The sequence below is a fragment of the Urocitellus parryii genome, chromosome 5 (assembly GCF_045843805.1).
Source record: "Urocitellus parryii isolate mUroPar1 chromosome 5, mUroPar1.hap1, whole genome shotgun sequence".
In the NCBI taxonomy this organism is placed as follows: domain Eukaryota; kingdom Metazoa; phylum Chordata; class Mammalia; order Rodentia; family Sciuridae; genus Urocitellus; species Urocitellus parryii.
The window spans coordinates 78446561-78574527 of NC_135535.1; the positions used below are offsets into that span (position 1 = coordinate 78446561).

Genomic DNA, 127967 nt, shown 5'->3' on the forward strand with positions numbered 1-127967 from the left:
TAAGTTTACAAGGAAAATACAAAATGAAGTTAATAAGAGTAAAAATCTATTTAGTTTGTATAATAGCTATGAACTAATAAACATAATTTTTATAATCCCAAACCTTTACTTAGCTAGATATTATATTCCCTATTTAAGATAACAGTAATTCTTATAATAAAAAAATCTATCTTTTGAACTTGAAATGAACTTAAGTATTTATCCTAATATGGAATAAGGTGAGAGGCAGTCTTAAGTCAGGTGCAGTTGTGGGCTCTTGACAAATTTTAGGTAAGTTGTTTTATTTCTGAAGCTGATCTTTGCCTTTTTCTTAAACATTATTTTGTAAAGTTCTCATATATTGTTTCCTGAGTCTATATGAATATCAGTTAACATAATCCAACATTACATCTGAAACATGAATCAAACAAGCTAAGAGAGCTTTTAACCCCTTTTGTGGGAAGTGGCAAAATGTTTTTATACCCCCAAATTGTCAACCTTTAATAAATGAGGCTCTCTTTATTACCTTCCAAAAATTCATTCAAGTTCATATCCCAGAGTAAAGAGTAACACAAAATTTTACATATAACTTATTGATGACAGGTTATTTTTATCCAATGAGAAAATATTAAGTGACATAAATAAATTTCTAACTTTGTTATTTTTATATATCTGAAAGAGACTATTGCTACAGAAAACTTTAGTTTATAGACTATCAGCTTAATAAAGTGTTCTAAACCTTATATTTCAAAGATGTGTATCCGTGAAGGACATGAATACATCTAATATGTAAAGAAGTCAGTTACAGCATCACAATTACACTGATGTCCTTGTATTAACCAACTTTAACTTTTAAGAAAAATTTAGAATCTGTAGTGTAGTGTAATAATCTAAAATAACAGTTGTTTGTTTAAGCAAAGTTGTACAAACCTTAATCCCTTTAAGATTAATTCTCCTAAGTAATAAAACCTAACATATGCAACAAATTATCTTGATAGATAAGAGCAGATTAATGTTTTAAAAAACACTTTTTTTTAAACACATAGATAATTAGATTTTGGTTTATACCAGTATTTTAAATATTTGATCATGGTGGGGGGGAAGCTTAATTAATTTCAACCGATTGTGCTAATTATATCCACCTTAATCACACACAAACCTTTTAAGATTTACCCTCCACAAACCTTGTGTAACTTACTCTACTATTTGTTTACTTCATCATACAAAAACTTAACTCATCCAGATATATTTCTTTTTCTTTCAAATTTTTCATACTAAAATATATTTTGATACCCAGAATTTTCTTATCTCTTTCCTAGTTGTCCACCTTTTCTTAACTTTACATTCTGAAACAGTCTTTAAAATTTTTTCTAATTACTCAATTTTAATAAGATGAAATACTTTTTGTTATTTACCCCCCCCCCCGAAACTTTTTGTACTTTTTGTATATGGGATTATACCTGTTGAAATTTTAACTCTTAGTAATTTACTTTTAGTAAAGATCCAGAAACAAAGCAATCTTTAACTCTTATCTATTTAACCAATTTAAGTTGAACTTTTTCTTAAATGTTTAAGTCATATGGACTGAAAATTGTTTGGATAGTGAAGGAGAAAGGGCAGGTGAAGAAATGGGAGCCACCACAACTGGCTCAGATTTCCTTCCCTCCACCTTGTTGACATCACTCCTGGAGGCAGAAGTCAGGGGGTTTGGGGGACCTCAAGTTTAAGTCAGAAATACTGAATGCTTTAGGATAGCTTCCTGAGTCCAAATAAAATCAGTATTTTATCATCTTTTGAGTACTTTTCCCTTTTATTCTTGGACTCTTTCTAACATAAGGCTCAGAAGGCCATCTGGGGTAATTTTGGTGTCTTTTCCCTTGCTGGCATCCTCTTTCTCTAGACTAGAGTTTCTGTTTTTATTTTTGTTTTAATCTAGAAGCTCATCCCCCAACAGGTATTTTCTTGTACTCTTCCCCATCCTGCTCTCCTGAGTGTGGTCTTGTGTTTCTGAGTAAAGGCTTAATTCCCCCCCTTGGAATTAAGCTGCAGGGTGGGCTGACCACTCAACCCTCACCCATTTGGTTCCTTATGTTTGTTTGCCCTAAGTCTGAACATTTGCTGGGTTTCTGTTCTCGCGACTAAAAGGTCAGAGGTCACTCCAGTTGAACTGGGCTAACTGGGCTGCACAAAATGACCACACAAGAGACACAAATACCTTTTTCTTTGGGGTCACTGTGAAGGCTCCTCCGACCTTAAGGCTCTGCAGAAAGAGAGAGAGAGTGAGAGCATGCACTGACCCCTTTTATTGAGGAGAAGCTATTCAAATGAGGCAAGGGGTCAGGTTTCAGGGGGCTCAGTCTATCTTCATGATGTCTGCTGTCAGCAGGTTGACTGACACCTGGGTAGGCCACACCCAAGGGCACAGTAAGAGAAGGGGACACACACAGGCACTTCCATGGAAGATTCTATCCTAAACAGGGCAAGGGGTTATACTATAAAAGAACTGGTGAGCGTAGCTTCACCCATGGGGCTGTATCAAGACACACCCATGCACGAGACACAGACCCTCGCACCCAAGAAGGGTGCCACATTTCTGTGACTGAGAGCCTCAGCACCCAGCTGGGGAGTGTAACTCAGTCATGTGTAAGGTTGGCCTCCCACAAACATTCAACCCCACTCAAGGCTGAAGACTCAACCCCCACCCATCTGGTGCAATGGAAACCCACATCTGGCCCCTGGCCAGTCTGCCTGAAGGCAGAAGATGACACCCTTAGCAACTACTGTGTGATCCAATCATTATATGCCAAGAAGGCAGATTGCAGACCCAGAGACCCTGTTAGATTTAAACAGCACAGCAAAAGGGATATAAGGCCTTCTCCTGCCAGAACACACACAAACTCTCTCTCTCTGCCCCTCTTTCTTCTCCCCCCCAGCTTCCTCCCTCTCTCTCTCTCTCTCTCTCTCTCTCTCTCTTCTTTCTTCCCTGTCAATTAGACACTGCCATAGTGTCTTGGTCACTCCAAGTGTCATGGTCACTTTCCTTTCATGCCCAACTGGAGCAAACAGGAAAAAAACACAGGAAGTAGGGTGTCTCCTGATATTCCTGGCTCCATCAGGCTCTCCTATCAAGCATTTGCAGAAAATTACAGAGCTAATTCCTGCAGTTGGGGCAATTCCTATATTGTCCCAAAAGCAGAATGTGGACCTCCAAGCTTCCTTAAAATGTCCAGGACCTGGTCTAGTTGGCCTTTAGACCCCCCCCTCCATTTGTTTCTCTTGTTTTCTAGCATTAGGGAGGAACATGGCAGAATCCTAGAGCACAAGAACAAATCAAACAACCATCTGTATCACACAGCAGCTTCCAGTTAAAAGTGACACTTCCCTTCTCCTAATTTGGGCACTTGTTCACATAGCTCTTTATTAATTGACCCCTCAGAGGGTCAACCTACTCTAAATGAAGGCCATTTATTTCATAGAAAATCTGGAGTTTTCTGGGAGTTAATTCTGGTCAGAGGTTCTATTACAGGATGTGAATCACTGTTATGCCGTTGGAAGTCACCACAGAACCACAGGTTAGGACTGACCCAGGCTCCATAGCACAAAGCCACAGAGTCACAAACAGTTTTGCAGTCACTCACACAAACGCTGGGGAGTTTAAAACGTTACTTCCGCCTTTTGGAAATCCCTGATACTGATGGCCCCCTTGCGGGTATCCTTGGTAGGTGATTAAGCTCCCCTTCTGTCCTATGGACAGGCTTGACGGAGGTCCTGGGTCCTGGGATTTTACCTTTATCCTAATGATTGTGCAGGAGTTGGTCTGACTCCCCAGGGAGTGCAGCTGATGGTCGCTACTGCATAGTTGCAGGTCCCCCAAGCAAAGAAGATCTCGAAACTGTTAGTAGCATCATCTTGTTAGATTTGAGGGACACTGTGCTCTACAGCTTAAGTGGCCCTCTGCACGGGTGTTCAAAGTTCCAGCATAGTTTTCGCTTCCTGGTCAGGGAATCAAAATGTTGCAAGAATCAGACTGGTTGGGAAGCACCAAGCATCACACAGAGTGGGAGAGCTCAAGTTCATAATGCCACTGGCCCAGAGGAGTCTCTGCTCCAAATTCTGGACCCTGATTCATAGTTTTGTAATGCCAGATTTTAGGGATCCCGAAAACCTCCAGGATCTGAATCCAACGCAAGCACACATGAGTTTTTATTGCAAGCTCGAGTCTGGCCTCTCAACCGTTTCTGACACCGAGGTTCCAAGAAGTGAGTCCCAGTCCTTTGTTCATTGAAATTTTATAGGTTTTGGGGGATATTCTATGTGTCACAACATCACACAGCAAATCATTTCATACCACGGAAAAATCAAACTACAACTCTTAACATTGATTAGCAAATCCATTGGCGGGAACAAGTTGGGTAAAAGTTGTAAGGGTCCGGCGGAGCGCCGGAGAAAGAGACCACACAAGAGACTGACTCCATGCAATTGGCAAAAGGGGATTTATTGGGGATCCATTCCAGCCCGCTGGGGCTCCGTGCTTACTCAAGAAGGGAGAGCAGCCCAGAGCCCAGAGCTGAGGTCAAGCAGAGCTTAAGTACACTTTCTGGAGAGGGCGGTGGGCTTTGCATACATCAGAACAAATCATCATGAGGCGTGGGACAGTTGAACAACAACTCTGAGACGTGATTGGCACATTCATTGGCGGGAACAGGTCGGGCGGGGGTGATTGGTCATTCCTAAGCGGGTTACACATTCAATCTGATTGGTTCGGGCCCTGTGACGAACTGCACAGGGCCCTAGGCTAAATGGCCAGTAGGGCATTGTTTCAACTATCTCAGGAATCTGAGTGTAACAGAGGAATTTAATAATACCTAATCTTTTACATTCAAGCTTTCCAGCTTAGAAACTTTACCCTTTCAAAGTGATTGGTTAGTTCAAGAGGTAGATACATTTGAACTGATTAGTTTAAGCCGAGATGGGGTGTATGTGCTAAACCACAAGATTTTCTAATATGTTATCAATCACGGAAACTACTGGGGGGGGGGGGTCATCACATCAGGACTTACGCCTCAAACGTTCTTTGGTCTTTCCAGGAACTAGCCTTGCTGAGTCAGGGACACCTGGCGCTGCAGATCTCTCCTGTTTATTTACAGACAAACAACTGAGCAGGGTGGCTAGTGCCCAGGAAGGCTCTGTAGGTTTTCCAAGAATAAGGGTCATGTCCCCTTTGGACAGGCTCTGATCTGAGGTAGAGGCTGATTTTTCAAAATGGAGTCACATCAGTTTCTCAGTTTCTCACAACACTTATGGGTTATTTAGTGTCATAAAATTTTTGGTATGTGACTGAAGGCCTTGCCAGGGGTTTCCAGCAGAAAGTGTGTTTACAGAAGCAAAAATACAGAGATAAGAGAAACTGGCCCTTTTCACAAGCATCAGAGAAATCTCTATCCTTGAAAGCCTCACACAGGGGTGTTTACATTCCAAAAGGGTGAAGTCAGACAGTTAGTTACTATCCAAAAGATTGTTGCCCGGGGTTAGTTAGGTTTCCTGAAGAAAGGTTCTCAAAAGGGGAGGAGAACTGATTCTTTCCCCAGGCATTTGTTTCTCAAATGAAGTTCTTGTAATTTCATTTTATAACTAGGTCTGGTTTTGCCATCTCAGCCTAGACCAATGGCTCTCCTACATTGGGTGCACAATAAATATTTTTTGAATGTATGAATAAATTAATCATAACAACAGGTAGAAAACCCACATATAATTTATATAGAATTATGAGCAATAAGTATATTTGTTAAGCCTTGGAAATTAAAGAACAAGTTAACAGACATAGATATTTGGAAGTGTTTTTAATCTGTGGGAAAATTGGCCTGGTCATCCATAAAGAAGACAACCCTAGCTTATACCTATTGTCTTAGTGGTATTTATTTATTTGCTTATTTATTTATTGTGATGCTAGGCATTGAACCCAGGGCCTTGTGCATGCAAGGGAAGCACTCTACCAGCTGAGCTATATCACCAGCCCTGTACTAGTGGTTTTTAATGGCTTCTTTTCACTCTTCTGCCTTCTAGTTGCATATACATTGTGTGGCCACTCTACCAAAATATACTTCTTTCCTACAGTCAAGTCTAGTCTTTGATAATTACTTTTTTTCCTCTACCTGGCAGATTCAGGGTGGGTATAACAACTTCAGAGAGTAGAATGGCTTTGATGACAAAAGACATTTCAAGTTGCAAATAAACAACTCAACCAGTAACATTTATAGTTGAAAATTACCAATATAGCAGTATGCAGTGGCACAGGCCTGTAATACCTGCAACTTGGAAGTCTGAGGTAGGAGGATCACACATTTGAGGCCAGCCTCAGTAATTCAGTGAGGCCCTAAGAAACTTAGTGAGACCTTCTCTCAAAATAAAAAGTATATAGTGCTGGGGAGGTAGCTCAGTGGTAAAATGCCTCTGGATTCAATACCAGTACCTACAAAAAAAAAAAAAAAAAAAAAAACAGTTTAATGTAGCAGTTGAGAAATTAGAGTCTAAATTCAAGCTCTACTACTTCCTAGCTATGTAGCTTTGAAGAAATTAATGTAAAAAAGAAAAATTAACCAAAAGCATCATTAGCCTAGATTTTATTGTGAAATGTGAGGTCTGAGAAAATTCCAGAAGGAACTAAAGAATAGTCTATCTGGAAAGGAAGGAACAAAAACTTTAGCCAGAGTAGAGAAGGGGGTGTCAGCCTAAAGTCAGCTAGTTTGGGGAACATTTTGTCACAAAGAGTCTTGGAAGAGGGAGGAATTTTTGTTGTGAGTTAGCAGCCATTGGGCAATTTGGATATGCAGACTGGATGGGAGGAATATTTAGGGGCTAAGATCCTGTGGAGAAGAGTGTTAGGTGGGTTTGAGGTGGCTGAGGATCAAAGCACCAAGCAACCCGTGTGCGAAAGAACCACCAATCAGGCTCCAACAGAACCACCTGTAAATCAGCAGGGTCTCCTAACCAATCCTGGATCTCAGCAAGCTCCCCTGACCAACCCCAGTAGGACAACTAACTCTACAAACCTCCCTTTCCTTTCCCAAGCCCTCCTTGTCCTGTCCCAAGCCCTCTCTTTCTGCCCTAAGCCCAATATAAATTCCAGTCCAGCTGAGCCCAGCACAATTCCTTGAACCTGCTCTGTTGGTCTGGAGGGTCTCTCCTGGGAGCGAATCTCAATAAAGTCTCATTCAGCAGCTTTTAATCTGCCTCCTTTTGGTCACCAATGCCTGATCTTACAAAGATGATGGAGGAATATCTGGAGCCATGTGCATGGGAAATTTTTCCATGAGGAAAATTCTCAGGACTCCAGGGTTTCATACCTCAACTAACTTCTCCAAGCCTCATTTATCTCATCTGGAAAAGGAGGATGATAATAGTTTAGATGGTGACCCTGAGGATTGCATGTATTGAGATGTAAGTGTTCAAAAGTAGCTATCATCATTTCTTTGAGTTCCTTCCCCCAGTTATGTCCCTAAGTGTAGTAGCTAAGGGTGTGGATTATATTTTACGTAAGTTTAAGAAAATACCATGTGTTTATAATTAAGAACAACTGTAAAAGGCATCTTGGTGAGGCAGAATCTACAGAGAAATTGTGAAGAAAGGGAGCCTCCAAAACTGCTTGCATTCCAGCCACTCAACACATGAGAGCACGAGGATGATATATGGGAGGGGTTTTTTTGGGTTTGTTGGGGGCTTTTTTTTTTTTTTTTTTTTCAGCAGAGATTTGAGACCAGGGGCACTTATTAACCACCGAGCCACACCCTAAGTCCTTTTTATTTTTTTGTTTTGAGACAGGGACTCACTAAATTGCTTAGGGACTCCTAAATTGTTGAGGCTGACCCTGAACTTCCAATCCTCCCACCTCAGCCTCCTGAGGCACAGGGACTGGAGGCGTACCAGCTGATTATTTGTTATCCATTGCCCAGAGATTTTACTATATTTTCCCTGGGGGAAGGGAGCAAGAATCTTCCCTTTTGGCCTTCTTGAAAATAAGGTAGATTTCTTCAGAGTATTAAAAGCCAGTCCAGTGGTTTTTCTTTTGCTCTAAGATTAAAAGAATAGTAATTAACTCATCTATCATTTACTAGTTTCATTTCCAACATTCACAAAATTTCCATTATTTTCTTGCCAGAAAATGGTCAAATGCTGTCTAGAACCAATGTCTCTAGTAATACTGTTGATTTCTATGATATCAGCATTTCTACACAATTTTACCCTCTCAGAACAATACTTTACAGGCATGTCCTGCTATTGTTCTTCAAGGCCTGGAGAGACTGGACTTTTTTTTTTTTCCTATGCTAACAACAAGGAAATCAGCCACTTTTGAAGTCCATCAAATTTCATTGCATATTTCTGAAAGTTAAAACCCCATCTAGCAGCTGAGTGCAATGTACAGGCCTGTAATCCCAGCAGCTCAGGAGGCTGAGACAGGAGAATCACAAGTTCAAAGCCAGCAGTAGTAATTTAGTGAGGCTCAAAGCAATTTAGCAAGACTCTGTCTCAAAATAAATGCTGGGGATGTGGCTCAGTTGTTCAGGGCTGAGATGGAGCCTAATGGTAATATGCTTACCTCATGCCAGGGACTAGAAGGGAGTTTTCCTTCAAAGAATAGCCTGACAGTTACAAGAAACAGCCCCCTGGGAAACATCCCGCCTGGGAGACATCCTGCAGCCATCTATCTCCCTGAGACATCCTGTGGCCATCTGTCTTCCTGAAACATCCTGCGTTATCTCACCTTGTGAAGACATCCAGCAACTGCCGATAAGAGAGCTTCCCCATCCCCAGCACATAAATACCCCGTGTGAACAATAAAACTTTACACCTTGATCAAAACTCCTGTCTTGCTGTCACCTTTCGTGTCTCTTGTCCCTTCATTCCTCCCCATCTAGATTTGCTGCCCACATTGATGTGTCCTGTCGGTCGGGACATTCTCATATGTACAAAGCCCTTGGTTTGATTCCCAGCATTGAAAAAAAGAAAAAGAAATAAAAGATTCCTCACATTTTATTGTATGAATATAGAAATGTAACAGTTTTACCAAAATTGGATTATTGTTTCTCAATTTAAGATTTATTAAATCTTCCCCTGCCCCCAGTACAGGGGATTTATCCAGGAGCATTCTGTCACTGAGCTACATTCCCAGCCCTTTCTAATGTTTTTTTTTTTTCTATTTTGAGAAAGGGCTTTTTTAAGTTGTCCATACAAGGTCCTTGCTTACCATCTGGATGGCCATCTTAAGTGACAGCTGCCATTTTAAGGTAAAATTTTCACTTTCCCACCCAAAGGCGTTTCTGAGAAAGGCTCACACCTCCCTCATACCAACCCAAGCCCTAACCACCCTCATTAGAACCCGCCCAGCTCTGATTCCTGAACCTGCCCCATAAAAGTCCCAGAACTCAAGCCTGTTTTGCCTCTCTCTGCTATAGACAGATGGCCATTATTTGTCAGCTCTGACACATAAACTCTTGTGTGTATCTCTGCCTGCTCTCCGTCTTTCATTTCTCGCTTATCTGTCTCTGGTTCCTTGCTTTCCCTTCTGTCCAGACTGACCTCGAACGTGTGATCCTCTTGCCTCAGCCTCACAAGTTGCTAGGATTATAGGCACGCACCACCAACCAAGATTTATATCTTTTAACCTCAGACCTCAGTCCTTAGACCTTATCCCAAGAGTCTATAAATATTCAGGTAACTTTTTTCTTCATCATTATTGTTACTACAAGTGATTCAATATTTTATTCTGCTCCTCTATATTTTATGCATTTTATATTAAACAAGTTTTATCTTTATAAGAAGAAAGATAATTATGAAAAACACATACATATAGAGAGAATTTACAGTGTCAAATAAATGATAAGGTAGGTTATAAGGGCAGAAAGAGGTTAGAGGGAAAAAAGGAGGGAAACTGAGTTATCTCCAGAATGCTTTCGTGTTGAGAGCCACAGCCAAAGGGGTCCCAGCAAACTTCCAGCTGCCAGCAAACTTCTAGCTGCCAACTGATTGGCTCCTCTGCGGTGATGCTCATTGGGCTGTTTCCCCGCCCTTTCAGACCACAGAGCTGCTCATTGGGGGACTTTTTTTGGCTCTGCCCACGGGACCCAGCCAATCAGCCTCAAGAGCAGGAGGAGTGGGGGAGGTTGAGAGGCTTGTGGGAAGCTGGTGGTGGCAGTTGGGCTCTGAGGGTTTTCCTGAAGAGCTGTGTGGTGCGGTGTGTGTGTTCTAAAAATAAAGTTCGTTTTCTTTGACAATTCCTGAATTGTGCCCAGCCAGACTGCGGCACTTTGGGAAAGAAGTGGCATTGAAACGGGCCTTGAAGAATGGATGTATGTAGGGAAAGAGGAGAGGGAAACACCCAGAAGATCCAGGAAAGTAGGAATTCAACACAGAATTGTGAAGTTTATGTTAGTGAGGAAATAAGTCAGTTTGTCAGGAGTGTAATATTTATGCAAAGGAGAATGTTTGGGGATGTAGGGTCTGCATTGAAAATAGTTTAGAATAGGATTTAATATATTTTATAATATATTCTGCAAAACTCACACACAATTTTGAGAATTGACTAGAATTTTAACTTGCATTTGCAAAAGAGATAAGTTAGTTGTTGTGTGTGGTCAACAACTCCAACCAGATAATTTTTGTGTGTCGTTTTTTTTTCTTTTCTTTTCTTTCTTTTTTTTTAAGAGAGAGTGAGAGAGGAGAGAAAGAGAGAATTTTTAATATTATTTTTTAGTTCTCGGCGGACACAACATCTTTGTTTGTATGTGGTGCTGAGGATCGAACCTGGGCCACACGCATGCCAGGCGAGCGCGCTACCGCCTGAGCCACATTCCCAGCCCCAATGTGTGTCGTTTTTTGATAAAAAGAAAAGCAAGATGTTTCTGTCCTTTGAATTATATATATATATAAAAAAAAAACAACAACAACTTTTTGGCTTATCTTGGAATTCAAGGCTTTTTGAATGTTCTTGTTTTGCATGGTTTATCTGAGATTGGAAAGCTTTTAGGAATGTCAGCCTTCTTCTCTAGGCCATGGGATGGCATGTGCTTGATTAGTCATTGTGGTAGATGGGGTCAACTTTCTTCCTCATTCCTATAAAACTATAAAACTTCAAATGTTTCACATACTTTAGCATCAGGGTTCCCTCTAACCTCTACAGGCTTTAGCAGAGACTTTGGGTAGATCTGTACCTATTGCACAGGTTTTGCACTTCACAACTCTAAGCGATGTTGCCACACAGTGCCCCCTGGAGTTATAAAAATGTAAAAGCTGCTCAGCTACACTTGATAGCTTAAAGAGAGAGGCCAGACAGGTAACAAAATTCCATGAAGTGAATGCCCATCTGAAGCAAATCAGCTAATCAAAAAGTAATGCTCAGAACACTGTGGAGCCTGGTGCAGTAGTACACACCTGTAATCCCAGTGGCTCCAGAGGCTGAGACAGGAGGATTGCGAGTTCAAAGCCAGTCCTCAGCAACTTAGTGAGGCACTTACCAGCTCAGAGAGACCCTATCTTTAATAAAATATTTTTAAAAGGACTGGGAATGTGGCTTAGTGGCTGAGTACCCTTGGGTTCAACCCCCAGTACTAAAAAAAAAAAAAAAAAAAAAAAAACCACTGTGGAATTGCAACAAAGGAAATTTGTAGACTATATTCTGCCTTGGAGTTCTAGTTTGGAATTTCTGCCACAGAATTTAGAGTCAGTCAATAATAAATACATATATGTATATTTTTTCTCTTTCCATGAGCAGGATAATAAAACATTAAAGAAGTGAAACAGATTATACAGAAGAGAAACTAAAGAGGAGACAATTCATAGAAGTACTTCAATAATCTAGGGCTGAGAAAACAGGCCCTGGTCCCGGGCCATGAGAACAGGCATAGAGAGGAAGGAAGTAATGGGATTCCGTGATAACATTTTGTCCTGGTTCAGAATTCAAATCAATTCAGACTTCACTTCCTACTGTTGGGGAGGAGACTAGAGTAATGCAGGGTTTGAACTTGGGTTCTTAGGAAAATACCTGGGTGAAAAATATTTACTTTGGAGATAATTTCAGATTATTTAAAAGATCTTTTTTGAAAATGATAGTAAAAACCACATTTGAAATGTTATGTAATGTTACTGTGTTACAGAAATCAGTCAAGAAGCGGCAAATGGCACTTGGGGAGTGGGAGAACTCCAACTTTATTTTACCCCAGCCGGCCCAGAGGAGATCAGACTCCAAATTCTGAGCACCCATCACCAGTTTTTCGCAACATTTATAGGTTATCTGGTGTCATAATTTTTTTTTTCGTGGTGTTGGGGATTGAACCTAGGGCCTTGTGCATGCTAAGCAAGTGCTCTAACAACTATCCCCAGTCCCCAGTGTTATACATTTTCTAATCTCCCTGATAAATGGTTGTGTAGTTACAGAAGCAGAGCATGATAAGGGGAAGGACTGTCTCCTCTTGCAAGGCCTCCCATAAATCTCTAGCTTTCTGCCTGAACCTCCACAGGGGTGTTTACCCTTTGAAGGAGAGAACTTAGATCCTAGCAGAAGTCATTTACAGCCCAAAAGGTAAGGGTGGGTGGTGTTAATCAGGTTCCCCGAAGATTGGTTGACAGGAAAGGGGAGGAGAACTCTCCCTTTCCCAGGCACTAACTCTGTTGACAGTGTTCTTATAGTTTATTTTACATCCTGTCCTGGGTTTGTCATCCATTCGCCATCACCCATTACAATGGTACTTCTCATAATAAAAATACGTATGGGGCTTAGGGAATAGAGCTACTGGTAGAGCACTTACCCAACATCAATAAGGCCTTATGTTTGCTCCCTAGCACTGGAAAAAAAGAGAGGGAGAAAGAAAATTGGAAAAACTATCAACAATTGTCAAATAGCAGTTATCTAAGAACAATGTAATTAGGAGTTATGATCATTTTTTTTTAAATAAATTTTTGTTATTTGTGCTCTGTATTCTAAACGTCCTAAAATGATTGTGCTATATTAATAAACAAAAAGTTTACAGACCCCAGGTACTTCCCTCTCACGTAGTCCATAAATTCAATATTTATTATTTTGGTGTTTTTTGTTGTTGTTGTTGTTTTGTTTTGTTTTTGTTGTTTTGTTTCGTTTTTTCAATGGAGATTGAACTCAGGGACATTTGACAACTGAGCCACATCCCCAGTCCTATTTTGTATTTTATTTAGAGACAGGGTCTCACTGAGTTGCTAAGTGCCTTTCTGTTGCTGAGGTTGGCTTTGAACTCGTGATCCTCCTGCCTCAGCCTCTTGAGCCACTGGGATTACAGGCATGCGACCGCTCCCAGCTCTTATTATTTTGTTTTTATGGCAGCCATTTGCAACAGTAAATGTAATAGACTTGACTTTTTGGTGTTGGGAACACTGGTCCTGTTCTTGGGTGCTTGGATACAAAGTCCTTGCAATCTCAAAGAGATAAAGATTTAATATCTTCTAGTAACATCGTTTGCTTTAGGCTTTATTTTCGGATTCTAAACTAATTTCAATTATGCTAACATTTAAAATAAGATTTAGAGGCTGGGGATGTGGCTCAAGCGGTAGCGCGCTCGCCTGGCATGTGTGCGGCCCAGGTTCGATCCTCAGCACCACATACCAACAAAGATGTTGTGTCCGCCGAGAACTAAAAAATAAATATTAAAAAATTCTCTCTCTCTCTCTCTCTCTCTCTCTCTCTCTCTCTCTCTCTCTCTCTCTCTCCTCTCACTCTCTCTTAAAAAAAAAAAAAAAAGATTTAGTTGGGGTGTTGTTTTTTTGTTTTGGGTTATTTATTTTGTGGTACTGGGGTTGGAACTCAGGGGCATTACACCCATGAGCTACAACCCTAGTCTTTTTCTTTTTTATCTGGAGACAGGGTCTCACTACGTTGCTGAGGCTGACCTTGAACTTGTGATGCTCCTGCCTGCCTCCTCATTTGCTGGGTGTTTGGGGTTATCTTAGAATTAGTTATTGGCCCTTCCCAAGTTGTATTCATGCCTTAAAGTTATCTGAGCTTTTGCCTAGAACAAAAATCCAAGGCAGGAAGGAAAAATAATAGTAGCAACAATACAGATAATGTTTATAGTACTTTGAAGTTTTTTCGTTTGTTTTTTAAATGACTTCACACGTATTTGATGTGAGGCTTATTTGATCTTTAAAAAGATAAGCACATGATTATAGCAAGTTTTATAAGCTCCATTTTACCCAGAAGACATTGAGACTCACAGAGGTAAATTATTTTATTCAGTATCACAGTTACCCAATAGGGACATCAAAATTCAAATCAAGGGCTGGGGTTGTAGCTCAGGGGTAGAGCGCTTGCCTAGCATGCATGAGGTGCTGAGTTTGATCCTTGGCACCACATAAGAAAATAAATAAATAAAATTAAAAAAATTTAAATCAAGGTCTTTCATTTCCAAGTACTGTGCTTTTTCTTTCAGATTAAGAGTTGGAAAGCATGAAAGCAGTCTTCTCAATCAGATTAGACCTTCTCCCTGTACTGACCTCAGGGCCTATTAATGTCCTTACCACTAGTGCCCTGACCCATTACCTGGTCAAACTCCAGGCTCTCACTGTGGTCTAGCTTACTCCAACCTAGTGAAATCTAAAATATAACAGAGCAGAACAGGAGGAGATTAACGACTTTAATTTCTTTAAGATATATTTAAAACTTTGCACATGGTTTTTACACAAGCCCTTCCTCAAGAGAATATAAAAGTCTAAGAAAAAGGAAATGATTGAAAAGTTTACAAGGTTTGGGCATTAAGTCCACACCCACCAGCAGAAAATATTTGAAGGCGCAAATCTTACACTTATCATAAGTAGTTAAATTAAGAGTGCACAACTCTCTTGAATTAGCTGAAGCAGAACTTTAAGAATCAGCTTGGGTTCCATAGGGTTTTACCCTCAAAATTATTTTTCCCTTCATACTTTTTTCATATTATCTCTTTGGGCAGTTATACCCACTTGCTACAGGAATTTCATATTGTCCTGTGATCAGGGGCATTCATTTGTCTTAATGAATGCTCTACTGTTCGTCATGCAAACTTGAGTTTTACTTTGAACATGGTTTTGATTTTGCACATTCTCAGATTGCTCTTCATGCATGTCTGGGTTTTTGTGTGCATCATTGTTTTTTTCCTGCCAGGATTAGTAACCTCTGACAAATACTATTTGAGTATTTGTTCATGCTTTTATGCTGACACCCATACTTCTTTGGGCAGTGAACCCTTAATGCTGCATAATTTGGATATACTAGCAAATGGCTCATTGATCACCCTTCCTATCACTTTAACAGCAACTTGGCTTCTGTAAAGCTTGTATTAAAGTCACATTCAATAAATATTTTTTCAAATGAATGATTAAATAGATGTCAGTTAAGAAAAGTGGTAGTATGGCAAACTTAATGGGATGTTACAGAAAATAGGAGATTCTAATTTTGAAAACTTTTTTGGATGAGCAATAAAAATGATTCAAGTCCAGTTATACATTAGAGTTTGAATGAGTTTAAGATACCATGCCAAAACAATAAAGGGTGAACCTGCAATAAGATTTTATCTAAATGATCCTATGCGGTGGCTGGCTTCTCAGAGGAAGCAGAGCCCACCCTTCTGCTCAAAGCCAATCCCTCTAGTATTATTTATCTTTACTTTGGAAGTTTAAAACAACCTGTTTTGTCTCACATACAGATTTCAGAGGATGGGGAATCTGGAAGCAACTCAGCTCAGAGTATTTCATGAAGGTTACAGATAAAATGTAAACCAGTATCCCAATCATCTGGGGCTTAACCAAGCTGGAGGGCCTATTCCAAACTCATGCATGAGATGGTTGGCAAGAAGCCTCAGTTCCTTGACACAGGTGTTACTTCATAAGGCTGGTTATGACATGGCAATGGTTTCCCCCAGAACAGATGATAGTGTGTTGGGTAAGTTCCACAGTATCTTTCATCACTTCTGATAATCAGTCACTCAGACCATCCCTATTATAACAATGGAGGAATGGGAACCAGAAGCAAGAATCAGTGGGAGCCATCTTGGAGGCTGGCTACCACAATTCACTTGTATCCTTTATGATCCTTCGTTACCTTTTCAGGAACTTTGCTCCCTCAATTATTCTCTTGCTCTTAAAGAATGGATTACTTCCTTCATTCGAGCTCTTCCCCCATTTTGGTTCTAGATATTCTGAAACAATATTTTCAAACTTCACTTAATACCAAAATTGAGGAAAAAGAAAACAAACAACCTCTTTTCTATTCCACAGGTTCTGTCTAGTGACCATGCTATCTCCAAGAAAGAGTCTCCTGAAATAGAAATCCTCACATGACTTCTCTTCCCCTTTTTCTATTTATTCTTTTGTCCACAGCAATTTGATATTCTTTCTTGATTGAAAACGTGATCCCCAGATCACAAGGACATTGCAATATCTTCTTGGCTGATGATTCCAGTACATTTTTTTAGGCCTTACTTAATCTCTGCAGACATTGTTGGCCTTGACTTTCTTTTCTCTTGGCTGCTGCAACACCATTCTTCCCTAGCTCTTATTCACTGCTGATCTTCTTCCCTTATCTCTATAAATATTGGTACTTTCTACCATTAAATCCTCACCTCTTTTTTTCTCATTCTAAATGTTCTCACTTTATAACGACTTCTATATCAGTGGCCTAACCTACCTTCTGCATGCTAATGACTACAAAAAAAAAGTTCTTAAATTAGCTCTCTTTCTTGAGTTCCACACTATTATAATCAACTCTTTGCTGAAGAGTTTAAAAGTCTTACAGATTTCTTCACTGAGAGATGCATTGACTGTGCCTCTTGTGAAGACTTTTGTACCAGGTTCAATTACATCTCTTACAACTGAGCCTTCCCTGAGAAAACAGAAGCAGTGCCTGATATGCTCCCAGAGAGAAGGCCTCTACTGTTTGGTCATGTGCATTGTTTTCTGTGTATCTGTATTTTATGTATTTATTTATTTACTGGGTACCAGGATGTTAGAGTCTGTAAACAAGTCAGGATGGCGCCTGGCATTTTGCCAGAGGGAGTGGTTTGTGAAGTAACGCCAGCGAGCCATTAAGTGTGGAGATTCCTTATTGGTTGACTGCTGTATCTAGTTTATGTCCTGTCCTACAATAAAGGGTTCCCATTCCTGCTGTATCAATGTACACAAGTTGCTCGTCACCCCCCGGTTATTTTGCTGCAGCTGGACTGCGGCACCAGGAATTGAACTCAAGCATGTTTAACCACAGAGCCACATTCTCAGCCCTTTTTATTTTTTTGAGACAGGTTCTTACTAATTTGCTAAGGGCCTCACTAAGCAAGCTTTCTTGAGACTATGTCTATTATACACCATTTTCAGGCAAACATGCCATTCAAAAAAAAGGACACTTCAAACCACAGTGAGCTCTCTAAGGCGGGGGCGGGGGGGGACTTTTAAAATCCTGCTGACATTCTTTGTAAAACTCTTGATGACAAGATGAGAAGCTTAATTATAGAAGGGATCCTTTGGGGGCTACATCACTATCACTCATTACTACTCTTATTTCAATTTACCTTCCTATGTATTAATTTATTTTTTTATACACACATACTGAGGATTGGGCCCAGAGTACTTTACCACCAAACTACATCCCCAGCCATTTATACTTTTTATTTTGAGACAGGGTCTTGCTAAGTCTCTGAGGCTGAACTGGACCTTGTGATCCTCCTGCCCCAGCCTCCCAAGTAGCTGGGATTATAGGTGTGTGTCACAGTACAGGTGCCTTATCCTTTTTTTAGAGAAAGAGGAAAAGCTAAAGAAAATTACCTTCCCACATTGCCTCGAAGCTAGGGGTGGTCCTCATGATTCAATTCTGGGTAATGTTATGTAAACTGAATCTCGTTGGTACTGCCTCTTCCACTTCTATCTTCCTGCCTGGAACACGTGTGTGATCTCTGAGGCTCAGCAATCATTTCAGAGTACAGTGGAGGGCAAGATAGAAGGAATTTGCTTCCCTTTTTTTTTTTTTTTTTTTTTTAATATTTATTTATTTATTTGTTATTGGCAGACACAACATCTTTGTTTGTATGTGGTGCTGGAGGATCGAACCCGGGCCGTACGCATGCCAGGCGAGCGCGCTACCGCTTGAGCCACATCCCCAGCCCGAATTTGCTTCCCTGATGGCATTGTTGAGGTACCATATCAGCCTAGGATTTGCCATTCTGACCCCTGGGACATGAGACAATGAGAATCCTTACTGGATTTATTTTTGTTTTAGTAGCCGAGTAATATATATATAAATTCAAATCCTGTTCTGTGATAGACTGAATACTGATCCTCTAAAGATATCTATGTCCTAATCCCTGGAACCACTGAATACATTACACATAACATGGGACTTTATAAGTATTACTAATTTAAGAACTTCCAGATAGGAAAGGTGACCTGGCTTATCCACGTGTGCCCAATGTCATCACAAAGGTTCTTATAAGTTAAAGATGGAAAAAGAGTGAAGGAGTCGGAAAAAGTGGTATGAAAACAGATGCAGGATTGGGAAAGTGCTGATTCTAGAAGCCGGAAAAAGAAAGGGCACAAGAGGGAGTATGGCAGAGTCGAGAAAGGAAGCACAACCCAGCAGTTCCTCAGCACCAGACTTATAAACAGGAAGAATTCTCCTCATCAAGGTGAGTTAAAGGGCCCTCACTGAAACATAATACTGAATGGCAATTTAAAAAAAAAAATTCACAGAACTACAGAGAGTTGGTAAGTTGAGCATAAGAAATAATACCTTAGAGATGTGCCAGCTCCCACCATCAGCAGAGCAGAGCAGAACGTGCAGACAAAAGAGATGTGTGGCTGTAGTCTGAAAAATTTAAAAAATAAAGAAAAATTGACATAGCCAGGTGTGGTGGTGCACATCTGTAATCCCAGTAGCTCAGGAGGCTGAGGCAGGAGGATTTCAAGTTCAAAACCAGTCTCAGCAACTTAGTGAGGCCCTAAGCAATTCAGCAAGACCCTGTCTTGAAATCAAATATAAAAAAGGGCTGGGGATGTGGCTCAGTAGTTACGCGCCCCTGGGTTCAATTCCTGGTACCAAAAAGAAAGAAAGAAAAAGAAAAATTGACCTGGAGAAACCTGTGGTTTACAGAGGAAGGCTGATTCCAATGGACACAGAGTTGGTGGTAAAAACAAATGCAAAGCAATCCACTGGGGTGAAAGGATTCCATGGCAGAAGCAAACCGTCTAGGGGCAGTGAACCCTCCATGTGCAGCCCTCTCACCAGGCAGTGCATTCTAGCAGATGGGGAAAATATTCCCAGGCACTGCATCTGGCCCAGCTCACGGACATAACAGAGAAGGGAAACTGGGAACTCATAAAGGAAGTTACTGGCAGACAACAAAAATATTCCAAGAGGATGCCGGAAACAAGCAAAAAGAACATTTTACCTGGATGATTCAGCCCAGGGGTCCAAAGCGAGAAAGGTCCCACAGTGGCTAGCACCCGCTGCAAGCTATTGTGAAGAAGCTCATTGCAGCCAGGCAAGCGTATAGCCCTCCAGGGTGGATATCTGGATTACACATTTCATCAGCACTCCCCTCTCTATCCTGCCCAATATTGGGAGACTGGAAACTGAGAGCTGCTACACCCAGCTGGCAGCTAGGTAAGGAGCACTAGGACAGTGGTCAAACATACAGAGTCAAAAATAAAGACTGAAAATCTATCCCTTCCAGCAGCTTTGACCACCACAGTGGAAACAGACCCTTTATCTCTCATTAAGATTCTTTTTCTTTTTCCTTTTTCTCTTTTCTTTTTTCTCCATCTGCCCATTTTTTACACGTTTTAAACTAACATTTTTAAACATCATTTTATTGTATTATTCTTTGCTTCTTTTTTCATTATGAATAATTTTGTGTGTATGTGAGTGTGCATGTGTGGATGTGTATGCTTTCACTGCATGGATAGATTTAAATGTACACAGATTCCTGCAATGTACACATTAATTACTATGCCCTGTACTTGTTCATTATTTAGCTTAGATGAGACTTAGGAGGGTACAATTATACAAGGGTCCTAGATGTTTCAATCTTACATTTGTTGGTTCATTATACCTAGGCCCTCCTATCTGCCCTCTTCACTCTCTTTCTCAGTTATTAGCCAAAATTTCCTATTCCCTGTTCCTCTCTTTTTATATTACTTCCAGTTAAGTTATTAGTCCCTCTTCTTTGCAGCTGACTCCTATTCCCTATCTCTTTCGTCTCCTCTGATTACACTTGTAATTTTCTCTTGCTTTCCTACCTTACTTTTTCTTACTTATGAAATGTACTCCCACTAAATAATAGAAATTATATGGACTCTATAATTCCTACCCCATTCAAATTGTGACTATTACTATAGTGGACAAGATAGTAGACACCTGCTATTGAATGCCTAATCTAGTTCACAGTTTTTTATTGTTAGTACTATGGTTAAATGCTAACTCCACCATTCCTATATGGGTGGCAATTAGTGTTATAGATGTCAAAGTAGATACCAGACATTTATCTTAAAGCTGTACATCTGTTGCTAATCTTAGTGCCATACTTGGCCCCCCTCCCTCTAATAGGGGCTAAAAAGAGATTGGGCCACTCAAGATCACTCAATCTCAACCAAGCAACAGTGAATCTCACTCCACACAAAATCTAATCCCAAATGAGCCCTGACCTTACTCTAACTCAAAGAAGTGAGGAGACAAAGGCTCCAAACCAATAACAAGGATCCAAGCAGGAACAATCAGAGAGGAGCCTCAGATTCTACCCCTTGACATCTACTCATATCAAAAACAGAGAAGTCCCAGAATAAATAATACAATTGCACACAAAAGGACATGGGTTAAGGAGGAATGGGAATCCATTTCAACTGATGCCCAAGTCCAAGACCTCTGAAAACATGAAGAAACAGGCAAATAAATCCCCCTCCCATCACAATCCCCCAATAAAGGGCCCTACTGATATTGATGTAGATGAAATCCCAGAGAAAGATTATTAAAAATTGATTATTGCCAGGCACTGTAGCTCATGCCTGTAACCCCAGAAGCTCAGGAGGCTGAAGCAGGAGGATAACAAGTTCAAAGCCAGACTCAGCAACTTAGCAAGACCCTAAGCAACTCAGCAAGACCTGTCTCTAAATATGAAAAATGGCTGTGGATGTAGCTCAATGGTTAAACTTTCCTGGGCTCAATCCCTGGTACAAAAAAAAAAATCTAACACCTGATTATTAAAATATTCAATGAACATAAGGAAGATCAAAGGAATTAAGATAACAAATTCAGAAGATGAAAGACCACCTCAGTAAAGAAATAGAAAAAGTGAAAATAAACCAATCAGAACTCCTAGATCAAACACAACCAATGAAATTAAAAATTTACTTGACAGCATCACTAACAGATTAACTGTATAGAAAATAGAACTTTAGCCCTTAAAGACAGAACTTCAGGCATTGAAGACAGGATATATGAACTTGCTCACAGAATTCAATAAACAGAAAAAAACTATAGAACATGATTAGAATATACAAGAACACTGGGACAACATCAAAAAATCAAACCTACAATCACTGGGATAGAAGAGAACATAGAGATACAAGTTAAGTCATTAAGAATATTTTCAATGAGATAGTTACAGAAAACTTTTCCCATATCAGAAATGAGATAGACATCCACATACAGGATGCTTACAGGACTCTTCAAGACACATTATAATCAAAATACTTAACATAGAAAATAAGGAAAGAATACTAAAAGCTGCAAGAGAGAAACATCAAGTCACATTTAGAGGCAAACCAACAAGGCTCACTTCTGATTTCTCAATTCAGATCCTAAAATCAAGGAATGCCTGTAATGAGGTATTTCAAGCTCTAAAAGAAAACAACTGGTAGGCAAGATTACTATATCTAGTGAAGGTCAGTTTCAAATTCTAGGGTGAAATAAAAACTTTTCATAAGAATAAACTAAAATAATTCATGACCACTATGCCTGTACTCAAAGATTAACTGCATACAAAAGAACTAAAAAACAAATCCCAGAACCCAAATACAGAAAGATCACTAAATGAAAGTCAAGAGAGTGTTGAATATAGCAAAAAAACAAAACTGCAGGAAACCACAAATACATATTTATAGTAACACTGAAAGTTAATGGTCTTGACTCCCCAATTAAAAGACACACATTAGCATAATGAATCAAAAAAAAAAAAAACTCAAAACCAACTGTTTGCTGTTTTCAAAGGCCTCATAAGCAAAGATATCCATGGGCTGACAGTAAAAAGATGAGGGGAAAAAATTCCATGCATATGGACTCTGAAAACAAGCAGGAGTAGCTATTCTCATATCTGACAAAGCTGATTTCAAATAAAATTTAATCAGAAAAAGCTGGGAACAGTGGCACAGGTCTGTAATCCCAGTGGATCAGGACACTGAGTCAGGAGGATTGGGAGTTGAAAGCCAGCCTCAGCAATAGCGAGGGACTAAGCAACTTAGTGAGAACTTGTCTCAAAAAAAAAAAAATACAAAATAGGGTTTGGGATGTGTGTGCTTCAGTGGTCAAGTGTCCCTGAGTTCAATCCAGGTACCCACCCAAAGGAAATTAATCAGAAAAGACAAAGAAGGGGCCGGGCATGGTGGCTCACACCTGTAATCCCAGTGGCTCAAGCTGAGACAGGAGGATTGCAAGTTCAAAGCCAGCCTCAGTAATGGTGAGGCACTAAGCAACTTAGTGAGACCCTGTCTTTAAATAAAATACAAAATGGGGCTGGGGATGGTCAAGTGCCCCTGAGTCTCAGAAAGAAAAAAAAAAGAAAAAGAAAGAAAGAAAGACAAAGAATGGCACTACATCCTGGATATAAGGACCAATCCAACAAGAAGATATAATAATAGTAAACATTTATGCACCAAATGTTAGTACACCCAAGTGTGTGTGTGTGTGTGTGTGTGTGTGTGTGTATTAAATACAATGTTAAATCCAGATAGACCCCAGGAAAATAATACTGGGCAATTTAAACATGCCTTATCATCAATAGACAGGTCCTCAAAACATAAAATCAATAAAGATATCTCCAACCTAAATAACACTATAAATCAAATGGACCTTACAGACATCTACTGAGTGTTTGACCCCCCAAACATCTGAATTTTCCTTCTCCTCAGGAGTTCATGGAACTTTTTCCAAAATATACCATATTCTAGGTCAAAAGTAAATCTTTTTTTTTTTTTTTTAAAGAGAGAGTGAGAGAGGAGAGAGAGAGAGAGAGAGAATCTTTAATATTTATTTTTTTTTTTAGTTTTTGGCGGACACAACATCTTTGTTGGTATGTGGTGCTGAGGATCGAACCCGGGCCGCACGCACGCCAGGCGAGCACGCTACCGCTGAGCCACATCTCCAGCCCTCAAAAGTAAATCTTAGCAAATAAAAAAGCTGATATAATTCCATGCATCCTATCCAATCATAATGGAATGAAACCGTAAATCAACAGCAAGAAAAATAATAGAACCCACATAAATACATAAAGGTCGAACAATATTTTCTTAAATGAAGACTGGATCAAAGAAGAAATAAGAATAGAAATCAAGAAATTTTTAGAAATGAATGAAAACAGAAATACAACATATCAAAACCTCTGGGACAGAACATCAGACAGAATGAAGGGATGCAACAGAGACAGGCCAAGCTGCTGCCATTGCCATGACCCGTGGTAACCAGCATGAGCTTGCCTGCAAGAAGAAGATGAAAAGGCAGAATGACTCAGTTAAGAGAAAGCGATCAAGATGACGGGCTTTTGGCTGCCACCTACAAGCAGGGGAACTTGGAGATCATGCAGCAGAAACAGAAAAAGGCAAAGAAGAAGAAGGAACCCAAGTAGCTCTGTGGCTTTGTATCCAACCCTCTTCCCTTTGCTTGTGTGCTTGGAGTCAGTCCCACCATGCGCACGTTTCCTTCTATAGTGCTCACAGACCCCAGCACTGATGGCATTTCCTTTGCTCTGAGTCTTCAGAGGGTCCCTTTTGTGCTTCTTTACCCTCAGGTAGCCTTTCTCCCTCTGGGCCACTCCTGGGGTTGAGGAGGTTACCCCTTCCCAGTGTTTTTTATTTCTGTGGGGCACAACCCAAAGTATTAAAAGTACCTTGTCATTAAAATATATGTGTATGTGTGTATGTATACTTATCTATATATCTATCTATATCTATCTATCTATATATATATATATATATATATATATGGCAATTTATAAAGACAGTTCTAAAAGGAAGATTTACAGCATTGAGTGCCTGCATTAAAAAAAAAAAAAGATCCCAAATAAATAAGTTTATGCTCCACCTGAAGGCTTTAGAAAAAGAGGAACAAAATAATTCCAAAATCAGTAGAAGACAGAAAATAATTAAGAACAGAGCCAAAATTAGTAAAATTGAAAATAAAAAATAAAAAATAAATACTCAGAATCAATGCTATGAAGTTGGTTCTTCAAAAAGATAAATAAAATTGATAAACCCTTAGCCAAACTAACCAAAAGAAAGATGAACCCAAATCAATAAAATTAGAGATGAAAAAGGAGAGATCATCATAGACCGTTCTGAAATCCAGAGGATCATCAGAACCTATTTTGAAAATTGATACTCAAAAAAATGAAAAATCTGGAAGACATTGACAAATTTCTAGATATATGTGACCTGCCCAAATTGAACCAGGAAGATATAGAGAACCTAAACAGACTAATATCAAGTAACAAAACTGAAACAGGATTTAAAAGCCTTCCACAAAAGGAAAACCCAGGACCAGACAGATTCTCATCTGAGTTCTACCAAACTGTTAAAGAAGAACTAACAAATTCTCAAATTATTCCTTAAAATTGAAAGAGAGGGAACACTCCCAAATATATGAAGCTGGGATAGTCCTGATACCAAAACCATACAAAGATGTTTCAAGGAAAGAAAACTGCAGACCAATATCCCTGATGAACATAAGTGCAAAAATCCTTAATAAAATATTAGCCAACTACATTCAGAAACACATCAAGAAGATGATACACCATAATCAAAAGGTTTTATTCCATGGGTACAAGTTTGGTTCAGCATACACAAATCAATAAATGTAATTCAGCACTTAAAAAATTAAGGCAAGAATCACATGATCATCTCAATAGATGCAGAAAAGGCTCTCAATAAAATCCAGCACCCATTCGTGTTGAAAATAGTAGAGAAGCTAGGAATGGAAGGAACTTATCTCAAAATCATAAAAGCTATGATGGACCTAACAGACATTTACAGAGTATTTATGACACACCCAAAGTTAACATCACACTGAATGGAGAAAAACTAAAAATTTCCATGAAAGTCAGGAACAAAACAAAACTATTCACTCTCACCACTCCTATTCAATACAGTCCTTGAAATATTAGCCAGAACAATTAGGGAAGAGAAGGAAATCAAAGGGATTCAGATAGGAAAAGAAGTGGAGCTATTTCTGTTTGCTAATGACATGATCTTATATCTAGAAAAAACAAAAAAAAACTCTACCACAAGACCTCTAGAGATTATAAATGAGTTTAGCAAAGTAGCAGGATATACGATCAATTCCCATAAATCAATAGCTTTCCTATATTCCAACAGGGATTCAGCCAAGTAAGAAATCAGGAAAACTCTCCTAATCACAATAACCTAAAAAAAAAAAAAAAAGAAAGAAAGAAAGGGAGGGAGGAAGGAAGGAAGGAAGGAAGGAAGGAAGGAAGGAAGGAAGGAAAAAGTTGGGAATTAATCTAACCAAGAAGCTCTATAATAAAATATAGAACTTTGCAGGGAACATGGATGAATTAGACAAACTCTAGATAGAGGAAAGGGAGGGAGGGGAAGAGAGAGGGCATGGGGCTAGGAAAGATGGTGGAATGAGATGGACATCATTACCCTAAGTACATGTATGAAGACATGAATGGTGTGAATATACTTTGCTTACAGAGATACGAAAAACTGTGCTCTATATGTATAATATGAATTGTAATGCATTTTGCTGTCATACATAACAAATTAGAATAAAAAAATTATAGAACACTGAAAAAATTGAAGAAGACCTTAGAGATCGAAAGACATCCCATGTTCTTGGATAGGCAGAATTAATATTGTCAAAAAGGCCATACTACAAAAAGCAATATACAGATTCAATGCAATCCCCATCAAAATATCAATGATACTCTTTACTGAACTAGAAAAAACAATTCTTAAATTCATTTGGAAGTAGAGACACTGAACAGCCAATGCAATACTAAGAAAGAAAAACAAAGCAGAAGACATCACAATACCTGAGCTGAAAGTATACTATAGAACTGTAGTAACAAAAACGGCATGGGCTGGGTGCAGTGGTGCACAACTGTGATCCCAGTGGCTCTGAAGGCTGAGGCAGGAGGATCATGAGTTCAAAGCCAGCCTCAGCAATGGTGAGGTGCTAAGCAACTCAGTGAGACTCTGTCTCTAAATAAATTATACAAAATTGGGCTGAGTATGTGGCTCAGTAGTTAAATGCCCCTGAGTTCAATCCCTGTACCCCACCCACCCAAAGGAAATCAGCATTAGCATCAAAATAGACATGGAACAATATAGAAGAAAGAGAGACAAACCCACATACTTATAGCCATCTGATACTTGAGAAAGGTGCCAAAAATATATTTTGGAGAAAAGAAAGCCATTTTAACAAATGGCACTGAGAAAACTGGATAGCTAAATGTAGAAAAAGGAAACTAGATCCTTACCTCTCACCCTGTACAAAACTCAAATCAAAATGGATCAAAGACTTAGGAATTAAACCAGAAACATTGCAACTGCTAGAAGAAAATATAAGGTCAACACTCCATCATGGTGCTGGTACTGACTTCCTTAACAATACCTGTAAAGTGTCGGAAATAAAACCAAGAATCAATAAGAGGGATGCCATCAAACTAAAAAGTTTGTGTACAGCAAGGGAAACAGTTAAGAACATGAAGAGAGAGCCTACAGAATGGGAGAAAATATTTGCCAGCTACATCAATAGGGGGTTAATATCCAGAATATATAAAGAACTAAATAATCTTAAGACATACACACACCAAATAACCCAATCAATAAATGGGCAAAAAAAATTAAACAGACATTTCTCAAAAGAAGAAATACAAATGACCAACAAATATATGAAAAAAAAATGTTCAACATTTCTAGCAGTCAGGGAAATACAAATCAAAACTACACTAAGATTTCTACTTTTTTTTTTAAGTTGTAGATGGACACTACCTTTATTATTTTTTTTAATGTGGTGCTAAAGATTGAACCCAGTGCCTCACATGTGCTAGGCAATAACTCTACCACTGAGCCACAATTCCAGCCTCCAAGCTTTCTATTTTACTCCATTCAGAATGGAAATGACGGAGAATACAAACAATAATAAATGCTGGCAAGGATGTGGTGGCAAAAGTACACTTGTACATTGCTAGTGGGAATGGAGAAAGAAGCGTGGAGTTTCCTCCAAAAAGGAGGGATGCAACCACCAATTGACCTAGCTATCTCACTCCTGGATATTTTCCCAAGAGAACGAAAATACAGCCACCTCAATATTTATAGTAGCACAATTCACAATAGTTGAATTATAGAATCAACCCAGATGTCCATCAATAGATGAATTGTTAAGAAATTGTGGGATATGCACACAATGGAGTTCTGCTTAGCCATAAGCAAGAACAAAATTATGGCATTTGCTGGTAAATGAATGGAAATGGAGAAAATCATGCTAAGTGAAATAAGCCAAACTTAGAAACTCAAAAGTCAAATGTTTTCACTTATATGTGGAAGCTAGATAAAAATAAAGGAAAGGAGAGGGCGAGACAGTACATTATAAAGATAAAGGGAAGATATGTAGTGTAAAATAAGCATATCAAGAGGCAAAGTAGAGCTGGACATGGTGACACATGCCTGTAATCCCAGCCGCTGGAGAGGCTGAGGCAGGGGAATAGTGAATTTGAAGCCAGGCTCAGCAGCTTTGCAAGACCCTAAGCAACTCAGCAAGATGCTGTCACTAAACATAAATATAAAAAAGGATTGGGGATGTGGCTCAATGTCAGTGGTCAATCTCCAGCAACTGATCTCCTCCCCCAGCAAAAAAAAAAAAAAAGGAAAGAAAGGAATTAAAAAAAGGTCCACACAGAAGAACCTTGTTTTGGGCTAGGGTGAATGAATATACTTGTTTTTCACAGGGAACAAGGAAGAGGCAAGTTGTGTAGCAAGAGCAAAGAAAGTATGGGAGAAAACAAATAATGAGGTGACCAAGGTCTACAGGCCAGGTGCAGTAGATGAAGCATCTTTCTACCAACCTTGAGTCTAAGCTAAAGTTTGGGACCTGGTTTTGCCAATATAATGTGTAGGAAGTGATGTGATCTGAGCTCCAAAGCCCAGGCTCAAAAGGACTTGCACTCTCACGTATTGCTTTTTTGAAAGAAGGCATTTTTTAAAATTATTTTTTAGTTGTAGTTTGACAGAATACTTTTATTTTATTTATTTATTTTTATGTGGTGTTGAGGATTGAACCCAGGGCCTCGAACATGCTAGGCGAATGTTATACCACTGAGCCCTTGAAAGAAGGCCTTTTAAAGAAAGAAGTTACTTCTAAAGGAATATCTTATGAAGGACAATCCCCTCCCCCATTCTCCTTCCTCTGCTCTGCTAAGGTCTGACCATAGTCTTAAGGCAAAGTGGAGGGAAAGGGGAGGCAATGCAGAATGAATTCTTAAAACATTGTGTTATGTACATATATAAATATACTATGGGGAATTTCACCTTTATGTAGAAGTAAAAAGAACCAATCAAATATGAATAAATGGATGAGCCAAAGGAAGTCTATCAGAATAGAGGAAGGAGAATGGGGCAGGAGGGAGGACAAGAGGGAAAAGGGGAATCGTGAAATGAAATCAAATTTCATGCACGTGTGGGTTTTCTAGCATGAATCCAACCACTACATATAACTATAAAGTTCTAATGAACAAAAAAGGGGGGAAAAGAACATTAAGCATCATTAAAAGGCTTGCCATAAAATTAAATAGTAAATTATTAAAGTCAAACCCATTTTCGATTCAAAAAAAAAGAGAAAGAAAGGACACATATTCCTCTCTATTGGCTTTAGAAGGATTGCAACCCTTCCAACCCCTTGACTTTAGCCCAGTGACTGTGTTAGGCTTCTAGTCTCCCAATACCAAAAACAATAAATGGGTGGTGTTTTAAATTTATAAATATTTATTATAGCAGCAATAGAAAACTAATACATTATATTAAGTGGGATGTAAAGTCTTTATATAGCATAACAAAATTATGAGTGGTCATGTAAAATTGCTTCTTAGTGCAAGAGTCCTCTAGTTTTTATTTTTTATTTAATTTCTTTCTTTCCTTTTTTTTTTTTTTTTTTTTTTTTATTGTTGTTGGGTGTTAGGGAGAGTTGCTGGGGATTGAACCCAGGGCCTTGGGAATACTAGGCAATCACTCTACCGCTGAGCTATATCCCCAGCCCTGTAGTTTTTAAATAGATGCCAAGCAAAAAGATCCCAAGCAGGGGATATAGCTTATTTACCTAGCATATTCAAGCCCTAGCACCACAAATGGGGGAGGGGGCAGTCATAACTCTTTTATGGAGTTTTTAAAAATCCCCACAAACCTAGGAAAAGGCTGATATTTTTATTGCCTGGGAGCAAATAATGCTGGCTTTAACCCTGTTTAATAGCTCAGTGACACCTTGCTTTAGTTAACACATCCCAGTAACAGAAAATGAGCCTCTGTAAGCCATGCTTCTAAGATTGCCTTTCCACATACTCCTTCTTCAGTAACAATATTTCCTAAAGCAAACTCTTCCCATAAGCCCTCTATTGTACTCTCTTTTATGATTAAATCATATTCCATGTTATGAATCTACCACATTTTGTTTACTCACTTGTCAACTGATGACATTTGGGTTGTTTCCATTTTATATATATATATGTATATTTTTTAGTGGTAGTTGGACACAATATCTTTATTTTATTTTTATGTGGTGCTGAGGATTGAACCCAGTGCCCCACACATGCTAGTCGAGTGCTCTACCACTGAGCCACAGCCCCAGCCCATTTCCATTTTTTGATTGTCATAAATAATGCTGCTGTGAACACTTTTGTACAGATGTTTATGTTATCATGTTTTCAGTTCTATAGGAAATATAGGTTGGCCATCACATAGCAACTCTAGAGTTCTGCTATTGTTATTGTTTAACATAGATGTGCTCTACCTCTACCACTGAGCTACATCCTCAGTCCTTTTTAAATTTTTTGAGACAGGGTCTGGATAAATTGCCCAGGCCAGCCTTGAGCTTCAGATCCTCCTGCCTCAGCCTCCCTGGTAGCTGGATTTACCATGTGCACCATGTGCCTGGTTCCTAGCAACTCTTGGTTTAATGTCTGAGACATCTATAGATCTGTTCTTGTGTTTATTTTCTGCACAGTTATACTGTTTTGTATTCCCACCAACAATGTATGAAGGCTTCTGTTTTTCCACAGCCTCAACATGTTATTATCTTCATGGCGGGGAGGCAGGGTGTACAGAGATAAAATCCAGGGGTACTTAACCGCTAAGACATATACCCAGCCCTTTTTGTTTTTTACTTTGAGACAGAGTCTCACTAATTTGCCTAGAGCCTTGCTCAAGTTGCTGAAGTTGACCTTGAATTTTTTTTTTCTTTTTTTTTTTTTTTAAATATTTATTTCTTAGTTCTCGGCAGACACAACATCTTTGTTGGTATGTGGTGCTGGGGATCGAACCCGGGCCGCACGTATGCCAGGCAAGCACGCTACCGCTTGAGCCACATCCCCAGCCCAACCTTGAATTTTTGATCCTAGTGCCTCAGCCTCCCAAGTTGCTAGGATTATAAATGTGCACCACCACACCTGGCTACATGTTATTACTGTGCGTGTGTGTGTGTGAGAGAGAGAGAGAGAGAGAGAGAGAGAGAGAGAGAGAGAGAGAGAGAGTAACCAGGTCTGTTTAAGTTGCCCAGGCCATTATCAAGTTCCTGGGCTCAAGTAATCCTCCTATTTTAGCCTCCTAAGTAGCTGGGACTGTAGGCAGGAGCCAATATACTCCTTGAGCATGCTAAGCACCCTGCCGTTGAACTACAACGCAGACCTCATTTTGATTTGTGTTTCCCTAATGACTAGAGATATTGAGCATCTTTTTCACATGCTTATTGATCATTTGTGTATAGTCTTTGGATAAATGCCTATTCAAATATTTTGTCTATTTTTTATTAGGATTCTTTTATTGCTGTGTTGTTAAATGAGTCCTCTATATATTCTAGATACAAAGTCCTTATCAGATATATGAGTTTAAATGCCTTATCCCATTCTGTAGGTTGTCTTTGTACTTTCTGATAGTGTCCTTTGAGGCACAAAAGTGTTTTTGAATTTTGAAGTTCAATTTATTTTGTATTGCTAATGCTTCACCATATTTAAGAAACCATTGCCTAATTCAAGGTCACAAAGATTTACATCTATGTTTTCTTATAAAAGTTTTAGAATTTTAGTTCTATGCTTAGGTCTTGATCCATTTTGAGTTAATTTTTTTTTTTAATATGGACAGTACTCAGGTTCCAAATGCATTCTTTTGTATGTAGATATCCAGCTGGGCAAAAACTGCCGCAAGCCAGCTGGGCACAGAAATGCAAGCCGCCGCAACCGGCTGGGCACAGAAACACAAGCCGCTCAAGCAGGAACAAAGCTTTATTTTTAAAAAAGCCGCCAGTCCCCGTGTGCGCCCTGCTAACAAGCCGGTCGACACACGTGTGTCCCCACCGGAACCGGGCGCCTGGACCTCCCCCGGAAATTCCCTCCTACTATCCTTCCCCAACCAATGGGAACTCTCCGGGAGTCCCGTAATGTGAGTCCTGTAACAGGCCAAGGTGAACAGCAGGAGTACAATTTCCATATGAATGTAAAGCTTAACATAATCATATCATCTCAATGGCTAGCTGGAAGTCACCTAAACCAAAGGTGCCATGTATCATAATACTTTTGCTGTGGCTCCTAGCAAAAAACCACTTGTTGAAAGATTATTCTTTGCCCGATTGAATTGTCTTGACACCATCAATTGGAATATCATATAATTTTATTTCTAGACTCTCAATTCATTCCCTTGTACTATATTTCTATTTTCATGCCATTACTACAGACTTGATTACAAGACTGAAAGGAAGTTTTGAAACAGGAAAGTGTGAGTCCTACGAACTGGAACTTCTTTTTTCAAGTTCCCTTTGGCTATTCAGGGGCAACTGCAATTCTATACCAACTCCAGTGCTGCAGTCCAGCTGCAGCAAAATAACTGGGGGTTCACGAACAACTTGTGTACAGCAGGAGTGGGAGCCGATTATTGTAGGACAAGAGGGGTATATATACATTACACACAGCTTATCTTAATTAACATAAACTAGATACAGCAGTCAACCAATAAGGAATCTCAACACTTAATGGCTTGCTGGCGTTACTTCATAAACCACTCCCTCTGGCAAAATGCCAGGTGCCATCTTGACTTGTTTACAGACCCTAACACTTCAGGATCAGTTTTTCCATTTCTGCCAAAGGGGGAGGGGAAGACCAACTGGAATTTTGATAGGGCTTATACTAATTCTGTACATTAATTAGGAAAATATTGAATTTTAACAATCTTAGATATTCTAATGTATGAACATAGATGTCTTTTCAATTAGTATTCTTTAAAATTGTTTTCATTTGAGTTTTTTCAGTATGAGTCATCCGCTTCTTTTATTTAATATATTCCAAAGTATTGTTATTATTATTTTAATGCAGCAGTGGGGATTGAGCTCAGTGTACTGTTCCACTGAATTACATTACCAGCCCCCATTTTTTTAATGTTTATTTTTTAGTTTTAGGTTAACACAATATCTTTATTTTATATTTATGTTGTACTGAAGGATCAAACCTAGAGCCTCATGCATAGTCGTACTCTACTACTGAGCCACAACCCCAACCCCCATCCCCATTTTTTTGCAATAGCAGACATCTTTGGCTTGTTTCCAACAATTTTTAATTTCTAATTTTTCTCAGAATATAAAAATAATTGTAGTAGATAAGGAAAAAATTAGTGATTATACCAGTCATTAATTTTTAAAAACTTTTGTTAATGGAAGTATTTCTAAAATTTTCCTACAGTGTATAAACTTCAGGTTAAAATATATTTGTGTTTAGGAAGTTTCTTCTGTTCTTATTATCTTATGGATTTTTTTGATTCAAAGTTAATTATTTTTGTGATGCTGGGGATTGAACACAGGGTCTTGTGCAGCTAGGCAAGTAATGGTGCACGCCTGAAATCCCAAACTCTTAGGAGGCCAAGTCCGGAGGATCACAAGTTTGGGGCTAGACTGGACAACTCAGTCAGATCCTGTCCCAAAATAAAAAGGGCTAGCTCAGTAGTAAAGTGCTGTGACCAGCAGAGCAACAACAAAAATCACAAGGAGAGGTAGAAGTTTGAGAAAAATACAGAGTCATTTTTAAGCAAAGCTGGGCCCAGGTGGGACATTGTCCTCTGATGGAAGAACAAGGTCCCAGAACTAGCTCTGTGTATTTATTGTGTAGGGTCTCATAATCAGGAAGTTTAACTACAGAAGCTTTGCAAATTGCTCAAGGCCTATGATATCTCAAGAGGCTAGTTTTTGCACTAAAAAGTTACAATGTAAGGAATATCTTGGGGCCATCCTGCTGTACCCAGAAAACCCATTGTACTTGAACATTTGATAACAGTTAGCATTAGAGCTGAGTGTCAAGACTGTTCACACATCCTTTCCTTTCGATAAGGAATGTTCCCAGGCTTGACTTTTGTTGATACCATGGGATCAGCCAATGACCATGGCTCATTTGCTCTCCATAGTAAAGCACCCCTGGATTCAATCCCCAGTACTGGGGGGAGACATATTTTATATATATATATATATATATATATATATATATATATATATATATATACATACACACACACATATACACACACAACATATATATATATGTTGTGTGTATATATATATGGTTTCTTCATAGAAAGAATTTAGACAGGCATTTGTTTTTCTTTCTCTATGTGCTAGAAAAGCTTTAATAGCTTTGGAATCATCTGTTCCTTAAAGTTTCAGTATAAACACCTGTGAAACAACTTTTTCGTGGAATAGCTCTTCATACTTTCTTTTATGGTAAATGGTTGATCTAGATTTTCTATTTCTTTTAAAAGCAGTTCAGATAAGTTACACTTTCTTTAAAAAGAACCTATTAGTCAGGTGTGGTAGCACATACCCATAATCTCAGCTTCTCAGGAGGCTGAGGCATTAGGATGGCAAGTTTGAAGCCAGCCTGGACAACTTTGCAAGACCCTGGATATTATTCAACTTTGCTCACTATGACCAAAATACGTAACAAGAACAATTTAGAAGAGAAAATCTCCTTGGGCTCACAGTTTCAGAGGACTCCATTCATTCTCTGTCAGCTCCAAGACATAACATCATAATGGAGGGGTATAATTATGTGGGAAAATTACTATGTTCATGTCAGCTGGGAAGATAAGAGAGAAGGAAGAGGAGAAAGAGGAAGAGGAAGAAGAAGAGGAGGAGAATGAGAAAGAGGAAAAGAAAGAAGGGGAAAAGGAAGAAGGAAAAAAGAGAAGGAGAGGGAGGGAGAGATAGGAAGGGGCCAGGAACAGATAAGATTCCGCAAGTCTGTGCCCCCAGTGAGCTAATTCCTTCAGCCACGCTCAACCTGCCTACAATTACCACCCAATAGTCCATTCAAACTATTAGTCCACCAAATGGATTAATCCATTGATTAGATTACAGCTCTCATATCATCTCACCTCTGACCATTGCTGCGTCATCTAACACATGAGTTTTGGGGGGTTTGTTCCAGATCGAAACCATAACACTCTGCCTCAAAAAAATGTAATTTCAAAAAGGGCTGGAGATACAGCTCTGTGGTAGAATGTTTGCCAAGCATGTGCAAGTCCCTGTGTTCAATCCCCAGTACCACAAACAAAACAAAACAAAATCTATTTATTAGAATTTCTGAATTATTGCTTCAAGTATATTTTTACTTTTTTCAACAACTTGGTGTGGCCCTAACAATTTAGCAAGACCTTATCTCAAAAAGAAATGAAACAAGTTGGGGATGTGGCTCAGTAGTTAAATGCCCCTGGGCTTGATCCACACACAGTATCTACCCCCCAAAAAAAGACTCCTTTAATTTAGTTAAAAGTTTATCTTTTTTTTTAATGTAACCAGATTATTTGTTTAATGCTACCATTTTGTTGTTTTCTAATTATGTCATTTCTGTTTTTATCTTTTTACTATCTATCTCTATTTTCTTAGCTTTATTTTTCTGATCTTTAACATTATTTAGATGCTTATTCTGTATGTTTTCATTCATATGAGCTGTCATAAAAGTTTCTAGCTCCTTTATGATTTGTTCATCTGTGGATAAAACCTATTTTGGAATATTTATAGCACCAGATTCTAAGATCTGTTTATGTCAAACATATCCTAGAATATATGCAAATAGATCTGCTTAAAAATCAAAAGCACCTAAGCAGGCACGGATAGCCAATGACAGAGGTGGTCAAACGTGGCGCAACTTCAGTCTGCTCTAACAAGGGTGGCTAGGCTCTGGATATTAAGCAAACTCTCTGCCCTTGCTTGCTCTACCTCAGACCCAAACTGTGCCTGCCCCACATGCCTAACCACAAACTGAAATAAGTTGCCTTGTTCTTCCTGTTGTTGCAATATTTGACACAATTGGTTAAGTTCAAGACTCTCCTTTGTAATTTTAGTTCAGCCCCTTCCTCTTTCCACAGCCACCGGTTTCAGGCCTCTGTATATAAATGTGTTTGCTTGCCTACCTCTTCCTTAGATGTTTCCAGCTTAAGTTAGTGTCTCTCCCCACTGCAATAGTCTCCCTTAAGTAAGTTTTATTTGTGTAAAGTTCAAATTTAGGCTTTTGCTTCAATATCAGAAGGACGCTTTGATACCTAGAGCTCCATTAATTGTTGGACTATAGTTTTGAGGCTAGTGACTTTTGCTTATTAAATAGTATATTCCTGCCCACGTCCCGTGAGGGCCATGGAATGGGTTGGCTGAGAAATAAAAGCTAAGAGAAATAAAACAGTGAAAAAAACACAGAACACAGAAAGTAGTTTCAAAGGGGGGGCGGGCAGGATGGGCAAGCTGATCAGAGGATCGAGCTTCTGACAAAATGGAACCTGTGCTTGCTTTATTTATATTGGGAAACATCAAAGGCCTTCTCCAAAATAGGTTAAAGGTGGGCTGTTCAGTTCCTAACAGGTTATGCCCATCTCTGGAGCTACTATGAGGAGCCTTCCTAGGAGAGCGGAGGGAAAGGTCATGTGCATTTGGTGATCTATGACCATGGGAGAGCCACGGAAAGTCCCCAATGCCTGACTTGCATGTCAGAGAAGATCCTCATGTATTTCCTGGATGGCTTCCCGCAGTATGTATGTTTTACACAGAGTAGTTTTTGAAATCGTACAATACAATCCCTAGCTACTCTAAACGTATCTAGGTCTAAACGTATAAAGACAGTTGGAAAGGAGACAAGCAGGAAAGAAAAGAACTGTAGCTTTGGGCTGGGGATGTGGCTCAAGCGGTAGCGCGCTCGCCTGGCATGCGTGTGACCCGGGTTCGATCCTTAGCACCACATACCAACAAAGATGTTGTGTCCGCCGAGAACTAAAAAATAAATAAAAAAAAAAAAACTAAAAAAAAAACTGTAGCTTTAAATCTAAAACCTTCATGAACTCCCTTACTTCCCTCCTAAGGCCTGATTTCCTCCAGGGCTAAATTCTTAACACATCCAATAAATCTTAAAGTACTGTAATGCCAGTTAATTAGTGCCTATATACCTTGTTAGTTTACAGAATGTGTTTTTAGACTAATTAAAAGAAGCCGAGAGAGAGAGACTGTCAGAAACCCATGACATGGGAACAGTCCCAGTGCTGTCTTTTAACTAGATAATGTCAACCTAAAGATGATGAGAAGAAGCAGACCACCAGGACCCACCCTGTGTTCCGGATGAAAAGAATCACACTCATTAAGCTGAGGCCACGCCTGTGTGCTTCTCATGGTCATCATAAAGAAGCCTGAGACCCCAAAAGCACCTCTCACTCTCAGGGAGAAACATCTAAGGGAAGAGGTAGGCAAGCAAACACATTTATATACAGAGGCCTGAAACCGGTGGCTGTGGAAAGAGGAAGGAGCTGAACTAAAATTACAAAGGAGAGTCTTGAACTTAACCAACTGTGTCAAATATTGCAACAACAGGAAGAACACACTCCCTTTCCCTTTAGTGGCATTGTGTGCTATTGTTTGCTTTCCTGCATAAATCTGTGCTTGTGCTCTTGCCGCGTCCTGAAATTACTTTCTCTGGAGTAAGTCAAGAACCTGCTGAGGTTGAGTTGAGGTCCCTTTTTCCCTTCTGGGGACCTTCTTAAATCCAACCCAGTGACAGTCTTGCTACTGTGACATATTATGAAAGTTTTTTTTTTTTTTGCCTTTTTTCTTTCTTCTTTTAGTTGTAGTTGGACACAATACCTTTATTTTATTTATTTGTTTGTTTGTTTATTTATGTATGTATTTTTATGTGGTGCTGAGGGTCAAACCCAGTGCCTCATACATGCTAGGCGAGTGCTCTACCACTGAGCCACAACCCCAGCCCCTTGCCTTGTTTCTTAACATAACTTTTGTTGTTGTGTATTTGTAATTTGACATAATATTCTTTAAAGTAAATGTTGAAGGGAACTTCAGAAAATTCCTTCTATTGTTCAGAATTTGTAATGAAAGTATTTTAAATGATTCCTCTGAACACTGCTTTAACAGTATCACATAGGTTCTGGTATGTAATGCTTTCATTGCCATTATTTTCTCAATAGTCTGCAATTCCAATTGGATTTTTTCTTTCAGACCCAAAATCTATTTAACCTGAGGTATTTTATTTTTATTTCTAAGTGGGTAGTAGTTTCTGTTTCTTTGTTTTGTTATTGTGCTAGAGGTTTTCTCAGAACACAGAAAAAGATAACATGGTGCCCTCAGTATCAAAGTGGGCCTTCCACAACTCAGTTGTAACATTGTTGCTAATACAGAAATAGAATGACCAACCAGCAACATGTATTACCTTATATAAAAGGCAAAGAACTAGTATGTAAAAGCAAACTATTAAAGTATATATGTTTACAACTCCCTGCACTAAAGGCTCAGCCTTTGTGTAAGAATCCACTGGGCTGGGCTGGGGAATGTGGTTCAAGTGGTAGCACGCTCGCCTAGCATGCATGCGGCCTGGGTTCGATCCTCAGCACCACATACAAACAAAGATGTTGTGTCCGCTGAAAACTAAAATAAATAAATAAATATTTAAAAATTCTCTCTCTCTTAAAAACAACAACAACAATAAGAATCCACTGGGCGAGTGCTGCTACTAATGCTACTTTCTGCTAATAGCCCTGGTGTCTCGTATTTCTGTCCACATCCAAAACATTTGCATTGCTATTAGAGAAAATTGCCTTTACTATTTTCTCTCTTGAATTGTTTTTTCAGAATCACAGAATTTGATATATATCAGTTAACTCAATCTTATTAGTTATGTTGTTTAAGTCCACTATATTCTTCCATGTCATTTAACATTATTTTTTAATTCATACTTTCCATCTCCTCATTTCTCTTCACTGCATTCTGGACCTGTTCTTCATCTATACTATCTTGTTAACAAATTCTCACATGAGTTATCTAATTTACTAGTTAATCCTTCTACTGAGTTCTTCCCCACTCCCCAATTACATATTTTTATTTCTAGTTCCTTTTGGATTGTTTCCAAAATGTTTTTGCTCATACCTGAGTGTTTCTAGTTGAATGCTCACTTTTAAAATTGCATTCTTTAGCTGGGAACAGAGACTCATGCCTGTAATCCCACTGGCTCAGGAGGCTGAGACAGAAGGTTCATAAATTCAAAGCCATCCTCAGCAACTCAGGGAGGCCCTAAGCAACTTAGGAAGACCCTAGGGATGTGGCCCTGTAGTTAAGGACCCCTGGGTTCAATCCTGGTACCAAAAATAAAATAAATAAAAATTATATGCTTTATATCTTTAAACCTCATAAATATCTGCTTTATGTGGTATGTGGATGGTTTTAATTCAATACATGCATGCATTTCTTAATGATAGAGAATATATAGTGAGATGTGTATTATTATGTACAACAGAAAATTTCACTTCCATTGTGGGACTGCTATTCTACATTTGGTCCATCCTTGATCAAAACATCCTTACGTAATGTGTGTCTATATTTGAAAACTTTGAGGAGTCTAAACCTGTTGTTCTTGTTCTACTTACTTTCACTCATGGTGATTTCCTTTTTATGTGTTTGGTAATATTGTTTGTGAGTTGTTTGATCATAATCTATGGAATCCTCTGGACCAAATTTAGAGAGCTCTCCTCCAAACAAGATTTGTTTTGATTCCTGTCATTACCAGGAATATTCCAGCTCTCCATAAAGCTTTGGCTCAGAGAGTCTAGGCTCAGTTTGTCCATGTGCTTGCCACTCTGAGGTTTCATTTCTACAATTGTTGTACTGTAGGACTATTTCCTCAGGCCAACCCTTTCTTCCTGGCTTTCTGTCGCTCCAGAAAGCTTCTTGCCATGCTGGCTCTCTACTGCTTTACAAGCCAGTGGGAATTTTTCTTATGACCTAGCATTTTGTGAGTGAGCTTTGTTTGGACTTCACTTTTTCCCAGCTAGTGAAGATGGACTGATACAGGGATGTTCCCAATGTAATATCTCTCTTCTTTCCTACCGCCAAAAAGATGCAAACTTCTGTGATACAACTTGTCTGAACCATAACATATGTTACTGTACTTTCTTTGCTTCTTAGAACCATATGGTTCAGGGAAAGTCCCAAAACTAGACTGAGAATCTCATTCTTGTCTTTGAAATTTAGAAACTGAAAACAAAAGATTTAGGCTCTATGGCAAAATTTAAGTTTTTTCATTTTTGTTGTTGTTGTTGTTTGTTTGTTTTGTGGTGCTAGGGATTGAACCCAGGGCCTTATGCATGCAAGGCAAGCACTTGACCAACTGAGCTACATCCCCAGCCCCTAAAATTTAAGTTTTTAACCTTCAAGTATATTTTTTCTGGGTGTAGTGGCACATGCCTGGAATCCCAGCTACTTGGGAGGCTGAGGCAGGAGGATCACAAGTTCAAGCAAGACCTGCCTCAGCAACTTAGCAAGACATTGTCTCAAAATAAAAACTAAAAAGGACTAGGAATGTAGTTCAGTGGTAGAATGCCCCTTGTTTCAATCCCCAGTAACAAAAACAAAAACAAAAACAAAATGCAGCATTAACACTAACCTTGACCCAAATCTAACCCCAAATCCTAAATATAATAAAATCTTCCTAAAATTGACACACTTAAAATGCCCTCATTTCATCCTTCCACTGATTCTTTGATTCTTTTTTGTGTGTGTGTGCTGAGACTTGAACCCAGGGTACTTTACCACTGAGCTACACCGCCAGTCCTCTGTGTTTTTTATGTTGAGACAGTGTCTTGCTAAATTGCCAGCCTCCGACCTGTCATACTCCTACCTCAGTCCCCCAAGTTTCTGGGATGACAGGCATGCACCACCACATCAGCTTCCATTTATTCTTTTTTTTAATCTTTATTTTATTTATTTATTTGTATATGGTGCTGAGGATCAAACCCAGGGCCTCACATGTGCTAGGCAAGCACTCTTCCGCTCAGCCACAACCCCAGCACCCCCCATTTATTCTTTAATTTAGGAATTTGAACCATAGTTTCTTTTTCTCATTTAGCTTGTTACTTTTGGGGATTTCAACTCAAAAATGAAAAGTGATACCTCTACGTTTCCGTTTCCACTATTAAATCCTGCTATGTTCTTCCCCTTCTCGGTCTATTCCCTAAAGACCTAAAAAGAGCATGCTACAGGGACACTGCTACATCGATGTTCATAGCAGCACAATTCACAATAGCAAGACTGTGGAATCAACCTAGATGCCCTTCAATAGACGAATGGATAAAAAAAAATGTGGCATTTATACACAATGGAGTATTACTCTGCAGTAAAAAATGACAAAATCATAGAATTTGGTGGGAAATGGATGGCATTAGAGCAGATTATGCTAAGCGAAGCTAGCAAAGCCCTAAAAAACAAATGCCAAATGTCTCCTTTGATATAAGGAGAGTAACTAAGAACAGACTAGGGAAGAAGAGCACGAGAAGAAGACCAACATTAAACAAGGATGAGAGGTGGGAGGGAAAGGGAGAGAGAAGGGAAATTGCATGGAAATGGAAGGAGACCCTCAGGGTTATACAAAATTACATACAAGAGGAAGTGAGGGGAAAGGGAAAAACAGTACAAGGGGGAGGAATGAATTACAGTAGTGGGGGTAGAGAGAGAAGAGGGGAGGGGAGGGGAGGGGAGGGGGGATAGTAGAGGATAGGAAAGGCAGCAGAATACAACAGACATGAGTTTATCAATATGTAAAGCAATGAAGTGTAACTGATGTGATTCTGTAAGCTGTATACGGGGTAAAATGGGAGTTCATAACCCGCTTGAATCAAAATGTGAAATATGATATATCAAGAACTATGTAATGTTTTGAACAACCAACATTAAAAAAAAATAATAAAAAAAATAAAAAATAAGGGCTGGGGATGTGGCTCAAGCGGTAGCGCGCTCGCCTGGCATGCGTGCGGCCCGGGTTCGATCCCCAGCACCACATACAAACAAAGATGTTGTGTCAGCCGAGAACTAAAAAATAAATATTAAAAATTCTCTCTCTCTCTCTCTCTCTCTCTCTCTCTCTCTCTCTCTCTCCTCTCTCACTCTCTCTTAAAAAAAAAAATAAAATAAAAATAAATAAATAAATAAATCCTGCTATGTTCTTAGTGAAAAATCTTATTTTTGAAGACATCTCATGTGCTTAGAAAACTGCCTGGAATGTAACTCAGTGGTAGAGCAGTTGCCTACATTTGTGAGGCCCTGATTTCTGACCCCCATACTGCAAAAAAAAGAAAGAAAGAGAGAAAGGGGCAGAGAAAGAAAGAACGAAAAGAAAAACGGTACTTGGTAATGTGTCTCCACTAACTTTCAGTTGCCAGGTGCTACTCATCTTGGTTTGAACTACATTCTAAATGCCTACTCATGCTTTCATGTGGTTATCATCATACAGCTTTCTATCTTCAGTGTTTTTAAAAAAAATGCTAAGAAGGACTTTTAAAATGTTTCACTAAAGCAAAACATAAATATGAAAATAGTGGGGCTCGGGTTGTAGCTTAGTAGTAGAGCGCTTGCCTTCCATGTATGAGCCACTCGGCTTGGTCCTTAGCAGCACATAAAAATAAATAAATAAATAAAGGTATTGTGTCCATATACAAATAAAAAGTTTTTTTTGAAAATATAAAAATAGTAATGTGATTATTCAGGTTCAGAATGTCATAAATATAAAAAGTGAACAAGACCTCCAGTTTTATTTTATGATGGTGCATTATAATTATACATAATAGTAGACTTCATTGTTACCTATCCATACACGCATATGATATAACTTGGTTGATTTCATTCACCCGTATTTCCCCTTTCTCTCCTCTCGTTTCCTTTCCCTGATCCCCTTCCTCTATTCTAGTAGTTTTCCTTCTAATTTCATGAGATCCCCTTTCTAGCCTCCACATATGGGGACCTCTGTTTTTATATAAGTAAATAGGCAAATGATAGTTTTGTACAAACCAGTAAAGAAGAAAAATAATATAAAAAGTGTGAAAGTAGATAGATAAAAATTAGCAAGCCCATGATTTTTTTTTCACATTATATTATCTTATAAGAAACTTGTCAAGTTTGGGCATAAAGTTAGTGAGACTTTCATTTTATTTATTTATTTTTTAGACAGGGTCTCACTAAGTTGCCCAGGCTTGTCTTCTGGTCTTGTGCTGGGATCCTCCTGCCTTAGCCTCCCCAAATTACTGGGATTATACCCTCCCCCAACCTCCCACCCCAGATTTCTTTCATTTTGATTTCTAATAAAAATCTATGATCTCTGGTAAACTGATTATGATTTTCATTACTAGAACAAAACATTCTAGCATAAAATTAATATTAGATAGAGGCCCAGAGTCACATACCTTATTTATAAAAACAGGTAGTTCTTCTCTGTTGTCAAAAGATTTGTAAAGAATATAGTGGTGAAATTATCAGAAATATGTTCAGAAAGCAAAACAAGCTGCTGGTAAAATTACATTATCAGGTGACTTGTTTGGCATTATGTAACATCAACAGAATTCATTGTGAAAAAGGAACTATGCAGGATTCAATATCGGTAGTATACCAACCAACTAAACATACAATGAAAGGTGCACTTTAACACCAATATGTCCATCCCTCTATTCATAAAGATGAGTGTGTGGTCAATAACATGCTTACTTTCTTATTTGAAGGTAACTGGGGGAAAAAAAGGTGAATAGGGTCAACAGTGGCTACTGCAAGTTCAACTTAGCAACTTAGTCCGTATACAACGTGAAGACGACTCTGGTCTTCTAATTCAATCAGACTTTCACCAGCTTCTCTTACAAATCATCTCCTAGCAAAGTTGCAAACCATCTTCATCTTGCTACTACTAATGATTAGTTCTTTGCCCAAATTCTATTAATCTTAGTAATATTCGACCAGCCTTTTTTTAAAAAACACTTTCTTGTCTAAAACTTCCTGAGACCACACTCCACTTCCCTCCTTTCTCTCTGGCTGCTCCTTCTCAACCTCCCTGCTAGAACCCTTATGCGCAAAGGCAGGAGGCTAGTCCCTGCCACTCCTTGTGCTCCACAAATACTCAGAAATACAGGTTTTATTCAAAGTCAGCTTTGAAAAAAAACAGTTGAATTTTTTTTTTTTCAAATTACCCGTTTTATTTTTTATTGCAAGACAGAATCTCACTAAATTGCATAGGGCCTGACTAAGTTGCTGAGGCTGGCTTTGAACTTTGATACTCTTGCCTCAGATGAAACTTTTTTGTTTCAAATCACCATCTTCAGAAAACTCAAGGGTGGTAAGGAAAGCTTTGGTAAGAGAGGACAGAGTGGGACAAAATGCAGGAAATGCATGTGTCCCTTTAGCTAGGCAGCATTAGAGAACATACCAGTTGTGCCCAGCCTGGCCGGGAATGGGGGGAGGTAGCTTCTATTCTCAGCCTGAAAAAATTTAGAAGTTAAAACAGTTTCAAGTTTTAATTCTCAGATTGAGAAAATGTCCTTAATTTCAGAGGGAATCTATTTCAGAACATACCTCTTTCTCTGCCCTTCTAAGTATTGAAGAGACTCTAGAGGTGGGTCTCTGATTCTTTTTGCCTACACTCTTATACCAATTGCCCTCCTGTCACCACCTCCACCCCCGGTTACTGGGGATTGAATTCAGAGCCTCACACATGCTAGGCAAGTACTCTACCCCTGAGTTACATCCTCAGCCCCCAATTGTCTTTTGGCTTTCCCACTAGGATGTTGAAGAAACTTCTCCCCCCTCTAGTACTGAGCTTTGAACCCAGGGGTGCTCTATCATGGAACTACATCTCCAGCCCTGTTTATTTTGAGATAAGGTGTGGCTGAATTATCCAGGCTGGCTTGAGTTTGCAATCCTCCAGTAGCTGGGATTACAGCATTCCAGTGCTATCACTGCTTTGACAGCAATATAGGATTGAAGGCACCAGAGGCCAGGCACCAAGGTCTTGCTGCTTATCACCACCATCCATCCTTCTTTATCCCTGGAAAGAACCTTTCACCTCATAAGCAGGATAAAGATTCTCAGAGGGATCCCAGAGACTCAGGAAGCTGAGGCAGGAGGATTGCAAGTTCCAAACCAGCCTCAGCACCTTGGCAACACCCTGTTTCAAAATTTAAAATTGCTAAGGGATGGAAATAGGATTCAGTTGTAAAGCACCTCTGGGTTCAATACCCAGTACAAAAAAAAAAAAAAAAAAAAGAAAAGAAAAGAAGAGTCTAGGAGGGGCTGAAGAGGGGCATTGCTAGTGAGGATGCTACCACAGCCCCCTCCATCTTCACATTGCAGCCCAAATAGTATCAATCTACTCATTCTTTTTTTTTTTTTTTTTTTTTTTTGGTACAGGGATTTAAAGCAGGGAAGTTTAATCACTGAGCCACATCCTCAGCCCGTTTTATTTTTTATTGCAAGACAGAATCTCACTAAATTGCGTAGGGCCTGACTAAGTTGCTGAGGCTGGCTTTGAACTTTGATACTCTTGCCTCAGCCTCCTGAGCCACTGGGATTACAGGCATGTGCCTCTGTACCTGGCAATCTCTTCATTCATGATAGTCCTATGTCCACATACTATTTGGTTTGTGTGCTTCTCTCACACACTAGAATGTAAGTTTCTAGAGAACATATTTGTTTCTTCATAGATCCTGTCTGGCACATAGTAGGCACATTAATTACATTCATTTTTTTGAATGAATGTAATTAATGTGGTTTTAGAGTCTGACTAGGTGATAGAAATATTGGGCATTTGATTCCATTGCAAATTACCAATTACTATGATGGAGATTACATAACTTTAAAAAAACAGAACTAAAAAGTGAAGCTAACTAGAAAAGATGACTTAAGCTCTCAGCATCCTAATGAAAGACCAAAATTGTCACCATTTCACTGCTAAGAATTTATTTTATTTTTTTTATATATATATTTTTTAGTTTTAGGTGGAAACAACATCTTTATTTTATTTTTATGTGGGGCTGAGAATCGAACCCAGTGCCTCATGCATGCTAGGTGAGCACGATACCACTTGAGCCACATCCCCAGCCCCACTGCTAAGAATTTAAAATAATTTTATTTTGGTTTATACTAAGCCATTCCTTCTGATCTTCAAAATATTTCTGATATTTTATTACTATTAAAAAATCAGTGATCTGGGGGCTGGAGGTGTAGCTCTGTGGTAGAGCACATGCTTAGCATGTGCAAGGGCCAGGATTCAACCCCCAGCACTAAAGAAAATAAAAGTCAGAGATCTGTTATGAGTTGAATATTTTCCATTCCCTGGCTCCAGTCTGCTCTGGACATTGAGAAGCTGATCTTTATTTATGGACTGAACAAACTGGGATCCATCAATCTCAACTTCTAGCGGGGCTGAAGCATTGAGAAGCATCCACAAGAGATAGAAAGGGAGATAGAGAATGGGGTTAGAGTATTCTTCCAGATCATTCTGTGTTGAGTTGCCACAAGCTAAGTAGGTACCATCACTAATCCAAAGGCCACAACTCCCATTAGGTGGTTACACCTGTGGCTGCTCTCTCAAGATTCGGTAACTGTTCCCTCTCTTTGCCTTCTCAGAACTAGGAAAGGTAAGGGTTTCCTGTACTTGCTAGCCTTGGTAAAGTCATACATTTTATGCCTCAAACTCCTAAAAATGTAAGATTCAGGTCTATAGCCTAGAAATAAATTTAATCAAGCATTTCAAGCCAATAGAAAATTTTAATACTGTTAAGCTGAGGCAGGAGGATCACAAGTTCAAAGCCAGCCTCAGCGAAAATGAGCAACTCAGTGAGACCCTGTCTCTAAATAAAATAAAAATAGGACTGGGGATGTGACTCAGTGATTCAATTCCTGGTACCCTGCCCTAACACGCTCCCCCTCAAAAAAAAAAAAAAGAATCCACAAGCATGACCACTATTGTTTTTAATTTGGAGTATGATATCACATGAGATATTAAAAGAAACTAAGTAAAAAGAGCATGTGTATTTTCTCACAGGGATTAGTTAAGGATTCTTGTATTTGGAAATAGCCTGTACATGTTAGGATATTCATCTGGCTTGTCTCCATTCTGTTTGTGTGGATGCACAAGTACATTTATAGGAGACATACTTAATCATTTATATGTCTGCATTTATTATTTATTTTACATGTTAGTAAATATTATACTATGAGTTAATAACATGATGTAACAAAAGTAATCTCATTATTCTTAAATAACTTACCTAGAGCAACAAGCTCTAATGATATGAATAGTAAAAAATGGAGGAGGTTTTGAGCTAGAGGAAACTACAGTAAAGCAGGCTCAGCAAGCAAAAAGGAGCCACAAATCACTTAGCACACACCCGGAAGGACTTCCATTTCTAATAATCTTGCATTCCAAGATACACCATGAATAATAGGAACCTGCTAAGGGCCTTGACTAACAGGAAATCCTAAAACTTTTGCCTCCAGAGATAAGCCACGAAAACAGGAACATCCTGTTTTTCTTACTTACCAAAAGACAGGAAGATCTTGTTTGTTTTTCTTTTTCTTTTTTTTTTTTTTTTTTTTTTTTTTGTACCAAGGATTGAACTCAGGGGCACTAGATCACTGAGCCACATCCCCAGTCCTATTTTGTATTTTATTTAGAGACAGGGTCTCACTGAGTTGCTTAACACCTTGCTTTTGCTGAGGCTGGCTTTGAACTTGTGATCCTCCTGCCTCAGCCTCCCAAGCCATTGGGATCACAGGCATGAGCCACTGTGCCCGACAACAACTTGTTCTTATCCGATTGATTGGTTGATTTTATACTTAGTTTTTCTTTATTCAACAACAGAAATGGGGCTATGCACACAGTTACACTTTCATGAAATGTCATTCTCTAAGTTCTGTATAAAACTAATTTTAAACAAGACAGAAACAAGTTTTTCTTTTATTTATTTTTGAGTTACAGGTGGACACAATATCTTTATTTTATTTTTATGTGGTGCTGAGGATCGAACCCAGTTCCTCACGCATGCTAGGCAAGTGCTCTACCTCTGGGCCACAACCCCAGCCCTGGAAACAAGTTTTTAATATACCCTTAAATTATAAGTCTAAGGCTTGTTAACACAGTGAAACTACAATGTTCTTGTTCATATCATTTTAAAAGATACTGAAATGATTTAATAACTGCTATTCTACATAATGGTAAGTGGCATATTTCCACAAAGGAAACTGTAAATTTCCGTCCTCCAAAATTAAATTCCTTGAGGTTTGGAAAATTTGAAAATACACAGCTTCATGTAATTCAACAGAACTTATTAAAAACAAATTTTTGATATAATAGTAAGATAGCAAATTAATTCAGAAAAATAGAATTTCATAAATCTAGAGTTGTATTCATCCTAAATTTCTTATAAAGTTCATGTTGTCAACATTCAAAACGTGTAAGCAATAATGTCATAATTTCCCAAACAAAATGGAAGCTTTCTTCAGCCCACACATGTTTTTATAATATGAAATATCTAAAACAGTTTTTACAATTACATTTTCATAATTAGAGTGACAATGCTTAGAAGTTCTCTACCACATATAAACATTAAGCAATAGCTTTCCTACAATAACCTCATTTTAACTAAATATTTAGATAAAATTTAAAAAATGGATTGTTATTATCCTTGTATTATTTTTTAAGCATCGATACTCAAAAAATCTTTGCTTACACTATGGATTATAAATTGTCCTTTAAAAGTTAAACTTAGTTAAATGGAAAGCTTAGGAGAGCACTTTGCCAAGTTGGTGTTCTCTAAACTCAAATTATCTGTAGCAATAGTCTAGGATTTGTATAGAAATAACAAATTTGGTTTGTGTTTATTCATGTCATTTAATGTTTTATAATTGGATAAAGTAACCTGTTGTCAATGAGTTATATATACAATTTTGTGTTACTCTTCACACTGGAATTGGAATTTAAATGTATTTTTGGAAGGTAATAAGATTTGTTTATAAAGGTGACATTGTAAAACATGAAAGCATTTTGCCACTTTTTCCACAAAAAAGAAAATTAAAAGCTCTCTTGGAAAAAAAAAAAATCTTTGCTTACAAGATAGTTCTATATAGAATAAATTGTTAGTGAAATTTGTATTAAAAACTATGTATAATTAAATGTAGTTCACAGGGTACATCATTATGCTTCTCACAACAGAGGACAATTATAGATGAGATTATCTAGAAGAAAGTGTAACATGAACATAACCACTCATACATAAAATGCAGGGAGGTCTCTCTGAAGGTTATGCAGGTGACTTTTACTTGTAATTGTAGAGTGTGAACTTGTAGAGGAAAAAATAATACAGTAACCCTTGAGTCCCACACATACAAATTAAGACTGTATTCTTCAGGTTGTCTCAATGGCACTGGATTTGGCCATTTCCTGTTTAAAAAGATTGTAGCACTTGATAAGACTATTGGATATTACCATCTAAATGTACTTTATTAAACATACAGCATTTGTGAATGTGATCCTTCTTCATCCATTTTGGTATATACAACATTTCATCTCTTTTTATTGATGGTAAGACTAATTGAAATAATTCTGTAACTATAAAATTAAACCATTTGGTAGCTTTTTCAAATTGAAGTCATATCGTTTTTCTCTAAAAAGAACAGATAAAGCACCATGTAAATAAAAAACCACCACCAAGATATTTGATGCTTTCATCTAAACCTCGAACAGGATAAACCCTCTTGAAAGAAAAAATTCTGTCTTCATACTAGTTCCATCCGAAGAAAAATGGAAAAAAAAAGGTTACTTCTGATTATAGACAATGAATAATTATAAAAATAAAATAATTATAAAAAATTTTCTCCATCTCATGATTTAAAAGTTATAACATGAGTAAGTGCAATAAAAGTCTATGGTGTGAACACAGTGTTTCCAGGACACAATATTTAGAAAAATTAGCACATCAGTCCTTATGGAAGATATTTAAAAATGGAAAACATCTGCACCCTTCCTTAATATTGAAGGTTAGCTTCTTGAAAACATTTATATATGTGTAGTCTTAAAAGACATTCTGACAGTCTTTAATCTTATCATACCTTATTATATGTAATTAAAATGTGCTATCAAATCCCAATATAGCAGAATGTGTATTAGAAAGTGAGGCATGGTTCTAAATTATAAATTGGCTCCTCAAACTCTGATTTTTATAAAATTACTAGAAAACAACAATGTCTTTTGCAGATGTAGGATGGATATGAGTTGGAAGAAACTGGGAAGATTTAAATCTCTGAAGGAAATCTGATTAAAATTGACAACCCTCACTCTGGGACCAAAGCAACTATTCTGAAATGGCAATAACTTCCTTTTCTTAAATGAAACCATGGTTGACAAATGTGAACATCTTAAAATGAGGAACTTAAAAAATATTATCTCCCATTATTAATGACTGGGTCCAGAAATTGCTTTTTTCCAAGCACTTGTTCATTAATATATAATGTTAATTTGTACAATATATGTAACATTATTCTTTAAAAGTTTTTTTATAAAATTGAGGTCTTTAATATTTTACTAAAAATAAATGAACAGTTGGAAGCAAAAAAAAAAAATTAATGGCACATGGATTTTTTTTTTTTTTTTTTTTTTTTTAGAGAGAGTGAGAGAGGAGAGAGAGAGAATTTTTAACATTTATTTTTTAGTTCTCGGCGGACACATCACATCTTTGTTTGTATGTGGTGCTGAGGATCGAACCCGGGTTGCACGCATGCCAGGCGAGCGCGCTACCGCTGAGCCACATCTCCAGCCCCAATGGCACATGGATTTAAAACTATTTAAAAAGTGAAAGAAGTGGTGTATATAAGTTTTATCCAAAAGTAACATACATGTCAACCTATTAATAAAGTGGATTCTAGCAAAAGCTACAGCTCAAATTCAGTTTATTTGGAAGGTAGGATTATGCAAATTAAGTACAAATAGAATCTGACTTACAAGCTAGGAAAAGAAATGAAGTTTAATTTGCCATAATATTCATTGTGATCTCCGAGTCTACCTAAATGGCTATTTCACAAACCAAAATTTGAATCTGAAACCAGCTGTAGAACTGTAATAGAAATAAGACTAAACTTCAGTGTCTACAATCAATTTTATTTCAATATAATCTTGTTAAGGCACTATTTCCAAATTCCCAAATAAAACTCCAGGTCTGTTTGAATCGAAGACAAAGGCTTTATTGCCAGCCAGGGTCAAGAACACAGAGACCAAGCAGTTCTGCAACCCTCAAGCTTATAAGTCTTACAACCACAAAGAAGTGGGAGGCAGGAGAAATAATCATATTTACAGTATACATTTCATACAAGTGGAAAAGAACCAGGTTATGAAAAAAAAATCATACTCTCAGAAATTACATTTTCAGAGAAAATTTTGCATTAGTTCCATAGAGCAAGGATATTGTGGTCAGGGTGCAAGCAAGTAGGTGGGGGTGGAGATGTTATCCTTCAATGCCAGTGGGCTCATGTGGAAAGGGGCCAAATTCACACAGGGTGAGTGAGGTGTCTGAACAAAATGGGGTACATCTGAGCTAATTTTCAAATCAGTCCATAACAATCTAAACACATGCCATTTAGAAAATACCAAGAAAAATGTATGTACCGTTGTGGTGCGAACTGATCAATATAATCAATAAGTTACTAATACTGGTTGTATAAAGCAATTGCTATGGTAAAACTACCTGATCAGCAAGAATGGAGTCACTATGGCTATACAAGCAAACAGGTAGGCCATAGGGACCTGGTGTCAGCTATTCTAGACTCCACCTTAGTTTTTCTGTTATTGCTCCTGTGAAGAGACAGTTGCAGGACTCATTTCTAAGAAAACAAAATGAAAGCTGTTTTCTGCTAAATTAAAAAAAAAAAATTGTTTTCTGTACTTTGTATCCCACAAAATGTACTCAACCCAGAATATGGAAGTTTTGGTAACCCATATAACTTTGAAGTCCCCCCCCCCCAACCACCTGCTGGACAGTTGTCTAGCACCTGCTCTAACCCAAGATGCAGTTCATTAAGTTGTTCTGCTAACAGCTTTTTTGCTTCTGTAACTTGCTTGCTAATTGAAAAATTTCAGGGCTGGGGATGTAGCTCAAGCGGTAGCGCGCTCGCCTAGCATGCATGCGGCCCGGGTTCGATCCTCAGCACCACATACCAACAAAGATGTTGTGTCCGCCGAGAACTAGAAAATAAGTAAATATAAAAAATTTTCTCTCTCCCTCTCTCACTCTCTCTTTAAAAAAAAAAAGAAAAAAAAAAGAAAAAAAAAAAGAAAAATTTCACAGGATGTGGTTTTCCTCCTTAAATAGCAGATTTCCCTCAGAGGAGGGTGAAGTCTTTCAGAGAGCCACTTGGACTCTGTTGGACTCAGCCCCTGACCAGGTATAATTGGCAAAATAGGTAAAATAAAAATCCTTCAAATTATTTCACATTCAGACTTGGTGTGTTTTCTGAGTGGTCTTCCCAGGACAGTACAAGAGTTGATGCTATTACATTTGGATAAAGCTGGCAAGTTCTTGCTACTTAGCACAGCCCAGGAAACACCACCACCAAGGAAACCGAATATATTGAAATAGATGTTGTGGCATTTGGCCCAAAGAGCTCTCAGATTTAACCTGAAGTTGTCAATGTTTGGTACTAGGTGTAAAATTTCATCTCTTACTGTGCAACTATTAAGACTTCTTATGCATCGTATATCTAAATTTTTAAGCAGATAGTCATCTTGTAGCTCCAAATCTTCTGCAATAACAAAATATCAATCTCTATCCCAGAGTTTGATAACTAATACAAATGCCTCTTCAACAGCTCTTAAATCTTTAACTTTTTCTTATAAGTTCAATTTATAGAACAAAATGAAAAAGTCACTGCGATCAACATGTCTTGGTGCAACACACAATGAATGCGTCAATATCCGTACCTTTTGTATGTATTCCTAATCTATAACATAGATTCAAATCCAAAAAATTTTCCTCCAATATTTTCAATTACAGATTGTGGAAGATTCTTGCCTTCACTGATTTCTCCTATCACTTTCACCAAGTTATTTAATTTTTCTAAAATTAAAGTCCACGCTGCAGTTCCTCTTCCTTTTAAAAAACCCAAAAGGGCTTCAGAGTCTCAATTAGTTTCTGTGTAAGAATGCAGTCAGTCTTCTTGGGGGCTGCTAAACTGATAGGAGCAGTAATGTCACAATGCTTCTGTGTGTGGCTGGAAAGGGCAAGTCTCCTGCTCTGGCACCGCCCAGTCACTCCCCCCACCCCAATCCCCACTGCCCCGCTGGGCAGGCTCCACCCAGGCCAGAGGGATGGAGGAGGCTGGGTCCAAACGCACTCCCGCTGCTTTAAGCACTTCTCCTCCTTTCCCTTTGTCCGAACGTGGTGCCCTTCTTATCCTATTTACATTGTTAACTGACATAGCTGAGCTATAAATTCCTCATTTCATTTTAATGAGCCACTACTACTATAAGTCTGATTTTCTTGAACTACTAGTAAAAATGTTTCCCTGTATTCATATTTGTCTCTGAGGTGAGTTTTTTTTTTTTTTTTTTTTTTTTATCCCACTCCAAAAAAAAAAGTTCCTGAATCCAGTGGTTGGCACTGATTTTTTGGGGGAAGTTCTGACTATGGTTGCTTTCACTGGTGGTGTTAAACCACGACACAAAGAAATGACCACAGACTCCAATTTAAATCAAATAAAAGCAAGCTTGTAATTCCTGGACTGTCTCTCCCAAAACCTGTGGGAATAGAAGACAGCACTCCAGCTCTCTAGGAGTGCAGCTTTCTAGCACAGAGTTGCAAAAAGTGGGGGGTGTCTTGAGAACTTACAGATAACAGAATTTTGACAAGCATAACACAAAGGCAGGTAGTAGGTTAATGGTCTAAATGGTTCAGCACTTAGGGAGTACATTTAGATCCCAACATCAGAACTTATGAGGCACCATTAGGGTTTCAGAGAGGGTTGTTATCTGGCCAGGGAAAGCCAGGCATGGGTGAGTTCAAGGCACGGGCAGGCATTCCAAGTAAGTTTGAAACATCAAAATACGGGCAGGCTAAATAGAAATCTTAATCTTTTATAGAAAACAGAAATGAATCTTTTATAACTTATGACAAGATGGCTCCTGATCTTAAGAGGGAATTAGGCTGGGTTTAACAGTGGGTGTTTTAGTCAGCCTTTTTGCCGCTGTGACTAAAAGACTGGACCAGCACAATTGAGGAGGAGGAAAAGTTTATTTGAAGGCTCATGGTTTCAGAGGTTTCAGTCCATGGACAGCAGCCTCCATTCCTTGGGGCTTGAGGTGAGGAGAAAAACATAGTGGAAGAGTGTGGCAGAGGGAAGCAGCTCATATGATGGTCAAAGAGCAGAGACTCCACTCTTCAGATACAAAATAGATATCCTAAAGCTGACCCCACTGCCCTGCCTCCTCCAGCCACACCCCACCTGCCTTTAGTTACCAATTGATTAACCCTATGAGGTGATTAAGTCACCTGATTGGGTTAAGGCTCTTGTAACCCAATCATTTCTCCTTCAAACCTTCTTGCATTGTCTCACACATGAGCTTTTGGAGGACACCTCACATCTAAACCATAACACTGGGACACGTGCAGTCAGCCACAGGAGCCTTACTTGCCCTTGGTTTAATGCTGTGCTATCACCATGAATCTCTAAAAAGGGGCTCCCCCAGTTATACTGCTGATCCTAGATATACCCTAAACCTTTGTTCTGGATACCCAGAGGGAGTAGAAAGAGCATGATCTTGGGACCCTGACAGGCCTTTTTGTGTAAGCTCTGACCTTCATCTATAAAGTAGTACTATACCTCAGACCTGTTTGATGATTACATGGGATCATGTAAATATTTACCATGCTTGACACTGAGAAGCTCCATAAATAATGGTTCTGAATGTTTGCATTTTACCTTCTTTCAAGTACAGTTACATCCTCAAGCAATATTTTTCTTCTCAGTACGCATCTAAATGGAGGTATTAATTCATTCCTGTAAGCATTTAATGTGAGAACTGGACTACTTCTGTGTTAACTTCCTCACTTTCCTTCATTCTTCTCATTAAGATCAGATTGCATCTTCCACTACCACCTTATAAACCCTCAGTAACTTTCCTATTGTTAAATCACTTTCAAGGTTTACCCCACTTAACCTCTCAGTTGTATGTGACCATTTTGATCACTTGTTTATGTTCTATAACATCACACTTCCTGGTTTTGGGGTAGTCCTTAGTGTCAATTTCCAGCCAATAAATGTGTTCCCAACATATCTCTCCAAAGACTTTTTGTTGTGGTTGTTCTCACTTATATCTGTTAAGTGAGCTCATCCATTCCCATACCTTTAGTTTTTACCTATATGCTGATGACTCCTGGTATGAATGTTGTAATAGAATGTTTGGGGCAGCAAGAAACAGAAAAATCAACTCCATGGATTTTAGCAACAACAGAGAGAATTTGCTGAATTGTGTAACAAGTAGAGAGAAAAGAGCGGTATTCGGGCATAGTTCAATCAGGATCCTGGCTGTTCTTTTGTAATTCCCATACTCTACCTTGGTCTTCCACTACTGCCACCTAGTGTTTTAAATTTCATTCAACACGACAGGGCTAAGAAAAGAGGGCATTATTTTACAAAGCATTGTCACAAGTTTAGAAGTTTCTTTCCCAGAAATCTCCAGAAAACTTTTTCTTGCTTTGTATTGGCTTCAAATGAGTCCTAGACCCATGAGCCAATTTCTGAACAAATACTTGTGGCTGAAGGAGTATCATGATTTGTTGGTTGGTATAAGCCTGCAAATTCTTGAATCCATGATTTAGTTATCCATGGTCAACCATGGTCCCAAAAATATTAGATGGAAATCCCAGAAATAAACAATTCATAAGTCAAACTGTACACTGTTCTGAGGGTTACTTGAACACAAGTACTTCGATACTGTGACAGCTGGTCTGATAACCAGATACTAAGCGAATAATAGGCAGGTTTGTTGGACCAAGGGATGGTTCCTGTGCCAGGCAGGACAAAATGCAACTGTACAATATTTCATCTTCCTACTCAGAATGGCTTCCTATACACAAGGGAAAGGTCGGCCAGCAGTGGTCCAGCACTGTGTCAGCACCTGTCAGCTCACTTCATCTCAACATGTAAGGTCTGTATCACTTCACATCTTCACACACACACACACACACACACACACACACACACACACAAAGGTGAGTACTGTACAATATTTTGTACAAGAGACCATGTTCATGTAACTTTTATTAAAGTATGTTATAGCTTTTTATTAGTTACTGTGGTTATTTATTTCTTTATTTTTTAGGTTTTGAGACAGGGTCTCAATAAGTTGTCTAGGCTGGTCTTGAATTAGTGATGCTTCTGCCTCAGCTTCCTGAGTCAGAGATTATAGGAGAGGGCCGCCATTGCCAGCTGGTTGTTAATCTCTTATTGTGCCTAATTTTTCATTAAACTTTGCTATAGATATGTATATATAGGGGGAAAAATAGTATATATCGGGTTTAGTACTATCCATATCCCATAAAGGTCTTGGAACATAGCCCCCATAGACGAGGGGCACTACTGTATGTGAAATTCAAATTTCAGTGTCTGTAATAAAGTTTTTTGGAACACAGACCTGCCCATTAGGACTGTCTATGGATGCTGTTGAGTTATAAGTTGAGGTGTGGTGACTAAGCATTGGGCCCACAAAACCTAAAATATTACCATTTGGCCCTTTATAGCAAAAGCTTTACAAACCTCATCCTTCACTCATCTCTTATCACTGTCCAGTGTAGCCATCCGAAACCAAATACAGACCATCCTCCCACCTATACCTATATACGCTACACACCACTGGTTCACCTATCCTAGCACTTGAGTTACACTGTCCTTTTACTTGTCTGGAGCAGGTGTGCACCGATGAATCCTCAGCGTCCAACACAACCCTGTTCTGAGGGTTACTTGAACACGAGTACTTCCTGGCCGTCATGCAGGGCTTAATGAATGCAAGTTGACTGAATAAGAAGCATCCTGAAAAGTCAAGATCTCAAAATTGAAGGAGCTATCAAAGGGGAGTTTGACATATAAGCAACTGTTTTAGTCTGCTTTTTTGCCACTGTGACTTAAGGACCCAACCAGCACAATTATTCAGGAGGAAAAGTTTATTTGAGGGCTCACAGTTTCAGAGGTCTTAGTTCATAGAAGCAGGTTCCATGTGAGCTTGGGACTCAAGGTGAGACAGAACATCATGGAGGAAGAGTATGGCAGAGGGAAACAGCTCTTATGGTGAGCTGAGACAGCAGCTCTGTCTCAGCAGAGATAGTCTCCATTTGCCATATACAAATATGCCCCCAATCATTTCCTCCAGCCACACCCCACCTGCCTTCATTTACCACTGAGTTAACCCTATCAGGGATTAATTCACTGATTAGATTCAGACTAGCCCAATCATTTCTCCTCCAAACCTTCTTGCATTGTTTCACACATGAGCTTTTGGGGGACATCTCACATCCAAACCTAACACCAACAAATTAATCTAATTAATCAAATTAAGAATGAAAAAGTAATAAAAACTAGTAAGTACTTGTGAGGATGGCCTTAGGCCTGATCATAAGCAACTCCATTTTAAAAACTCCAGTCTCATCAGGCACACCTAAAGAGCCCTCCAGTATGGCCTCAGACAAGTTACTTCCCCTCACCCTGATAAACAGAGTTAAGCCTCTGAAATGCTGTCCTCCCCTGGTAAGAGGGAAAAGGAGATCAGGGTGCAGACCATCAGACCAGATGTTTCTGATGTAAATGATGTCATGGAAAAATCCAGTGGTAGCTGATAAGGATTGAAAGGGGGAGGGGTCAAAAGCCCCAAAATTTAGTGTAAATAATAGAGGTAACGAACAGGAATTCAACCAGAAACCAAGGACACACTCAAGCTGGAGAGCCTGATAAGGACCTCACATCGCATCACTTGTCATCGTTTTCCTGATCCTCTTCCTTTGTGAGAGCCATAACTTCTCCCTACGACCCTCTCCTCAACCAGTCGTCCAGTCCACACCGGGAGAAACCTGCTTTGACTCTGGACCTGATCACCCTGGTCTGAGTGGGTATGCATCTGCTGGAAGTAAAGCCTAAGGCTTGAGACTTTTGGTCTGACAGTTGAATTTAGCTCGCAGAGGGAATGTCTGTCAGGATTAAGTGTGTTTGCGGTGCTTAGAATTAATCTAGAATTGTTTGCTGTGAATTGATTATGTCTATTGCAATGCCTAGCATTAAGGACTGTCTTTTTCTTGGTTAAGAACCTATAGAGTGAAATTGTATTGAGTGAAAAAAGCATTAAATGGGGTTAGAAGCGCATGGACATTCTTTATTTCTCTCCCTGCACTGCATACATCGCAATTTTGCCCCCTCTCCACAGTGCTCTAGAAAAGAAACGCAGAAAGAATTCCACCTAGAGAAAGATGCTTCGCCTTTTTAAATAATTCCTGATTTGCAGTCATGTCGTCTTCCATGATGAAATTTTTATTGAGTTTGTTGATGGCGTGTCCTCATCTGCAAAATAGAACTAAACAATTCCGATCTCCCAGGAATTATCATGAGTATGGTTTGTTGAAACAAAAGCACGGAAGGCACATAGCTCGGTGCGTGTTTCATGTGACTTGCTCAGTAAAGTCACTCTGGGATCTTCTAAAATGCTCCCTTTGAAGGCAGTGGAGTCAGTATCCAAGGGCGGGGGAGTGGGGATGCCCCCCAGTGATCACCAAGGCATGGTCCAGCATCCAACGCATCCTTTAGTACTCGCTTTGTCAGGGGAGACTTCTTGACTCGCGACCTCGCGGCTGGGCTGAGCAGAAGGGTGAAAGTCCGGAAGCCGTAAGTCTGGACCTCCAGACAAACGGGGTTGAGCGATCCGCCTCGCCGCCCGCGGGTGGAAGAACTACGCCTCCCGTCGCGGTGCTCCAAGCTTAGGGATTCTCCACCTGCGAGCTCTCCGACCCCTACGCGAGCTCGGCTCCGAGCGCGCTCTATTCTTGCCCTCGAAGTTCCGGGCGTGGCCACGCCCCGAACACCGGGACCGTGTGACGTCACCAGGGCCTACGCGCCGCGGGGCGGGGGAGTTGTCGGACCGCCCCCGGCCGGGTTCTAGAGGTCCAGGGGCCGCGGAAGAGGCTTCTGAGGGCCGCCGGGATGCCTCACGTGGGGTCGGTCAGTCAGCTCCTGGATCTGTGAGTCCACCCCGTCCCGCCTCCCCTTCGCGCCGCGCGGACACCTCCTCCAACCGGCCGGGCCCTGCGCCGCTCTCCCTCCCGCCCCTTTCCCTATTCCGACCTCCGAGGAGGCCCCGCTCGTTTCTGTCCCCGGGTGGCTGGTTTGTGTCCTGAGGACAGTTGAGCAGAGTGGCCTGCTGGGCGGGCTTGCCATTCGGTCCTCTGCCTGGGTGGTCCCGGATGAGGGTCCCGGCTCCCCCAGACGGGACCGCTCCGCGCCCTGGTGGTTCCTGGCAGAGGCCGGCCCCCAACCCGAGCGAAAGCCTCGGTAGAACAAAACACTGACGAGCCCTCTCTCTGCACAGCCCCACCGGTTACCGGAACAGACTGCAGTTGACTCCTGCAGGCAGTAGGTAGAAAGCGACTTAAAAGAGGGGTCCTTGATAGGGATTTCTAGGTTCAGCTCCTGGCCCTGCCCCTCACCTGCCGTGTGACCATTTCTGAACCTTTTCCTGTGTCCGAGCTCTTTATGTACAAAATTAATACTAATACTAGTACCTACTTCAAGAAATCCTGCTGAGGAATAAAATGAGCGTATGTAAAGCCTTTGGAAGGATGCCTTGCAAATAGTAAACACCATTGTTAGTCATTGTTGTTATTATTTTACACCGGAAATTGTGCTGGAAGTTGCAGTTACCATGGCAATTGTGTCTCCATGAGCTTTTACTCCATTATTATGGCCATGTAAAAATTAGCTGAATGCTAAGGAGGACAATATCTTTAATGGACTGAAGGCCTTCTAAAACAATGGGTGTTTTTCTTTTGTATTTTTTCCTTTCTTCTTTTTAGATATACATAACAGTAGAGTGTATTTTGATATTTTACACACAAGGAGTATAAATTATTCTAATTAGGATTTTTTTGAGGGTAGGTACTGGAGACTTAACCAAGGTGCACTCAACCATTGAGCCACATCTCCAGCCTTTTTTAGTTTTTATTTTGAGACAGGGTCTCCTTAAATTGCTTAGGTTCTTGCTAAATTGCTGAGGCTGGCCTGGAACTTTGGATCCTCCAGTCTCGGCCTTCTGAGTTGCTGGGATTACAGGTAAGTGCCCCCATGCCCAGCAGGATCCCATTCACATAGTTGTAAATGATGTGGCGGTTCACTGGTGGTGTAAAAACTATTTTACATTTTACATTATATTCCAGAAACTCTTGGCCCTCAATCATGCCACTTTTCATGAAAGAGAAATTAGATGGTTTTCCCTTGTCTAGCCTTACACCTGTAGAGAGTCTAATAAAATTGGGGTTTAATTTCCATCAACAAAGTCAGCTTAGGGTAATGTAGAGTGCAAACTTTGAACCAGGATGGAAGTACAGGCCTGTAAACCCAGCACTCTGGGAGGCTGAGGCAGGAGAATCCAAAGTTCCAGGCCAGCCTCAGCAAATTAGTAAGCCAGTATCTCAAAATAAAAATAAAGAAAAAAGGGCTAGGTATGTAGCTTAGTGGCAGAGAACCTCTGAGTTCAAGCCCCAGTAGTGCAAAAAAGAAAAGAGTGTAAGCTTTTCCTGTAATACCAGGGACTTCCTAAAATCAAAGGCAGGAGGATTCCAACTGCAAGGCCATCCTGGACAGCCATGAAAAAAATTGTTAAAAAGGATAGGGGTGTAACTTAGTGGTAGAGCACCCCTGGGTTTAGTCCCCCACCCCACCCCACACACACAAAAAGTACAAGCTTTGAAGATAGACTACCTCAGTTTTATTCATACATGTAACATTTACTTGTTTTATAATCATGAACAAATGATATATAACCTGTCTGGATTTCAGTTTTCTCAAATGGATAACACTCATTGTTATTATATTCTTTTGAACTGATATGAAGATTAAAAGCCAATATAGGTAAAGCCTATACAACAGTGCTTGGCACATAGTTAAATGTTCATTTATGTTAGTTATTATTTCCTGCCTACTATAGAAAGCTGTGTAATCAGGGATATGTTACTAAATCCTGACCTTTCTTCTAAAGTTCAGCTTAATTCCTATTTCGTATGCATTTCTAAGGGTTCTATACAAATGAGCCTCTGAACTCCAGCAACTACAATCACTGTTTTTTGTTTCCTTGTATCCACAATTCCTTAATTTTGGGAGTTGCCCAGAATTCAGTTAAGTGTGTATTTAAACGGCATGTGTGGCAAATGAAGCACTATGCTGAAGATTGTGGAAAATAACCCAAATAGAGGAGGTCTAATATTTTGACACAGGCATATAAATAATTATAATAAAGGTAGAACAATACCAAAAAAGACGGGTTAACAAAATGTTTTGAAATTTCTGATCAGGAAAATAAAATATAAGATTTGGAGAAAGCTTTGTATAAAGGGGATTCTATTTGAAGATTGGCAGCATCTGACAGTTGCAAATTCAAAGAAATGCATCCAAGGGAGAATGGAATAATCAGATATGAGAAGACCAGAAAGAGGTATTCCAGTTTGACCAGAGTACAGATTATGAATAGCAGAGTGTGAAACAAAGCAAGATAATTAGGAGTAGAATCCCAGGATGAAATAAGAGTATTTAATTCTGTAGCTATGGGGGACTATCAAAGGTTTGGAAACTGCACTTAGAGATTTAATGGTTAGAGTTGAGAATATGGAGACACTTAGGAAACTTGTAAGTCTTGGGAAAAGATAAGGAGAGCCCATACTTGGAGACATGTACAAAGTAATTCTTTGCATAATTATTTCTGGTGGTTTAGAGCTGGAATGTCTATAACTAGGAGAGCACCATGGAGAATTATGCAGCCATAAAAAAGTAGAGTAGATGTACATATTCATGCGGATGGAATTTAAAAGCATAGTACTTAGTGAAAAGAGAAAATAAAATAACAGAAGTCAAGAAAAATTATCTAAAACTTGGAAGTATATCAGAAAGATCACCACATGACCTTCATTGTCATACTAGGATATTATCCTCCATGTAAGGAATCATATTTGCCCCTAGAGCCATAATTTGTAACCTTTTCAAGACGAACTGGCCCCTGGTCTGCAATCTATGTCTGGTTTTTGACAAAGTAAGGATCTTGACAAAGATCCTGGGGATTGGTGGACTGCATACATTACATGTGCTAGACAAGAACTCAACCACTGAGCTATATCCCCAGCCCTCGTTGACTAGCACTTTGACTAGTGCTGCCTTGGAGAACCCTTTGGGATTTTTGGTTTTGGGGTTCTTGTTGTTGTTGTTATTGTTTTGTTTTTGGTACCAGGAATTGAACACAGGGGCACTTAACCACCAAGTTACATCCCCAGCACTTTTTTATATTTTATTTAGAAACAAGGTTTCACTGAATTGTTTGGGTCCTCACTGAGTTGCTGAGGCTGGCTTTGAACTTGTTATCATCCTGCTTCATCCTCCCAAGCCACTGGGATTACAGGCATTTGCCACCTTTAGTTTATTTTTATTGGTGCATTATAATTTACACATAATGGTGGGATTTGTTATTACATATTCATACATGCATATGATATAGCAACATAATTTAGTCAACATTGTTCCTCATCATTTCTCTTTTATCTCCCTTCCTCTCTTCCCTAGATATCACTTCTTTTCTCTTTTTTGGGGGTGGGACAGGTACCAAGGATGGAGCCCTGAAGCACTTAACCACTGAGCCACGCCTCCCAGCCCTTTTTTATATTTTATTTAGAGACATGGTCCTACTAAGTTACTTAGGGTCTCATTAAGTTGCTGAGGCTGACTTTGAAGTCTCAATCCTCCTGCCTCAGCCTCCAGAGCCACTGGGATCACAGGCATGAGCCACCACACACGGCTTCCCTTTGATTTTCATGAGATCTCCTACATCCACCTTTCTTTTCCTTTTTCCTCTCTAGCTTCCACATGAGAGAAAACTTATGACTCTTTCTGAGTTTGGCTTATTTTGTTTAACATAGGCTCTCAAGTTTCATCCATTTTCCTGCAAATGACACTATTTCATTTCTTCTTTATGGCTGAATACAACTCCATTATGTATATATATCATATTTTCTTTATCTGTTCATTGACAGATGCCTAGGCTGGTTCCACAGTTCAGCTATTGTGAATTGTGCTGCTATAAACATGGGTAGACATTTATTACTGTAATATGCTGACTTTAATTCTTTTGGATAAATAACAAGGAGTGGTATAGATAATCATTTGGTAGTTCAATTCTTAGTTTTTTTGAGGAACCTCCATACTGAGTTCCATAGTTGCTGTGCTAATTTATATCCTCCCCAACAATATATAAGGATTCCTTTTCCCCATGCATCTGCACCAGCATTTATTGTTATTTGTATATTGGGGCAGAAGATACTAAGGATTGAATTCAGGGGGCACTTAACCACTGAGCCATATCCCCTCCTGTTTTTGTAGTTTATTTAGAGACAGGGTCTCATTGAGTGTTTAGGGCCTCACTAAGTTGCTGAGGCTGGCTTTGAACTCATTGTCCTCTTGCCTCATCCTCCTGAACTGCTGGGGTTATAGGCATGCACCACTGTTCCTGGCTCCTTTTCCTTTTTATCTCTGTTAACAGCAGCAGCTTGCTGATTTCTGCTTATGTAATCTTGCTGTAGTAGGAACAGTCAGCAGCTGTAGTAGGAATCTGAGTCACCTGAGAAAGGGAGAAGGAATCTGGGCTGCTCGAACAGGAAAGTCTTAAAACCCTGAAGTCTTGTCTGTGCTGAATAAAAGATACTGAGAATGAAGAACTGTGCTCAGCCTTTGGAGAAAACTCTGCTTAGCACAGTGCTGAATAAACCTTGCTGTTCTACATCTCCAGTACTGGTTATCTCTTTCCACTGCCACAATTTTTGTAACATCTCTATCTTGGAGGATTTTTGATATATTTTCTTCTAGCATTTGCAGAGTTTCTGGTCTTATACCTAGGTCTTTGATCTATTTTGAGTTGCCTTTTGGGCAGAGTGAGAGCTAGGAATCTGGTTTTATTCTTCAACAGGTATCAAGTTTTCTCCAACACCATTCTCCAATGTATGTTTTGATATTCTTGTCAAGAATCAGATGGTTGTATTTGTGTGGGTTTGTCTCTGTGTCTTTTATTCTGTTTCATTGGTCTGTTTTTATGCCAGTACCATGCTGTTTTTGTTACTATGACTCTGTAGTATAATTTTAATTCGGGCATTGTGATATCTCCAGTATTGCTCTTTTGGCCCAGGATTGCTTTGACTCTTCAGGGTATTTTGTTCTTCCATATGAATTTTTAGGATTGTTTTTGCTAGTTCTGTGAAGAATGCTTAGCTGGCTTACTGTTATGGGACAACCACTCAGAAAACACTCTAAGTCTGAATTTAAAGTCTGGCCAGAGACTGATCCAAGTGACCCTATGGGGAAACAGCTCCAAACTGTCTGTGGCCAGAGTATTTAAGGAAGAAAACCACATCCTATGGAATCTGCAAGTTGCAAGTATGCAGGATACAAGGGCTGAGAAAGCAGTTAGCAGAACAGAAATAGACAACCACATCCTGGGTTTAAGAACAGAAAAACAATTTTTAAACATCTTAAAAACAACTTATATGGGCTGGGGATGTGGCTCAAGCGGTAGCGCGCTCGCCTGGCATGTGTGCGGCCCGGGTTCGATCCTCAGTACCACATACCAACAAAGATGTTGTGTCCGCCGAGAACTAAAAAAAACAACTCATATGACAGTTTCACACGGGAGTCATAAAAATGGAGTCACTATGGCTATATTTACTTATACTTGCCTATAGCTATACCTTGTATTTAACTATAATTCCATTAACCTATACTTATCTGTAACTTATATTAACTTATAGGCTTATACTTTTTACCTTACACTGTTCTTATTTCTAACAACTTAAATTCTATGTCTTACAGTTACATGATTATCCTGCTATTACTTATGTTTACAGTTTAACATTATTCATATTATAGTTCTTATTCTATTTATCAATATTTTATACCTATAATCTATATTGATTAGACTCAGACCATAACATTACTTTAAATTCCATTTTATGGGACTGGGGTTGTGGCTCAGTGGTAGAGTGCTCACCTAGCATGGGTTCAATCCTCAGCACCACATAAAGATAAATAAATAAAGGTGTTGTGTCCATCTACAATTTTAAAAAAATATATGTTTTAAAGTCCCTTTTACCTCTTGTAAGAGCCAGCAACCTTGGGGATGATAAAAGCGTGATATATCCATTGAATACCATGACTATTAGTCCATTAGACCTTTGCAATAAAAGGCATACCACTGTCAAACTGCAAGTGGTCTGGAAAACCAAAAATATAATTCATTTTATGTTGTGGCCAGGGTAGATGGAATTGACTGATAAAACTGAACAGTGAAGCCATAACCTGAAAAAATGCCAACAATAGTAAAGCATCAGTGATAGCCTCAAAGTGTATAGAGGGGGTATTCAAAGCTTGATATAGTTAGATTATCAGGAGCATGAGGGACTGATACCTTATGCAACCTGGCCTGTTTCACTACGAGACAAACACACTGACTTTTGAAGGGAGGCACAAGACTGGCATGCAGTGGTAGCACTGGTACCAGATACATGTAATCTTTACTTCATTCCCAGGCCATGGTAGTAGATATATGCTTTGTTCAGTATGAGGATGGATCCTGGAACAGTGGTAGAAATGATGTATGTTTAATTAGTAGTTCAATTCTAGTCCTTCCATTAAAGTATGAATTATTATCATGATGTAGGACAGATGAGGGTATACACTGAAGGAATTTTCAGGAAGCAGGCTTATTTAAGCTACAGTGGCCCAGAGGGACTAATGCCTAAAAATCTGTAGATTCAGGGTCTGGAAATTCTTTCAGATTTATAGTTACATGATAGTGGGTGGTTACATGACAGTGGGTGGGCACATAACTATTACTCTTTGTCCCATATTTTACACTAGACATAGGTTTCACAAGTTTTTAACCAAGAAAACAGAGACAGCATCTAGCACAGCAACAAGCTTGATTGTAGACTAGCTTTTACAAAAAAGAGAAACCTGATTTTACAACAAAGAGGAGGCTTCAAACCACAGTGAGCTCTCTGCAGAAACCCTATGAAATCCTTTTGACACTTTTTGTAAAATCTTGCTGACAAGAAGCTCTTGCGGGGAAGGAGGGTACTTGGTGGCTACATCAATTATGTATACCTGTCTGTCTGCTGCTATTTGTTTCCATAATTCACAGTCCTAAAGAGAGTTATCTTTAATCTGATAGTCTCTTCTTCTAAGAGACAGACAAGGTGATTAGATTACTGGCAACAGTCCAAGAATCAGAAAAAAATATAATCTGTTGACTTTGGGAATATTGTCTTTATCTAAGGCAGATATTGGCAAACTTTGTTTGTAAAGGCCCAAATAGTATAGTAAATATTTTCAGTTATGGAGGCCACTCAGCTTTGCCATTATTGTGTGAAAATAGCTTTAGTCACTGTATAAATGAATGGACATAACTGTGTCCCAAGAAAACTTTGTTTATGAAAGCAGGGAATGGGCCAGATTTGGTCTAGAGACAAGAGTAACAGTTTACTATATACCTCAACTAGCCCATACTGCAGTCTATTCCAAAGCCATCATTCTGGCTGGACAGCTACTGATTGACACCTAGTAAATACCTTCCACTTTCAATGGAGCCAGACCACCAGTAAACTAGGCCCAGACATACATAGGAAACTCTTTGAGTCAAGAGCCCCAGTGAGCTAGTAACTTTGCTTCAGGTGATAAGAGTATCAGAGCAGCTCCAAAGTTGTCACTGTTTTATATTAAAATAGGATTCCACGAAGGTCAGGTCAATTGCTTTCTTGAATATGCCATTTAATACCTGTTCGGTTCTCCCCTTGTTATGTGCAGAGTCCTAGTTGATCTACCCAAGATACTGATATCAGACTAAATAGCCACAGCTTTCATGTACAGGCATTCAGTTACAACAGAAGCTTATAAGCTGATTAATAGGCATCTTAAAAAATAAAGAGTATGGGGCTGGGATTGTAGCTCAGTGGTAGATCGCTCACCTACCATGTGTGAGGCAATGGGTTCAATTCTCAGCACCACATATAAATAAATGAATAAAATAAAGGTCCATCCACATCTAAAAATATATTGATTTTAAAAATAAGTAAAGAGTATATCTCAGCATGGTGGCACATACCTGTAATTCCAGTAACTCAGGATGCTGAAGCAGGAGGATCACAAGTTTAAGGCCAACCTGGGAAACTGAGTGAGTCCCTATCTCAAAATGGAATATAAAAGAGCTGGGGATGTGGCTCAAAGATAGAGTGCCCCTGGTTTCAATCCCCAGTACAAGTAGTAATCTTATATTTGAAAAGGGCCTGTCTGAATGCTTCTGCTGCTTAAGTCGTTAAAGCTGTGATTTCCCCTTTTTCCTGAATTTCTTAGGAGAAGACTGGAAGATAACTTGGAGGGTAAACTATCTGGTACTTATTACTTCTTTACAGGTGGCAGTCCTGGAACAGGAGAAGCCACTCTGACATTCATGGACCAGGAAAGTAAAACATATGAACACCAGTTACACAGGCATCAGTGAAAACCATAATAGGATATTTGTAACAGTGGACCACTTCATGCTTTGAATATAGGCCTTGCTGCTCTGCCACTGAAGCTTATTTGAATGGACATGTTTTTTTCTCTTTTCTTTCTCCTCCTCCCAACCTCAGGGAAAACAAGACTACTTTTCTTCCCCATCCTAGGCAGAGGTAGCTGTCCTTGAGCACACACCCACCATAGAACAAAAACAATATAATTCAGACTTCAGGTATGGCATGCAGGACAAGGATTAGCTTTTGGTAATACACTGATAGAGCCAAAGAATGCTACCCACAAAGCCACTTTAGCTTCTTTTCCCCACTGAGAACATTACCCAGACACCATCAGTTGAATGGTGCCATTTTCTGCTAAGGGATCAGAAACCAAGAAGATTAATGTGTACACTAGTAATAAATTAAAGCAACAGCCAAGAGAAGACTACCCTTACCCAACTGGGAGTGTGGGAAATGCAGTGGTGGGAAAGGCTAGCTCGCAGAGGATGGCGAGGGTAATAAGGATACTTTTCTTTCCTTAGTCCCCACCACAGGGTTGTTGCCTAAGTAAGGACATTGCTTCCTCCTCAGGATACCTCTCAGCAAGCATAAGGGCCCAGATGTCCTTTTCTCACTGCCCTAGCAAACACTGCTGCATTTTACTCCACAATCCTAGTAATTTTGACCACCCCTACACCCAGCATCCTGGCGTTCCTCACCAGTCACATCGAGCTGTGGCAAAAACCAGGTACTTAAGCAGCTGGCTTTGCACTATTAGGTGAAGCTTTGCTTTCACTTTCTGTTTTGAGACACTTCCACCTGTGGCTCAGTCACATGAATTGCTAATGCTTTTGGTTCAAATACTAGGTCATCACTTATAACATCATTTATTTCAGCATTAGAATTTAATTGCTTTAAAACCCATGCTCATATTACCTTTAAACTGGAGCCACATGGTTTGCTACCCAATTCTAACAGCATCCCTTTTTCCTTCTGTATGGAGGAGAGTGAACAATAGCAAACACAACATTAAGGCAGCTTGTTTTATTCACAAGTAAAACAGCAGAGTACCCTTTCTCCTTCTGTCTTTACCTAACTCTGAGTGACAGCATTTGACACCAGATCCAGGGCATTTTCTCAAATCCCCAAGCTGTCCCACAAGATCCTTGACTTTCCTCTTCAATAAAGTCATGTTTCTATCAGCATCCATTTTTTCACTGCCAGACTATCAGATCTGGGATTTGATTTTATATTATACAATATATAGATTAGGGTGTTACTTTGTTTCGTGGAGGCTGGCAGAAGAAACAAGATTCCTAGGTTAGACAACAAAAATTTTTACTCGGAACAGCAAGCACCAGGAGTGGAGTATTTGTATGTTTGTTTTAGTCATCCTTTTACATCAAATCTTGCATGGGTGATGACACCAAGGGCTCAGATGGGTGCCTGCACATATTGGGGGTGCATTACAGTAGAGGAAAACTGACCTTGGTTGGTGAATACCCTATTTTATAACAAGCAGTGAGTAAACTTGCCTTTTCTCTTGGGGGAAAACAATATCTCATTTCTCAGAATTGTTTGCTACTTCAAAGAAGGTTTTATAAATATGCTCAAAGAACAAAAGGATCCAGCTGGATGTGGTAGCACATACCGGTTATACCAGAGACTCAGGAGGCTGAGGCAGGAGGAGCATAAGTTTGAGGCCATCCTGGGCAACTTAGCAAGACCCCAACTCAAAAAGTAAAAAGGATTGGTGATATAGCTCTAGAGTGCACCTGAGTTCCACCCTCAGTACCATAGGAAATTTAAAAAAAAAAAAAAAAAAAAAAAAAAAATATATATATATATATATATATATATATATATATATATATATATAGTTGGGTATGGTGGTACAAGCCTGTAATCCCAGCAACTCAGGAGGCTGAGGTAGGAGGATGGCAAGTTCAAGACTAGCCTCAGCAACTTTGTGGGAACGTTAGCAATTTAGCAAAGCCCTGTCTCAAAACATGAAAAGGACTGGGGATATAGCTTAGTTGTAAAGTGCACCTGAGATTAATCCCCAGTCCCAACAACAAAAGAATCATGATAAAGGAAGTAAAGGGGGAAACAATTTAGTAGTGTCTCCAAAAGATAAATATAGAATTACCACAATTATACTCTTAGGTATTCCCAACAGAATTTGGGTATTCAGATAGTTTTTTGTGAATATTCATAACATATTACATAGCCAAAAGGTAGAAAATAATGAATCAATAAACAATATGTGGTATATTCATAAAATGGGATATTATTCAGTCATGAAAAGAGTGGAATATTGATATAATGGATGGATATAATATGGATTATAATATGGATGAACCTCAAAAACATTACACTAAAAAAAAAAAAATTCCCTGTTAGGCTAAGTAGAAGCTTTTGACAAAAATCAAATAGGTGGTTGTCAGGTACTTGGAAAACAGAGAAATGTGGTTGCCTCTTTACTAGGTAAGAGTTTTCTTTTAGGATGATAAAAATGTTTTGGAACTAGGTAGAGATGATTGTTGGACAACATTATGAATGAATAGATGCCACTGAATATTATGGTTTACAATAATTGAGTATTATGTGACTTTTACTTCAGGCTTTAGAAAGAAAAGAAGCAAAACAAGGTATGATAACAAAGTCTTATCAAATAGATCAAATCAATAAAGATAAATTTTTTTTAAGAACCAACTGTACATTCTGGCTGGGCACAGTGGTGCATGCCTGCAATCCCAGTGGCTTATGAAGGCTGAAACAGGAGGATCAGGAATTCAAAATCAGCCTCAGCAACCACAAGGTGCTAAGCAACTCAGTGAGACTCTATCTCTAAAAAAAATACAAAATAGGGCTGGGGATGTGGCTCAGTGGTTGAGTGCCACTGCGTTCAAACTCCAGTATTAATATATATATATCTGGGTATATAGCTGAATTGGTAGAGTGCTTGGCTTGCATGCACAAGGCCCTGGGTTCAATCCCCAGCAACACACACACACAGTATAATAACTGAAATAAAACTCACTAGAGAGCTTGGTACAGTGACATATGCTTGTGATCCCATCTACTCAAGAGGCTGAGGCAGGAGGATCACAAGTTAGAGGCAAGCCTGGGCAATTTAGCAAGACCCTATCTCAAAACTAAAAAGGTTAGAGATGTAGCTTGTGGTCAATGGTAGCACACTTTTCCTGGGTTCCTTCCCAGTACTGGGGAAAAGAAAAAGAAATTTTATAGACTTTTTGGAAAACACTCTGACTATATATGATAACATATCCTAGAGGGCTGGGGATGTGGCTCAAGCAGTAGCGCGCTCGCCTGGCATGCGAGCGGCCCGGGTTTGATCCTCAGCACCACATACAAAGATGTTGTGTCTGCCAAAAACTAAAAAATAAATATTAAAAAAAAATTCTCTCTCTCTCTCTCTCTCTCTCTCTCTCTCTCTCTCTCTCTCTCTCCCCCTCTCCCCTCTCTCTCTGTCTCCCCCCCCTCTCCTCTCTCTTTAAAAAAAAAAAAAAAACATATCCTAGAAACAATAGTAATGTTCATTGTTCATTAGGAAGAGAATAACTAGCCAAGCATGGCAGTGCACGCCTGTTATCCAGCTACTCAGGAGGCTGAGGTAGAAGGATCTCAAGTTTAAGACCAGCTTCAGCAATTTAGCAAGACCCTGTCTCAACAAAGGAAAAAAAAAAGACTGGGGTGTAGCTCAGTGGTAAAGTGCGCCTGGATTCAATCCCCAATATCTTCCCTCCCTGCCAGAAGTATACACTGTTTTATGAAAGAGCTAAGTACTAACAGAAATACTGACAAATGTGGGAACCAGTACAGGCATAGTGTAATTTATTATTTTGTATTTGTATTTCAGATGCCTTTGGTGCTTCATCGAGAATATTTCCAGATATATCACAGACCTTAAGCCTTTGCCTCCCAGCATAAAAGATAGACTGATTAACATAATGAGCTTGCAGGGGCAGATAACAGATTCAAATATAAGTGAGGTAAGAGTATTCACAACTGTAAAGCAATTCTATTTTACTGTTAAAATATGGTTTTAGAGTCTTGGAGCAATGATATATAGTAGGATTAGTATATAGTATGAATAGAATGGTATATAGTAGGATTAGTAAAAATTTTACAATATAATAAATATTTCCAGTATTGGGGAGTACTGGGCACATGGCACACACACCTGCAATCCCAGCTACTTGGGAGGCTAAAGCAGGAGAATTGCAAGTTCAAGGCCAGCATGGACAATTTAGCAGGACTCTGTCTCAAAAAAGTAAAAAGGATTAGAGATTTAACTCAGCAGTAAAGCATCTCTAGGTTCAAACCTCAGTACCAAAAAAATAAAAAGGGCTGGGGATTCAGCTCAGTGGTAAAGCATCCCTAGATTTACATCCCCACTATAAATGAATAATAATAATAAAGCATTGGAATTTTTTTTCCCCTCCAGATAATAAAAATGCCCATATGTTCTTCACTATTCTTTCAGTTACTTCCCTTATCTTCATGGTGCTATTACTCTGTATATCTATGATTTTAAAAAGTTTAAAACTTGTAATCAAGACTTGGAATAAGAAATACATGTTTCATCATAACTCCAGTTCACAAATCACACTTATGTATACAAGATGGTGAGTAGTATGCTTTGGTATTTTCTATTTTATTTTATTCTATTTTTATCTTGTTTTATTTTTAAAAATATTTATCACAATCTACTAAATTGATTCTATAATCTACTCATAGACAATTATCAGCAATTAAAAATCACTTTTCTAGGGCTGAGGATTTGGCTCAGTGATAGTGCTCTCACCTATCATGTACGAAGCTTTAGGTTCAATCCCTAGTACCACCAAAAAAAGAAAAAAATCACTTTCCTGAACTAGTCCCATTTTTCTGGATACCTCACTTTTTCCTGCTAATTTCTATTGACTCCTTTACCCTAAAACCCAGCTTATCTTCTGGACATATGTGCTTTTTTCATTGACTTTTATAAGTGAGTATAGCAAGGACCTCCAACCTGAATTAATATTCCGGCTTTGCCACTTTTTCTTATATGGACCCTTGGTTCTCTGAACTGTAAAATGGAAAAAGTAACCACTTGTAGTGGTTTTATGAGGATTACAGCTTTTCAGAGCTGAAAAATGTGTTGGGTGGAGAATCATATGAACTTAAAACTGAGAGCACCACTAGGTCAGTAGAAGTGGTAAAGGTTGGTTGTTTTCTTTTGTTGAAAAAGAAGGTTCATACTTTTTTACATTCAATAAATAATTTCTGAAAGATTATATAAAATTATCCTTTTGCTCTGTTCTTTTCCATGTGTAAAATATAATTCAAAAATATTTAAAATAGCTGGGTGAGGTAATACAGATCTGTATGTAATTCCAGCAGCTCAGGAGGCTGAGGCAGGAGCATCAAAAGTTTAAAGCTTGCCTCAGCAATTTAACAAGGCCCTAAGCAATTTATGAAGACCCTGTCTCAAAATAAAAAATAAAAAGGGCTGGGGATGTGGCTCAGTGGTAAAGCACCTCTGGGTTCAATCTCTGGTGCCAAAAAAAAAAAAAGTTAAAAATATGTTTGTTACACAAATAGTAAACATGTGCCAACAACATTTTAAATACCTCATTAGTAAAAGAACTAGTAGAAATGCAAACTTAATTCAAGAGTATTCAAGAAACTGATATCCACTTCTCTATGCATAAATAAACAAGACTCAAAAAAGCCGAAGTAAATTTACTATATTAGATATAAAATTAGAAAGAGTTGGCACTGGGTGTAGCTCAATGGTGGAGTACTTGACTAGCATGTGCAAGGCCCAGGTTTGATCTCCAGCACACTTTAAAAACAATATTAAGGGCTGGGGATGTGGCTCAAGCGGTAGCGCGCTCGCCTGGCATGCATGCAGCCCGGGTTCAATCCTCAGCACCACATACCAACAAAGATGTTGTGTCCGCCGAGAACTAAAAAATAAATATTAAAAATTCTCTCTCTCTCTCTCTCCTCTCTCACTCTCTCTTAAAAAAAAATAATAAAATAAAATAAAAACAATATTAAAAATTAAAAACATTGAAAGAAAGGAAAATGTCTTAAAGAAAAATCAAATTAACCACTAAGGCTGTCTTTTCTACTGAACAGAAACTGTTTTTTTTGTTGTTGTTGTTTTGTTTTTGATGGTGGTACTGGATATTAAACATAGATTCACTTTACCCCAGTTCTTTTTTTCTCTTATTTTAAGACAAGGTCTCCCTAAATTTCTGAGGCTGGCCTCTAATTTATGATCCTCCTACCTCTGCCTTTTGCCTGGGATTAGAGGCCTGCACCACCACACCTGCCTGAACAGAAATCTTTTTTTCCTTTCCTTTTTGGAACTGGGGATTTAACCCAGGAACCTTACCCAGTCCTTTTTATCTTGAGACAAGGTCTCCCTAAATTTCTAAGGCTGGCCTCAAATTGTGATCCACTTGCCTCTGCCTTGTTGCTGGGATTAGAGGCATGTGCCATCACACCCAACTGAACGGAAATCTTAGTGAGCTTTCTCTGTTTCTCTAAGAAAAATATTTGTATTTATAAATTTTCTAAAAGTTATCATCTTACTTTACAGATTTATAAAATAATTAGAATCTTTGCTTCAATTAATAGTAAATAGGAGATGGAATAATATTACATTTTCCTGGATATTCAGATGACTATTAGGTGGTATCATGGGTTGAATAGCACCCCCCACACACACATACAAAAGTTGAAGTAACATCCAATACATCAGAACATGAACTTATTTTGAAATAGGTTCTTTGCAGATGTAATTAGTTATGATGAGATTATACTGAAGTGCAGTGGGCCCCAAATCCAATATGACTAGCATCCTTATAAGAAAATGACCACAGAGTCACTGTGTGAACACCATAAGAAGATGGAGACAGAATTGGAGTGTTGCACCTGGAAGTCAAGAGTGGCAAGGATTGCTGGGCCTTACCAGAAGCTATGAGAGAGGCATGAACAGCCTCTCCCTCAGAGCTCTTGGCTCTACACTGCTGATACCTTGTTTTCAGATGTCTAGCATCCACTACTGCAAGAAAATAAAGTTCTTTTGTTTTAAGCCACCCACTTAGTGGTAATTTGTTTTGACATCCCTAGCAAATAAACCTAGGTTAGCTTCTCAGACAGTGCTATTAAAGGTGGTGGAAGCCAGGAGCAGTGGTGCACACCTATATTCCCAGTGACTTGGGAGGCTCAGGCAAGGAGGATTCCAAGTTCAAGGCCAACCTCAGCAAATTAATGAGGCCCTCAGAAATTTAATGAGAACCTGTCTCAAAAAATAAAAAGAACAAGGAATATAGTTCAGTAATAAAGTACTTCTAGGTTCAATCCCCAGTACTAAATAAATAAATAAAATAAAACTTTTAGTCTGAGGCTGTAGTTCAGTGGCAGAGCACTTGCCTAGCACGTGTGAGGCACTGGGTTTGATCCTTAGCACCACATAAAAATAAAAACAAAACATGCTATCCATCTATAACTGCAAAAGAAATAAATAAATAAGAGTAAAAAATCAGACTTTTTTCAAGTTATATATGTGATTTTTCTTATTTATTTATTTATTTACTGGTACTAGGGATTGAACCCTGGGTGACATTCCCACCCTTTCTTTTTATTTTTATATTTTTTTATTTTGAGACAAGTTCTTGCTAAGTTGTTTAGGGCCTCACTAAGTTGCTGGCTTGGAACTTGTGATCCTCCTGCTTTAGCCTCCTGAGTAACTGGGATTACAGGTGTACTACACTGTACCTGGCTCTATGATTGTTCTTAACAACTGTTTAGAATAAAGAATGTATTTTCAACACTTGATCACAAATGACTCAACTCACCTTTTCAATATATGAGCTAACTTATATGTGTTAAAATAGCAAAAACAGGAATAGATGGCATAGGAAATTAACACATTTCTTGATATTAAAAAAATAATGGCTGACCTTGGTGATACATGCCTATAATCCCAGCTACTCTGGAGGCTGAGGTAGGAGAATCACAAATTCAAGGCCAGGCTCAGCAATTTAGAGAGTGACCTATCTTAAAATTTAAAAATGAGGGTGGGCTGGAAATATAGCTCAGTGGTGGAATGCTTCCCTAGCATGTTGAAGGCCTTGGGTTCTATCTCCAGTATGAGAACGTTAAAGGGGAAAAAAGGAAAAATAAGTTGGGTTTTTTTTTTTTTTAATTGGGCATGACGTTGATATTCAAAAATTAGTCTCTTTAACTTTTATGTTTTCTATTCATCCTTTGCACTTCCTTCTAACTTGCTGATTTGTTCCTCAGCTTGTCTCTTTATCTCATCTAAGCTGTTCTTTTTTCTAACCATTTTATTTTTCATACCTACTATTTTTAGTTTACCATTTTATGATTTCTTGTTCTTGCTTTATCTTACAATATTCTTTCCTTTGTTTCTTTTAGAATATTATTATGAGTATTAATATCTACTCTAATTCCTTTGTTACTGAATTAGGAATCAGAAATTGGTATAGTTTTTCTTTTGAAATATAGTGTTCTCCAAATGTTTTATTTTGACTTGTGAGCACTTAACCCCTGACAGTAACAAGAGTAAAGGACTCTCAGACTGTATCAGCCCTGTTGAGCTGATGAAGGAGACCTGGAGAGGGATTGGAGCCCCGGGCACCATACACTGCAGTATAGCTCCTTAAATTAGGACTTCACCTTTAGCACCTCATTTTTTAAGCTTGTTAGCATAGTAAATTATTCCCCTTGATATTACTCCTGTGTTATCTTTTACATTTTTGTCCTTTGTGTTTCAAAAATTGAAAATACTAGTTAATAGTTTCTATACTTCTTACTTTTAAAGATTTGGTTTGCAGCCATCACCACCATCACCATCACCATCACCATTACCACTGTCTACAGAGAACTGCTAATTGCTCTGTTTCACATTTGCCCAAAGCCTGTGATCAGAAGGAAGTAAACTTTGATGATGGTATTCCACCACAGAACTAGTGCTGTGACTATATTGTCATTGTGCTTCAGTGTGTCAGTGTTTGCTGAGGGCCATTGCCAAGTAGGAATGACGCATCGAAATTTCCTTGCCAGCGTTCCCCATGTTAAATGGACTTGCCTTGGAAATTCGATGTGACATTGCATGTGTGTTTGAGAAAGGTGACCCTGCTCAAGGACCAGGGTGGATCCAGGTTTAGGGTGTATCCTGCAGGTTTTAGGAAGTATCCGGCTCCTTGGGTTTAGGGCGTTCCCGGTTTAAGACAATCTGGGTTTAAAGCAGTTCCAGGTTTAAGGTTATTCCTGCTGGGAATAGGGCGTTCCTGCTGCCTGAGTTCCCGTTGACTTCTCATGGAATTGAGAAAGTATTTGGGATGTGAATTGGGCTGCAGAACTTGGATTTCCCCGGAACGTGTTTGTAGAGGCCGGTGTGAGTTCGGGAATAAAGAATTGCTGTTTGAATCTACAAAGCTGTGAGTGGCTCGTGATCTTGTGCCCAGCCAGACTGTGGCAAGTGTTTCTTCTACATTAACCTGAGGTACCTTTGTTTTCTTTTCATTAGCCTGCATTTGAACATGAACAGTGGCAATCTGGTTGGCTCTATGGAGGAAGAATAATATTCCCACTTTCCTATTGTTGATGATTCTGTTGATGGATAAAATGTTACATGTGACTATTATGATACTATAGAAAATGAATTGTTTTCTTCACCATCTTCATTTCTATTTCTTCATATTACACTTCAGAGACATAAATTTTTATTTTATGGCAATCTTTAACATTTATTTAAACCTAAATGTATCTAAACATAAAGGAGCAAAGGGGATGAATAAGAAAAGCAAACATTGATTGTTGTTGGTGTTCTTTCTCTAATTCTCGTGCTTACAAGTGTTCTTTTGTAGAATTATTCCAAAAGTGAGATATGACATCTGTTGCAAAGTTACACACATCTTTGTTTTAATCTTTTTGGAATATTTCCTAAATGTTTCTGTAATCGTTTATAACAAAAACTTAAAGACTCTTCATTTTTGCCTGCAAATGTCCAATGGGTGGCTAAAGGCAAGATTAAAGGCATGCTTCCATTTTTCATCTGTCTCTTTCACTCAGGCACCTTAAATTCCAGGAACAATATAGTCACAGCACTAGTTGTGTGGTAGAATACCATCATCAGAGTTTACTTCCTTATGATCACAGGCTTTGAGCAAATGTGAAATCAGATCTGATAAACATTATGTAACGAGTGGAAGCTATCCTCCAGGCAGTAGCAGCTATCTTAGGGGAAAGTTCCCACCTGACCAATCCTGAGATAATTGTGGATAGACCATAACCAGTCAAGATCACCTGCTTTAGCAGGTGTGCAGTTCTTCCAGCTATATGGAAACACCACTACCATCACCACCACCATTGCCTTCATTCCTCTTTCTGTAAAATTTCAAAGTCATTGACAGTCCTTCTTGTACAAGACTAAGGACATGGGTCCCACCCCCATGCATAAGGCAAGCACTCTACCAACTGAGCTATATCCCCAGTCCAGTAACTCATTTTTTATTCTCTCAAGATATACACGCTAGCAAAGACTCACATAGGGAGAGTTATTAATGACTGTTGGGAGCTTCCAGAAGAAAGAATCACTCAGTAACAGTGGTTTTGCCTCTCCAGATCCAGGGGTCTTTACAATGTACCAGTCATCTCTGTTGGGTAGTAGCTAGTAATGAGCAATGAAATGCATGGCAAGGTCATAAGTGTTTCTTCATATTACTTTTAGAGTCTTTAAACTACTTTCAAAGTGAGTAAGAAAGCAAATGGTGTCAGGTGATTTGTAGAAAATAAATGTAAGCAAAAGGAGCTAATTGAAGAAATACATTAAAAGAAAAGAATTAATGGACTCTTGACAGGGTCCATTGAGGTTGGTGTGAAATCAGGAATTAAGGCTATAGGTGTCCGTGTATGGTAAGGAAGATTTCTTTAGTAGTGCAGGCTCAGTAAGGTAGCCTTTGACCCCATCACTGGTCCTATTAACATAGGATTGAATTATAGATGAAGCCCCCCTGAATAGAATGGCCACCATGATAGTTCCAGAGAGGACCGATTAAGGTCAAAAACTCCACCACCATATCTCAGAAGAGAGGTTTCTTTATTTTTTTTAAGAGAATTTTTTAATATTTATTTTTTAGTTTTCGGCAGACACAATATCTTTGTTTTGTATGTGGTGCTGAGGATCGAACCTGGGCCACATGCATGCCAGGCAAGCGTGCTACCGCTTGAGCCACATCCCCAGCCCCGAGAGGTTTCTTTAATAGTGCAGGTGCACTAAGGCAAATTCTGACCAACCATTGACTTCAATACCCACATTAACAGGATGTGCTTGTAGATGAAGCCCCTCTGAGTAGGATGGCCACTATTGACTGTTTTGGAGAGGACCAACTAGGGTCAAAAACTTCACCACCCATCTGATGTGAAGGAAAATTTGAACACCTGACTGGCAAAGAATGCAAAAAGTAGTCCCCAGTTTTCAAAGCAAACATCTAACAATAATAAATTTGAAAACAACACTGTTTCCTTTGTGATCCTTTGCTCAAAGCCAGCCCACTCTCTCCATGAGCGTGCTCTCTGCTTGAGCCTTACTCTATTTTCACCCTACTCTCACTTCTCATCTACTTTACTTTCACTTATAATAAATTCTCTTGCTTGACTTTCAGTGTCTTTGGATTTTCTTTTGTGGGAACAAAAGAACGAATGTTTAAAGCTTCAGCTCCCACTCTCCTGTGACAATCTCAGCAGTGCTTGCATCCTGACTAGGACTTTGGATGCATTGAGTCTGTACCTCTAACTGGAAGCTGACCTGTTTTTTTTCCTGCTTTACATATCTGTCTCCACATGTATATATTTCTGCATTCTTTGCTGTATTTTCCATTAACCACTTGTCTGCTAAGATCATCAAAACCCTGACTATGGAATAAATGTTTATATTTATAGAAAAGTTCATTTCTCAACATCATGTATTTGTTGCAGATTTTACATCCTGATGTCCAAGCTCTAGATCTACGGAGCTGTGATATCTCAGATGCTGCTCTCCTACACTTGTGTAAATGCAAAAAACTGAAAAAATTAAATATAAATTCCTCAGAAGGAGAAAGAGTTTCTATAACATCAGAAGGTATGCTTATTATCAGTGAATAAATGGGTAGACTAAACCCAGGAAACTTCTGGATACCCAAACTTACAACAGTCCCTGGAGGGTGGCACCCCTGGGAGAGGTGGGAGCACTATGACCCCTCCCCCATCCTTCTCTGCATGTGGTGCTCATCTGTATCTTTTATGAAGCTTATGTGATGTCTAATGTGATGGAGGCCAGCCTCAGCAATTTAGCAAGGCCCTAAGCATCTTTTTTTTTTTTTTTGTACTGGGGTTTGAACCCATGGGTGCTTAACCATCAAGCCACATCCCCAGCCCTTTTTTATATTTTACTTATAGACAGGGTCTCACTGAGTTGCCTAGGGCCTCACTAAATTGCTGAGCCTGACCTTGAATTCAAAATCCTCCTGCCTCAGCTTCCCAAGTGGTTAAGAGTTGTTATAGAGTTTACCTGCCCCACCCCCTCTCCCAAAGGTCAGTGGTTGGATTCGCAAGCTCTTGATTTAATCACTTGGTCTTTCTGGAGGCATCCTGAGACTATCTAGAGGCCCCACATTGTTACCACATTAGCATTAAACCAAATATAATCAAAATATCTCATTATGAATAACAAGAGACACTCAAGAAATTTCAAGGGTTTTAGAGACTCTGTGGGAACTAGAGACAAAGACCAATTATATTTCTTCTTATACCTCAACTTCCCTTCTAGAAGCAGATAAATAAATAATCATTCTTTCTTAAGATATGGAAAACAAGCCTGGTGTGATGTAGCAGGCTTGTAATCCCAGCAATTTAAAAGGCTGAGACAGGAGGATTAAAAATTAGAGGCCAGCCTCAGCAATTTAGCAAGGCCTTCAGCAATTTAATGAGAGCCAGTCTCAAAATTAAAAAGGAGTGGGGGATGTAGCTCAGTGGTAAAGCACCCCTGGGTTAGATCCCCAGTACCAAAAAAAAATATGAAAACAATAAAAATTACATATTCATGAATTTACCATCTTCCCTTTTGTGTGTGTGTTGCCCATAAAGGTACCTAGTCACAGTTCTACAGTGTTTGTGGTGACTGAAGGTCCCAGGATCTGAAGAATATTCCTTTTATTTATGTGGTATAGCATTATGTATGAGTATCCAGCACGCATTTACATCTATTTAATTGATTTAAGGAATTCTCTCTTTTTTTGACCTTCAGTGAAACATAAGATTGGTCCCAGCTGACAAAGAAGAAGCATAGTGATAGAACAGAAATCCAAATTTAGCTAAACATGGTGGTACACACCCTGTAATCCCAGCAACTCAGGAGGCTGAGGCTGGAGAGTTGAAAGGCCAGACTCAGCAACTTTGTGAGAACCTGTTTCAAAAAATAAGAACTGGAAATGTAACTCAGTGGTAGAGTGCTCCTAGGTTCAATTCCCCTGTACTACAAAAAGAAAAAAGAAAGAAAGAAATCCAAGTTAAGGTGAGGCAAGAGAGAATATATAGGTCTAGCTGTAACAGTGATCTACTTTATGCTTGATGCTCTGCTCCTGCAACTTATTTTTTAAATGGACATGTTTCTTCTCCTCCTTTCGCCCTGTCCCTCTCTAATCTCTCCCCTTCCCTAATTTCAGGGGAAATAGGTTTACCTTTCTTCCCCATTTTAGGCATATTTATCTGTCCTTGAGGAATGAAGTAATCCAGACTTTGGGGACGATATCAGAAGATCTCAGAAATAACCACTCCCAAAAAGACAGATAACACATGGAATATAATGTTTGAATTACCTCTTTAAAAGCTCCCTATTCCTGCTGATGGGAAGAATCATTGCCTCTGGGACAGGAGTCCCCTGTTTCTCCTTTGCTAGCAAAGCAATAAACTTTCTTTTTCCTTTTTCTCAAAACCAGGTCCTTGTTATTGGATTGGCATCAGGGACAAGGACCAATCTTTAAGAAACATTTCTCCTTTTCTAGCAAAGCAATAAAACTTTGTTTTTTCTCAAAACCATGTCCTCATTACTGAATTGGCACTGGGGACAAGGACCCTGCCTTCAGTAACATAGCTATGATTCCTAAGGATAAGCAAGAAGACAATTACTTAAAACTTTGGGAAAATTTAAATTTTTATTTAACTTTACTATTTTGAAATTTTTGCTTTAACCAAAAGAGAAATAATTTACTATTTAACCATCAAATTTGGTTCTGAGTGATTATTGTCTACTTCCTAAAAGTAAATCTACTTCTGAACAAAAAAGCCTTGTCATTAATTGCAGATATATTCTGAATAATATACTACAGCCTAGAGAATTCCTGAAACATCTCAAAAGGGCTTTGAATAATGATAGATAACATCACTGGAAAAATAAATATGTCCTTTGTTCCCCCTCTCTTTTGCCCTTCCACCTTCCATAATCCTTTTCTTAAAACAAAAATCTTTAGCTGCTAAGTGTTTCATTGTTTTTTGTTTTTTTTTTTTTTTCAAGTTTTTTATAATTTTGGTGGTACTGGGGATTAGAGTCTCACTAAATTGACCAGGCTGGCCTCAAACTTGCCATCCTCCTGCCTCAGCTTCCCAAATAGCTAGGATTACAGGTGTAAACTACCACTGCATTGGCTTAAGTCTTTAGATTCACAAGACTCAGAACATCTGATGGCCCATTGTAAGGCCCCATGCTCTTCCTTAATTTTTATATCTGTAAGTAGCTTTGAGGTTTAACTTACAGAAGTCTCAGAAAGAAATAAAAAGAAAAAGAGAGAAAGAGAAAAGAAAAAAAATTTACAGGAACTATAGGAGGTCAAAGTCCTGTGAGATGTTCTGACCAGGAAAAGAAAGGAGACACACACTGTGGTTGTCAAAAACCTCACCAGTTCATAGCCTTCCTACTCTGCTCCTCCTTCTCCCTCCCTATAAAAGCCCTTTGTGTCCCTGAGCACACCCTGTCTCCTTCCCATCCACCCTAAAAAGGGCTTTGTTTGTGACAAATCACCTTTCTCCTTCAGCCAGCTTTTCCTATTTTTTTAATTAAGTCACCCGCTTGCCTTAACACCTTGTCTCTCAACTTAACTGACCTATGATAGGACAGGCAGCCAGCACTTTTAAATCCAGTAACAGGTGAACCACTTTGAAAATGGCTAATGTACAATTGGTGGTGGCTAAAATGAAAATCAGTCACATTTTTCATTGTTCAGCTCTAGGACTGCAGAAGCCCCAGCATACTGTTTACGGTCCCCAAAGAAAAAAAGTTGGAGGACTCAACAGCAAGATTTTGGACATTTTATTACACACTCCTAGGCAGCAGTGGGCCAAGATACAATGAGGGTCACCCTACACCTACAAGCAGGGGGAATATATATATAGGTTACGTTGCATGTCAGGTGAAGTCCTTAGATGTTTTATGAGTACATTCCTTTCCTTTACAACAAGGTCACTTTGCTTAGATTCTCACCTAATGATTGGAGATAAGGGAAGTGGCCAGCTTCCTCTCTACATTTCCTTCATTATCACATCTTTTTGAAGTCCTCACTGCAGGCTTTCTAGGCACTAATTAGTATTTATTTTTTTCTTTTTTCTTTTTTTTTTCTATTACTAATTAGTATTTAACCAAACATTCATATATAACACATACACATGCACATATATATTATTGATACAAAATAATGATTCATCTTTGAAGGAAATAAGAAAATTGTTTATTCTAAGACAAATGTAAGTGACCTAGGCCAGGAGTACTGATTCAAATTGCCCTGAAAAAGTGTTCCAAATTAAAGGAGCTATAACAACTTTTATACAGAGAACAAAGGTAACTGTAAATCACAACACTTGGCAAATACATTGGTGGGGTTATTACTTAGGCATGTTGAAGTAAAAAGCAGGGAAATTTTGACCACTGGTATGAGATGGTCTTACTACATCTTAGGAGATTGAGGAAGTCAAGGTCAGTCTACTTTGTCAAGCTATAGATGGTCAGTTAAGTCTATACATTCTGGAAGATATACCCAAACATGAGAATGGTAAGTCAGATGCAAAAGTCAGGAGTAATGGCTTGCTTTCTAAAGGACAAAAATAAGCCTTTGGTGTCTTACCTTATAGGCGCCCATAAGCCTGCCTGTGTTGATATCTCCTAGTGAGAAGAATTTGTCCATCTGCTGCTTGCCTGAAGAAATTCTATCACAGTTGTTTCTTTGGGAATGTTTAATTTCACAATATATACACACATATATAGTTCATTGATATTATGTTGTCCCCCAGGGATAAAAGCTGTGGCTTCATCTTGTTCATATCTCCATGAAGCTATTTTAAAAAGGTGCTGCAATCTCACTGATGAAGGAGTCCTTGCTCTTGCACTCAATTGCCGTCTGCTCAAGATTATCGATCTAGGTGGATGCTTAAGTATTACTGATGTGTCCTTACACGCATTAGGAAAAAACTGCCCATTTTTGCAGAGTATTGACTTTTCAGCTACTCAGGTAAGTGAAATATGGACTTGAAACATATAGACTATGTGTTGGCCTAATGTAGGACAGATGAGGCTAGACACCGGAGAAGTTTTTAGGAAGCAGGTTTATTTAAGCTTCAGTGGTCTGGAGGGGTTAATGCCTAAAAATCTCTGGACCCTGGATCTGAAAATTCTTTTAGATTTATACTCAGTGGAGTGATTACATGACAGTGGGCAGGTACATAACAGTTATTGTTTGTCCCATGTTCTTAGGCTAGACAGAGTTTCACAAGTTTTTACCACAGAAAACAGAAATAGTAACTTTTATACAGTGAGCTCTCTTGAGACAGAGTCTATCACACACTTTTTTTCTACAAACCTAGCATTTACAAGAAATAGGAAGCTTTAAACCCCATTAAGGTCCCTGAAGAAATCCTGTGAAATTCTGTTGACACTCTAAAATCTTGCTGACAAAAACTTAATTATGGTGGGAGGTGGCTGGAGAAGTTTGATTATGATAAGGGTCTTTTTGAGGGCTACTTAGGCCCAATGTATTTCCATAACTAATCAGAAGAACATAATTCTTTTGGTTATTATTGAAATTATTGACCACTTTATGCTTTTGTTGGTTAAAGAATTGTAATTTGGTGTATACTTAATTATTTTAAGCAACAAAGGTGAGAGATATGTATGTCTAAAAGACACATTTGCTGAATGGAAGACAAACTCTCTAAATGATTAATAAATTTTAGAAAATTTTACTTCCTTCACTCCATTTATGGGCTGTGTCTTTTTCCCTTTGCTTAGGTATCTGACAATGGTGTGGTTGCACTTGTGAGTGGATTATGTGCCAAGAAATTAGAGGTAATTTTTAAATATCTCTAAGAGATGATGGCAACTGAATTTTACATTATCCCCATATTTTATTAATTTTTGTTTTTTTTTTTTTTTTTTTTGTAGCACTAGGGATTGAACCTAGGGTTACTCTACCACTGAGCTACATCCCCAACCCCTTTTATTTCTTATCTTGAGATAGGGTCTTGCTAAGTTGTGGAGGCTTGCCTCAAACTTGCAATCCTCCTATTTCAGCCTCAAAAGTCACTGGTATTACAGGTGTTTACTACCATGCCCTGCTCAGAAATTATTTTCTAAGCAATAGAAGATCAAGCCTTTTAAATTAGGTATTTCATAGACCTTTTTTCATCCCCTCCTTCACTCTTTTTTGTTTTTTTGTTTTTCAGTGCTGGGGATTGAACCCAGGGCTTCATGCATCCTAGGCAAGCACTCTATTGCTGAGCCACATCCCCTTTTTGAGACAGGGTTCCACTAAGTTGCTCACTATGTTCTCAAACTTACAATCCTCCTGCCTAAGCCTCCCTAGTAGCTGTGATTACAACTGTGCATCACTGCATCTTCTTAATTTTAAGTATTTTATTTTATTCTATTTTATTAATAAAGTATATTTTAAACCAATTCTCCATTTCTTTACTATTGTAAATATTTTTTTGTAGTGGGCATGTTTAATTATTTCCTTGTGCACATGTAGAAGAGTTTCTCTGTATTGGACATTTATAATTTGAATTGCTGTGTTCTGGAGTATACACGTCTTCAGTTTTAATAGATATTGCCAAATTGCTTTATAAAATGGTGGAGCATTTAACTTTTATTGCTGCTTTACTTTCCAAACTATTTAAGACTTATGTGGTCCTTTCTATATAGTTTTCTTTTTCAAGTAGATATTTGTTTCTTTTTGCATCAGAGTATTTCCCAGACTTTTCTTATATTGTTATTTGTGTGTGTGTGTGTGTGTGTGTGTGTGTGTGTGTGTGTGTGTATTGTATTATGGATCTACTTTTTCTTTTGACTTTCTTTTCTTTTTTTACATAGGAGATTCATATGGCAGGTTGTGTAAATCTGACTGATGAGGCTGTAAAAGCTGTCCTTACTTACTGTCCTCAGATACAAATATTACTTTTCCATGGATGCCCCCTAATAACAGGTTAGTCTGATAGACTGCTTATGTTTAAATCCTGGATTTGTCTTTTATTAACTGTGTGACGTTGAGGAAATTACTTAATCTGTTTTTTCTCATCTTAATACAGTTTTTCTTATCTATTAAATGGTCCAATAACAGTATCTTCTTCATAGGCTTACTTATGATGATCACCTAAAACCAATTTTTTTTTTTTTTTCCCAGTATTAGGAATTGAGCCCAGGGGCACTCTACCACTGACCTACATCCCTGTCCCTTTAATTTTTTTTTTTTTTTTTTTTTTTAATTTTGAGACAGAATCTCACCAAGTTGCCAAGGCTGGCTTCAAACTTGTAATTCTCCCATCTGAAGCTTCCCGAGTAGCTGGGATTACAGGTGTAGACCACCATGCCTGACTCTACCTGATAACTCTTTATGTGGTACCTCACACATTGAAAGAACTCAATAAATGTTAGTCATAATTATAATGGTGGTGGTGGTGGTAGTGATGGTTTGGTTAGTATTCAATAAACATTAACTATATAAGGATGATGACAGCAACAATTGTTGTGGTCATGATACTAAACATGATGGAGACAATAAAAATTTCAATTTTAAATTATTACATTTGTGACATATGCTAAATGACCTGTTAAGTGTTATTTCATCAGGTTGTAGACACTAATATTCAGTATAATTTTGACTCCAGCTAATGTGGCTCCTCACTGAAGAACAAAGTAGCCATAACTCATTTGGCCTACGTAGGAGCCATGAGACTCAATTTCATCCTACCCCAGAATTTATGGTACCTCAACCCTTTCACATTATCCCCCTAGTGGGTCTCATACCTTAACATAACCTGGATCTCCATGTGAATTAGTAATTATATCTAGTCCTTCCAGCTCATTTCTCTAATTATAGTGACAATAGTTTTTCCCCTAGGTCAAGTTACTATCCTGGAAATTTCTTTGATAACTTTGATCATATTTTCTAATGTTTGGACAGCTAGTCTTTTATTTATGTATTTTTAACCCAGGGGTGCTTTACCACTGAGGCACATCCCCAGCCCATTTTATTTATCGTTTTTACTTTGAGACAAAGTCTCATTAAGTTGGTAAGGCTGGCCTCAAACTTGTAATTCTTGTGCCTCAGCCTTCCAAGCTGCTGGGATTACAGGTGTATGTCACAGAGCCTGGCTGAACAGCCAGGGGTTTTTTGTTTTGTTTTGTTTGGTTTGGTTTTTTTTAGTTGTAGTTGGACAAAATATCTTTATTTATTTCTATGTGGTGCTGAGGATCAAACCCAGAGCCCCGCACCTGCTAGGCAAGTGCTCTACTGCTGAGCCACAACCCCAGCCCTGAACAGCCTGTCTTAATGAAGACTATAGCCTCATTTTTCAAGAGCCAAAAGGAACTGTAAGAAATTGGTAGTAATAGTTATCTTGCTAGGCTTGGTGGTGCACACCTGTAATCCCAGTGGCTCAGGAGGCTAAGGCAGGAGGAAGATGAGAGTTAAAAGTTAGCCAGAGCAACTTTGCAAGGCCTTAAGCAACTCAGTGAGACCTATCTCTAGAATAAAATATAAAACAGGGCTGGGGATGTGGCTCAGTGGTTAAGCCCTGCCCTCCCCGGCTTCAATCCCTGGTAGCTGCTAATGATGATGATGATGATAATAATAATGATTATCTCTAGAGGAGAGTAATAGGCAGGAAAGAATAGGAAGAAGTCCTCAATAGGTAAGAAATAGGTATACCCTTTTGTACCTTTTGAATTTTGTGTTATGTGGAGGATTTCAACTTATTAAAAATTCAAAATTACTTTAAGGAAATGATTACAACCAGAAAAACTCCTAGAACTGAGGCTGGGTACGTTACACTGTCGTAGGGATTTTGAGAAGGCAAACAGGGTCTCTGGTCATTAAAAACACCAGAAAATTGTATTCTAATAGGTAGGCTATTTTTTAAATTTTTAATTTGGTATATAAGACAGCAGGAATGCATTATAATTCATATTACACATATGGAGCACAATTTTTCATATCTCTGGTTGTATACAAAGTAGAGTCACACCATTAATGTCTTCATACATGTACTTAGGGTAACGGTGTCCATTTCATTCCCCCGTCTTTCCTACCCCCATGCCCCTTCCCTTCCCCTTCTACCCCTTTGCCCTATCTAGAGTTCATCTAATCCTCCCATACCCCCCCACCTCCAGGTAGGCTATTCTTTTATAGATGAGACCACAGTATATGAAATGTCAGTTTTAACAATGGACTCTTGCAGCACACCAACTAAAAATTTATAATTCTACCCATTGAGCTATATATATCCTTAACCAATACACTAAACAAGCAAGGGGTACTTCTAAATTGACTCTTACTTTTCTTGTGTTACTTTAATCACACACCTGCTCTTAAGGGGCCAGTATTTCCTTATTGCCAGATGAAATCACAAACTAGTGCCAGTGAGTTGTTTTGTGTTGTTGTTGTTTTGTTTTTGGTTTTTTGGTGGTGCTGGGGATCAAACCCAGGGCCTTGTGCATGCAAGGCAGGCACTATATTAACTGAGTTATAGCCCTAGCCTGTCATTGTGTTTTCTTTTTAATATTTTTTTAGTTGTAGATGGACTCAATACCTTTATTCATTTGTTTGCTTGTTTGTTTGTTTTATATGGTGCTGAGAATCAAACCCAGTGCCTCACACATGCTAGGCAAGCTCTCTACCACTGAGTTACAACCCCAGTACCACCCCACCACTGTGTTTTCTTATCACTGTTTTATAGGTTTTTTTATAGGTTTTTTTGGTTTGTGTGTGTGTGTGTGTGTGTGCGCGCGAGCGTGTGCTGGGGATTGAACCCAGGGCCTTGTGCATGCAAGATAAGCACTCTACCAACTGAGCTATATCCCAGCCTTTATAGTTAATACCTTGTCATTTTATATCACTAAAACCCTCTTTTTCAATAATTTAAAAGTCTTAGGTTTTAATACTAATGTATTGAATTCCAAATAATTTCAAGTTACACCTTCTTGCTTCCCAGCTCAGGTTTGCTGTAGGTATAAAGGCTACAGGAGGAAAGAGGACATCATTAGTTTCTTGATTTTTCCATCTCATGATTCTCCCTTTCCTCCTCTGCCTTACCCCAGCCATAGTTCTGGCCCCATCAATGTCAGTCAAGATGGGACTGGGATGGGCAGGAGGAAGGAGGTAAAGTAATCAAAGTCTTCCATTACTGCTATGATCTCAGGTCAGCACCCCAGGCTGTGTGGGAGAATTGAACCTGATCTATAGGTACTTTTGAAGTTCATCAAATCCTACTTTCTACCACTCCTCTCATTATTATAGGTATCTCCTGTTTGTAGTTATCTTGATTTAAGCAAATGTGTCTGTTCTGACCAGGAGCTAGTGTTTTCTTCTGCCTCCAAGCACCTGGCAATATACCTTCAGTATCTTTCTTTTGAGGTTGCCTAGCCATCTAAGTTGTTTTCAAAGGGAAAATATAAGGCAACTCCATACCTGCCCACATCTGTCTGTAGGAAGCACATGCTTTAGACAAAAGGAATGCAGATATTTTCCAACCTCAGTCCTGTTTAGCTACCTGGACTATCACCTTAACTTTCTGCCCTTTTGTTTTTCTTAGTTATGACTCTGATATTAGTCTACTATGTCTCACAAGCTCCAAGGACAAATCACACTCTCCAACTGATCTCCTTAGAATTCTATTCACTAGGCTTGCAGGGAAGAGAAAGCACCCTCAATACTAATACTCCATTCACATCTGTCTTCAAAGAAATGTTTCTTCAGTTTAGAACTCTTCATCCCTTCCACTTTAATACGTGTGTGTGTGTGTGTGTGTGTGTGTGGTGGGGGTGGGGATTGAGATTGAATCTAGGGGTACTCTACTACTGAGCTATGTTCCCCAGCCCTTTTAAAAATTTGAGACAGGATCTTATTAAGTTGCCCAAGCTAGCCTTGAACTTGCAATTCTCTTGCTTCAGCCTCCCGAGTAATTGCAATTACAAGCGTGCATCACTGCACCCAGCTCTGGGGTTTTTGTTTTGGTTTGGGTTTTTGTTGCTGTTGTTCTGTATCAGGGATTGAACCCAGGGGTGCTTAATCACTGAGCCACATCCCCAGCCTTTTTTATTTTATTTTTACTAAGTTACTTAGGGCCTTGCTAAATTGCTTAGAGTGCTTTGAACTTGTGATCCTTCTGCCTTAGCCAGGTGTGCACCACTGTACTAGGCAAACACTATTTTTAAATGGATGAGGCACCATGGATTCAAAAATCTATTTTCAGCCATACATTTGGAAATCATGTGTAGGTTGTACACATGTATTTCATTTTGTAATGAAAGAATACCTTTAGTGAAATAGTTCTGTTTTAATCTTTTGTTATATTTGTCTTGTATAGCTTGGCTATACATGTTGTAAAATTAATCATTCCTAATTTTACCTTGATAATCTTTCTGGTTACTATTTGAAAATAACTGGTGTTTTTCCTTCTAGTTTTAATAGATATCAAGTCAGAAAAAAATGTATACAATCAACCAGAAACTTATTCTTAGGTAGACTATTTAAAATCATTATCAAAAACCTCATGGAAAGCTGCATGTGGTGGTATATACCTCTAATCCCAGCATCTAGGAAGACTGAGGCAGTAGAATCTCAAGTTCAAGGCCAGCATGGGCAATTTAGTGAGATCCTGTAAAAATGAAAATAAAAAGGGCTGGAGATACAGCTGAGTGGTAGAGCACTTGCCTCTCACATACAAGGTCCTAGGATAAATTGCCAGAATCACAAAATTAAAAACAAACAAACAAAAAAGGCACCAATATCAAACTTTTTTGATTTTTTAACATATCCAGTTGTTTTAAAAATAGCTAAATAAACATATATTTAGACATTTACAATCTGCCTGCTTTGCAGACCCTGCAAAGTACACCCAATATCTACAATACATAGGAAAGATAAAACCCAGGGTTACAAAAGACCCCAAGCCACTGCTCCTGTTTTTAATGATCTAAACTAGACACTCCCTGTTGATGAACAACATACCATATAAATCCTCTCTCCAATCCTTCAGTAATTCCCTTACCTTATTCTTTCTGAGTAGTGAATCCCCAAAAGGGAGATATATGTGTGTGTATATTATATATATGGAAAGCAGTGAAGATTCCTTGGAAAACTGGGAGTGGAACCACCATTTGACTCAGCTATCCCTCTCCTCCGTCTATACTCAAAGGACTTAAAAACAGCATACTATAGGGACACAGCCACATCAATGTTTATAGCAACACAATTCACAATAGCTAAACTGTGGAGCCAACCTAGATGACCTTCAGTAGATGAATGGATTAAAAATGTGGCATTTATACACAATGGAATTTTACCCAAAAGGGACTTTCTGAATGCAAATCTGTCGAAGTGTTGCCCAAATAAAGATCATAGTGTCCTTCTGCCACCTTATGGTCATATTTTTTCCTTCAAGTGCTTTGATATTCCTCAGATTCACTATAGTTACATGCATGATATGGCACTCTTACAAGATATTCACAAGTATAGCATATGACAAAAAAAGGGTTATGTATCCAAAAAATTTGCATAGTTTAACATACCACTATAATGAATGTTAATTTATCAAAGTCTCCAAGAAAAACTATAGTTAAGAAACTTGTTTAACCTTGTTTACTCCAGCATTTCCCAGTTTTTAGCACTTTTTTGATTGACCTAGCCAACTCCTTCATTATATATTATTATATCTTAGTTTTCTGATCCTTAATATCACAGAATAGGAAAGTAAGGTATTAGAATGTTACTTTCCCAGTGTGACTTTCCCAGTTTTTAATAATGTAAGTGAAATGAGTAGTGATCCCCAGTCTTCTGCCATCTGTCCAAAACTTAGAATAAATCACTTAGCTTCTGTGGGTCTCAACTTTACCTTGTCTGTAATGTTTAATCATAAAATTAGGAGATCTGATTGTAATGCAAAAGTTCATATATAATGACTTTTATTAATTTTGCTTGTTTGCTTGGGGGGGGGCGGCAGGTACTGGGGACTGAACTCAGAGGCACCACTGAACCACATCTTCAACTCTTTTTATATTTTATTTTGAGACAGGGTCTAAGTTGCTTAGGGCCTTTGCTAAGTTGCTAAGGCTGATCTTGAATTTACAATTCACCTGTCAGCCTTCTGAGCCCTGGGATTACAGGCGTGCACCACTGTGACCAGCTTAATAAAAGTTCTTTAATGAAACAAATTTTTTAAAAAAGAAAATTGAAAAAAAAATATTCTTCATTGAGAAAAAAGTGACTGTTTCTAAATTACCCTTTCCCTCTTTGCTGTCAGTATTCCTGAATCTGCTAGCATTATATATTTTTGTTACCATCGCTGAGGGAAAATAAATTTTTATATATTCAACTTATTTTTTAATATTTTTTAATTTCCTTTGTGGTCTTGGGGGTTTCAACCCAGCCCTTTAAAATTTTTTTTTTAAGACAGAGTTTCAGGGGCTGGGGATGTGGCTCAAGTGGTAGCGCGCTTGCCTGGCATGCGTGCGGCCCAGGTTTGATCCTCAGCACCACATACCAACAAAGATGTGTCCGCGGAGAACTAAAAAAATAAATATTAAAAATTCTCTCTCTCTCTCTCTCTCTCTCTCTCTCTCTCTCTCTCCTCTCCTCTCCTCTCCTCTCACTCTCTCTTTAAAAAAAAAAAAAAAAGACAGAGTTTCACTGAGTTTCTTGAGGCCTCACTAAATTGCTGAAACTGGCTTTCACTTACAATCTTCCTGCCTCAGCCTCCTGAGTCACTGGGATGTGCCACTGCCACTGCTCATAGTTGAGGATTTGTTTTAGCCTTAAGATTTGTTTTAGTCTTAAGATTCCTGGATAATTCATACATCAAGATTTAACCCAAAATGCCCAAAAGTATTTTAAGACAGAAATGGCTTGCTTCAGTTTCCTTTCTGCAGGGAGGGGGCACTAGGGTTGAATTCAGGATCACTCTACCACTGAGCTACATCCTCAGTTATTTATATCTCTATCTATCTATCTATCTTTGATACTGAGGATTAAACCCAGGGGCACTTAACCATTGAGCCACATCCCCAGCCCTGTAAAAAAAAATTTTATTTTGAGACAGGGTCTTTCTAAGTTGCTTAGGCTGGCTTTGAACTTGTGATCTTCCTGACTCAGCCTCCTGAGTGTCTGGGATTACAGGCACTCACTACCGTGTCCAGCTTTTTTTTTTTTTTTTTGAGACAGGATTTTGTTCTGTTGTTAAAAGTCTCCCTAACATACCTGCTGGCTTTCTAACCCAGGGCCTTGTGCAGCTAAGGCTGGCCTAGAAATTGCCATCTTCCTGCCTCAGCCTCCCAAATTATTGGGATTACCTACCAGCATGTGCGATTGCACTTTGCTTCAGTTTCTTTTAAAGGACAATCCCCTACCCCAATTACCTTGCTTAAAGGATAGTCCCCCACCCTAATTACCTGGATTGAATCTAGGGCCTAGCAAGTGTTCCACCACTGAGCTATACCTCCATTCCTTTTTATTTTTTGAAACACAGTCTCACTAATTTCTCAGACAACTTAGCAAGACCCTCAGCAATTTAGCCAGACCCTGTCTCAAAATAAAAAAGGCCTGGGAACAGGAATGTTAACTCTGTGGTAAAATGTCCCTAAACTCAATCTCTAAAACCAAAGGAAAAAAAGAAAAAGCTGATAGAACTAGAAGTAAAACCTAAGTCACCTGATCTTCAATTTATAATTCTTTCTTCAAAAGAAATTTCCTGAGCCTTTGGTGTGAAGCATCTTGTTACTAGGAAAGGGAAAAAATAGAAGGTGACATTAAACATCAGTAGCATAATAAGGAATCATTTTACTTTTACCATCCAGAGTCTGAATTTCTGTCATGTATTCTGACATGGGATCATGAATTATAGCTTAAATTCACATAGTAATGTTTCCTCATGTCTAAATTGAGGATGATGATAATTATTATACCTCTTAGGATTAGTTAAAAGATTAAATAAGATGATATATGAAGCATAGTATACAATTGAATAAGTCAATAATTAATGGTAGCCCTATTATTAGATGAAGTGTACATATCACTGTAATGCTTTTAAGACATAGGCATTTGTTGTTTTCTCTGTAATTTTATTAACAAGAGTATAAAAGGGTAATCATACCATTAATTTGTATTTAAGTTTCCTCAAAGTCTTAGCATGAAATAAATAAAGCATTAAAGTAGTGTGACTGAACAGAGTTTAATGAAGGGAGTATTTACAAATAAGTGAACAGGATTAAAGAAAGCCAGCAGGTATGTTAAGTCACCTTGGAAGCTAAAATATGCCCAAAGGGTAGAAGAAGGAACATTTACCAGAATGTGAAAAGTTGACCTATAGATGAACATTTTCCATATCTGTATAATGCCATTACAAAGCATGGTTTTTAGTGGACAATTATTACATGAATGCATTATTATTATTTTAACCAATTGATATTACTAGACATTTATATGGTTTTCAATTTTTTACAAGACGTAGCAGTGATTTTGATATGGTTTCTCTCTCTCTTTTTTTTTTTTTTTTTTTTGGTGCTGGGGATTGAACCCAGGGCCTTGTGCATGCAAGGCAAGCACTCTACCAACTGAGCTATATCCCCAGCCCCTGGCATCTATCTCTTTTTGCAGTCAGTTTTAGATTTTTAAAAATCTGACTTAAAAACGAGTGATAACATTTTATTATTTAAAAAGTTATAGCAAACTTAATCTGTAAATACAATCTATATTGTAAATACAACATATTTTTAACTCAGTTATAGAAATTGTCTAATTTAGGGGCTCCTAGACTTGTAAATTTTATAGGTCAATAGAAATTTAAAAAGTGGGCCCAACACATATTTTAAGAAAACAAAATTAAGCAAAAAAAAAAAAAGTTTATTGCAAGCAAGAAAACTAGAGTGTCCAGGTGTAGTGGCACATGCATATAATCCCAGCTATTGGGGAAGCTAAGGCAGGAGGATTGCAAGTTTGAGGCTAGCCTTGGCAATTTAGTGAGACCACATCTCAAAATGGAAAAAAAAAAAGGGTGGTTGTGGTCGTGATTGGGGCTGTGGCTTAGTGGTAGGATGCACCCAGGTTCTATCCCTAATATCACCACCAAAAAAGAAAAGAACCAGAGAGTGTATAGAAATGGGAAGTTATTATCATTGGGAGAACAAAGGTTTACATCATTTTTTGTTTTTGTCTTTTTTTTTGGTACAAGGATTAAACCCAGAAGAATTTAACCACTGAGCCACATCCCCAGTCCTAATAATAGGGCTACCATTAATTGCTGACTTATTCAGTTGTATACTATGCTTCATATATCATCTTATTTAAATAAATCTTTTAACTAGTCCTAAGAGGTACAATAATTATCATCCTCAATTTATACACGAGGAAACATTAAATATCTTTGACTATGTGAATTAATACACTATTATTATTTTCTTTTATAGATCTTTCACGAGAAGTCTTGGATCAATTAGTAGGCCCAAACAAACTAAAGCAAGTAATGTGGACTGTATATTGATGCTTATTGAAGCTTATGTAAGCTATGAAGGCTCATCAAAACTACTTTCCCAGGAAATGGTCTGTAGATATTTGTTTTCCACTTAATTTTACATTTTGTTGTTGCCATCCTCTTATTTAAGCTATAACTCTGAGAATCAGCTAAATCTAAGTATACATGTTTGTGCTTTTGAAGTTAACTGGACTTAAACATTCTAATATTGCTATTCATTGGATGAGTCATTGTTTATGAAATGGTATTCTAGCATGAACTCTGTATGGGTGGGGGGCTGGGTTTTGTTTCTTTAATAACAAACTTCAAGTGGTCTGTTTTACCTCAAGACTTCCTTCTCCTAGTAGGTATTTGAGCTGTTATAAGAGAAATTTACTGATATAAACTTTAGGAGAATTCTAAATAAAGATATTTCTAAAAGTATAATTACTTTCTTAGCTCTGACTCTTAATTTCCTCAAGTATTTAAATGATCATTTGCCAAAAGCAAAGCTAAAGATTAGATTTAGTAATTTTTCACAGAACTTACATATTTCTTTTTTTTTAAACAGAGGTAAATTGTAGTTATTACATGGATTCATTTCTTCACATCTTATCCATCAGAGCTTATACTATAATGCATCTTATAGCCGATGGAATGTCATAGTTTAATTATCAAGAGTTTTCTGTGTTTGATAGCATTTTTTTTTTCTTTTGATACTGAGGATTGAACCCAGGGGCGCTTAATCACTGAGCTACATCCCAGCCCTTTTATATTTTATTTAGAAACAGGGTCTTGCTAAGTTTCTGAGTCTAGCTTTGAACTCATGACCCTCTTACTCAGCCTCCAAGCCACCAGGATTACAGGCATGTGCCACTGCACCTGGCTGGTGGTATTTGAGTTTTCAATAATTAATTAAAGTTGGAAATATATAGAAGAAATAATTTTATAAAGGTTTTACATAATTGTTTTAGAAATGATTCTAGAGAATATTCTACAATGTTGAACATGTATTTTACTTTTCAAATTCAATTCCTTTTGAAAACAAAAAAAGCAGAACGTAATAAGGATCACATTGAATATAACAAAAGTTTCTAGGGGTTATATTATGGACTCTGCTATATAGAATATACTTCATATATTTAACATTAATATTGTTTTAGAATTTTTAAAACTTAAGCTGGGTGCAATGTTGCACACTTGTAATCCCAGTGACTCAGGAGGCTACAGCAGGAGAATTGCACTTTTTTTTTTTTTTTTTTTTTTTTTTTTTTTTTTTTTAGAGAGAGAGAGAGAATTTTAATATTTATTTTTTAGTTTTTGGTGGACACAACATCTTTGTTTGTATGTGGTGTTGAGGATGGAACCCGGGCCGCACGCATGCCAGGTGAGTGCACTACTGCTTGAGCCACATCCCCAGCCCGAGAATTGCACTTTTAAGACCAGCCTTGGCAACTTAGCAAGACCTTCTCTCAAAATTTAAAAGTTTTTTTTTTTTTTTTTTTTTTTTTTTTAAAAGAGAGAGTGAGAGAGGAGAGAGAGAGAGAGAGAGAATTTTTTTTTTAATATTTATTTTTTAGTTCTCGGCGGACACAACATCTTTGTTGGTATGTGGTGCTGAGGATCGAACCCGGGCCGCACGCATGCCAGGCGAGCGCGCTACCGCTGAGCCACATCTCCAGCCCCAAAATTTAAAAGTTTTAATAAGGGCTGAGGATGCAGCTCAGGGTAGAGTGCCCCTGGTTCAATCCCCAGTATTCAAAAAAAAAAAAAAAGAAAAAGAAAAATGCCCAACTATTCTATTCTCCTTTACCAAAGCCAGAACTCAAGGGAATTTTTACCAGTCCAACTGACCTGGAGAAAAGCAAGTGCCCAACTCTGGCCCCCTCAACCCTTCCACATGAGAGAAGGGAAATACCCAACTCAGTCCATCTAAACTTCTCACCAAGAGAATGGGGGAAAAAGAAAAGCTGAGAAGGTCATAGTACCGGTACACAGGGTGACTCAAAGACTGAGACCTAAACACAGAACTACAGAACACGAGCCTTTCTTCCACACCTTATCACCAACCTTATCAGTAGGAGGTGTAAGGTATTACCCACCTCCTTATATCACATATCACACCTTATTGCAAGCCATGGATCCCAAGAAGGAATCTTGAGGTTGGGCATGTGGCTTCGTGGTAGAGTGTTTGCCTGACATGTGAGGCCTGGGTTCAGTCCCCAGCATGGGGGAGCAGGGAGGAATCCCTAGGGAAACCCCAAAGTAGACAAAAACAAGGACACTAGAGAGAATTTTAGCCTCTTAACACTTATCTCTAGGGAAACCCCAAAGTAGACAAAAACAAGGACACTAGAGAGAATTTTAGCCTCTTAACACGTAGTAACTCTACGGAATCCAAGCCTTTCTTCAGGGAGAAGCAAAGGCTCTGGCAGACTGGAACATGGGTGGCAAGCATGGAGCCCACCATGCCAGTGTGGGCCTGAGGAACAGCAAGCCAGGGCCTGCAAACTATCACCCTGTGTGGGGGCCTTGCCAGTCCCCATGGGGAGTGGGAAAATGGAAATGGTGGCAGACCCAAATGGAAATTGCAGGAAAGTTACTTAAGGACTGAACAATATCTCTGATGATCAAGACCTGATTAGCATAAATTTGAACCAATAGTGTTGACCCATGAGCTACATAAACCCCTAGACAGCACACTCAAGCAGCAATGCCTATCTTACCCTGCAAGAGCTCTGTCTCTTTTCTTTCCACTTGAATAAATCCTGCTCCTTTACATTCAGTTTTCCCTCTATGGGTTTCTTTCTTTGAATTTGTGAGACAAGAATCCGGAAAGAATAAATTGGTGGTGAACTTCTGGGGTCTGCTGTGACACTGGTGGGCATAGCCTGCCATTAAGAGCTGCAACACACCACTCAGTAGTAGTGGAGAAGAATCCAGCTTTTTCAGCTGCACCCTCAGAACTGATGCCAGCAGGCATCCCCTGTTGTGATTAGCTGATAACACTAAATGGCCTTTCTCAGCTACAGGAGCCTCCAGCTTAAGCAGATCCTACCCACCAGCAGAAGAGGAGAATCTAATTTCATTTTATTTATTTTTTTATTGGTTGTTCACAACATTACAAAGCTCTTGACATATCATATTTCATACATTAGATTGAAGTGGGTTATGAACTCCCAATTTTTACCCCAAATGCAGATTGCAGAATCACGTCGGTTACACATCCACAATTTTACATAATGCCCTATTAGTAATTGTTGTATTCTGCTACCTTTCCTATCCCCTACTATCCCCCCTCCCCTTCCCTCACATCTTCTCTCTCTACCCCATCTACTGTAATTCATTTCTCTCCTTGTTTATTTTCCCATTCCCCTCACAACCTCTTATATGTAACTTTGTATAGCAATGAGGGTCTCCCTTCATTTCCATGCAATTTCCCTTTTCTCTCCCTTTCCCTCCCATCTCATGTCTCTGTTTAATGTTAATCTTTTCTTCCTGCTCTTCCTCCCTGCTCTGTTCATAGTTGCTCTCATTATATCAAAGAAGACATTTGGTATTTGTTTTTTAGGGATTGGCTAGCTTCACTAAGCATAATCTGCTCTAGTGCCATCCATTTCCCTGCAAATTCCATGATTTTGTCATTTTTAAGTGCTGCATAATATTCCATGGTGTATAAATGCCACATTTTTTCTAATTTCATTTTAAATGCTAGTTTAACTGCCAGATAATCATAAAACCTCATACTGCCTTAGTTTACCTTTTTCTTTTACCCAACACAACTTGTTCAGCTGTTAACAAAAAATTACAAGGCATGAGAAAAGAAAAACTGGAGTCTACAGAGACAAAGCAAGCCATCAGAACCAGATTCAGACATGACAGAGATTTTGGAATTATCAGACTAGAAATCTTAAATAACCATGAATATGTTAGGGACTCTGATGGAAAAAAAAGACAACATGTAAGAACAGATGAGTGATGTAAGCAGAGATAGGAACTCTAGTAAAGACAATAAGGAAAGATTAGAAATAAAAAACGCTATACAAACAGAATTGAAGAATCCTTTGATGGGCTCATCAGTAGAATAGATATGGCCAACACCAACCTCACTGAACTTGAAGATATGCCAAAAAAAACCTTCCCAAACTAAAAAGCAGAGAGAAAATCGAATGAAACAAAAACAGCATCCAAGAACCATGGACAATTACAAAAGATGTAATACAAATATGAGAACACCAGAAAAAATAATAGCTCAGTGGTAATGTTCTCCTGGGTTCAGTTCCCAGTACTGGGACAAAAAAAAAAAAAAAAAAATCACATTATTAGACTTCTCTTCAGAAATCATACAAAGGAGAGAACTGAGTAAAATACAGACAATCTCTGACTTAACTTTTTGCAAATTTATGTCGGTACAAAATTGATATGTATTCAGTAGAAACATACTGCAAATTTGAATTTTTATTTTCCCAGGCTAGTGATGAACAGTATAATACTCTCTCAAGATGCTGAAATGGCACCAAGCCATAGCTTCCCATCAGCCACCCAAACACAAGGGTAAACAACTGATAATCTAAAGCATCTTGTGTTGTTAGCCTATGATGGTCAGTAGGTATGTTAACTCAGCTTTCTATTGTTAACAAAATACCTGAGAAAATCAACTTAAAGAAAGAGGGATTTGCCTGGTATGGTTGTGCATATCTGTGTTTCCAGCAATTTGGGAGGCTGAGACAGAAGGATTACAAATTCAAGGCCAGCCTCAGCAACTTAGTGAAATCCTCTTACAAAATAAATAAGGACTGGGGAAGTATCTCATTGGTAAAGCATGCCTGGGTTCAATTCCCAAAGAAAGAGAGAGAGAGAGAGACATCGAGATCCAGACTGTAACAGGTTAGGTGTATTAAATGCATTTTAAAAAATTAATGTGTGTGTGTGTGTGTACTATTTATATATATGTAAACATATATAAATATATATATAACACACACATATATGTCTATATTTAGTTGTTAATAGACCTTTATTTTATTTAAACGCAGTGCTGAGAAGTTAACCCAGTGTCACACATAGTAAGCAGGTGCTCTACCTCTGAGCCACAATCCCAGTCCCTAAATGCTAATTGGGTACCAGGGATTGAACTCGGGGGCACCCAATCACTAAGCCACATCCCCAGCGATATTTTGTATTTTATTTAGAGATAGGGTCTCACTGAGTTGCTTAGCACCTTGCTTTTTTCTGAGGTTGGTTTTGAACTTGTGATCCTCTTGTCTCAGCCTCCTGAGCTGCTGAGATTTTAGGCCGCGCCCAGCCCAAATACTTTTTTTTTAAAAACGTGGTGTTTTTTTTGTAGTTGTAGAAGGACAGAATGCCTTTATTTTTGTTTTTTATTTTTATGTGATGCTGAGGATCAAACCCAGTGCCTCGCATATATTAGAGCTCTGCCAGTGAGCTATGGCCCCAGCCCCTAAATGCAGTTTTGACTTGCAGTATTTTCAATTTATGATGATCTTATCAGTACATAGCACCATTTTAAGGAACATCTGTACCTGAAATGTGGAAAGAAAAACACATCAACTTAAAATTCTATATACAAGGAAATTATCCTTCAAAAGTGATGGAGAAATAAAGACTGTCTTAGGCAAAGAAAAATTGGGGTAATTTGTTCCCTGCCTTGCAAGAAATGTGAAAATATGTTCTTCTGAAAGAAAGAAAATGATATAGGCCAGAAATGTAGATCTACATAAAGAAAGGAAGAGCATTAGAGAAGTGAATGAAATCAGAATATTTTTTCTTCTTAGCTGCTCTAACAGAGAATAGTTTAAAATAGTAACAGGTAATAATAATAATAATAATAATAATAAAACTATAGCTTATGGACAAATGAATGACTACAATGGTATAAGGGACAGGAGAGAGGCACTGGGAATACTCTGTTTAAAGTAATTGTGCTACCCATGAAATAATAGTACAGTTTACTTCTATGTGGATTTGGATTAGTTGTAAATGTAAACTTCAAACTCTGGGGTAACCACTAAAATTTTTTTTTTCATGAGTATAATTAATATCCTAAAGGAAGAGAAAAAAATAGAATTCTAAAAATGCTCAATTAAAACCGGAGAAGGCAGAAGAAAAAGAACGGAAGACAAAAAAAAGAAAGAATAGGAAATATTTATTTACAAATTTGGTAGACATTATTCTGTATATATCAATAATCACTTTAAACGTGAATAGTCTTAAGAAAAATCTGTTTCTTAAACTATTAAGTCATTTCAGGGATCACTAATATGTACTTGGGACACTAAAAAATATTTTAAGTAACATTTAAATACCTCAAAAATCTTGTGGCCCCCTCATAAATCATTGAGAGGATAATCGATAAAGGGTTTGTAGATGTTTAAACTTAATTCTACTCTTTGCTTAATCAAATTGAATTCCAGCAGTGCTCTAAAGTATAATTTTCTCATTTTGCTGAAAAGGACAATAACCAGGTTAGCATCTTTAATATTCAAAAAATACAACAGTAAAATTAATTTTGCCAAATATCCAATGTCACTGTAGTTTGTAATTTCTAATTAACCAAAGCTGAATCAAAAGGGAGTTAAATGGGACAAACTATGTTATATGTATTTATGAATATGTCAAAATGATTCCCACTGTTACGTATTACTAGAATTTACTAATTTAAAAATTATTTTAAGTTGGAGGTTTATAATTTTGGTGGTGGGTACTGAAGACTGAACCCAGGGGTATTTTACCATTGAGCTACATTCCCAGTCCTTTTTATTTTGAGACTGGGTCTCATTAGTTTGCCCAGGCTGGTCTAGAACTTGTGATTCTCTTGCCCCGGACTCAGAAGTCACTGAGATTACAGGAATGTGCCATCATTCACAGCTGGATATTTTTTTTTAATGTACCATTTCCCCCCCAGTACTGGAGATTGAACCCAGCCACACTCTTAGCACTGAGCTATATTCCCCAGCTCTTTTTATTTTGTATTTTTGTATTATATATATATAATATCAGTGGTAAAGCACCCCTGGATTCAATCGCCAGTACCAATTAAATAAATGTTCTTACTCATCTATAGAAACAGATCGTGCTACAGTAGCTAATTCTTCTCCACCATTTGGACTGCACACCACCACTAATGGGTATTGCTTTCTATAATCATATTCCAAAAAACTAGATGAAAAATTGCAGATAGAGATTTCTGTAATTGGCATGCATAGAAATAAAGAATTAGTTAATGATAAAGGCTGGCAACATTTTAAACCTTCATGTTTTATAAACAAAATTTTCCATTTAATGGGAACTACATTCTTTAAAATAGAGAATTATCTTCTGTAGACAAAACATTCAGGATTTAATCCAAACAGAACAACATTCATATTTGAAAGCACTTTGATAACTCAAGGCCGAAAATCCCACACTGTGCTTGTTGTTAGTCCATTGTTTTCCTTCCTGGTAGCCTCTGGAAGTGAATATTCTACTACTTTGTGCAACTGATGCTGAATGCTGTGTCCACTGAACTGGGGCCGTCCAGGGTCACCAATCAGTACTCGAGTTCCGTAGGTCCAAAAGCAGTTCTTCAACCACTGATGAAGACTGTCTGCAAGATCTTCATCATAAAACATATCTCCAAGTACAACAAGTTCCCACTTATCTTGTTCCAAATTCAAAATGTTTTTGGTTAAAATGGGAATAGGATCCAGTTGGTTCAATTCACAATTTAGTGTAATAGCCAGTCCTGCAACTTTACAAAAGCACATAATGAATTGGTATGTTAGCATATGCCAATAGGCTATCTTAGTTTCCTATTGATTCAATAACTTTTAAAATATTCTAACAGTATTTTTTCCTTTTCATGAAAAGTTGTATTTTTAGGTAAAGAAGCCTAAAATTTATGCCAATATAAGTTATCTGCTGCAATTTCCAAATATATAACTAGATATCCTGAAAGCAAAATAAACAATACAGAACACCTGGAAATATTGGGATTTGAGGAACGTTTGCTGATTTTAATAACTAGGCTGTCTTTTTCTTTCTTTTTTCTTTTTTTTTTTTTTTTTTGTTTTACTGTAGACAGGGGAAAAAGCCCTAGACTTAAGTAAAGGCAGCAAGTTATAAGTGTAGGCAAGAAGAAAAAATTAAAATTTACCTGTTTCAACTTGGGCCCTAATGGAATAAAAATCTCCTCCAAAGAAACATGCTTATCCTCACTTGGGTTTTGACCAAATAAACACTACTTAGACATTTAGGAGATTCCTAGCCCAGAAACCAGCATAAGCATTCCTAGTTGGTTTCCCTTGGGGATATCTGATGACACAAATACAAATACTCTTAGGAAAAAACATATTGCCACTTCTGGCCTCAGAGGACTCCCAATGTCCCACCAAACATAAGCTCACATTATCAGATTATAAAACACAAATGACAGTAAGATATCATGTTGAAGCATCTGTATATATTTATTCTGGAAGAAAATAAAAAAGGTGAGCTTTAGATATTTTTAAATATGAAATCCTTACTCGGGTCTATGTCATTGGCCAAGATCCTAGATGCTCCACTCTTCTTAGCAGCAATAGCTGTAGCTCCACATCCACTTCCAATATCTAATACAGATTTTCCTCTGACAACATCAGGATTATCCAAAAGATACCTTAAATAAAAAGGAGAACACGTCTTGAAGAAATGGGAAAATGTTAGGAGAGATCATAATATAAAAATGTCTTTTTTTTTTTTTTAAGACAGAGTGAGAGAGGAGAGAAAGAAAACTTTTAATATTTATTTTTTAGTTCTCAGCAGACACAACATCTTTGTTGGTATGTGGTGCTGAGGATCGAACCCGGGCCGCACGCATGCCAGGCGAGCGCACTACTGCTTGAGCCACATCCCCAGCCCATATAAAAATGTCTTTGGGTTTGACTGGGCAAAGAAACAGTAGAACTTAGGAGAACTTGGTACAAACTTGCAAGTTGTATTGACTAGACTGAGACAAACAGTTGATCTATAGAACTGGGCAGAGGTGGCAAGGAAAAGAAATTAGTTAATTTGGTCTTTCTATTCAGGTGAAGAGTAGTTCCACACAACAAACTAATCATGCTCTTCAAGTCAATTTAAAAACAAAAAAACATTAGGTTGTCTTACTATGATCCAGGAACTACCAAGCACCAGAAATTAAGACTGACAAAATACTGCTATCATCAGAACTAACTAGATCCAATATTCACTGTCTCCTTTTGTTGAGCACCATAGAGAGATTTTATGTGTTATTTGAACTGTTCTGTGACCTCTTTGGTAAGGCACAAAGTCCAGTTCAACTAAGGAATTTGGGCTGGGATAAGTAGTTACCAAAAGTAAAGATGAATGAGGAAACACTGAAATAATTTCAACCCACAGATGATACAAGGATTGGAATAACAAGAAACAGTGGGGACTTGTTGCAAAGGAGAGGTGTTCATGCCTAACGAGAAAGGCGAGCTAATTGTTGCTGCACTGAGTTCTAGTGTGATAGGTATTCCTATTTTTCAAAACAAAGTAAAATTTTATATAAAATCTCCCGTATTTTTAGTGTTAGTAACTATTTTTTATTTTTTAAGTTTACAAATTCAGCTGGGCTTCAGTGGCACACACACATATAATCCCAGGGGCTCAAGAGACTGAGACAAGAGAATTGCAAGTTCAGGGCCAGCCTCAGCAACAGTGGGGCACTAAACAACTCAGTGAGACCCTGTCTCTAAATAAAATACAAAATAGGGCTGGGGATGTGGCTCAGTGTTCAAGTGCCCCTGAGTTCAGTCCCCAGTACCAAAATAAATAAAGTTTACATCAGTCAGGCACATGTGTAATTGTAGTGATTCAGGAGACTGAAACAGGAAGATTGCAAGTTTGAGGCCAGCCTCAGCAATTTACTGAGACTGTCTCAAAATAAAAAGGGTTAGGGATGTAATTCAGTGGTAAAGCACTCCTAGGCTCAATCCCCAATACCCTGGGGGAAAAAAAAAAGCATTTAAAAAATATGATATAGTTAGCTGGGTGTGGTGGTGCACGACTGTAATCCCATTGACTCAGGAGGGCAAAGCAGGAAGACTGAAAGTTTGAGGCCAGACTCAGCAATTTAGCAAGGCCCTAAGCAACTTAGCAAGACCCTGTCTCAAAATAAAAAGGACTGGGGGTGAAGCTCAGTGGTAAAGCACTAATGGGTTCAATACCCAGTACCATAAATAAGTAAACAAAATGATGTAACTAAATAAAGCTTGAAGTTTGGGCAATATAACAATCAGAAAGTTGGAATTGTTTCGCACCACCCAAAAAGCTTTCTAGTCCTTTGACACCACCCCCCCACCAACTTCTATGTTTAGCTGGGTGTGGTGGTACACTTCCATAATCCCAGCTACTCTAGACGGGAAGCTAATCTAAGGACGTTCATAAATCCAATGCCAGCCTTAACAAAACCCTATCTCAAAATTTAAAAATAAAATAAAAAGGGGAAAATGTATTTCAGTGTTAGAGCACCCATGATACCCTCTCCTAAAACTTCTGTTTGCATTTGTATAGTTTGCATTTAAAACTATTACAGCTATGCATGGTGGCACATGCCTATAATCCCAGTGACTCAGGAGGCCGAGGCAGGAAGATGACAAATTCAAAGCCAGTCTCAGCAATTTAGCAAGGCCCTAAGAAATTTAGTGAGACACTGTCTCAAAATAAAAAGTAAAAAGGGTTGGGGATGTGGCTCAGTGGTTAAGTGCTCCTGGTTCAATCCATAACACCCCAAAAAAGCAAAAAATAAAACTATGTACAATGTGGATTATATAGGCCAATACCATTCCTGTAAAACAAAGTCCTTATCCTTTTGTTTCATACCTCTCTCACCTCAAGGCATAACCAGATGAAATCATTACTAATGCTAGAACAAGATTAGATTGACATGCCAACTAAGCTCTTGCCTTTGTTCCAGCAGCTATTTTTTAATTTAAAAAAAAAAAGCATAGTGTGGTTATGGGCAACAATGCCCTGAGACCTTTGTAGTACAAAGAGTTGGAAGGTGGGACTTAAAAATGCATATTCAATTCTAAAGTTCCCCTGAGATGTCAATGAGCCAATAAAGAAGAAGGAATCCTTGAGCAGCCAGTCACACCTCTTGTTCTATGGGAGAACAGGCAACTACTACAAGAGGCAGGGTAACAGCACCCCAAACCATGGACAGTTTAGGACTTAAGCAGGCCCCGCTTTGGGGTTTTCATCTTTTTGCGAGAGGATTAAAAAAAAAATGAAAAGTTAGAGAGAACTGAAAGAAGAAAGGATCTGTGACAGACTTAAAGAAACCCTCTTCAAAGCTAGGCACAGCCAGGCAGGGTGGCCCACTACTCAGGCAAGGTAACTCCATCTATTTCCGGAGACTGAAGCAGGAAGACAGAAAGTTCAAGGCCAGCCTCAGCAATTTAGCAATACTGTGTCTCAAAATAAAAAGAGCTAGGAATATAGCTCAGTGGTAGAGGGCCCCTGGGTTCAATCCCCAATATTTAAAAAAAAAAAAAAAATCCCATTTCCACAGGGCAATACCTAGACAAGGCTTGGCCTCCTGGCCAGTAGATTGCCCAGTAAGGATCACTGTGGGGCCACAGGTCAGCTCTTTCCCACCAGAACTTGCATCTAGGGGTCAAAAGCCGCAACTGGATTTCAGGGGTGAGGCTGCCGCTGCTGGTGATTTCAGTGTTCTCCTCCAGGAAAGCTTTCATTCCATGGTCCAAAAAGCTTCCTGTTCTTCTCCAGGGACAGTAACCCCAGGGTAACAGGAGAAAACCACTGCCTCTTATAGTCTTCAGAAGGAGACCCCAATGGTTCCTGGGAACTTTCCAACCTAGGCTCCAAGCCATGAGTCGTTTTCCAAAACAGTTCTTTCAGTGTTGCTGTTCATAAAGGCTGTTCCTCATGGGAAAAGAACAAGAGGCTGTCTCCCAACTTGATCACAACTGGAATCTCTGCATCTCTAAAAGCAAAAATAATACTGAAAATTCCAAGGCTAGCCAACATTTCCAGATCCTATTACAAAATAAAATATTTTAGTGTAAGTTCTTTATCTGACAATTCACAAGTGTAAGTTCATGTCAGAGGAAAGCTTTGGTGCATCAACTTAGAAAAATCCAATTCTCTGTTGCCTTTTCACTATGAAATGTTTTGATAATTTAGAACAATAAATACACAAGCATTTCATTTGGGGAGAATGCTCCAAAAAAAAAAAATGCCTGTTACATAAAATAAGGTAGATCTTTAAAGTTCTTTCATACACTTAACAGCACACTTATCTTTAAGCAGGCATGCTTGGCAACTGAACAAAATCAGTCCAAAACAGACAAAGCCCCCTGTCTTCAGGAAGCTTATAATTCTACTGGTGGGACAGAGCAGTTAACAAGACAAACATAGGTTTTGCCCTTTTGAAGTCGAGCCAAGACTTGTGGGGGTAAACAAATTATACTATGTGCAGAGGTGCACAAATTATATTGACTATATCATTTCATTAACCTGTGATCCAGGTATAAAAGTTTATAGTATGTAATAGATAATATTATTATTTAATTATATAATAATACAATTATAATATGAACATATATAAACTCTAGATTATGATTTCTAACCTATTTTAATAAGCCTGTGTAAATTTAATTGAACTATTGAAACAATTGAAAAATTGGAAACTTTGGACTTAAAGATTATCATATCAGCAAGTGTGAGGACACAAACCTGTAGACCCAGCTACTGGAGAATCTGAGACAGGAAGATTCCTTCAGCCCAGAAGTTCAAGGCCACCTTGGATAACATAACTAGACCCTAGCTCAAAAACAAACAAAAAAAAAAAACAGTTGTCTGCCAGGCATCATGGCACATGACTGTAATCCCAGTGACTAGGGGAAGCTGAGGTAGGAGGATCTCAAGGTCAAAGCCAACCTCAGCAAAAGCGAGGTACTAGGCAACTCAGTAAGACCCTGTCTCTACATAAAATACAAAATGGGGCTACGGATGTGGTTCAGTGGTCAAGTGCCCCTGAGTTCCATCCCCAGTACAAAAAAAAAAAAAAACAGTTGTCATATCATAAAACAATGCAATCAAGATTCAGATTTTTTCCCCCTTGGGAAAAAAATACCTTATAAATTAAATTTTACTAAAGACATCAACTCCCAAATCTCTTTCTGTAAATCTCTGAAGATTTGATGTTACTAAGCTTGACTGCAGATTTTTTCTTACAGAAAAATACCTTGATAAGTAGGAATGAGGAATATCATCTTAAACAAAAATCATCACCGCATTTTAGAATCTGGTATTTTGTTTGTTTGTGGTGCTGGGGATTGTGGTACTACCTCTGAGCTACGTCCCCTGCCACACACACACATACTTTTTTCCCCTCCCTGTGGTAGTGGAGTTTGAACCCATAGGAACTGAACTACATCTCTAGCCCTTTCTAGTTTAAACTTATTTTGAGGCAGGGTGTCACTAAGTTTCCTAGGCTGGCCTTGAATTTGTGATCCTCCTGCCTCAGTCTCTCAAATCACTGGGACTACAGGACTGCGGAGGGCATAAATGTTTTGCAAAGTCTTGTGTCCACCCAATATTTAGACTAGGAAGTCAAAAACCTCGAATGCCTACAAGTGTCTAGACATGATAAGTGAGTGAATAATGCAGGATGTTTGTAGGATATCAGAAGGGCTGCAGCACACTAGAGACTGCAGCCAGGAACAAGTTGCTACATCTTCCAATTTCTCAAAATAATCCAGATATTTATACATAAACTCCCACTAAAAAACTGGCAATTCATTCAAATATCAAAAAAACAGGGCAGGCCAAAGACTTCGAACAGTGTTAGTTATCCCACATTTATGCCTGGGCTTCCAAGGGATCCCTAGTATCCTGACCTCCAATAGACTACTTATGCTTAGCAGTACAGGGTTTTACCCCTTCAATCATACACTTCTAAGGTTTTAAAATAAAAAGGGCAAATATGAGGTTATTTTTTTTATTTGGACTCCATGTCATCAAGACCAATGCTTCCCCTTCCACCCTTGCACCAATGAAGACTCGGTTATGAAGCGCTTGTTTGGTGACCTCCTGATACATACGTTAAATGTTAGGAAAGATGACGGGACTAGAATAAGTGCTTTGTGACCACGATATTGTCCTCCAGGGGAGGCCAGGAGTCGATCTTAAAGGAGCAGGCGCGGTCCTCCTGGTCTCCTCTGGCTTTGCTAACGCCGCGGTCGGAAGGAAAGCACACCGCACGATTATCATCTGTCCCCGCGACTCTTCACGCTCAGTACAACCGCGCGACGGGCCGAGGTCCCACGCTGAGGCGCGCGCCCGAGACCGGCAGACGACGGGGTCGCGGAGCTTCCGGGCGGGCGGCGGGACCACGCGGCCCCGCCCTCCTTCCCAGCAGCGCTTTCGTTTTTCCTCCACTTTAAGTCTTAAAGGGGCAGCAAGTGAGAAATCAGAGGGCGACCTTCCTTTCCCTCACTTAGGAAATGGACTGTGTGCAATGTTTGTCAAAATCTAATTTTTAAAAAATTCATTCTGAAACAATTTACGCAGCTCTTCCTATGTGCAAGTCACACCTCTAGGCACTGGACATACAGTAGTGATTAAAACAGACACTTGCAAGCCCCTTGTTGTTATAGTCTGAATTTAATCAATATAGGTTATAGGTTATAAATTATAGATTAGAAATTATGGGTTAATTAAATATTAATTAGTAAGAATAAAAGGATTATAAGATAATTGTATAAAATTAGTAATGATAAGGTACTCCAATATGCCATAGTTATAAGTTAAAAAAAATAACAATACAACAATATAATCACTCTAAGATATAGGATTTAAATTACTAAGATAAAGATAATGTGAGTTTTAAGTGTAATCTCATAGGTCTAATATAGCTACAGATAAATAGATGGATATAGGTTACTAGAACAGTAGTTAAGTATAAGAAATTGAAAGACCCCAGCCCAACAACCCCAGGCCTAGTTGCAAAACCACTGAGGCATGTCACAAACCTTCGCAGGCACCAGAGGTGTTTTTCAGACAATCAGTTAGGTGTAACCGGTTGAGAAAGCACAAAGGACCAGGTCCTAAGGCATGCCTGAATGAGCAGCAACAGGAGGACCAGAGTGCTAACATGTAACTTTTATGTGGCTTTTCCAGTAACATAAAGTGAAAAACAACTTTGCCCTTTAGGTAGCCTATATGCTGGGTTTAAAATTAACTAATAAGAAACCTATTGTTTACCGTGCTCGAAAACTGCCCCTTTACCCTATAAAAATCTCTGTATCCCCAAGCCCGGTGTGCCAGCTCACCAAAGCTCTGGCTGAGGTTCTGCTGGGCACCCGCAGGCGCCTGTGTCCCAATAAATCACCTCTTGCTTATTGCAGCCAGTGTTTCGTGTGATTCTCCTTGGACAGGGAAACGGGGGTCTTTTCAAAATAACTATAAACAAACAGTAAGTGTAGCCATAGCGACTCCATCTTCTCGGTTCAGGGTGAAACTTGATACATAGGCTGTTCTCAAGATGTTATTTTCAAATTGTTTTTGTGTAAGACCCATATAAATGAGAATGTAAACCCCATAAATAAGGATATGGTTTTCTGGTTTTGCTTTGCTAACTGCACTTTCAGCCCCTGTATTCTGCTTGCTTGCAATTTGCAAAATCTTACAAAATTCCATAGGAAAGTCCCCAGGGTATGGTTTTCTATTTCTATTTTCTATTTTCTTCCTTAAATACTTTGGCCACAAACATCTCTGGGGCTGTTCTTTCAGAGAACCTCCACTCTGACAGACACAGTCCCTGAGTTACCGCTGTTTACCGGTGAAGAGTCCTGCTTCCACAAATGCTGAAGCACACCAAGGCAAGTGTAGAGTAGAAAGTAGAAGCTTTATTAAAGGGCAGCAGAAAAGACTTCTCCCCAGAGGACAAAGGGGATGAAAGGCGGAATCTGTGGAAGGGCGAGGTCTTCCCTTTTTTATAGCTAAGGTCTTCTTTTAGTCTTCCCACATTTCTGCCCTTTGTTTCCCTTTATCTTGCAGTGATCCAATGCAGGTTGGAAGGCCAAAAGATGGGAGAGAGGTGGGCTGAAGGGGTAATCTGGGCAGGAAGGGCCTGGGGTGGTTTTTGATTAGCACCTCTTTGTTTGCTGGGAGCTGCTTCATTAACATTTCCTTAGGATGGGCCTTGGGGACATTAACATTTCAATTTCCCCAAGTGCTGCTCTGGTTTCCCGGACTCCATTCTCCATTCTCCATAATGGTCTCCATTTTCTTTTATCTTACTTGATATTAGGCCCGATTTATCTAACTACACTAACTACCTATCTTTAAATCTAGCTTCACCTGGCCAGGTAAAATTGGCAAAATAAAATTATTTGATTTGTTTCAAATTCTGACTTAGTGTGTTTTCTGAGCGATATCTCCCCATAACATTATGATACTTAACATTCAACTTTGATTAAATCACAATTTATGTCCTCCCTGTTGTAATAATTTTTCATAAATGGTCAATCTAAATCAGTTGCAGTCTGCATCGCTCAAGTTCTGGATCTGTGTACCTTCCAACTAAACTCAGATAAACCTCCATCAAACTCAGTACTCCAAAATTAACTATCTCACAAAAATTAAAACTTGCTCTTTTGTGGGGAGCGTGGGGGTGAGGAAACAGCAAGGTGGGGGTGCATAGTTGTCTAAAACCAAGAAGGAGGCAAACCATATTTCTGCATCTTAGTCTGCAGTTCCCATTTAAAATCAATTTGTTGCTTGGGTATTCTGCTGCGGCCCTCAGTTTAATGGGTTTCCAGCTTTCTATGTTAACTAGAATCTCTAGGAATCTACAGGAGAGTGACACATTATCATTCCAATTAATAGCCCCAGATGCTTCCTTATCATTTTCTCTTAGGTGAGTGGCCTATTTATTCCTGCTGATAGGCAGTCACTGGGCACTCCAGAGTATTCTTAGATTTTCTCTATGATAGCCCATATGATGTTTTTATGACATGCACTAATGAACTTATCAGCGCTTTTTTAAAAATAAGCTACTAATAGCTAGGCAGTTGGCACATGCCTGTGATCCCAACTATTGGGGGGAAGGGGATTGCTGAGACAAGAAGATCACTGGTCAACGTCAACAACTCACTGAGACCCTATCTCAAAGTGAAAATTAAGGGCTGGGGATATAGCTCAATTGGTAGAGTGCTTGCCTTGCATTCACAAGGCCCTGGATTCAAGTCTCAGCACCACACAAAAGAAAATATCAACCTCAATGGGGCTGGGGTTGTGGCTCAGTGGCAGAGCACTTGCCTGGTACATGTGAGGCCCTGGGTTCCATTCTCAGCACTACATACAAATAAGTAAATATGAGAAACTGATGTTGACTACATTTTTGAAAACCCAACTTCTACCTCAAGGCCTGTCCAGAGGTTGAAAAACTGACCCTTGTCCCCCAAAACCTATAAAATCTCACTGAACAAAGGACCAGGACTCACTCCCTGGGACCGATGCTTCAGAAACGGTCGTGAGTCCAGGCTCAAGCTTGCAATAAAGACTCTTGTGTGATTGCATCAGATTTAGCTCCTGAAAGTCTATTGGGTTCCCACGAATCTGGCATTACAAATAAAGGTCCATCCATGACTAAAAAATTATTTTAAAAAATTAAAATTAAAAAGGCTGGGCACACAGCTTAGAGGCAGAACGCTCCTGGGTACCACAATCCTCAGTACCACAAAAGAAAGTGGGGTTGGGGGACCTACTGATGTTAAACCTTTGTTTTCTCAGCCATAATAACTTTTCACTTCCACACACTCCCTGTGAGACAAGGGTAAAGTACAGGTAGTCAGCAGTAGATAATGAATGATCTGGTAGGAAAGATGGGAGCTAATTATCAAAGAAAATGAAATGAGATGCTAATGGTACCACGGGTTATCCTGCTTCCCCACATGTTGAAGTTTGAAATCAGAGAAGCACTCCAGGCAAGCATATAAAGCAGGGTTTATTTAAAAAGGGGTAACATACCAGCTATGGCCCTCTTCTCTCTCATGATATCCCTAGAAGGGATGCGTTCTGCCCTTTTTATAAGTCCTAGACTTCCTTTGTTCTCTTGCCTTTTCCCCTTATCTTTCTCCTTCCAGGAATGCTGGGACGGCCAAAAGGTGGAAACAGGTGGGCTGAAGAAGGAAGGGCAGGATGGAGAAGACAAGGACACATAACAATCTTATAGCTCCCTGTAGGGAGGGGAAATTCCTGGGACAGGTTATCTTGGCAACTGGTTGGAGCAGGGGCAGGTTCTTGATAAGGGTGGAGGAAGGGCTCTGAAGGAATTAATATTTCAATCCCTAAGGGGACAGTCTCCAACCTCCCAGACTCACTCAAAATTGGCCTCCGTGGGCTGGGGATGTGGCTCAAGCGGTAGTGCACTCGCCTGGCATGCATGCGGCCCGGGTTCGATCCTCAGCACCACATACCAACAAAGATGTTGTGTCCGCCGAGAACTAAAAAATAAATAAATATTAAAAAAAAAAAAATTGGCCTTCGTGATCTGACCTGACTGACTGCCGGTCAAATTCTGGCTTCACTAACTCCTCCAGAGCACCCCCCACCCCCAACCTGTTGCTAACACCTCTGGGGCAATTGCTCCTCCCAACACAGGGAATTCCTAATGAGTCTCCCCTGGGCAGCTCTTTTCCTGCCTTTGGGCACCTCCACAAGTTAGGGAGAGGAGATGGGGAGGAGGAAAAGAAATCAGAGATCTATAAAGGGGCAAAACACGCTCCCTCCCACCGGCATCATCTCTGTTCTGTCTCGTAAATTTAAAAAAAAAAAAAAAAGCAAAACAACTTGCTTTCTATGCTTGTCTCAATGTTTTAAATGTTTAATCTTTAACACGGGGTGGGGCGGGGGTTGAGGTGGGGGGGGTGTTGAGGACCCGATCTAGTATCATCTGATTCATTCATAACCACCTCCAAATCGCCTCTGGGTTCAATCCCTGGTACAAAAAAAAAAAAAAAAAATCTAGAGACATCACTAGGAAATGTAGGGGGTGGTGGTATAAAGCTAATGAAAGATAAAGGCTGCTCTAGTAAGTTTGTCAGGCCCATTGCACCCTGACTTCCAGTCTCTAGTGATGAAGGGCTGTTTCTTGCCCTGGTCCATGGAAGGCATCCTCCTCAAAAAAGTTTTTGTGGCTTGTTACACATAGGAAATGACAGCTCAGAGATGACTTTCTGCAACTACAGTATCTTAAGTGCTCTCAGTTTAAAAATAATCAATAATCACAGGAGAGTGATTGATAAGGGTGGAGGAAGGGCTCTGAAGGAAACTCCAAACCTTGGTTCTTGTGTTCTGATTAAAAAAAAAAAAAAAAAAATTTTCAAGAGAACTTTATTAAAAGTGAAAGCAAAGTAAGATTGAAGTACAAATCACTCTCAAGGGGGACAGTGGGTAGTCTCCTCCAGAGAATGACAAAGGAAACAATGTCGCTGTCTCTCTTTTGTTCTAGACTTGAGGATTGTAATTTTATCTAACCATTCCTTTGTAGGGAGATGCCCAACAAGGTAACATCAATCAGTTGTTCTGGTTGTTTAACTAGTTGCCTTGATTCGAAACCTTTGATAAGCTTCTAGCTTGGTTAAGATATCAAAAACCAATTGTAGGGGGCTGGACTGTAGCTCAGTGGTAGAGCACTAGCCTAGCACAGGTGAGGTACTGGATTTGATCCCCAGCACCACATAAAAAAATAAATTAATTAAATAAAGTCTAAAAAAAAAAAAAAAAAAAAACTGTAGCCAGGCTCAGGCCTGTAATCCCAGAATCTCTGGAGGTTGAGGCAGCAAGTTCAAAGCCAGCCTCAGCAAAACCAGCCAGGTGCTAAGCAACTCAGTGAAACTATGTCTCTAAATAAAATACAAAATAGGGCTGGGGGCACTAGGTAGTGGTAGTGCACTTACCTGGTATGTGTGAGGAACTGTGTTAAATTCTCAGCACCACATATAAATAAATAAAATAAAGGTCTAACAACAATTAAAAAAATAGGGCTAGGGATGTGGTTCAATGGTCAAGTGCCCCTAAGTTCAGTCCCCAGTACCCCAGCCCAAACAAAAACAATAGTAAAGTTGGGCATTTAGTCATCCATCACTGAAAAGGAATGAGTGAATGCAACATAGAGGAAAAGTAAAATGTCTTACCTTGGGTTTCTATCCACTCCCACCACCAAGCAGAAATAGCAGGAAATGAAGATAAAACACTATAGGTGATGCCAGTATCCAAAAGGAATCCAGTGGTCCTATTTCTTACCTCCAGCGTTACCCTTGGGCCAGTGCCAGTGATGGTGACTGTTTGGGGTGCCAGCTGATTCTGAAGGCCTTCTCTTCTTCGGCCATCATGTGGACAGTGTCTGATTCAAGGCCCCTTTGGCCCTTGGGGCGTCAACTTTCCAGTGGTCTCCTTGTATAGGAGGGCAAGGAGTCCTTGGAAGCCTGCCCTTCATTGGGCAATCTTTCTTCCAGTGTCTTGGTTTTCTGCAATAGTAACTGATGTCTTCAAGGGCTCAAGGGCCCAGTGGAGGAGGAAAAGGGTGGCCCCTAAGAGCCACTGCCAATAATTGTATTTGTCTCTTGACCCCTTTCCCCTTCACTGGTCTCTCAGCTGAGCAAAAGGTGGCGCATGCTTGTAATCCCAGCAACTCAGGAAGCTGAGACAGGAGGATTGCAAGTTCAAGACCAGCCTCAGCAATTTAGTGAGGCCCTAAGCAATTTAGGGAGACCTTGTCTCAAAATAAAAAAATAAAGAAGGTGTCCCTCAGCAGAAATGAATGCATGAAAGCATCCCTCTTATACATTCTATTTGGAACCCAGAACCAGGAGATGTCCTCGAATGGTTCTCGAGAATTTGATGTAGTAGCATGCCTGTCCAAGTTCTGCAACTCATGGCTTATTTGTTAAACTTTTTGTTGCTCAGGCTTGTAATTTAATTTTTAAAAACATCTTTTTTAAAAATTTATTCGCGGGCTGGGGATGTGGCTCAAGCGGTAGCGCGCTCGCCTGGCATGCGTGCGGCCCGGGTTCGAGCCTCAGCACCACATACCAACAAAGATGTTGAGTCCGCCGAGAACTAAAAAATAAATAATAAAAAAAAATAAATAAATAAATAAAATAAAAATTTATTCGCTATCATTTTATGACCCATACAGTTTTGATGTTCAGCTTTTCCTCTCTGAAGGAACATCTTTAAAAACTTTATGCCAGCCAGTTGACATACTTGAGGAAGTGACCCTTAATCCTCTCTGTAGAATTTGAAGGATAGCATAGGCCTGATGTTGAAAAGTGGAAGAGAGCAGAGGTTTTTGTGTTGCTATTTTGGGAACATACCAAGTCCAAAAAATAATAGCAGAATCAATGTCATAAAAAGAACACGGAAGTAGACAAAGATGGTGACTTAAGACTTCTCCAGATTCTGGACATAGACGATAAACAGAAATGATATAATGCTCTTTTGTAAAGTGAGTCAGGTATGCGCTATAAGACAATAGCTACAATGATGGAGATGGTCTCATTGACACTGGAGTGACCTTGCTAAAAAGATGCCACCAAAAAAAAAAAAAAAACAAGAGTATAAGTTCGCCAGCCAGAAAAGACAGGGTTCCAGTGTTGTCATTGACTGCATAAAAAACTGAACAAATACAACAAGATGACATAAGACAGATTGAACATGTGACATATGGAGGAGCTTCTGGGGGAGAAAAGAGTACACAGAGAAGTCCAATGCAAAAGGCAAGATATCAGAGGCAAAGTTAGATGTCTTCTCAATCAAAGCTGGGAGATGGACAAGGTGAAGTTTAAATACCTGACCTATCAAGCATAGTGGTGGAACCCTGTAATCCCAGTGACTCAAGAGACTGAGGCAGGAGGATCACAGGTTTGAGGCCAGCCTCGGCAATTTAGCAAGGCCCTAAGCAACTTAGTGAGACCCTGTCCCAAAATAAAAAATAAAAAGAACTTGGGATGTGACTCAGTGGCAAAGTGTTCCTGGATTCAATCCCCAGTATCAATACAAAAACAAAACAAAACCTGTCCTATGGATGGTGTCACTGATCCAAATCATGGCACCAGATTAAATATATCAAATCAGCACATTCTGGGGTGGATCATCCTTCATTCCTTCAACTAACAATGTTTAATCATCTTTTCACATGTTGATTTGCCATCCATACTTTTTTTGTTGTTGTTGTACTGGGGATTGAACCCAGGAGCACTTAATCACTGAGCCACATCCCTACCCTTTTTAGTTTCTATTTTGAGACAGGGTTTTGCTAAGTTGTTCAGGGCCTACATAAATTGCTAAAGTTGACTCTGAACTGGTGATCCTCTTGCCTCAGCCTCCTGAACCACTGGGATTAGAGGTGGGCACCACTTGTCCTATCAAGCAAAATTTAAAACCCAGCAAGGTCATGCCTGAAAATGCTAACAGTTGGTGCTTTAAGGCTAATTAGCTGTAAAAGAAATGGAACTCACCTGCAAAGCCCGGAAATCTTGAACTAAGGTGCTGGTGCCACCTAGTGATGATTTGGTTTCAGGTCAGCCAAGTGTATCTGAGCTAAAAAGTTTTTAAAAAATAAGGAAAAGAAACTGGGAATCATACTTAGTTATGTCTAAAGAACAAAGATTTTCACCAAAAATCTCACTGCATAATGAAACATTTGTTTAGTCATAAGACATAGCAGAACTACTTATCCCTAATAATAAATAGATAAATCCTAAAGTGTAAGAACAATTCCATATCATCCATAAAACATTCTCTCCCTCTCTCCCTCCCATTTTCATTCTCTCTCTCTCTCTCTCTCTCTCTCTCTCTCTCTCTCTCTCTCTCTCTCTCTTTCACACACACACACACACACACACACACATTCCACAAGTAAATTCCTTGGACTTCATTTTCAACACATATCCAGAATCAGACCATTTATCTCTAGTACAAACCACCACCTTTCTGGCCTGAATTATTGCAATAGTCTCCTAAATAACCTCCCAGCTCCACTTTGCCCCCTGTAATCTACTCTCAACAAAAAAGCCAGAGTGGCCGGATGCAGTGGTGCATGCCTGTAATCCCAGCATCTTGAGAGGTTGAGACAGGAGGATTGCAGGTTCAAAGCTAGCCTCAGCAACTACAAGATACTAAGCAACTCAGTGAGACCCTGTCTCTAAATAAAATACAAAAATAGGGCTGGGGATGTGGCTCAGTGGTCTAGTACCCCTGAGTTCGGTCCCCTGTACCAAAAAAAAAAAAAAAAAAAAAAAGCCAGAGTGATTTCTTTCAAAGGAAATCAGGTCAAATCAATGCTCCACTCAAAACTCTCCAATAGCAAACCACAGACCTTTACTGCATCAAGTTTGGCCCCTTTACCTTCACTTCCCACTACTTTCCTCTTTTCTTTCAACTTTTTTTTTTTTTAATTATCAATGGATCTTTTATTTTATTTATTTATTTTTTATATGCTGTGCTGAGGATTGAACCCAGGGCTTTCAACTTGCTACCCTCCTGCCTCAGCCATCCAAGTCACTGGAGTCACAGGCATGCCCAGTTCTACGTATTTTCTTCTCAGAAAAGCCAAAGTCCTTAGATGGCCTTGAGTTCTTGTAATGGCCCTAGCCACTTCTCTGATGTCATTCTCAACACCCTCCTGTTCTTATGAAGAACGAACCACCCTGACCTCTGGCTGCTCCTCCTACCAGTGAAGGGAGCTTTTGCATGGTTCTTGCTCTCCCCCAGATGTCTCTGACTCTTTTTCAATAACTCTTCTTCAATAAACTCTTCCTGCTTCCTTCTCGTCTGCTCACAGGTCATCATCTTAGGGAGACTGTCTGATCATGCTGTATGAATTAACACCACCACCATTCATTCCTGGTCTTGCCCATCTTATTTTTCTCTCTCATTCATTGCATTCAGACATACCCCACATCTCACTTAATCATCCACCGTGCCTCCCCCTAGTTGGGGAAAGGAGAAAGATGTTTCAAGCACAGAGTCAAAGGTAAAAATTTACAAGTTCATTGTGGAGAAAATAAAGAGCCCAGCTTGGCTAGAGATGGACATGGATGAGGGCCAGGTAGTGGGAGATGAAATGAGACAGTGTGAGACCAGCTGGTGGATGGCCTTGAATGCCAGGCTTAGAAACTTGGATTCCATTCGGAATTTTAATCAGGAGTCATGGCAGGTGTGTGATCAGAGTAAAAAGTAAATGAAAACAGCCTTTCAGTAGCTATCAACAAATTCATGGCCTCTAAAAATAAAGTGTACAAAGTAAGGAGTGTCGGGAAGGTGAAAGAAAAGCTTTCTTATAACCAAGTTCAAACTACTCTGTTTTATAATTATATATATTATTAAATATGGAAAGATAGCTCAGTTATCCTCCCCAGGGTTCAATCCCCAGTATCAAAAGAAAAAATAAAATGTATGTCTCCTTCAGATAGGCTCAGATGTCCAAGTCTATAATTAGCCACTGTTAATAGTGATGATATACCAACAACCTTGCATCACCTCCGGGACATGTACTGTCTCCTTTATACAAAGAGTTTAGTTTAATCTGCCCACAACCTTGTTCAGAATGGGAGAAAACGTTATGTCCTCTTAGCTTTTCTCGGGAATCACAGGCTAATAGAGAAGAACCTTCAGTGTCATTTACGCTACCTCTCACCAAACATGATTTTTCTCTATGACATCTTATGATTTCTGGTTTCTTCCTATTAAGTCATGTCAGTTTCTGAGAGAAGGGACTGGGGAGCATATCACAAAGACTATCTCAATTCTCTCAGCTCATGGTGATCTTCAGGAGCTAAAAAAAAAAAAAAAAAATCAGAGGAAAGTATTGCTACTATTGCAAAGATACCAAGTGTTGCTTATATTTGCAGTAGCAAAAATTTTATCTGTATAAAAACAGGAGCTGTGGGCTGGGGCTGTAGATCAGTGGCAGACGCTTGTGTGAGGCACTGGGTTCAATCCTTAGCACCACATACAAATAAACAAATAAAGGCATTCTGTCTATCTACAACTACAAAAATTAAACAAAAAACATAGGAGCTAGAGGTGTAGCTCTGTGGTACAGGGTTTGCCTAGTTTATTTTCCCCTCCAGGACTCCAACCTACTTCTACTTACTTATTATTTTCTGTGGCAAAAGTATGGGAAGGGAATTCAGGGGAAAGTAAAATAATATTTACTGAGTACAACTCTATGGCAGGCTCTTGTCACTTCTCCCTAATTTTCATAATGACCTTGTGAGGCAGAAATTCTTATTCCTAGTTTTAATAGATTAGATAGAACCAAGGCTATACAGGTTAAGTAACTGGCCTAAATTCACACGGGCCTGGAAATGGCAGAACTTGGATTCACATCCAGGTCACTTCCTTCTGTGTTACGTCCCTTTCACTCTTTATCAGCAATCTCTGGGATAGCTGGTTCAAATGGTGGTTCCATTCCAAGTTTTACCAAAACTGCTGTGCTTCAACAACCACTTAGGCATTTTTAGCTTCAACAAATAAAGACTTGGACATAAGTAGCAATGCTGGGGAAGAAGTTGAACCCCCTATATTGAAGACAGTAGCCAGGAGAGCCTCCCACCTTATCCTTCAGCAGATGATTCCAAAGAGTTCCAGAAACCCCAAGCACTTTGTTCCATTTTTAAATTTTTTTTTTATTTTTTAAATTTGTTCTAATTAGTTATATATATGACAATAGAACACATCTTGACACATTGTACACAAATGGACGACAACTTCCCCTTCCTCCGGCTGAACATGGTGCAGAGTCACACTGTTATGTAATCATACATGTTTATAGGGTAATAATATCCATTTTATTCCACCATCCTTCCCATCCCCACAGCCTCTCTCCTCTTCTCATTCCCTCTGCACAATCCAAAGTCCCTTCATTCTGGCCCCCTCCCCATTATGGATCAGCATCCACTTATCAGAGAAAATATTCAGCCTTTGGTTTGGGGGGTTTGGCTTATTTCACTTAACATGATACTCTCTAGTTACCAGCAAATGCCATAATCTCATTCTTCCTTAAGACTGAGTAATACTCCATTGTGTATATATACTACATTTTCTTTAACCATTCATCTGTTGAAAGGCATCTAGGTTGGTTCCATAGTTTAGCTATTGTGAATTGAGCTGCTGTAAACGTTGATGTAGCTGTATCCCTGTAGTAGGCTGATTTTAAGTCCTTTGGTTATAAACTGAGAAGTGGGATAGTTGGCTCAAATGGTGGTTCCATTCCAAGTTTTCTGAGGAACCTCCATACTGTTTTCCATAGTGGTTGCACCAATTTATAGTTCTACCAGCAATATATGAGTGTACCTTCCCCCCCCACACATCCTCCCTAACACTTATTGTTGCTTGTATTCTTTTTTTTTTTTTAAGAGAGAGTGAGAGAGGAGAGAGAGAGAGAATTTTTTAATATTTATTTTTTAGTTCTCAGTGGACACAACATCTTTGTTGGTATATGGTGCTGAGGATCGAACCCGGGCCACACGCATGCCAGGCAAGCGTGCTACCGCTTGAGCCACATCCCCAGCCCGCTTGTATTCTTGATAATTGCCATTCTGACTGGAGTGAAATGAAATCTTAAATAGTTTTGTTTTGCATTTCTATAATTGCTAGAAGTGGTGAACATTTTTTCATTATGTTTGTTGATTGATTATATTTCTTCTTCTGTGAAGTGTCTGTTCAGTTCCTTAGCTCATTTATTGATTGGGTTATTTGTGGGTTTTTTTTTTTGTTGTTGTTGTTGTTGTTGTTTTGGTGTTTTGTGGGGTTTTTTTTGGTGTTTTTTGAATTACTTATATAACCTGTAGATTAGTGCTCTAAGGTGCATGTAGTAAAGATTTTCTCCCATTCTGTAGGCTCTCTCTTCATGTTATTGATTGTTTCCTTTGCTGAGAAGAAGCTTTTTAGTTTGAATCCATCTCATTTATTGATTCTTGATTTTACTTCTTATGCTTTAGGAGTCTGGTTAGGAAGTCAGGTCCTAAGCCGACATGGTGGAGATTTGGACCTACTTTTTCTTCTATTAGGTGCAAAGACTGTGCCTAAGTCTTTAATCCACTTTGAGTTGATTTTTGTGCACAGTGAGAGAGGTTTAATTTCATCTTGCTACATATGGATTTCCAGTTTTCCCAGCACCATTTGCTGAAGAGGCTATCTTTTCTCCAATGAATGTTTTTGGAGCCTTTGTCTAGTATGAGTTAACTCTATTTATTTATTTTTAAAATTTATTTATTTGTTCTAATTTGTTAGAACAAATAAATAAATGCATTTCAATTCATAGTATGCAAATGGAGCACAATTTTTCACTTCTCTGGTTGTACACAAAGTAGAATCACACCATTTGGATCTTCATACATATACCCAGGGTAATGATGTCCATCTCATTCCACTATCTTTCCTACCCCCATGTCCCCTCCTGCCCCCTCCCTCCCCTTTGCCCTATCTAAAGTTCCTCCACTCCTCCCATTCTTCCCTCCTCCCATTATGGATCAGCATCCACTTATCAGGGAAAACATTAAGCCTTTGGTTTTTTAGGATTGGCTTACTTCACTTAGCATGATATTTATTTACATCCATTTACCTGCAAAAGCCATAATCTTATTCTCTTTTAATGCTGAGTAATATTCCATTGTGTATATATACTACAGTTTCTTTATCCATTCAAGATAACTGTATTTATGTAGAATTGTCTCTGTGTCTTCCACTCTGTACCATTAGTCTACATGTCTATTTTGATATCAATTGTTCCAATTTAAAAAAAAAAAACCTGTTAATTTTGTGTGTCAACTTGACTAGGCCATGGGGTTCCCAGATATTTGATCAAACACTAGTTGTTTCTGAATGAGATTAACATTTGAATCAGTAAACCCAGTCAAGCAGATTATACTCCCTCATGGGGGTAGGCCTCATCCAATCAGTTGAAGGCCTGAATAAAAGAAAAAAGCTGATCCTCTACCATTTGATCCAGCTATTCCACTCCTTGTTTTATACCCAAAGAACTTAAAATCAGCATATTACAGCGATGGAGCCACATCAATGTTTATAGCAGCTCAACTCACAATAGCTAAACTATGGAACCAAGCTAGGTGCCTTTCAACAGATGAATGGATAAAGAAAATGTGGTATGTATACACAATGGAGTATTACTCAGGCTTAAGGAAGAATGAGATTATGGTATTTGCCCATAACTGAAGCATATCACATTAAGTGAAATAAGTCAATCCCCAAAATACAAAGGCCAAATGTTTTCTCTGATATGTGGATGTTAATTCACAATGGGGGAGCGAGGGGGGGTGAGGCAGATAGGGAAGAATAGAGGTACTTTGTACTAGGCAGAGAGGAGTGAAGGAAGGGGAGAGGGTATGATAGTAGGAAGGACATTAATACCCTATGTGCATATACGACTACACAACTGGTGTGATTCTACATCATGTACAACCAGAAGAATGAAAAGTTATACTCTCTTTATGTATGATGTGTCAAAATATATTCTACTGTCATGTATAACTAATTAGAACAAATTTTTTAATTAAAAAAAAAAGGTAACAGAGAATTCCTCCTGCCTATCAGCCTTTGATCTGAGACATCAACTTTTTTCTGCCTTCAGTCTCAAACTGAAACATTAGTTCTACCTGAAGGCAGGCTGGAATGTTCCTGAGTCTCCTGCCTGCTGACACACCCTAAAGATCTTGGGACTTGCTAGATTTTATAATCATCATGTGATCCAATTCCTTATAATCTCAATATGCATGTATATGTATGTATGTGTTTATATATATATATATATATATTAACACATACATATATATATATACATGTATGTGTATATGTAATCTCAAAATACATGTATGTATATATCACACATTTTATATATATACATATATATACATATGCATATATGCATACATACATCCAATTGGTTCAGTTTCTCTGAAGAGTCCTGACAGGCTCTTTCAACAAGTTCACAGCATGGCATAATATTTTTCAGTGATAGGCAAGTTCAGAGCAGATATGCAGAAGCTATTGGTGAGTGAGTGGGACTACAATGGAGAAAGTGTCTTAGCTAAGAGGGGCTTTTCACCTGGCCAGGTATTGCTGCAGGCTACCTGGACTTTTCCCCTCTCAGTCAGCCTGTATGTAGATAATGGGGCAACTGCTATGCTAGTGCTCTGAGCCACTTGCTCTTTCTCTTGATTAAATCAACATTTATGACTCTGACATGTTTCACATTTGCTAAAGCATTTACCTCAGAGACATATTAAAGCTTGACATATTAGCTTTGTCTATGATATATAATAATCAAAGACTAGTATCCCCAACTAACTCAACTGTCAACAACTGTCTTGAGAATCTTCTTAGGGTATACACATGGGAAAACCCAAAACAAGTTAGACTTAATGCTTAATTTTAAGGAATTTTAATATGAATCTCAGTAGTTTCCAAATATGTCTTAAGCTACAAAATAAATTCTGTAAAACTGTAGAGCACAGTGGCTCTAAAGTCAAACTGTACTGCTATTTCATAGCTCTGTGAACTTAGCGGGGTGACAATATCTTAGGGCTCATGCTCTTGTCCATAAAATTAAGTGAGGTCCCTACTTCATAGGATTGTGGTGAGGAGTAAATGAGTCAATGCACATCAAACTCTAAACGAAGGATCTGGAATATAGAAAACATTTAGTAAATATCAGTAGTAATTATTATCCAAACTATCAACAAATATTACCTCCCTGCATGGGTCAAATCAGCTACTTTTCATGAGCTTAGCTCAGGAAGTCCTCCTCTGTTGGTTACTTCAGGAGTTGGAGTACATGGTTACACAGAAACATTGTCATAAATGACACTTAGCTCCCAGACACTAAACAAAAGGCTCTCTCAATCCCATTATCACTGAGACTTGCATGCTTGCAGTTTTCAAAAACAAATTTGAGACCATTCTATTGTAAGAACAGAAAAATAATGTAACAATGATTTTTAAAAGTATATAACCAGTAGCTTCTTATTTATCTTGAAAGTTGGCACTTGAAGAAAAAAAACAGGATGCATTTTAAATGGATGAAGAAGGATGTGAAAATATGAGAAGATGAAAAGAAACATCTAGGTCCTCGAAAGCTTTTGGTTGATAATCTAGTTCTTTTTTAAAATCTTCTTTCATTCAGGGACTTCTATCACCCTTTCAGCCATTATTAGAAATTATCTTGCATCTGTACATGAAATTAAAAGACAGACAGAAGAGGACAAAAGGAAGATAGAGAGATATATAGAATAGGATGTGTGTGTGTGTGTGTGTGTGTGTGTGTGTGTGTGTGTGTATCAGACATTATGGCACAAAACTGTGATCTCAGAAACATGAGAGGTAAAGGCAGGAGAATTGCAAGTTCAAAACCAGTCTCAGCAACTTAGCAAGACCTTGTCTCAAAATAAAACATAATAATTTTTAAAAAGTCGAGGAATGTAGCTCAGTGGTAGAGCACTCCTGGTTTCAATCCCCAGTTTAAAAAAATATATACTTATATATTATACCATATAATATATATTACATATCTTACACCTAATATTAAATAATACATGTTATATATATTTATATCTGTCTGGAATGTCATTAACTTTAAGATACAGGGTCTAGAGACTTAGGAGTGCAGCTCAGTGGTAGAGCACATGCCCAGCATGAATGACACCCTAGGTTCCATACTCAGCACCCCCCAAAAAATGGGGGGCTGGGGCAGAATATGGAGTTTTCAAAAGGAAATATGAAATATTACAACCATTCCTGGACTTTCAAACTTCCAGTCATTACACCTTTCAAACCTACACATGATAAGCATTGATACTCAGCAAATGGAGAAGCTGAATTCTTGTTCCTGCCAGTCAACCATACAGAATGCTATCTTTGTTTGACACTGTTTGTGAATTAACACTTTATTTTTATTTTCATTTATTTTAATTAAAAAGTGAAATCGGCTGGAGTTGTGGCTTAGTGGTAAAGGACTTGTCTATCATGTTTCAGGTCCTGGGATCAATCCCCAGCTCTGCAAATGAAACTATTTAAATGAAAGAAAACATTGTAAAATAAAGATAATATATAGACCACATAAAAGGAATACAATTAGGACAGAGATTACCCTCAAAGAGATATATCCTAAGTCTTAGTCTAATCCTCATTCATCAACTGTAGAGGAATAGTGGAAAATCAGAGAACATGTGTCAACCATTAAAAATACTGAATATATTTGAAGATTGTGAAATAAATTTGACTATCTATTTCATTTTATAAGAATTGAAACTCTCATAAAATATTAATTGCATGTAGTATATGAACTCAGTTTCTCACTTTTGGTTTTCAGAAATGCTGTACATATGTACAAGAATAAAGAGCTGTCTCTTAAAAAGCAAGGAAGCAACCTGGGCCCGGCAACTTCCCTAATGTCCACAAGGGGGCACCGTCTGCCCATAACCAGTTGGCTATGGACCTGTGAATGGAGGACAATTTCAGTTGGAAAAACAACCTGCTATTTAATGTGTTCATTCAGCTGGGACATTTATAAATTAGTATTTGTAACCTAAAGACTGCTGAGAGTTGGGATGTAATTTTTTTTTTTTTTGCTGCATCCCTAACATACCATGTGTAAATGTTTTTAAATGTAGTCTTGGGGTTAATTGACTCTCAACTTCACTCTCTCAAGAGCTTGCAGAAATATTCTAGTCCTGACATGGCCCCAGATGCTTTTATCTGCTACAGTAGATTATTTTATCTACTTGAAGTCTGAAACATCAAATCTAAGTGAGAATCTGACCTTAGATTTTTGTGTTAAATTAGATAAACCATGGCACTTTCATTCCTCTGTGTAGGTGCTATTTATGTCAAGGTAGGAATCAGATTCCTACCAAATACTCAGTCAAAATGGCGACTCACCAGCTCCATTCAGTTTCCAGGATTCTACTGCCCATGAAAACAGTGTGTTAGCACATCATGGCTGCAGAGCCCTTCTCTTTTGCACAAAGGCTCCTGAGCAGTTTGTTTTTCTTTTCCAACATGTTTTCTTGCTGAAAATATGATTTTTTTAATGGTCTAAATTATTTTAACCATTGGAAGGACACCTTGGTTTACAAAGAAATTTAGGCTGGGAAACCTAGCTGCTGCTGCTAAAGATCTTCCTGGGAAGCCAGGCACATGCCTATAATCCCAGCAGCTTGGGAGGCTGAAACAGGAGGATCTCGAGTTCAAAGCCAGCCTCAATAAAA

The 127967-nt window shown here is 38.8% G+C and overlaps 2 protein-coding genes and 1 pseudogene across 5 annotated transcripts; 1 reads left to right on the forward strand and 2 right to left on the reverse strand.

Moving 5' to 3' along the window:
• Positions 1 to 46464: 46464 nt before the first annotated feature.
• LOC113201492 (poly(A) polymerase alpha-like) lies at positions 46465 to 56810 on the reverse strand (annotated as a pseudogene).
• A 1038-nt stretch (positions 56811 to 57848) lies between these two features.
• On the forward strand, positions 57849 to 96071 carry Amn1 (antagonist of mitotic exit network 1 homolog). 3 transcript variants are annotated; one of them, XM_077798776.1, is made up of 7 exons: positions 57849 to 57921; positions 71474 to 71606; positions 79618 to 79762; positions 83959 to 84176; positions 84953 to 85009; positions 86033 to 86144; positions 95618 to 96071. In XM_077798776.1, the coding sequence occupies exons 2-7, from the start codon at positions 71565 to 71567 to the stop codon at positions 95689 to 95691; spliced, it is 648 nt and encodes a 215-aa protein (XP_077654902.1). In that variant the 5' UTR covers positions 57849 to 57921; positions 71474 to 71564; the 3' UTR covers positions 95692 to 96071. The 3 variants fall into 3 exon arrangements, with proteins under 3 accessions (XP_077654902.1, XP_026271026.2, XP_026271027.2); XM_026415241.2 differs by lacking the exon at positions 57849 to 57921 and adding an exon at positions 58926 to 59040; XM_026415242.2 differs by lacking the exon at positions 57849 to 57921 and adding an exon at positions 58926 to 59040 and having other exon boundaries at positions 84001 to 84176.
• A 5865-nt stretch (positions 96072 to 101936) lies between these two features.
• On the reverse strand, positions 101937 to 110072 carry Etfbkmt (electron transfer flavoprotein subunit beta lysine methyltransferase). Of its 2 annotated transcripts, none has more exons than XM_026415243.2 (4): positions 109773 to 110072; positions 107224 to 107650; positions 104187 to 104317; positions 101937 to 103411 (listed from the first exon to the last, which is right to left on the reverse strand). In XM_026415243.2, the coding sequence occupies exons 2-4, from the start codon at positions 107535 to 107537 to the stop codon at positions 103068 to 103070; spliced, it is 789 nt and encodes a 262-aa protein (XP_026271028.2). In that variant the 5' UTR covers positions 107538 to 107650; positions 109773 to 110072; the 3' UTR covers positions 101937 to 103067. The 2 variants fall into 2 exon arrangements, with proteins under 2 accessions (XP_026271028.2, XP_026271029.2); XM_026415244.2 differs by lacking the exon at positions 109773 to 110072 and adding an exon at positions 108403 to 108474.
• Between the last annotated feature and the right edge of the window lie 17895 nt (positions 110073 to 127967).

What these genes read in the sequence shown, in the direction of transcription:
- Amn1 (XM_026415241.2), top strand. Translation starts at nt 59,003, where the DNA reads ATGCCTCACGTGGGGTCGGTCAGTCAGCTCCTGGATCT. An exon ending in GTCAGTCAGCTCCTGGATCT is followed by an intron (nt 59,041 to 71,473) that starts GTGAGTCCACCC and finishes TTTGTATTTCAG; the next exon opens with ATGCCTTTGGTGCTTCATCG. An exon ending in TGGATGCCCCCTAATAACAG is followed by an intron (nt 86,145 to 95,617) that starts GTTAGTCTGATA and finishes TTTCTTTTATAG; the next exon opens with ATCTTTCACGAGAAGTCTTG.
- Etfbkmt (XM_026415243.2), bottom strand. Translation starts at nt 107,537, where the DNA reads ATGGCTTGGAGCCTAGGTTGGAAAGTTCCCAGGAACCATTGGGGTCTC. An exon ending in GGAGGCCAAGCCTTGTCTAG is followed by an intron (nt 104,318 to 107,223) that starts GTATTGCCCTGT and finishes TTTTTATTTAAG; the next exon opens with GTATCTTTTGGATAATCCTG. An exon ending in GGCCAATGACATAGACCCGA is followed by an intron (nt 103,412 to 104,186) that starts GTAAGGATTTCA and finishes GCTTTTGTAAAG; the next exon opens with TTGCAGGACTGGCTATTACA.